Below are 126,389 nucleotides of genomic sequence, written 5' to 3' on the forward strand. Positions count from 1 at the left end.
TTTTATTGTAGTGTTCACACAGGACGAATGGGATGCAGCTGCGTATTTTCAATCGTCTTTTTTTAAGTATATTTTTGGCCAATGAAATGGGGAAGCAGAGAGAGGGGGAATGACATACAAGGGCCGCCCGATGTGGGATTCGAACTGGGGCCGACTGCAGCGAGGACTGTAGCCTCTGCATATGGGGCGCCTGCTTTACCCACTGCACCACACGAAACCCAGATTTTCAATCTCTGTTACTAGTATGTTTTGCAAATATCAGATGCATATTCACCTGGGTCAATGGTTAATGTTGCAGCACATTCTCTGCCCTCAAACCTAATTCTCTGACGGGATCTGTTGCGACTGAAGAACTTCAGATTCAATAGTGTTGATGGCTAACAGGCATCAAGAGCTAAGCTCACGACGAGGACGGGAGAGCTGAGTCCAGCTGCCTCGTTTTTGTTTTGAGTGGCAACATATTCTTCTGTTCAGCAGGATAACGACCGTCACCGCACTGATTCATGACTCGTGACGTATTGTCTGGGCCTGAGGATGATCAGGACTGAGACATAAACAATCGGTGAAATCTGTCACTTGTTACGCACTGCTCTTGTTTTTTTTAAATCGCCGAGGATGTTAAAAGTCCTCCATTAGCTCTGACACTACATATGCTGACTGTACAAACCAAACATACGCTCTCTTTCTGCTCAGACACCCACACAACCTGCGCTTTGATCTCTGCATGACTACGTCTATTTGTGTCACTACTAAAACTTCTGACAGGAAGTCCAGCCATGGTTATACGTTTGGTGAGGCAGTGAGTTCTCGGGATGTGGTTTTTCTCGAAGGATTTTAGATCTCACATGATACAGTTGGCCACAGACTGTCTTTGTTTGTCATTAGCCCCTTCGCTTTGATGGTTTCCGATGCTATGTGTTTTTGCATTCAGACGTGAAACTATATACTTATCCTCGCCAAGTTGAAAGCAGTTAATGATATCACAATATTATGATATACTGACCGAAAACACATGCCAGAGAGGAAACAGAAGTACGAGACTGGTGGATCAGCACGCTGTGATGTTCTAACCTTAATGCTACAGAGATATTGAAGTTTATGTGTTGCTGCACACGTTGGCATGACAAAAGACAGTCTGCACAAGCCTCACCACAGGGTTCTCTCCCTATATGTAACTACATGTGTGGGCGTGTGTGTGTGTGTGTGTCTGGATGCAGTAATATAGAGGGGAAGCATGGTTTGGCGAAGGCCTTGCAGACATGCAGGAACATGACACATAGTTCCTCCCGCGTATCCTCACAAACCACAGTGAAACAGCATTAATGATAAGCACCTGGATTCCCACAAGCTCCCAGTTAGGCCCAATTGGCGGTAACTGATAAATTGGGATGAGTAGGAGTTGGACTGCAGGGCCAAGTGAATGAACTCTTTTCACATCAGGTTGCAAAAGAAAGCTGAAAGAGGGAGATGAAGAGATCCTTTATACTGGCAGTGTGTTCACATGAGAGGAGACCACACGCTTGAGAGAGAATGAGATAGAAAAAGAGAGAGAGAGGGACAGTGTCTTTTCCCAGACAGCCCATGAGAATCCAATACACTCCCACGCGTCTGGGTTTGTGTGTGGCCACCGCATACACACACACACACACACACACACACACACATGCTACACGCCACATGTGTCCGTGTTCATCCCCTCCTCGTAACATCAACCCTTCGCTCTCTCAATCTGGGCCACACTCCCCGCCGACTTTGATGCGTTTTTTCGCTCGATGTGTACGACAATAATCTTTTTCACCCCTCCAAAAGAGCGGGGCCATGGGAAGAAAGGCCCTGCTCTCGAGGCTTTGCTTCATCTTTTGCCCCGGCTCTTCAGCGAGACAAAATCGTTTCTCCGGCACCACAGTGCGGTTCAACTGCAGCTGAAAAGGGATGGGGACCAAATCCCCTCTCCTACACAACAAAACAACACTGTAGCCTTTTCACTGTGACTGCCCACAAGGAAAGGGTCCTTTCTGTCTGTGGCGGACACAGTGTCTGTCTATCTATCCGCTTCCCCACAGATGTTGACACTGTTTGTTGCGGGTTAAGATGCCCTCTAAAGACCATTGTTCCCCTTGTATCTTCTCTGTTATTGAGTTTTTCCTCTCTTTCGAGGCGAGGGCCGGAGGTAGAGAGGGGAGAAAGCGGTGAAAGATCTCCGGATGGCAGTCGGCGCACCAGGGGGCCCTTTTGCCCAGAGAGACCCCAGCAAAGAGCTTCATTGTGGGTAGCAGCAGGCAGCCACCCAGGGCTGTATGTTGGAAGTATTGTGTTGCTTGGATAGACCCGAGTCCCTCTCCAGAACAGGGGCAAAGGTTAGCCCCCCTGTGGGCTGCTCCATACCTGCTCTGCCCCGTCTCCCCCTTCCACCCTCACAGGCCCAGGGAGACACAGCTCCATACAATAGAAACCAGTCAACTCGCTACTAAGGAGACTCTTAAGATTGAGAAGTAGCAGAGCGGAGACACTAATTCAGTGCACTCTCCACTTTTTCGATGAATAGATAATTCGATTAATGGGCCCATGAAAGGAAGTAACGAGCGAGGCAGGTCAGAGGCTCCTCCGTAATTTACAAGGCTGCGTCTCAGCACTTCAGCGGGATAAAAATCTTATCGCAGACTCAAAACAAAAACCTTTTGATGACATCTCAGCTATCAGCGTTGTTGATGAGGGTGTGAGTCATAAGTTGGTGTGTGTTTGTGTGTGTGTATACAGGGCTCTGTATAGCTGTGCGTGTGTGGATGTGTAAGTATGCTTTTGGAGACAACAGGATGCTGAAAGACCATGTCAAACATTCGGATCTCTGCTGAGCCAGATCCCACCCCTATCGCCTTATCTTGACACCCCTGTGCATCCAGGGAATGCTCGCTCTCATGCCTCCATGCACCGTCAGCACTTGAAACACAAACATACAGCTCTGCTTAATAAGACAGACTCGCTGGTCGTCGACCGACTGTGCAACATGAAATTAAGAGTTGATGAAAATCACATCAAATCACGGTTGATGATGACATCCTCAACTGGGGTGTAACTTTTTAATGTAAAGCACGTTGAGTCACTGTTTAGGAATGATCTATGTGCTGTGAAGACATTATGTGATTTCTCAACAAAAAAATGAGTCTGAGCCATTGGGAGGGAGGTAACAACAAAACCCTGTCATTCTATTTGAAAGGCAATGATATTAAACTTTTATGACCGGACAGGCTCCTGTTATTTCTGAAAAGCTGTATAATGTCTTTTTGTTGACATGTTTGAGTGATGAGGGAAGCTGCAAAAGAGAAAGAGAGCGCTCTATCCTGGCCACAAAGTCATTTTGCTATATTGCACCAATGAGCAGTGTTTATGATGGGGGGGAATTGGTGCCAGTGGTCATCACTGATTGGTGCTGTCAGCGATGATGTATGAGTGTGAAGGGACATCTCTGACCTCAGATTAGTACATTAACCCTCTCCCTGGCCGAGGCCAGCGTGTGTCCTAAACCCTGACCCCATGTCCCCTCACACCACCGCAGGGGGTCCGCGGTCCCTTCTCTCCTCTCCATACTCTGCGAGATGCCCCCCCACCCTTTGCTTTTGTTGGGGTAAACTATTGTGTGCATCGCTAAATAATGTGCATTCCACGTCCCCCACTTCTCATGCTCACTTGCAGGGCCGCAGTTGACCGTTGTCCAGTTTAAGTGTCATCCCCAGAGGGGGGTTACCGGGGGGCTTCACCAGGAGCTGCAGGTAGCTTTCATGGCTTCCTCGCAGGCAGGTTTCCCGCTGCTAGAAATTTGTCGTCCCCCTCTGGGTGTCTTTTTTGGTAGTGTCAACCCCGGGGCCCCTGATGGGAGATTTGTTGATATGATAACTTGATTAGGCTGCAGGATGGATGACATTTTGGCAGAGGGCCAGTCAGCAGCACCCAGGGAGGCGCTGACTCGTCTCCTTAACCTCTCCTCAGGAGCCAGCAATTAGTGGTAGTAATTGGTGAATTAGCAATGTTGCTACATTATTCTCTACTTCTTCCTCACTTTCTATGGGTAGCGGGTGGATGAGAAGCCGAGCAGAGAGAGAGAGAGAGAGTCTGCGTGATCACCATCTTCCTCAATCAGTAGCTTCAATTTATTACAAAAGTACAGCACATTAATTTATTTGCACTTATTGCACTTAGCATCTTTTCTCTCTCTGTGCACCTCTGAAAACACACAATGACTGGCCAGATATTTTGTTGCTGAAGTGAGGTTTGGCCATGGTCTCTGGCTTTTCTTATTTCTCACTCACACCATTCTTTACACGGCTCCAGGCCTCCGGTTCAGAAGAGATAATTCAATTAATGCGGCCAAGGCCTGCATTTCAAAACCTGGCGTTTTTTTTGTCTGAGAGATTTGCATCATAAAACTCTGCCTCACAGCTGAACGTCCTCGAACGTTTTCTGCTTCTAAATTGTTAAGATACAACGAAAAATGAAATGATATACGTTCACTCCGAGGCAAGGCTGTTACCTCGACAACAAAATGTCCCTATTGTTTGCCCATGGAAATGTTTCATATCTACACAGCGTGTCACTAAATACAAGGGCAGAGTCTGTTAAAAGTTTTAGATGTTACCATTAAAGTTTGTTTCCTGAAAGCAGAGTGCACGCTGAGAGGAGACGACTTGTCATGTCACTTTTACAGCTGGTAAAAATTTCACACCTGGAAAAAAAACAACAACTTTAGTTTAGTTTTAACATGAATGTCACTTTGGCCATGATTGGTGAAACAGCAGATACCCCAGTTAAACTATAACTAACCAACATCTGCTCTTTAAATAGGATGTATATAGTCAAACAAGAGTGTAAACTAAAACCTATTTGTTATGTGCAGTTTGACTAACATTTATGTTTGTTGTGCATTTTGCAGTTGAGAGTTGCTGTGACTCTGTTGTTGAAAGATGGTCCAGGCCTTTTCCCTGCTCTGTAATTACCTCGCCTCATCCTCCACTCATGTCTGTGGAGCTTGTCGACTTCGGTGACCTCCGACCTGTCATGCACTGTGGGTTTAGTCTGACGTATTCAAGGTGTTACCATCTGTGGCCCCCGCCCCACACCCCCACCCCTCTGCTCTCTCCACGGACAAGTCCTCTGTGTCCAGGCCCACTGGGTTGGAAAAGTTGCTTACAGTGGACTGTTTGTTTGGCTTTGTAAATGTCTCAGTCCAGAAGAAAGGATGGACAGAGGAGTAGCAGGGCTCCTGGAGGACACTGGTGTTGTGTTTTTTCCTTCTTCTTCTTTTCATCTTCCTGGTTAACAGTGCTGTGGTTATCAGCACCTACGAGTTAACTTGTAACAGAGTGACCTCTGACTCTGTGTCTCTAAACAGAACAATAGCTGTTTCCAAACGTTACTTTACTAGTGTGCGTGTGTGTGTGTGTGTGTGTGTGTGTGTGTGTGTGTGTGTGTGTGTGTGTGTGTGTGTGTGTGTGTGTGTGTGTGTGTGTGTGTGTGTGTGTGTGTGTGTGTGTGTGTGTGTGTGTGTGTGTGTGTGTGTGTGTGTGTCTTCTAGGTATATGTTATGTAAGAAGACACATTGTGGTCATAGATTATGTCATTATATGAATGAATATTTAATAAAAGTGAATTCAAACAAACATTTTCATGCTTTAGCTGGTGAACCACAGATGAGAAAAGCCAAATGAGTTTTGCATACGGACAACTCCTTTTTAAACAGTCAATGTGTATAAACAGTAGTGTGGGAACTGTTTTAGCCAGTTTACAAAGTCATTCAACACCAAGCAGCAATTTTTAAAGAATGAAATGCTAGATGAGGGGATACAGATGAGAGACGAATAAAGTTGCATTCAACACAGATGAACGATGATGTTGCACTATTGCAACAGTATCAAAACTACAAACAAAGTAAAGTAGCCATGTTGTCAACTTGACAACTATGCAGTTTGAGGTCATCTAATGACTTTTAAATATGCTGGAGAAAAACCACATGCAGTAGAAGTTTCTGAAACCACCTCTGATCGACATGTCAAGTATGGAAATCATCAGCATTTGTTGGCAGCATCCCGTAAGCAACATGTGACAAGAGATTGCAACACTGGCAACACATATTCAGAATGAGGAGAACAACTCTGCACAGAAAGTACAAAGCTTTTTTGGTGCATTTTGATACAAGTGTGCAAAGTGGACTGAACAGATACAGTATAAGTGAGAGGAAAACAGTTTTTACGTGAATTCATCTGATCTGTCAGGAGACTTCAGCACGGGGAACAGTAGGCTGTTCAGATCTCATTTTTTTATGAAACTATCAGTATCACACTCTAAATACTCTTAATTTCATGTAAAATGTGAATTTGGGATATGCAAGAGACGTTTAATCAGAAAAATGTGACATACTAAAACATTAAAAGACGTTGTTCAGCAGAGAGGCTCTTTCAGACTGTAACATCATTTTAGTTGGTTTAATGCATCAATTTTTAAGAGGCATATAATGTAGGATGTTGAAGAGTCGCTCTTTTTTCTTTGATCTATGATAATATTGAAATTCCTAAACTGATCAAATGTTCAATCAAATATATCACATGTGCGCGGTGGAGCTAAAATATTCCATATTTCTCTGAATAATGAGCTGACTGCACTCTGGCATCATGACATGTCTAATGATCTTGAATCTCGAGCTGCGCCTATTGCAGTACAAGTGCAAATCCACCACGCTTATCCCTGTTCCAGCTATTTGTGCGTGGCAAAAGTTTCACCAAACAGCCACAGCCTTCACTGTGTCAGACTCGTCCTGCTGACATGTGACTGACATTCGAGGTAGACCGTTGAATGGAGAAACATCTTTTGATGGAAAATCAGTGACGTCTGTGTGGTTTGAATCATTTCTAAAGATCAGTGTACAAATCAGCAGCTTAACCAGTTTAACCATGTCCCACATCCTTAAACAGATGGTGCTGCGGTGTCCGCACACACCCAGGAATTTCTCTGTGAAGGATGTGTCATCCTGTAGTAATGACACTGCAAACATGAAGAGTTGGCCCTAACTCTGAGAACACGTCCAATTTCATCCTATTAATCATATTCATCATTCCTTCTCCCAAAAGAACTTGTGTTGTTATGACGTGCTGATAGTGAGGGGAATATTTGGCAGTGCACTGCGGTGCTGGGGATGAGGTCGATAACACAGTGTATGATGCTCTGTGTGTGGATGGTAGTACCAGGGACTTAGGTTGGCTCAGAGTTTCAGATCAGACGAGTGAAAAATGTCTCTCTGAGCAGGGAAATGCTGCCACCTAGTGGCTGAAGGTCTGCACAAGCTTTTCATTCAGAGAAGCCACTTTGGGAACAATCTGCATTTATTATCCAATCCTGCCATCTGTAGGTTATTGTTAAACTGAGGGGGTGACACTGGTGAAACTGAAGGAGCAACTGTTGCGGTGATAATTTATGCAAGGCAATGAAGTACACATCAGTGACTTTAATGAAAATGTGCTTTTACCTAAATAGGAGTAATAGCAGTGGTATAAAGTTGAAAGTATGTTTAAAAATACAGCGAAGCAAGTAGTATTTAAAGCAGATATCAGTGGAATGTTTTTGTTAATATAAGTCCTAAATAGTCCTATTTTCCGTCAGCAATCACTTACATGAAGTATTTCAGCCTAAACACGAGTCTCTCCGTCACTCTGCTCTGCTGTAACCCGAGGAGAAAATTTTCCTTGTGGGATACAAGTGTTATCCAATGAGGAGAGAGAACGGCATGAAGGGCTGTGTGTGCAGCCAAGGGATGCGCGTGAATGTGGTGACGTAGCACGAGGACCAATTGATGCCTGACAAGGGCGGGGGCTGCTAACTCATGGTGCGTTCAAAGAAACTCGTACTTTGTGTTTTTCCTTCCTGTGAAGTCATACCAGTTCGATCTGGTACGAGTTCACGGGTCGGAAGTTACGAGTGGCCGTTATAGGGAACTTTCACAGACAACAGGATGGTAAAAACACGAGCTACGGGTTACCTGGAACGCTACCAAGTCGTAGTTGTGACTTGAAGCTGTAACTTACGGTTTCAAAAGCCTGCCTTGAACGCAGCATTAGCCGAAACGGCCGTGAAGCTGATATCTGCTTTAAGTGACTATAAAACAGATCCATAATATTATATATATAGGAGAGAAACACATTCAAAAGCTGAAAATATTATTTATTATATTATTTTATTTTCAGTAGTTATAAAAAAGGGACTAAAACACTAAATGAAAAATATTTTTGTTCTGTCTTTAATCTTTTTTTATTATTATTATTATTACTGCGTTCTAAAATATGCATCAGTTATGTGAGGGTTCAAATGCATCCGACTCAAAGGTATAAGGTCTTAAATGAAACAAAAAGGAAATAAAAACTGACATGTTTAGTTCAGTAATGTTCATACAAGACATGTTTAAGGCACTTTGAATAGATGATATTAATAGTGAATAATAACAGAGGGCAATTTCTGTACCGGCACACTTTAGTACCCCGAACGTCTGTCTTCAAACCAAAAACAATTTTAAATCATTCTTATGTGCAAACATTTATATTTACAAATATTTTTACCAGTTTATTATAGTAAAGAGCTATGATATTGAGAATTCATGAATTAGTATCTGTTTATGTATCAGTGCAGTATCAGAGCCAGTAACAACTTTGAGCTTGCTGAGGTGCCATAAGGTGCCTCTTCATTCTGCCGTCGGTGACTGAAAGTGGTTTTACACCTGTTACACTTCCTCATTGCCAGTAGCTGCAGTACACTGTGTGTATGTGTGGTGTAGTTGGTCAGGAATAGTTTATGGAGGTTCAATCACTGCCAAAAATGTATAGCAAGTTTCCAGGAATAGAAAAACTCTCTCCAGAATCCTCATCCGCTTTTACTGGTACGCCCTCCTGTGGAAAAACCGCTGCAGCTACATGCATTCACAAAGAAAAACCCCATCTGACAGAAACAGAGGATCTACTGAGGAGCAGATGTGGTGCAGATTTTCTGTGACAGTGACCATTATGATCAATTAAAACAATATATCCAGTATGTTACATTTCATTTTTGATAAACTGTAGCTCCATCAAAGCAGAGTGAGGAGCAAAGGAGAGTAAGTAGCTGGCAATGCTGTCTGCTCTCCATTATTCATGAAAGCAAGTTTTTTTCAGTGGACATGCAGGCAGAGTTTTACCCTGTTTACCATGCTAGCAAGTAATTACAAGTTTAAAGAGTCTTGAAGTAGCTGTCTTTCTTCTAATCTCCTATTACCCTGAACACAATGGCAACCATAGGTCAATCAAAAGATATGCAAGATTATTCAGAGTTTCATAAGTTGCAAAAGAATCTCTGACAATAGCCACACAAGCATATCATGAAGAAAACTTTCTATTTAGACTTAACTACACTTCTCAGTGATGTTTGTACTTTTGTTACAGTTTAGTGGTTTCATGGTGACTCTGGTAACCTTTTCTTCCATCTGGTTAATAAGCTTCCCTCAGTACACAAAGGCACATGAGTACTTTCATCAACCATCCTATTGTGAACAGAACTGTAGTATCAGTTACTGCAACCTTGCTTTTATAATGTTGCTTTACCAGGAAGCCTTTGTTACTCTTGAAATATCTGATTTGATTATTCTTATATTTAATACGTCAAGGAAACATAAAATATAACAGTCAAAAGCTGCATAGACTTTCACTATACATGGGGGTGTGATTGATAAAGCTTCAAGACTTATGTGCCAAGGTTAACTTTTTAAATATTTTTCCCCACAAAGAACTACCACCAACCCCCATGTAACAGCCTTTGTTAACAGATGTAATACAATACCTGTTATTTCAGGTTTGGTCTATTGTGTGAGGTTTAAAACTGGGGCATCAAATGTTTCTACCCACCACCTCCAGAGCTGGATTTACTTTTCTACTCACACTCACACTGACAATGACGACAGCTTGTTTTGTGGCTCTGTGGTTGAGAAGCTGGACCTGTATTGACTTTGGACAACTGTTTTTCTTCCTGCTTCTTCAACCTGTGTTCCTTGGTAAGACATGTACACTGTTGTGTAATGCTGTTTGCCACACAATATTGTAGTATTATTGACATTTTGTGATAGTGTTCAGTAGACTAATACAGTGATCACTCCTAAAGATGAAATTATGTGTTAAAGAAATGTGATTTATATTTTTCTTTGTTTGGGTTGTTAGGTGTGATTCTGGTCATTCAGTTTTAAGGAGAAAATCATCATCATCCCACATTTTTATTCTTGAGGGATTGTCAAACATGCAGACTTACCAACACAGTCAAGACTAAAGGATTGATATTTGGTCTCTGTATTGATACAGTATTGCCACACAAAACATCGTGGTACTATGCTGCATCCATTTAATTCCCCATCTAGCCCGTGGCTTTGATTGATGTAGAACAAGTTCTGTGTCCAGTGTTTAAGTGTGGGAAATGGATTCCACAAAGTAAAAGGGAAACAACCTTGACACAAAAGAAGTAAAAGTGTCAATGCAAATGCAGTCACATCATGATTTTTAACAATGCGAGGGATTGATTTTATCTTTAAAAGAAGCTGGGCACTGTGGTGTTTAATATCAAAATTACATTATTGTGTTGCTTTTTTATTATGATGTTTAACATTTCAATCACTCGTATGATGAGAGATCATCTTTTCCCCTCTCTGTCCTGTTGATTTAATATCCACTGAACAAAATGTCTCAGGTTCTGCAGAGGAATCTGAGCCGTGGACAGGAACTGCCTACAGGCCGTCCAATAAACAACCACTCCCGCAGCATTCCTTCGCCACAGGTTATCAGTGTTTCTCTGTTCTTGCTTGAAGAGGAAACTAGGCCAAGTTAATATTCATCCTATATTTGACTTTATGTTAATAATGTCTGAATTGTAATCTCATGTCCCGTCTTGTCTGTGATTTGCCCACAGTCTTGCCAGGGCCACTGCAGATTCAAGGTGACTCCAACCTGACAGAACATAATGTCCGCAGGAGAAGAAGCTCCGACTCTTCTGGCGCCGGAGACTCTGCTCTGCCTCCAAATGTTCTGACGACCTCTCACCTCTCTTCTCTCCGAGACCTCGTGTCAGATAAGAAAATCACAGGTTTTACAGCTGCCCCACACCCTCATCACAGCATGATGAAGTATTATCTGACCTGAAGATGAGCTGGACAAGCTACTAATGTTTGTTTCAATCTCCTCTTGCATCAGATGGATATAAGCATTAGGGATTGGGTTAACTATCTGCGTGTTTATACATCTATCAACATCCATTAGTGAATTTAAAGCTTTAAAATGAAAACACATTAACTGGATAATGTAAGGCACTGAGTTACAGACATCATCTCGTGTTTCCAGATACAATCATTTCCACCTAACTGCTACTACTTCTCCCTTGGCTCACAATATATTTTCAATGTTTTTTTGAAGGCTTAAAAAACCTACTGGGGCTGATATTGTGCAACAGTAGAAGAGCAATAACACAAGGTTATTACACTGCACTGTTACAGTAAGGCCCTCCAAACAGATAAAACCTTTAACCACAAGATGGCAGCGAAACAAAGACTTCCAGCCAGAGCTACTTTTTAAATGTGTGTGTTATATTTATGCCAAAGCTACTGGAAGTTTGCAGTTCCCTGCAAGTGGATGGAAAGCATGAGCACAACTCAGCTTCATTCTGTGTTTGTTCTGGGAGGTCAACAGGGACAAGTAAAAAAAAAAAAGTGAGAATCAGTGAGAAAGCAAAATATTGTTGGGACAGGTGTGTTCTGTCTGAGAGCCAAAAACTTAAAAATAGCTACTGTGGCCAGAAGGGGGAGTTAAAAAAAAAAAAAAAAAAAAAAGGAAGCAGAGTGTATAGCCAGTCATTGTTTACCACATCCGCCCACATCCCTTTAGGCAGACCATGGTCCAAAAAAAAAAGCTTAAGCCAGTTCAGTAATCTTGTGTGTTTCTTTTTGCTCCTTTTAAATTATTTATTCTTTCAAGGGAAGATGCTGCCTCATCGTTTGGAAGAAATATGGACTGACTTGACCCCGTGAGGGAGAGGGAAAAACTCAAAATAAGAAATACATAGCCTATGTTAAAAATACAAAAAAGAAAAAGTACTTATAACATATATGAAAAAATTCTGAAACACACTAAGGTAAAACAAGTTGTTTATGTCATTTTTATTGTGTAACTTGTTCCTTTTTCTTCTTTTTTCATTGTGACTTTAAAGTTCGTCTAGGTCTCCGTGTATCTCTTAGTGGACCGGATGAGCTTCTTGACCCTCAGCTCCTCCTCCTCTCCCTGAGCAAAGAGGTCAGTAGATTAAATGACACGCCTAAATCATTTTAAAGACATGTAATAAAGCTTAATCTGTCCTGTCTACTCAGGGAAGAAATGTAGTGCATGTAGTAGGCTAGGAGGGATTAACTGGAATATGAGAATCACTATTGGCTGAAAAATAAATAAAATGAATATCAGTGTCTTTTTTTCTATATAATTTAAATGACTGAAAACCCAAAGAGGCAATTAGCCAGTACTATCAGACTTTAATGACCTGACAAGCACATGGAGATTTTGCCTGAAGAGACACCAAACAATAAACCTACTGCCTAACTAATCAATGGTCTCTGGGTCTAAAGGGCAAATGCTGAAACCTGTGTGTTGGTTTTGGTCATGGTACATGATTTATTCCTCAGTAAACAATGAGGCAAAAACACACACACACACACACACACACACACACACTGAAGTTATTTCATTCGTATTTCAATCCGTGAACTTTTTGAGCATCTCAGACTGACAGCACCTTTTAATTACACCAGAGGCATGAGTGGATTAAAGGATTACAGTCTGGAGAACTCAACTTTTGACTTTTGATGTGGTGGAGGAGGAGCCGGGGGTGGGAGGGAGTTAAGAAGTCAAGCATTACTGAAAACAATTTCTGACAAATATGTGGAAGAAGCAGGGGACACAATTAAAGCTCTTGTGCTGAAGTAGGTGCTCATGACTGTTTTTTTCTTTTCTTTTTTTTGTCTTTCCTGTGGGAAGTCAGGAGTCTACAGCACTCGAGGGAGGACAGGACCCTTTTCCATGAGAATAGTGGGAATAAAAAAAATGAACTCTGCACCCTGAGATTTCATCATCCACAGCCCAAACAGCGTCTCTAACTTTACTTATGAGAACCTAATAGAGGAAATAACTCTGCTTTGTCTTCTTCATCACCATGTAACTGTTCTTGAGTAAATTAATTAAATCTCATGTTCAAATCAATGTTTGTGTTTGGTTAACCATTAAAGATTAACTTCATGGTCTCGCCTGTGCGCCATGCAGCGACTGACAGTTGGCCCCGCCCACTGATTAAATCGGCCAATAGCAATGAGCGCTGAGTATTTTATTTCCTCCCTTTCACTGGTGTCCACGATGACCGTGAGGAAGTTTCCCTGCACTTCACCGGTCTCTAAAGCAGCGGCGGATGACTTGACGGGCAATTGTAAATAAAAGATATAAACAGATCCGCGCGGCCGTGATCGCGAGGGGATGGCAGAGCAGCAGGAGTCCCTCGAGGACACGCTGCCCGAGGAGGAGAGGGAGTTTCAGAGGATTATAACCCTGATCGGAGGCAAAGAGAGGATTTATTTGGTCAGCGATGCCTGTCAGAGTAAAGAGGTGGACGCGGATGACGCTGAAATATTGCAGGAGTTCATACGTGACATGTTCCACCACAGCAGCAGCAGCAGCCACGTGAACAGCAACGGGGAGACCTGCTCCTCTGATCCAAGCAATCGCGAGGACGCTGCAAGTGCGACCCACAGCTGCAGCAAGACAGAGGCAGCTAAAGGTAATGAAATCCCTCTGACAGCCAGGCCCAAGGGTTTGGATTTGAGAGCGTGCCCGCTGGAGGAGAAGCGGCCGACGACGCACAACGGAATCGCACAGAAAACAGCGAAGAGGAGGGCGGACGTCTACAGCGTCAAGCGAGCCATAGACTACCCCATCATCATCTTCATCTTCAGACAGACATTTGTAGGCAAAGAGTCCAACGACGTGTGCGTAAGGGAAATCTTAAAGGATGTGAAGGCGCGTACGAAACGCGCCCGGATCGCCCGACCGGCCCTGATTGGATTAATACGCGCCAGACAGGAGAGCGCCGAGACGCAAAGGTGTGCGCAACTCCTGGAGTGTCTGATCCGCTCCGTGTTCCATAAACATCCGCCAGAGACAATATGGGCCGGTTCTTTCATCCCCAGGACGAAGGAGAAAATTCTCAGCATCAAGCAAAACGCCTGCAAAGTCATACAGTCATCTCAAACAGCAGGTGTAATAACACACAATGTCCATGCCCACTGAAGTACAGTAACTTAACAGCCTTTAGGTCGAACACACTAATGTAAAAGTTATATTCAGTTTGCCTTAACACATGAACACGTCATCAGAGCAGGTGCTTGTTGACATGAAGTTTGAACCCTGGGCACCATGCTGTGTTGATGATGCATACAATAGATCTACTTGACAGCCAAAGCCAAAATAAACACAGGCTACAGATTGTGACACTTACAAAACACTAAATTATAGATCTACTGCACAGATTTCACACAATCCTGCAGCAATATAAAGGGTTTACATACAATGAAATACCTTTGTTTACGGTGGGACAGTTGCAAATCCATTCATGTGTGATCACAGTGCAGAAACATTTGGCAAACACTAATTTGTGTTAGTTCGCTCCATTATCTGGGTCAATCCATGACATTCACAAGACCACAAGTGAATTTCTGCACACATTTCTCTTCCCAGGCATGGCTGCAAAGGCCCAGGAACAAAAGGAGCATTCATGACACAATCAGTCCCTTGCATAAGCTGCCAAATCGTTAAAGACTTTATTATTGCCTTTTAGATAATACCGGGGATAGAGGGAACCCGCTTCTCTGGCCATTCCAATGTTTATCCTGGCCTCAAAGAAGAGGAGCCGCAGGCCAGGCCAACAACTCTACAATCACCAGGCAAAGAGGTAGCTGCACGCATCTTCCCAAAGATGCATTCTTTTCTTTTCTTTTATTGTTTCATACACCACTTAAGTCCTGTCCCGTCCGGGGGTTCTCCTGAGACTGGAGCATATCCCAGAATGCACTATTCGGGCCAAAGGCATGGATGCTGGTTGCCAATCTATTACCAGGGCAACAGACAGACAATAGACATTCACACATTAACTCCCCAAACAGCTTCTCTTTGCGTTAAGTTTCATACCGAGATGATTAACAGTTAATTCTGTACTAAAGGAAACAGAAAAGAAAAACTTGAATATCACAACATGGTCAATATTCAGCATTTTGGTAGATCAGTGACTAATTTTAATTTGTTGTGGAAATCTTAGTCCCCCCCATGTTCAGATAGTGATGTATAAATTAAAAAATAAAACTCTTGTTGAATCTACACACAACAGCTTTACAGCTTTTTATGTTAAACTGACAATGTAGCCATATTGGTAAATCCTATAATCCTGCAGGAAACAAAGAGAACCAGTTGGATCCCACTGCTGTCTGATTTGTATTGAGTTCATTAAACTTAATTCCACTGTAAGAAAATGCCCTTGTTTTGTTTTTTCAGGTGACACTGGAAGTGTAGAGGAAGGCATCCCTCTGAAAACCAATTCCAAAACTGTAGGGCGTCATGTGGACGGAGAGCCAGCTGAGGGGAACAGCTGATGTCAGGACACGTGACCTCCGGCTGCAGGGCTGTCGCTGTGGACCATCCCGTTTTTACTGTGAAGACAAAAGTTGGCCTCATGGTGCTCCAGAACTTTAGTACATATAGTATTTCTTAACGGTGCTCAATATCCTCACTGCTGAGCCAACATGATTCTTGTCCTGAGCAATACGTTGTTGTTAAATGGTCAACTCTGTTGCCATCTTGCTGATTTACACATTGTCTCTGATATGGTTAGTTACAAAGGGATTTATTGTGTATGTGCAGATCAGTCAGTCATATGAGCTGTGTCACACTAACACCACTGTTTTTCTTTTAGATGCCTTCACATAGAGACTTGCACTTTAGCTTATTACAAGTCGAGAATACAGAGTAGCAACATTTTACAACACAAGTATTTCTTTAACATGATCCATAGTCGCAGGCCAGGCTTACCTACTGGACAAAGCGGGTCTGAAGACCTCTAGGCTTAATGTACATTAAGCCTAGAGGTCTTCAGACCCGCTTTGTCCAGCAGTTGATATACATATCAACTGCTTCATCTTAGGTAAACCAGTCAAGCATTCATTTTGGAATAAACACCATTAAAGCACAACATGAACTGACATTGTAAGGGTCTTCAAATAGGTTTTACCTTATCACTGTACCTGACCATGTCCTACCATGTTTTAAAAGGGTCCCTGTGTAAAATCTAGTTTTAAGACCTACATTATGTTATGTTTACATGTTAGTCTACTTGCCAGCCCATAGGGCCCCATTGTGAACCCGGAAATGTTGAGTACCCCAAAGTTTTATGTTAGAAATATATAGTATGGGTCCCCAGTATTCAGAAACTGCCGGATGCTAACTTATATATATTGGGCAATTAGCACAATTGACATAATTAGCATAAATTAGCATAATTTCCTATATGGGCAATATTTCAACAAAATTGACTTTGCTGATCTGGGCAATATTGGAGTGGTTTTAGGGGTTATTGATGATGCTGAATCCATTTCTGACATTTTCAAAATTCAAAATGGCTGTCTAAACCGGTAGTGACCAGATTTAAACCGCCAGTGGGCCGATTTTGATGGATTTCAATCTGGTCCCTTCCGGTTTAGACAGCCATTTTGAATTTTGAAAATGTCAGAAATGGATTCAGCATCATCAATAACCCCTAAAACCACTCCAATATTGCCCAGATCAGCAAAGTCAATTTTGCTGAAATATTGCCCATATAGGCAACTATGCTAATTTATGCTAATTATGTCAATTGTGCTAATTGCCCAATATATATAAGTTAGCATCCGGCAGTTTCTGAATACTGGGGACCCATACTATATATTTCTAACATAAAACTTTGGGGTACTCAACATTTCCGGGTACTCATTTTTGGCAAGTAGACTATGTAGGCTTAGTGAGCAGTTTATTAGGAACTCTGCATATGCAGTATGTTTATTCATTTCTGCATCAAGTTTGATAATGCACCATGTCACAAAGCAAAAGTATCCTCAACATTAAGTAAGTCCAGTCAACTTCAGTGGCCTCCACAGTCACCAAATCTGCATCCATCTGCATCTACACCACATCTGCATCCAGTAGAGAAGATGTGTCCCTAATACAGTGCTCACTGATTGTGTAGTATTTTGCATATTCCTATATTGTTTTTTTTTAATTAATTTATCACACAGCTAATTCTGTAAAGAAAAACTGTAGGCCTACTCACTGCACAGATAACAGTGTTAACTGGGATTTGTGAGGGACCCAGCCCTTTTAATTATTTTTTTTATTTTATTGATATTTTGTGCCTTAGATCAGTGCTACTGACAAAAGCATTATATTTAACAGAAATGGTGCAATCTGCTTTTAACTTTTAGTTTTAATGTAGGTTACAAATTGGTCATATAAATAAACACAATGAAACGTATGTGTATCTCTTTTGAAAAACGACAATCTTTATCTGTGTTCTCACCAGATTAAAAATCAAATATTGGAATATGACAGATATAAATGGAAACATCTTTTAGCCAGTGTTGGACTGACATGTTACCTTTGCCAAATTCCAATAGTCATGGTAAAGACAACATCATTATTTTTGTTTTGTCTTGAAACCTATTTTATTGGATTCCTTGACCCCCAAAATGTACACTTTGACACCAAATTAGTTATTATAGCTACAACAGAAGCAAAGATATGGGCCTCTCAAGTATGGTTGGCGGCCATTTTTTGGAAAAACGCGTTTATTTCGGATACAAAGTGTGATCTCACTTGTGTCTTAGGACACTCAACCCTGTCTCCCCTCTGAGGGCAAAGCTGCATTGTCTCTGAGGGCAAAGCTGGTCACAGCTCAAGATCCCCCCTCTTACCCCCCATACAGGAAAAACAGCTGCCCAGAACGTCCACTCAACCCCGTCTCCCCTCTGAGGGAAAATCTGGTCACGTCTCAACACATACTCCCCACAAACTGCCCCTTCGGCCTCAACTTACCCAACAGGTTATCTTGCCTCCAAAAGAACAACACCTCCTGACATGATGCACTCATGCTAGTGTGACAGTTGACGGTCCTATGCCTCCAATTGATCATGTGCCCTGGCTACTTGGCCACAGGGACATCCCTTTGGTCGAATGACAAGCGCACATGACTCTTACCCAGGGAGACTAGGGTTCAAACCTTGCCCGGGCCTTCCTTTGTCCTGCCACACTAGTAAATGAATGGATTCAGTGTCAAAACTGGGTTTTCTCCAGGTACTCTGCACCTATGTTTGTGAACATCTAAAGAAACAAACAAAAACGAAAAAACAGTTTGTCCACAATCCGTGTAAATTGGTGTATCATTTGTTCTTTCCATCTTCAATTGGCAATCAAAAATCTATTCTTCAGACAGGGACTGCTTTCAGTGACTGAATTAAAGCATTGAGAAAAAAAAGTCACAGTCACCCAAAACTTACAGTTTGTTACAGTGAGATGATCTAAGTATTCATGGTTACCGCTCTGTACAGTGTACCTACTCTGTACAGTCGGCTGTGCGGGTCACATTACGGAAAAGTGCAGTACTCTAGTACTGTATCTTTGCACAATTTTTCCAGAAATATGCTGCTGGTATTTCCTTTGAAACCGATGTCAATATTTCTGAAATCTCCATGAAAGCTTGAAAGACATAGCAACAGTAACCAAAGGGGGCAGGGCGAACTATCGATTAAATATTAAAATCAAATTCAGTCCTGTGGCCTGGCCGTTTTTCCATTTCATGTCTTTGATCTGGGCCTAAAATTGAAATATGAAAAACCAGGCTTTTTTCCCCCTCGTTTTTTTGTGTTAGACTCCTGTTGTTCCCTTGCTCCGTCCTTCTTTCCTTCCTTCCTTCCTTAAAGACTGAATGGGATGGTCAAAAGATAATCTCTGACTGAATTTTATAATTCATCATATATTTGTAATCAGATATACGTCTACTCTCTTTTTTGTGATGGAGCCAGTCGATTCATTAATGTATTATATGAGTATAAGAGATCCATGAGTTGAGTACATTCGTGGATTGACTCACTTTGGGAGCATAGGCATCACCATAGACATAAAGCATGGTTATGTGGTCCTCAGAGAAGCCGGTCCATAAATACGGTATATTACAATATTACCATAATGTCGCCCAAATGCTATGAAGAACGGTCAGAAAACATTTTTACTTTGTCAAACAAACACAGGTTTGTCGAATGGACGTAGATTAATCAGATAAAATAATGGTTTGTTGTGTTTTTCTGTTTTTGTTTTGTTTTTTAGTCAGGCGCTAATGAGGCCACCCAGCCCAGAGGTCCTTTAGAGGGGGGGCTCAGCGGCGCTGTTGGACAAAAAGAAGTTAGCAACCGCTGCATCTGATTTTCTGTTTACTACAACTGCTGTATCTTCTTTGTCAAACACCCCCCAAAATATCGCACGGAATCCCACCGTCGGACCAGGATCTCGGGGCTGAGGAGGGAATAAAGAGCCAGTCATGATAACATCCGCCGGTAAGTCTGGAAAAGTGTTTTTATTGTGGTAGCCGTGACTTCAGCTAGCTGCCATTGATTTAGCTGAGTCACACGGCTAATGTAGCAAAAGGCCGGTGACAGGTTATAAATCCACCGAAATATTTCTTACTATGGGGGGAAAAAAAGCAATTTGAAGTGTTTCATTGTTGTAAGGAAGAAACTATTTTAACCACGTTAATTTTTGTTCTATTGCCGGAATTTAAAATAAGATGTAGAAACAATAATGCTAACTGTCTTGTTCAGGAGCTTTGCTGCTGGTCATGTTTTATGTTCAAGTCATAGACGGTTCAAGTTCGTTTACTAAAACAGGTGGTGTAATGTCTTCTGTCCTTTTATCATTTATTTATTTGATGCATACAACTCTCATTTGTTTGTCAAAACACGGTCAGATGTGATCATTCCTGCTGCTTTATTTGCTACGATACAATAATCTGAATTTCTAATCAGAGTTGTGTCATTAAATCTAGCTGGTGTTCCCTTATTTTTTAATATCACACTTTCGAGTAATCCACTGAGCCCCTGGCCAAAACACAAGTTGCTCCACTTTCATTTAATTAGTGTTGAGACTATACAAAATTAAACACTTGGCCAAAAAATCTGAAAATTGATCTGTATTTAACATTATTTTATTGTTTTTACATAGTAGTTAAACGATAAAAGTTAAATTAATCTCTTTTCTTTTTAAAGCTACACAATGCATTTTATTAAAGTTCTGTTGTTGATACCATATCGCACTATGGTGCTTTAGTGGCTCAACCTGTTTTGGCCTCCCAGGGTCACCTACAGAAGTGATACTTAACACATTTGCTGACAGCTAAATACCGGTAATAGACACTGTTATTTAATTAAGCCGGCCAGTTGAGATGAATGTGACACAACCTAACTGATGGTCATGGGTCATTTGGACTGTGTTAGAGACATGCACAGGAGGAGGGTCAACAGCAAACTGTACAGCTCATTTTGCTTGCTGGACAAGGCCAAGATATGATGCTTGGCAGTGAGATTAACCAATTAGTCTACAACTAAGGTGACACACAAGCATCTATTGAGGCTAATGGGGTTAATGAGGAAACAATTATGAATAAATACTGTATTTGAATGTGACAGTATAAAAAAGCACCTTTTATTTTATTTTATGTTATTCTTACTGTATGTCCCGTAAAAATGTTTGATCTTAAAAATCTATACTGATGAAAAAGTAATTCTATGAATTTCTTGAGTCGATCAACCACTTAATCAATTTGTTTTTCTTCTTTTAGCCGGAATTATTTCACTCCTCGACGAGGAGGAGCCACAGCTCAAGGTAAGAACAGCTCACTGAGAGGTGGACCAGCTGCCCAAAGGTGGCAAGCTCACATGTTGCAACACTATTCAAAAGCACACAGCAGTGCACTGGCTCCTTGTGAACTAATGGAGAGCTTTGCATGCATGCATCCTCTATACCAGGGTTGTCAAACTCATAGCACAAATTGATTTCAAGTGGGTCAGTAAAATAATAGCTTGATAGTTTATAAATAAAAAGAACTTTGAATTTTTCACTTTGTTTAAATACATTATTAAGATGTTTACAGTTAAAGAACTATCCTTTTACAAAACATTTATGAACAACCTGAAATTTCTTGATAAAGATATCTGCAATTTCTAATTTTCTCACTTGACAAATTCATCCTGAGGGCCGCATGTTTGACACCCCTACTCTATACAGAAAAGAAGACTCATAAGTTTTATTCATCTGTCTGTTCTCCATGTGCATTCTTGGGTTAAACATCCAATGTACGATGGACCAGGTGCAGTTCAAGAGTCATGCTTTTAAATTATTGTAATAGTTAGATACTTTGATATGTCTTATCATTCTTCTTTCTTGTAAGACTTAAAGCCTATAACACAAGCTGAGTATGAAATACAAGTTCACATCAACTTACTTTATTGACAGATGATTTTGAGTTAACTGAGCTAGATATTAATTTATAAAGCAGTTATGTAGGAAACAATGTGAATACATTTTTGTTTCATTTGCAGGAGTTTGCTCTGCACAAGCTAGATGCCATTGTGAATGACTTCTGGGCTGAGATTTCAGGATCAGTCGATAAAATGTAAGTACAGTGAGCATAATGTTTAACCCGCTTCAGACTGTTGCATGTGGCTACAACTGTCTTGATTTCTGTTTGCAGTAGGGAAAAAGAACTACCTAAAGAAATTATCACAGTTTATGTAAGTTCAATAGTAATACCAAAATATCTGTTGTTCATGTTTAATTCTTATGCAACCATTTGTTTACTCACAGTGAGGTCTTGTATGAGGATGAATCGTTTCGGAGCAGAGCATTTGCTGCCCTGGTGGCCTCAAAGGTTTTCTATCACCTTGGAGCCTTTGAGGAATCTCTGAACTACGCTCTGGGAGCTGGAGATCTCTTCAATGTCACAGATGACTCCGAGTATGTGGAAACCATCATTGGTGAGTAATGAATCGAAGACACTTAACCTCACTTATCAAACTTACCTGCCTTTTTTATGATCCTGTGACATTTCTGTTGTTTGGACACTTTAAATAAATAAATAAATAAATAAAAAGGTGGAAAAACCATCACCAAATCATCAGTTTACAAAACTGGCAGGGCCTTTTGTAGATAGAACTCCTAAATCACATACAGAGTAAGACTTGAACTACTTTGCTGCATCCAGGATTGAAGTGGAGAGCCTCTTTCATCCTCTTTTTCTTGTCTCGTAGCCAAATGCATCGACCACTACACTAAGCTGCGAGTGGAGAATGCCGAGCTGCCAGAGGATGAGGAGAAGAAAAGCATTGACCCTCGCCTTGAGGGCATCGTCAACAAGATGTTCCTGCGTTGCCTTGACGACCACAAGTACAAGCAGGCCATTGGCATTGCCCTGGAGACCAGACGCCTTGACATGTTTGAGAAGACCATCTTGGAATCGGTCAGCAGCTATTATTACTCACAGCCGGGTCTGACATTAGTTTGGAAACTTGAATGCTGAACATTATAGTCCTAAGTCTGGAGAGTCCAGGATACTTTGCATGATAATGCTCACTTGAATCGGTTTAAGCCAATACTATAAATTACTCTGAATTGGGCTTAAATGACTCCCTCCATTTTATGATAACATGTTGGTAACTTTTCTTTTCATCCTCTCATGCAGAACGATGTGAGCGGCCTCCTTGCCTACAGCCTGAAGGTCTGCATGTCCCTGATGCAGAACAAGAAGTTCCGTAATGAGGTGTTGCGGGTGCTGGTCAAGCTCTACATGAACCTGGAGAAGCCTGATTTCATCAATGTCTGCCAGGTAAACAAGTATTCAAAAGGAAAAAGAAAATTCAGAAATTTATTATGTAATTTTATTTGGTGCTTTTTCAACTAGTCATTGGTTGTCATGGAATTTTAACATGTACTTTTTCACTTTTCCTTTATACTTTTTAACTTACTTGATTCCTTGTGCTTTGTTACTAAGTTAGTTTTATGATATACAATTGTGTATATCTTCAGTTATATCATCAGCTTTATATACACACACACATATATATATATATATATTATATATATATATATATATATATATATATATATATATATATATATATATATATATATATATATATATATATATATATATATATATATATATATTATATATATAAATATATAAAAACAACAGTTTTTGTTTGTTAGCCAACGCTGCAGTATCCCTGAGTCATACCAACAGCTATGTAAATCATGCATTATTTAGCAGTAGGCTTATCACGACACCAGAATTACAGTAATCGAGACCATTGACAATGAATTTCCACAATTTTCAAATCACTCATTCGATACCACGATGAAAATAAAAAAACAGAACCCATGCACTTCTAAATTCACTACTTTATTAAAAACTGTTTTACAAAATGTAAGTGTTTTTCCAGTATGTAAGCCTTGTGCATCAACAACTTCTCAAATTGCACAGAATTTAAATTTGCAGGCAGCAACAAAAACAGAAAGTAATGTATCCATTACTTGTACCCTTCAAGTAGTTAAACAAGAGAACAGCTGTTGTCATTAAATAACTTTTTTATTTTTTATTTTTTTAACCGTGACCCTAATATCCCTCTCTGATCTTTTTCTCTCCCCACCTCTGCAGTGCCTGATATTCCTGGATGACCCACAGGCTGTGAGTGACATCCTAGAGAAACTGGTGAAGGAGGACAACCTGCTGATGGCCTATCAGATCTGCTTTGACCTGTATGAGAGCGCCAGCCAGCAGTTCCTCTCCTCTGTCATCCAGAACCTGCGGACTGTTGGAACGCCTATTCCCGCAGTTCCTGGCTCTACAAACACAGGAACTGTGCCCACGCCTGACAAAGACAGGTGGGCTAAGGACAATAACAAGAACACTCAAGTATCTTGGTTAAGACACTGTGTCTGTGGTTTCTGTCAAAAGGGCTTAGGGCCTTTTCATCACTAATGGTTCTGTTTAGACTTTCTGTGAGTCTGTAAACCTTCTTGATGTGGCTATAATTAGTAATTATTAGGAAGCAGACTTCATTGGGCACTACACAGAACATGTACACAGGTTCATATAATCAGGGTTGGACTTTTTAGCTTGATATGATTTATTCTTTTGGTCTATATCGGTTTTTATGGCACAGAATTATGCTTGTGAATATACAGGAACTGATGTACTAACTCCACTGAGGCTTGTTTTAGGCATCAACTTTGTTTCTTGTAATGACTGTAACACCTAAAGTTGTTTTTTGTGTGTGTTGCAGTGATGCAATGGAGACAGATGACAAGGCTGGTAGTTCACCTGCTGGGAAGCCAGCAGAGACGGTAAAATCTTCAGATTATTTGGTACTGCAAGATTTTGTTATATTATGTGCCAGTTATCATTTGTCTTTGATTTTTTTACCATGTTGATTTTTTGTGTTTTTGTAGAAAGATGAGCCCAAAGACCAGAATGCCAAGATGATCAAAATCCTTAGCGGGGAGATGGCCATCGAGCTGCATCTGCAGTTCTTAATCCGAAATAACAACACAGACCTAATGATCCTCAAAAACACAAAGGTAAAGTAGGCTTGCAAAAAGATGAGAGGTTTGGAGAACATAATTGATGGTAAACTATTCATGAAGATGCAAAACTAATGTTTGCCTTGTCACTGAATGTCTTGTTATGTTGTCCACTAACCCTTTTTTTTTCTTCTTAATTTCAGGATGCAGTTCGAAATTCGGTTTGTCACACGGCCACAGTAATAGCCAACTCTTTCATGCACACGGGGACCACAAGTGACCAGTTCCTGAGGTAACGTGTGTTGTTGTGTCAGAAAACAACTACCTATTTCCTATATTTCATGGAGAGATTTGGAGACATACACACCCTAAATGACAAGTTTTTTGTTTGAACTTCCACAGAGAAAACTTAGAATGGCTTGCAAGAGCCACCAACTGGGCAAAATTCACAGCCACAGCAAGTCTGGGTGTCATCCACAAGGTAACTGTGATGATAATATAATGAAAAATCACACAAAAAATAAAGTTTATTCCATTTTGCCTATTTACATTTGAACATGCTTTGTTTCAAAGGGCCATGAGAAAGAGGCGCTCCAGTTGATGGCCACCTACTTGCCCAAAGACACCTCCCCTGGCTCGGCGTATCAGGAGGGAGGAGGCCTGTACGCTCTGGGACTCATTCATGCCAACCACGGTGGCGACATTATTGACTACCTGCTCAGTCAGCTCAAGAACGCCAGCAATGACGTGAGTAATTTTGATGTTCACTGCAAATGCTGCTTTATTGTCCAATACACACCTGAATCTGAATCACAAAATGATTCGCCGAGCCCCACAGCGTCTGACAAGTCGCTGTGTCGTTTGGTTTGTTTTATGTTTTGTGTTCCATCTCTCATGGTCTGCTTTCTTCTATTCCACAGATCGTCCGTCATGGTGGGGCCCTTGGCCTTGGCTTGGCTGCACTGGGCACAGCCAGACAGGATGTTTATGACCTTCTTAAGTCCAACCTGTATCAGGATGATGCTGTTACTGGTACGTAGGCCATAGACAACATCTCATCTGGTTGACCAACCAGTAACCAGTAATTTGCTCACTATAAACCTGTAAAAAAAAAAATCTATTATTAGTATCTTTACTTCCTGCTTGTCTTTATCTGATTCTTCAGAACTGAATGATGAAATGAGTCGGTAGTAAAAATTAAACAAGGTGTGCTCAAACAGACACAAACAAAGAGCAACAGACAGTTGTTTCCTGTGTGCTGCAGCTTGCGCTTTGGCCACATGTCTCTAGTTTTGCAGTGTATACTTGTAAATGTCTGTTGATTGAACAGTTCTCACGATATCATGTAACCTCCCAGGTGAAGCTGCAGGCCTGGCCCTGGGTCTGGTCATGCTGGGCTCTAAGTCTGCCCAGGCCATTGAGGACATGGTGGGCTATGCTCAGGAGACACAGCACGAGAAAATCTTGCGCGGCCTGGCTGTAGGAATTGCCATGGTCATGTATGGACGTATGGAGGAGGCTGATGCCCTCATTGAAAGCCTTTGCAGAGACAAGGTAAGGCTGAAATGCACTCATGTACACCATCATGTAAGAGTTGCATAGTTTTCCAACAGCAGTGAAGATTGTATTTGACTGCTTTTACAGCTCTGGAGCAAATTAGTAACTCAATACATATTGATGGCTGGATGAATTTAAAAAGAAAATGAAGGCAGGAGGGTATTGTAAAATGTCGTTGTCATGACACTCCATAACTTTGCATAGACGAGTCCTGCACGTACTCATACAACCCCAGGTTGTGTTGGTGTATTTCATGTCATAGGGGAGTCTCTTCCTCTGTACTCTGTGCCAAGAACCTTCCTATAAGAGCTGAATATGGGAAATGACTCATTATGTTTATTTGAATTGTACATCACAACGACTCAAAGCTCTGCTTCCTTTCACTGTATGATAGGACCCCATCCTGCGGCGCTCTGGTATGTACACTGTGGGGATGGCCTATTGCGGCTCCGGGAACAACAAGGCCATTCGACGCCTGCTACATGTCGCTGTGAGTGTTTCACTGAGTGGGAGACAGGTTTATCATGTTGGCAGTGAAGCAGATGCCAAGGGCGATGAGGGCTGTGTTATTGTAGCTGGCATCATAATTCATCTTACTTTATGTTTATTGAATACAATTGATGCTATCTTCAATTAGTAGGAAAATATTTGATTATCCTTGAATAATAAGACACCATTTGTCTTAAACAGAAGACAACAGTGTCGCTCATGACTGTTTGAGAATGGAAATTCTCAAATCCAATAATTTTTTTTTTTTTTTACTTAAACCAATGCAAATTGATAGAACCACCAGAAATGAGTGATTACATTAACAACTGTTTCCACATGGCAGTTAAAAAAAAAAAAAAGATAATGGAATTTTAGGATTTATGTAATGTGCTTTCAATGGCTGTGTTGCATACATTACATTCTTCAGAGGTGTGAACAGTTCAATGTGTCGTCCTGTAGGTGGTGCCTTTACACAAGCTAAAGCTATTAGATGGTCCACTAGTTGTACATTTGCCTCATACTTTGAGCCATGAGCAGGTTTATTGTGAAGGTTACTTGCAGGATTTCATGATTGTTGATATCGGCTTTGGTTATTTTACTACTTTGCCTTTTGCTTTTTATTAAGGTGAGTGATGTGAATGATGATGTCAGACGAGCTGCTGTTGAGTCCATCGGTTTCATCCTGTTCAGGTAAGACTCAGTCTAATTAACTTGACCCATGAATCCTGCTCATTTTCTTTGCATCCACCAGAGGCCTCTCTTTTTGAAACCACTAGTTCTTTTCCCAAAGGTGTAGCTGCCTGTACACTCACACACACTGCTTTGTCAAGACAAAACTAAACGCTGATACAGCGTAGTTAGTATCTGTGTAGTTTCACCTGCTCACTTTGTGAAATATTTAAAGCATGGAAAATTCACAATGAACATGAAAGATAATTATTTATCGCCAGCTATAGAGCCCTGTAATTTAAGATCTAGACTCCATTGTAAAATACTTAGTGTAATCACCTAGGACGTCCAGTGTCTTAAGCACGCATATGTCACTGTAATACTTGTTTACTGCTTTTCATACAAAACAGCTTAAACAAAGTCATTATTTGATAAGAGCAACTAAAAATACTGATTTCTGTTACGACTGGCTTTAAACGGAATAGGCACAGCACTGCTCGTTCAGGAGCCTTTTCTATTTTATTTTTTAAAATGAACCATTTGTTTGTTCAATATTGTTGTTTCTGTAGGCCAGGATCAGCCTATTTTTTTTTAGATTTTACACTTCTGGAGAGATCCATATGGAATTGAACATGTTTCTTTGGGGCAATAGGAGTATTTAGGTACACTGTTGTCTAGGATGACTTCAATAACTGCAATAACTTCCTGGTCCTTGTGGAAGGTATTCCTCTGTCAGCAGAGGCTGAACGTTCTTGTCATTGTCAGTCACACATTTTCTTCCCTGACTATTTATAGGGATTTAGCCATCAGAGACTAGAGTAGTGTTAAACAGAGAGCCCAGCCAGTGCACAAATATCTTGGTGTACATTTTTAAGCCCAAAAAAGGCTATGTGATATTCCATGATCAATTGGCCGCTAGATAAACCTTGTGTAAATCTTCGCAGTGTTTAGAAAGACTTCTGAACCAGAACAATTCAGTTGGCCTCCTCTCCTCCAGCTTCCCACCCTAATGGCTCAAGGATAACTGCTGCTGCTCTCTAAACCTGCGTAGAAGCAGCACACACCCGCCCAAGATTAAACATCTTATATTTCTGCTTTTCTGACGAATTCAACGTAAAACCTGTTTAGTAACAATGAGGCAGGTTTCATTCTCCAAACATGCATACCAGAGCAAGGAGCTCTATCTAAATCACGCAGTTCTTCTCTCCTTCTTTCTTCTTCCTTATTTCCTTATAGTTCAAATTTCATTTGCAAGGTTGAATTTTGGCTTTATTTCATCTAAGGCAGTATGGTTGCCCCCCCCATTGGGCTTTGGTCAGTGTGGTTTAGTATTTGTACTTGATTTGAAATAGTATGGTACAGATCTCAACAGTGAAAGAACAATTATTCCAATATGATTCAGTTTTCTTTCATTTTAGCAACACAGAAAATATTTTATTGAACATGTTTCAGTTTCTATTTATTCTGGATTTTGTTCATACTTATATACAGTCTTTAACATGGAAACCTTTTAACATGTCAAAACATCAGGCTGCTTCAATACTCATACAAGAGCGCTTCCCAAAGTTCCAGCAAATAAAACAAGTATCATATCAAGAGTGCAATGCATTTTGTTAATGCACGTGTCTGTTGCAAAAGAGATTTGAAAAATAGTTGTGGCCATTTTGAAGTATAAGCAATGTAGACTGCAATGGTTTACAGCATATTTAGAAAGCCCAAGTTGAAAGGTTCAGCATAGGAAAGGAATATATTGTATACTGTATTCATAGAGTTTACAGGCGGTCATAAAGTCTTCATTCCTCACATTTGGTCTGGTGGCCTAAATGCAGTTGAAATTTGACCTTTCATAGTCTTCAGACTCTTTTTGTGTCTATGAACGGTCTTGCTTTTTCAGCAGACTGTTGAACACTCACTGAGTGGTATTTTGACCACATAGTACGTTCATAAATATAATGAACCAGTTTTAAACATTGAAATAAAAATACCATTTTGTGTGTTTTTCCGAAATGACACACTTAGAAATATTGCCTTGCCCTGCTATGTCATGAAAAACATTGCTGATGCAACATCAGGTTAGATTTGATTTACGTTTTGGCATTGAAAGAGTTACAACAGCAGCTTCCATGCATTGTGAATTTTGACGGTAGAGCTAACATTTGTCTTCAAAGAGATATAAAATTTGCACCATGAACTTCATCCACTTCAAGTTCGCCCTTTTAATTTGGAGAATTTTCTTCAAGTAGCTCTATACACAGCTTACATGTTCCTCCTGCTTACCATCTTCATTTTCAGTAAGAAGGATTGTGTCTAACACAACGCCACCAGATGACTGTCCTGGTGTTTGCCTGCTCCTTAGTGGACTTTGGTAGCTCACTGCTCCAATGCCATTCTTCATTCCCCGTTTCATGAACAGTTTTGAGTTTTCTGCCATGGAAGACCTGAATGAAATCCGCGTAAATGTCCGGTCTGCATTTGAGGCTCTTAGTTGCTTTCCTGGCCTTTGACTTGCAGGGTTTTTGTAATTGCATGTAATGTAACGCGTGAACGCCTGTCTGAAGGTTTTGTTGAACAGGGTGTAGACCAAAGGGTTGATACCGGATGATACATAACCAACCCAAACAAAAATCTCCATGAGGCGTGCAATTACATTAACATCACAGCTGGTGCACAGCACAGAAGTGATATTGGTAATGAAGAAAGGACACCACATTACTACAAAAAGAAGGAAGACAATGCCGAGCACCTTTGAGGCACGCTGCTCATTGCTCAGAGTCTGCATTGACTTCTTGCCCATTGTTGACATTCTGCGAAAGGACATTTCATCTCTTGTAGGAGAGTTCATTGTTCCTGTGTTTGAATTTTCTGGTATCCTGGGAAGTCTGCTTTCTAGCATGTTCTGTTGCTCTGCTTGAGGCGACGTCCCACCATGCTCCCTTTGAAAAACTGTGGAGACTGTCGGGTAGCTGAAGCGCTGAGACACCCTTGACCTGAGTAAATAAACCTTTTTGCGCAACACTTGGACAGTGAGCAGGTAGATGACCATCATGATTGTCAAAGGGATGAAGAATGCCGCCAAGGAGCCAAACATGATAAACTCCCGGAAGGTGTCGGTTTTCAGCAGGCAGGTGTGGTTACTGTTGAAGGTGACATTATTGGTAAAATAGTAGTCCTTAAGTCCCTTTATTGGAATTGGGATTGCGATACCTGGAAAATGACAATAACAGTTAATGAGTGGCAATGTTAATACTTTATATTTATACTATACATATATAGTTGAAAAAAGATTCACGTTTTTAATGAAAAAGTAGTGTAAAGAATACCAAAGCAACATCTGGTTGCAGGAATTCCTTTTTGTGTTTTTTTTTTTTTTTTTTTTTAAATCAAGGAGAGTGATCATCCATGCCATGATGCCTCTTGAACACACAACAGTATACAGACGGGGTAAAAGCTCTTCTGCTGTCAGCAGTGTTAAGTGCTGCTCCCTTCATTCCATCTGATCTTCTGGTTTTACTCATGAAATGAAACTCAAATGAAATCAAACCCGACAGCCAAACAGTCTGGGCTTTTTGTGATTTTAGAACCGAGCAGTAAATGCTTTGCTGAAATGGTCCATATTTATATTCTGTAGTTTCTTGTGGGAAAGCTAAAATGATTAATGATTAGTGGATGTTGAATAATGGACCTCAATATTCAGATGGGGGCCTATGCAGAAAAAAGGCACAGTTTGATCCAGGCAGGAAATCCAATCCTTTAAAGGCTTTGTATCGTTATCAGTAACTTCTCAGAGGTCCACTGTAACTGAGTCCCCATTCATACTATAGCTTACAGGTTGCTTTTTATATAGTATCTCTTTTTATTGCATCTAGGAAATATTTCTGAGTCGATAAACAAGGTCTGTCCATTGATATTATGTCAAGAAACCAGACTCTTCCTGTGAAATAGTTTTATCAAAATAAGGATTACCCCAGAGGTCTGTAAAACATGTTTTGTGAAAAGTTAAATGTGAGTTATTGAGCTTACAAATGGATATGAGCCACACCAGTGCAATCTTCACCATTGCTTTGGCTCTGGATTTGTACTGGCTGTGTTGAATCGGTTTCTTGATGGCAATGTAGCGATCCAGTGAAATGGCGCATAGGTGCATGATGGACGCGGTAGAAAACAGCACATCGAGGAAGAGCCATATGGGGCAGAGGAAATCCGGAAGAGGCCAGTCAGAGTCTAAAGGGAAGATGAGAAAGAAATTATTCTAGTAAGATAGTGATCTCTGTTTTTTTGCAAGTTTGTTTCATGCCATTGCACCAGTGACAGTCAGTGCCAGTTATGTATTTGGGTTGTCCGCATGTTTGTCTACGTCATTATTGTGAGCATGTTATCTCTAAAATGCCTTGTAACAGACTCAAAGATGACCTGATTCGATAATAGTGAGTTTAAGGTTCAAGGTCATGATGGCATCACAAGATGTTTTTTTGCCACAAATTACAAATTTCAAGCACAAGCCATGACATAAATGAAAACTAATGTCTTATAGGATGAAATTACAACTTTTTTAAGGTAAATTGTCAAAGTTCAGCTTTACATTGACATCATAAAGTTGCATCTGGCCATTTTTCAACACTTAAACTGCGGAACAGAAATGGAGATTGCGACCATATATCCTGCAACTGGGCTGTTTGGTGGAGGCATATAACATATTGTCTACTTTTTCTATGTCATTTATGCATCTTTGGTGCTGTCTCTACATAACTAAAATACCATGATATATAACTAAAATGAGTTATCCCTCTTGAATCCAGAAAGAACTTGAGTTTTGCACACTGCTGGTTATGGGAGATGTACCACAATGGCAAGCGATTAGAAGTAACACTCATGCAAAAGATTGGTGTTTGTTTATCTCTGGGAGGAATGACTTTACTGGAAAAAGGAGGGTTCACTGACTGTTTATGGAGCTACAAGCTCTTTCTGTAGATGTGCTGGAGACTATGCTCAACAGTAGTGTTTATTTTCTGTTCCAGGCATAAAATTGGCAAGTAATTGTTCTGGCGTTTGTCCCGTCACCCATTAACATTGCAAAAGATTGTTGTTGGAATTATTCCTTTACATAATTTTCTTTTGTTATGCCACCCTCCCCCTCTTTTCCTTCTACCACTTTCTTGTCGCATTTGGGGGAAATTTTGAGTCATAGTTTTGATTAGTTTTCATCTGGTTGGCCTCTTCATTGACAAATACCTCGCTCACTCTCGGAGCAGACCCACTGTATCTCTTTTTTGTTAAGACCTCACCTCAGCCCCATATATATTTCAATAAACACAGTATGCAGGGTCCAAAAGGCTTTTTGAAAGGGACATGTTTTTAATATGTTTAGGATAGAGATGTACTCTGCAAATATCTATTTAACATGTACATTTTATCTCATCTGCGTTGGAGCAAGTGTGCTTGTATTAGTTTTCATGGTCTTGTGTTGCAATCAGAGTCACATTAATTATATTATAGCTCAGGCCATTTCCAGGGAATAAGCTTAGTTTTATCATCAAACAAGTATCTATTCTATGCTGTTATTTTTTCTTTCTTGCGTCTAATCAACTCAGTCACTCAAAATGATGCCGATATACAGAGCATTGCGCAGTACAAAAATCCTCTGACCCACAGCTCTTAAAATAAAAGTTAAACAATTAGAGAGGGAGAGAACCAAATCATTTGTCTTCTGAAAAGAATATCTTGATACTTTTTTGGTTTACAACATTTAACACCGCTCACATTCAGGCTTAAACATCAGGTTTTTTCGATATGCATTAAATGCAGCTGTGGAACAGATGTGGAAAATGCTTGGCAGTGCTTACAGGTGTGTAATTGTGATCACATTCTTATCTTGGCTTTTCAAATTTAAAATGAAGCACTTTCTTTGTGGCTTTGTGGCCTTGTAATGACCTTGATCTGTTATCTGAAGTTGTTTTCTGTGATTTCGGGAAATGGGGGCCTTAAAGAATGATGCTCTGCTGGTTAACCGTAGACGGTTATACCCGGTCCTGCACTGCACGACTGAGTGCTCCTCACGAGAAACTGATCCTCTGTCTGGCAGTTTGAATGTCCATACTGTTGATAGCCCTGCTATGCTTCACACCAGCCTTTCACACAAACAGTGTTGGTGCATGTTTATGTCCCCATGACCTCTCCTTTCTCACCTCAGTGCTGTGAGCTTCATCTCCCTAAAAAGGAGAGTAATGACAGCTGTTTGAGTCTGAAAAATATTTGCTAAGGGAATTTATTTTCCTTTTTTTTTCTTGAAAATGCAACATTTTAGTGGATATGATTATTTGTGTGATAGAACCAGTCTATGAATAATTATATTTTAGTTCCATTATCTATGTGCATGTGTATTGATGCATGTGTGTGTGTCTACATAAACAAATTCAGGTAAGAAAAATACAATCACTTTCAAACCTTTAAGTTTTTAGCAAATTTGAACGACCCGTCTATCAATCCAAAGAAATGAGACTGCTCTATTTTAAATGGTCTTCCATGTGCTTTTAATGAAACTCAACCTTTTTCAGTCACAGAAAAAAGGCAGGCGTATATACTTTTACACCTCATTGTGTTTATTCCCAGTATAAGGATCAGGGCCTCCTCCAAATGTCAGAATTATTGTGCCCTCTGCATTAAGATGCACAGTTTGACTTGTGCAGGCCAGTAAAGGACCTCTGGGGTAATCCAGTAAAACATACCAGGTCTTGTGCAGAACCAATAGTTCAGTGACCAATAGTTCAATCTAAGCTGTACTACTGCTACCATAGCACTGCCAGAGGAAGTAGTGTGTTTATTGCTTACTATCTCTTGTTATATTTCATCAAGAGTAATTTGTTTACAGAGAGTTGCGATTATATCTAGTGTTCCTCGCAAACTATTTTTATCCCGTTTCACTACCCATAAGCATGCTGTCTTGTTTTCTTGGTAGATTACCAAGGCTAATAAAAGTTGCATACAATTTTCCAATGATACGGAAAATTGTAAAAGTACTGCCACTGCTTATGTCTACAACAAACACACTCACTCACTTCTACACTCTCTGTAAAACATGCTTGCCTTGCACAGTGGTAAGTAGTGGTTTTCGAAGTTTTATAGGTTTTTAATATATTTTTATTTTTTGATTGTCTTTTTAATTCTCTAGTTCAAAACTACTAAATCCACACAGATTAAGAACAATTCAAACATAGCTAGGTGTTAAGGTAATGCTCATCGTTTGGTTTAATATTTCATCAGAGTTGTGTAAAGGAACTGATCCTGGCATTGAACTTTCTCCCAGCACAGTCAAGGATGTATTGCTTTTGTAAAACACATGGTTGTTTTAAAATGTATCACAAAAAAATCAGGGTCCTCAAACAAAAGACCAGTGCTAAACTTACTGTAGAGAATAGTGACGAGGGCAATAGGCATCACTAGTAGTCCCACCAGCAGATCAGCAACAGCAAGTGACATCAAAAAATAGTTGGTGGCATTCTGCAGCTTCCTTTCAAGGGACACAGCCAGAATGACCAGGATGTTACCTCCGATCGTGGGGATGATGACCATGACAATAAGCAGGGCGGCCCATTTCAGCTCAGCCCCGGTCTCTTCTCCGGGCCGTGAGCTGTTAGTCGTGACTGCCTGAGACATGCTGGTGCTGCAGAGGTTACAGCAGGCCTGAGCGTGGATCGGGGCTCTGGTGTTCCTGGTGTTGGACACTCGGTCAGCATGGTCACAGGGTCCCACGGACAAGGGCAGAGGGCAGGGTGGGACAGCTCAGGGCCAGTGGACAGGGTGCGCCATCCCTCGTTTTAATGTACAAACCGAATCGAATAGCGGACAATCAGTAGAGGGTCCACTGAGAACGGGTCCGTCCAACGCTGAGGACTCAAGTGCTGGCAGTAATCCCAACACGATTAGTATTTCCACAGTGAAATGATAGCGAGCACTTTCCCAGGCATTTTTAACTCTGTCGTCCGGTGCATCCTTTGAACAGAACAAACAGGTCAGTTAAGGGAACAGTGATACCTTGTCGTCACCCATTGGCTTTAATTGGTCTGAATGTTGACATAATAATGAGATGTTTATGGTTACAAATGAAGAGGGTCTTTCCTGTGTGCTCATTATTACTGTTTCCACATTATGGCAAAGGAATTTACCAAGATAGAAAATATAGGATACAGTAGCTTACATTGTTTTTCCATTTCTGCTGTTACTTAATAGTCAATATCAATCAAAAAACTAATTTGTCTAAGTTTTAATACAAGTAGTTTTTTTTTTTAACTTAAAGTCAGTTTTTAGATACAAGTAGTTTTTTTTTTAACTTAAAGTCAGTTTTTAGATACAAGTAGTTTTTTTTTTTTTAACTTAAAGTCAGTTTTTAGATACAAAGTTCAAATCACAGTCTGAACATGTTCATTTGTAAAGACGATGTACACACCTTTTTTATTTGGAATGGATTACATAATGTGGAATTACAGGCTCACACTGGAGCAATTGGAAAAATACGACGACGTGTCAACTACTAGTAATTGTGATTTTGCAGAAATGTCTTACCTGCTCCCGAAGGTAAAGTTTGTCGCTTTCTGACGTTTCAACTCTTGGAAGTGTTTTCCCCTGTAGCTACGTTTTTCATAAACACTAAAGCAACATTTCATGCTGGAAGATGGTGCAGCCTAACACCTGAAGCATTTCAGTGTTTGCACACCACTTGCTTTACTATCTTTTTTAACATTCCTGATCTCATCCTTATATTTCCACTCTCTCCAAGAAAGAACGTGACAAAGAAAGCCCTCCCTCATCAGCGAAACCTAAATCTGTCTCTGTCTGAAGCAGTCCATGATGTGGAATTTGTTTGGCTTCCACCAGCTGGAAGAACCCCCAGTCTTGTTTCGCATCACCTACCGCGATCACAGGTTTAAAACTTTCAGATGTTGTGGCTCGTCTGCCTTTCTCCTATTCCCACTCGCTGCCTCTTGTTCACAGCCTGTGATCAACTTGCGCTCTCTCTCTCGCTCTCGCTCTCTCTCCCCCGTCTTGTTCGCTCTCTGGTTCTCCCCTCCCTCTTCTCCGTCATGCCCGTGAGTCAGACTCTGTACAAAACAGATGAATGTCTTCATTCTGGCAACAGGCCAGTGGTTCTGGGAGGTAATTTCCTTCAACACAGCCGTCCCACTGTTTATATTTGTCACTTTCTGTTCTCTCCTCTATTTGAGGCAAGCAGTGCTGGGGGAAGGTAATAGTGGCGCAAAGGGAGAAATCTTTAAGGTTTTTTTTTGTGTGTCCTCAATGAGCTCATATTTTCAGGCTGCAATAGTCGTTTAAATACAATCCTAATTTCATTTAGATAATTTAATTTGAAATTTTGAACATATTTGTTGTTTTTTTTCTTTTGAGCTCGCTGATTTAACAAGTCAAAATGTGTATACTCTGTGTGCATTCATTGTTTTACTTTTTTTTAAACAGATGCAAGACATTAAAAGACAGAAATAAACAATCTCTTGAGTTTACAGTAACCAGATGATGTTGAGTGATTCTCACAAGGAAATGTGAGAAATACTGCCAGTAATCCCCCGCCCCACTTGGATCTGTATATCCTTAGGTCACCCGGTAAAGAACTGTCCAAAGAGCAAATGTGTTATTTGAACATGTTCCCTATTTCACTTACATCGCTATTTTATCCTCTTGGTCTACTGTGGTCATTGTTTTCAAATGGGTTCAGTTTTGTATGTTTTTTAGCAGCAGTGGTCACGTAATCTAACCAACACAAACTTTGTTGATTTTTTGTTTGTTTGTTTTATATGCCAGTGGCTGCTTTTGGTGTACTGCTAAAAGTATGCTGACCTCTGCCCTCACATTAAATGCTTGCCACGCAGGCACATTTTAAGAACAATATCCAATCTTGCTGGCTCAGCCTGACCCTCAGTGGCTGTAACAATCAGCAGTTCTTGTTTTTTTTTTTGTGAAATCATCATCATAATATTTTGTATTATGCTCTTCTGATTCATAATGTTTCTTTCATTATAAATTACTGACAGTACAATACCTCGATTAGAACCAATTGTAGCCTTATACCCTCAAACTTACACAATTAATGCATTTAGTTCATGCATTTTTTCCCCCCACTAATGACCAGTATTAATCAAACCTTATATACATCATAGCAGATCTTTCCCTTTTGTGATTGGCAGAGTTGTTGTCACTTGCTGCTTTCTGTCTTCCCCTTTCACCCTCTGCCATACATTGCTTGGTTTTGAATTGTGTATATAAATGTCAACTATGTGTACTACACAGCTTCTTAATTTGTCTAATATTAACATTGTCCAGGTGCTTTCAAGATGTATTTGGGAGACTGGTTGTAACAGACGGGAAGCAAGCTAATCAGATCTTCCCCTTTTGCAGTGAGAGTGCATTGATAACTGCCACAATCACATTTCACGTGGCAAAACCATCTATAATTTGTTTAGCGAAGCTATATTCCTGCTGTATTTCGCTGACCTTTCAATATATGTTGCTCCCTAGGGGGAGTTGAACCTTTTTACCAGCCTGTCACTTACACCATAATAAATGTGAAGCATGCACATATGGTCAAAGAACATTAATCAGTCGAGTAAAAGCATTGTATGTTGTTGTTGCCCTTCACGTTAAACATTTCTATTACTAATCCTACTGCATATGACCAACAAGGTCTCTGAGCTTTGAGTACGGCAGCTTCACTACACACTGCTGAAAGTTTCATTGTGTCCAGGGCACGCTGAATTACTTTTTTTTTGTTTTTATCCTTTTCAAAAGAAATAATAATGGATTTTGTTCCATTCAAATTTCTAAAGCAGGCAGCAGGAGTTTACAAACCTTTGCTGATGTTACATTTATCCTGTGTCTTTGATAAATATCTCAGTTCTTTTCTTTTCTTATCCCTCCTTCTTAATAGTATTGCTGTTCATTCTGTTTCTAAGTCCATAACACATTAAGAGGATATTTAACTTTGGCTTGAAATACAGACATCATCACTTCACAGCTTTTTCAGATGAAACAAAAGCTGAATATTGATTTTTTTTTCTTTCCAACTGAGTTCCTCCATTTTTGCTGGTGGTTTAAGGTAATTGGCCTATCTTTTACTTTGAAAAGGTTGAAAAGACTTTAGTTTCAACTATTTGGAAAAGCCACAGTCAAAGTTTTTCTCATGTAATACTTCAAGTTACTGTAGTCCCCCGTTGATTTCAAAATGTATCATAAGGACATAAACCTTTGAGGGTCTAGTAGTTTATACATTTTTATTCCTATAATGGATATTGACAGCATGCTCTAGTTTTGCTTTGAATGCAGGGGTTGAGAATACATAACCCACATGTTTGGTCCAGTCAAACCAGTTTTATCTAGTAGGTCAAAGTCTCATCTTTGTCTCTGAAGGCCTTACGATCTTGTCAGCACCCATGCATGTATGGATAGAAGGGAATCGTCCAACTATCAGAATAGAATAAACCCAATCCATGTGGGTGAAATTGTAAGGCAGCCTAGATCTCCCAGTGATTCTCCCAATGCCATTTGTGATCTTAAATCCTCATGTAGAGTTTGAGCCAGGCTACTAACTCCAAACAAACTAGGCTTTAAGAACATGAGACAAGTCGAGAACACAACACAGAAAAGCTTTTATTTAACTTTTTTTTTTTTTTTAGAGTTCGTTTTCCAGACGTCATTAAGGACATTTAATGGTCCAGATTGAATGGGGCGTTAACTGAAGTCCTAGTGGCATGTTTATTGGACATGATGTACATTTAAGCAACTACCACTAAAATGTGAAGACATGAGTTCATCTTGGCCACGTTCTAAACTTCAATGCCAGTTCACTATAAGGTAACTGTAATTATTAAAACAATGCATTGAGCTTTTCTGTTTTCTACTTTTATCTTTTTATTTGGGTTCAGTAGTCAGGTCCACTTAAGAGAAATCAAAGTAGAGGCTGGTGTCTTTACTAAAGCTGTCACTCTGAAAAGTAATTTCATTTTTGCTTATAAACCAGCTCTTCCAAGCATCCGTCTCTTGTTTTTGCTTCAGGCGATGGATGAGCTTTTAGTTCCATGTAAAAACCAAGGCAAAGGTCCAAAACGCTTGGAAAATAACATCTGTAATGGCTTTACAACAGAGGGTTTTTGAAAATGTATATTTAGGTTTAACTTTAGAAATTGTAATGAGGGGTAGCAGTTCTTAAAACGTTTCTATATGGTCATCTTCAACAGTCTCAAACACATCTTAACAAATGAACAGCTTCCCCACTTTTCCAACATTATCACTCACTATGTGTGTCTTATTGACTGACATAAATTGTTGACATGAATCATTGACTTAGAAGCATCGTGTGATCACCGTTGTAAAGGCTGGGAAGCTGCACTGGTTAAAAATGGAGATACGACATCAAAACGTAATAATTACCTGTTATTCATCTGAATCTGGATAAGGCAGCATGTGGGTGTTGGTGATCTCTGAGATAGATTATGGTGTTAGCTTTCTGACTGGTCCTAAAAATCCTAAAAGCGATTAACAATTTGATTGATTCACTCCAATTGGCCATTTGATCCAGATCAAACCTTTCTGTGAAATTCAAAGGCTCTGTGTAATCCCATCAATCAGTTCGTCCGTCAGGCCCAAGTCAGTGTTATCAGCAGCGGCTGTAACCAGAAAATTGTCAGATAAGGTTTGTGGTTACTTCAACCACATTCCTTTTTTCCCACGTGCTTTCAAATTGAATATCTCTGAAGGAGTAATGCAAAATAAGACTAATCTAAAAGTTTCTAGCAATGGTAAACTGACTGAATGATGTGTTCATCTTTATGCTGAAGTCAGGACGTCACCTAATGTGTGGATGGCATTTGCATTCACCTGGTGACACTCACTCTGAGACTGAAGACTGTTCTTCAGTGTCAGGTGTTACTACAGTAGTATCTCTTGTATACTGATTGAAGGGTACCTCATTGTGACTGGGGAGCAAAAAAAAGTCCTGTTTAAATTTTAGTTTTTGTGTTTGCACTGCACTCAAGAATCTCATTTTGCTCCATCAAGTTCACTTTAGGTATCTAATCATTGCATACGCTCCTTTTCCTGGGGGCTATTTGACTATAATCCAATCATCCAGACTATTTCATTTGAATGATAAACAGTTTATATTTCTTTAATATAATATGCATGCAATTATATCTCGAGCCAAAGATTTGGCTTGGATAGTTTGGCTCCATTATTGCTGTTCTCTTTTATTCCAACATCAGCAGCACCACTTGGGAGAAAAGTCATAAGGACTTAGAGGATTTCAAGAGACATAAATCAAAGCCTAAATTTCATAACCATGCTCTTTCACTGTACCGGTTCTCTCTTTTCTCTACACTTTGTCTGGTCCAGTCTCCAAAAAACAAGAAGTTTTTAAATTCTCTCCTACAGTTCCTTTTTGACACGGAAAACGTATAGACAATGTGAACACCACAAAAATATCAGCCTATAAATTGGAAGATATACTGTACAAAGATTTGGCAATTGGTATATATTGTGAAAATATTCTGCACATGTTGTACCACAGTCAAACAAAGATTGTTATGAATTAAAAACTGATTTTTAACCACTAGGTAGCCTTTATCTGTAGAAAATGTAAGAATATTTTGTTCGCTATTATGATCAAAATTCAAGGTATCGGTGCTCGTTTTATCAGTTTTTTCCCTTTTCACATTTTATATAATGATCGCAACGGGTCGGGTGAAGCCCATGTTGTATTCCTTAAGCCTCAATTTTTCTTTTTCTTTTTCTCTTGTCTCTTTTCAGGACCCCAGAGCAGTGTCCCAGTGTGGTGTCTCTCCTGTCAGAGAGCTACAACCCTCATGTTCGCTGCGGTGCCGCCATGGCCCTGGGCATCTGCTGTGCTGGGACAGGCAACAAGGTGAGTGCCTCCTCCTTTTGTTCCCCTCCTCCCCACTCCTTGGTTACCTTACGCTACCTTTCAGTGTTCAGCTGACTTCACTGCACCTCAGTGGTGTGTCACAATAAGGGTCCACCAGGCAGGTCAGGAACCTCAGAGTTTTGGCAGCAGATTCACTCAACGTTGCACAAAGAAAGATTTATTGAAATGATTGATCTTTGTATAATAATAGCCTGTGTCTGATAAAGCAGTGGTTTAAGACGTGATACACAAATGAGCTGCATGGAAAAAACCTTGCATCACATTACCACATTCTGTTTTTGCAAGTAATCTCTGTTTCAAGATGTAAATGATGAGTTTTTCTTTAATGAGACGGCTGCACAGAGCTTACCGGTACTCCTGCAGGAATCGGTGCTCATTAGTAAAATTAATAATCCTCATAAGGCTGGACCAGAAATGCTTAAACAGCTTTTTTTTTTGTCCACAAAGGCAGTATTGGCCCCTGCTGTCCTCGTTTATGGTGTGTGACCTATTTGTTTCTTGGTTTTATATGTGCGTCAGTGATGCAAATTCATGATGTAAATGATTACCTGTGCTGCAGGTGTTTTCACTTTCTTTAGTGCTGTTAGTGTCGAAGTAGCGGAGAAAAGGTCGTCATTTTTCTCCTGTAAGACATGATGACGCCATCAGAACAAACAAATGACAAACCATGAAATGGGAGTGAGTCTCTGGCTCAAACACCGATTGTAATTATCCTCAGATGATGCTCCAACACATTGCTGTCTTGAAATTATCCATACTCACTCTTCACTCTTACGTAAGAAAAACACTTGTCACCCTCCACCATCAGGTTTCATGCACTATGCCTGCAAGTATATATGCACAGTGTACTCCATGTGTGTCCTATTTGATTTTAGACGCATCATAAATGCAGCATTTGAAACTAGAGATGCACCGATCCGATACCCAGATCGGATATCGGCTCCGATATTGACTATTAGCTGGATCGGATATCGGATGAATGAGGCCGATCCAGCATTCCGATCCAGTCATTTCTTTTTTATTAATATCATACACAGCAATACAGTTACAGTGATCTAGTGTTATTTATTTCTTTTTGCTGCAAATGTACACTTTGTTATTTGTTAATTAATAATATTAAGTACATTTATATCTGTGTTCATTTGTTACCTTTTTTTTAACAAGGCTAAATGTTTATGTCAAGCCTGATGCCTTAACTCACATGGCAAGGTATACGGTTCATTCATTCAACAGTAGTATCGGATCGGTATCAGGTATCGGCCGAAACGCTCAGCCCAGGTATCGGTATCGGATTGGATCGGACAAAACTGGATCAGTGCATCTCTATTTGACACTGACCTGCCTTAAAGCAATTTCATATTGTGCCAACTTCATATTGACTCGTTTCCTTTTAAGTGCTTCACCCATTACCTTGATGAATGTATACAGTGACTGCACTGTAAAGTAAACAACCATTTTTACATTTGATCTTTTCACATTTGTAATAATTCACGTAAAGAGTTGGCACACAGGAACCCGTAAATTGTGGTAAGCTCCGGAATCATCAGAGTCGCCAGGCTGTATCTTGTCATCGTGTTTGGATTCGCTGGAGTCCTGAAAGAAAGAGTGAAGAAGACAGAAGTGGTGCGTGCTGCCAGTCGCTGAGTTGTTTAAACTATGTGGGTTGATGAGTCTCAGGTGGCATAGCCCAAGTAGGGTCACGGCTCATTGCACGCCGAGCCTCGGAGCACTAGAGTGTTTTGGACCAGATCTGACGTTCTCCGTTCTACGGAGCTGGTCAGCTCCAAAGCGGCACTGCTTGGTTTTAGCAGAATAAGACCTTGAGCACATTGGGTCCTTAGTGAGAGTAATGATGTTGTGGCAGCAGAAGTGGGTCACCTATTCAGACAGAGTGTATTCCTTTGCCATCATTTGTGCACCTTGGGCTTTGGATATTTTTACAAGACTAGTGTTCCTCATCTGTTGTATACGTTAAGAAGAAGAAGAAGTAAAAAGCTGCACAGGAAAGCTGTTCTGGTTTTTTTCTGGCATCAGTTTGTTTATGCTGAGTTTGTGCCATAACGAAAATCTTAAATGCACTTCAGCTTGTTTGGTAAATTGGATGGAAATATATATTTTTTTACCAGTGTAAATTTATGTTGAACACCAAACGGACTCACAGGAACAGTTTCAGTACACCGTCATGAGATACAGCTTTATAAATATGTATTGAAATGGAAATTATGTGGTGGTAAAGTGTGTTCTGCACTCTTCATTTATTTACACAAGCTTCTAGCCAGTTCTTAGCAGTATTGAATTGAAATGACTCTCACTGAGGCACAAGTCTGTAGAAAACAGTCCACAACTGTACATGGATTAGGAAGATCTTAAACGACCACATTTTGTGTCGACCTGCTCTGCTGATTGGGCCTGACAGTAAATACCCTCAATTAAACCCCCTGACAACCTATCAGGAACAGGATGTGGTCGGCTGGTGTTGGCTTTACACTCTTGACTTATCGTCCCTGGACATGGCTCTCTGAGCCAGCTGAGTCAAGAGCATTGATGAAACATGGTTTATTTTACCTCCACTGTGATCATCCTAGTTTGTTTCTCTTTCCTCGGCGGAGCTGACACCTCCCTCTGAGTCGAGTGGTGTGAGTTACAGCCATTACAGCTCAGCGAGAACAGAGGAAGGAGCAGAGTTGCACAGGGAAGGAGTAGGTGGTCCCCACTCACTACTTCATTCACAGCGATCATGGGAGGAAATTGAAGAAGGCAGGGCTTGTCGTAACTGTTGTTACTGTTGTCCCAGGCAACCAGATATGGATGACACTAATGTCATTAATTTGCATGGTCTGGTTGCCTCTGTTGATAATCCCTTTCCTGTATTTAACCAAACAGCAGTGCCCCTGTTACACTCATCTGCTCTGTTGGGAGTGGCAAAATATAAAATGTATAGAATTAGCAAACTGTCGGTCTGGTATCTGCGTCAGTCTCGTACGACTGAGAAACCACAGGTCTCGACAGAGCTACGTCTACAAAGCTACATCAGATTTAACATGGATCATTCTTCTGATGGTTTAAAGCTATACTCAACACTGTACGCTCCTCACAGTCATTGCTCCCCTGCTTCTTAACAAATTGATTATTTTTCTTCAATGCGTTTGTTAGAGACAAAAACAAACACGGCATTATATACAGTATGTTTTACACCCCATCAGTTAGCAGCCCATTTGCTTTAAGCCTTCAGCAATAAAGGGATGGTTTTCATTTCACCTATCAGACGGCACTACAACCCGTTTCCTACACTGTCTCACAGTCGGAGGATGATCATTATTCACTGATTTATCAGTATCAGTATTATCAAAGGTTTTTCCAACTGATGCTTCTTTGATAAAACTTGCTTTCTTTGGTATTTAAAATAGCCTGTGTCTGTTCGCCCTCAAGCAGGTTTTTAGATGACAGAGTTTGTGGTGTGGCACGTTGGGCCAACAATTTCTCCAGCTGTTTGTCTAAAGTAAATTCTAGTGTAAAGTAAAGAACTCTGGTCTGGGGAATTACTTGTCTGTTTTATAATTTGAAAACTAGTCAATCTACTGTACTTTTTTGCTTTCATTACTGGTCCTGGTTTTATAGATATCAAAAGAGCACGGATACTCTGAGAAGTCTTAAAAGATCCATTTTAACAAGTGTTAATAACCTTTCACTCCAGATTGTTTTAATATGGTCAGACAGTTCTTACTACAGAATTAGTAATTTGGGATAATTTAATAGCCCTGTAATTATTGTGCATCTTGTAAACCATTTAACTGTATCATTTATTACTGTTTTCCCCTGGACAGGAGGCCATCAATCTGCTGGAGCCCATGACCAATGACCCTGTGAATTATGTGAGGCAGGGTGCCCTTATTGCCTCTGCCCTTATCATGATCCAACAGACTGAGGTCACTTGCCCAAAGGTATGTGTGAAATGTTTGTATATTGTTGGTTACGATTTTGACATTTTGATTTACAACTCGGTCATAATTAAATTTGGTTGTACAGCCTGCAGTGATGACTGATTTGATCAAAGATACAGTCTAGTGTATACAGATAAAAAACAGAGGAATTTTCTCATCAGTGTGACCCAGTAAAAAAGGTATAGAGTACAAATCAGTACTACCCTGTTTTCTGTCTCGGTGACGGGTTGGTTACCTGCAAAATAAACAGACTGGTCAGTAAGAGGTAAGACAGGAGATGGGTTCGATTAAAAACAGAAAGCTTCAGAGTTGTAAAGACATTAGAAAAGACATCTGTGCCATAGAGGAACAACAAGTGACTAGTCGAGGCATAACTGCATACACTCGCCCTCAGAGTGCCTCCTACTTTGTGCCTGGTAAACCTTAAACCTTTATGACAATTTCAAAGCCTCCTCATCTGCACAGCAGCATTCCTTAAAGCTCAATGTGGTATGCAGGGTTTGTTCAAACGTAGAGCATCCATGACTGTTTATTTCAAAGCCTCAATCTTTGAATTTTCCACCTCTGTTTGGCCGTTGTAAACAACAGTCTTAGATCTCTAGTTTGAGGGGGGTAAATTGGCCTATTTGACTGACAACGAACCAGCACAGTGTGTACACAAAGTGTCACACAGGCTGTTGAGGTACACTACAACATCATCAACGGTGATGAGGCCTTGTCATAATTGTTCTGCTGTACACATTTAAATGTAAAACACATTTCAGTGCTTGGAGAGCCCTTGATAGTGTCGCACAGACTGCGAGTGAATTCTTCAATGTTAACTGAATTAAAAAATACTATAGAATTGTAATGTTTTTAGTGATGTTTTTTTTTTACTTTGACACCAATATACAAAATTCATTATTCCAATAATGTTGTGGTCTGCCACTAGTGTCACACTAGCAAATATTTACATGTTCTTCATCTCTGCATCATTTCAGGTGAACCAGTTCAGGCAGCTTTATTCCAAGGTGATCAATGACAAGCATGATGACGTTATGGCCAAGTTTGGCGCCATCTTGGCCCAGGGAATCCTCGACGCAGGTAAGTTGTCAAACAGCAACAACAAAAAGACACAATTACCCGTTTGGATTCTCTGTCACTGAGCAAGAGATCAGACTGGTTTGTGACTGTGCTGCCTGTGCTACACCTCCGAAAAGACGCACGTTCTTAATTACACAGTAAATCAAGTCAACTGCTCAAATGGTTATGTGGGTTTGTGGTTGTGTGTATGTATGCATGTGTGTGTGTGTGAGTTCTTTTTGCTCAAGCGCACACAGTGTAACCGTCTTTGGCTGACCACCCGTGCTCCGTGTCTCTGGAACAGATCATGTTAAGGTGCATTAGCGCCTGGCGGTCCGAGCTCAGCTGCGCTCTGCTCAGCCTTCGGCCCATATGGCCTGTTGGTCTCCCCCTGGTGATTACTGTTTGTCTGATAGTCTCTGTGTTTGTGTGTCTGTGTGGGTGTTTGTGGACACAAGCATACAGCGTGTGTGTGTGTGTGTGTGTGTGTGTGTGTGTGTGTGTGTGTGTGTGTGTGTGTGTGTGTGTGTGTGTGTGTGTGTGTGTGTGTGTGTATGTATGTGTGGGTGTGGGTGAGGTCCCAGAGAGCTGCACATCATCACGTCCACATGCAGCGCTGCACACAGTGAGCACACCCATAGTCTCATGTATACACAAACCTTCAATGCAGGCAGGAGCAGAAACCCATTTTCTTGCTCCAACAGAAGACCGTGTGTGCTGAGGCAGAAAGAAACCAGCTCTGTTTACACAGTGTTGTCTAAATACACAATCAGGTGTTGCAGCCTTGTAGAAGTTGTAGCACCTGATCAGCTTCTCAAATGACTCTTGTATTTGCACTTCAACTTGAAGTGATAAGTCCACTCCACTGTGTGTGTGTGTGTGTGCACAATGTCGTGACTCATCAGCGTTTTTCAGCACTTATGAAATTGCCTCTTGAAGAACTCCGCCCCCGCTGCAGCACTGAGCAGATTAGCCATCCTGATGACAGACGGGACATCAATCATATATCAAATCAGGCACATTAACCACAATAAACTCAGGCCAACATGCCAAGATAACCCTGTGTGAGGCCGTCCAGACAAACCCTCGCCACCGGTGTCATTTTTCAGACTCCCAGCTCTCCCTGCTGCGCTCCACGCCAAACTCTCAGCGCCGTCCCGTGTTTTTTCAGTACAGTTCAATGTGTAGTTTTCAGCTTAAAATACATTTGGTCAGGAAACACACCACCCCTGTTTTGAATGTCAGACATGCTCAGGCTCATGTGGTGTGAATGTTTTAGTATTCTGGCTCTTGTAAGGAGTTAGGAGCATTTGAGGTGCAGGGGTAATTGTATTTAATTTGATGGGCGGAAGCCATTAGAGGGCAGTTTCATGATCTCTGGTGCTCATTACCAAGGAAATGTCAGACTCTTTGCTCATTTTCTCACACTGTCTGTATCCAGCTGTCTCTCACCATCGCATGTCCAGCCCGCATTTATAGACTTTCCTTCACTAATTGATACAGTCCATTAATTAGCTTTAATTAGTGGTTTTTCTCTCATCCCTTTAGTGAAACATGCCCCCTTTGTTTCATCCTTTTGAAACCAAAACAACAAGCAAACCAGTTGTTGATGTAGTCACATTACACCGTTTTAGGCATCAGTGCTATCCCGGTGCCCCCCTCACCAACTCCTTGGAATGAAAATTGGTCTACCAAAATAAGACTTCACAAAAACTGAGTGTGTGTGTGTCAAGTGCTCTCAACCTCTTCTCAAGTTTTTAAGAGACTCTTAAGCGCCCGGTTGTAGTCCAGCGAGCGGACCTCATGACTCACTCTGGCCAACATTCAGCTTGTCTGGCTGGAATAGTTTCAACACTTCAGATGTTGAGATAAGGCAGCATCATTAAATCATCCCAGTGACCTCAGAAAAGAGTGGGTGCAAAGCAGGACAATGGCAGCTGATTTCATTTTTAGCTGGAAAAGTGACTCCCCGCCGGTTACCTTTCACCTTCAAACAAAAGTTCTCTTTTCTCCAGAATGATGGATAAATCAAGGCCATCTTCTCTTCCTCCTCCTCCCTCTGTCTTCCCTTTTGCGGTTCCTCCCTTCTGGTCGTCCCAGAAAGGCCAAGGGTGGTGTGTTACTCTTTTGTTCAGCTTCAACAGGCCCTTGACCCCTGTTTATCATCATCTTTTTGGTCGGCTCCACTGGCCTCCACAGTTCTTATTTGGTAGAGCACTAACCTCCATTATGGGTGGCCACAGGAAGGAGTTCAGGTTGTACAGAAACCTATTTTGGTATTGCAAAATATTTTTTGGTATGTTTTATTTCCTTGGAAAAATTATTAATCACATCCTAATCTAACATCTGCACCTGGAAACAGTGTTGCAATAATCGGAAAGAATGCCTTTTTTATTTTTCTGGACTGACGAGAGAGCAGTTCCTGTTCACTATTCAAGCTGCATGCATACTATAAGCTGGACATAATGAACTTGTAAATAGTATATTCTGGGACAGAAGGGTTAAACTGCATTCATCTTAGCAAGGTTTACACCCAATAATAAAAATGTATAATATCAAACAAAGTTAGCTTAGTTCTTAATTCAATGCGTAGCTCTAGCAAGATATCAGAAAACAGAAAATCTTTTGGTAATAATCAAGCAAAAGGGAGTTTTTAACGTCTTCCACAGCTGTGAAAGGTATCTGTTATTTCGGGACAGCTGACACACCTCTTTTGCTGTAGATAAATAATTAATCTCCTGTGTATCTGAAATCTAGTGAGAGTGAATAGAGGCTATTTTTCAAATTTAATTCAGGATGTTGTAGACAATGCATTCCTGATTTTAATTAGCTTGCCAGTATGTGTTTATAATTTAACTCCTGCCTTGGGATCAATCTATCAGAGAGGTTGAAGCCACAAGACAACCTTAACAGGGTGGTGACCATCCTGGTCTGCACTATCATTAAGCTCCAAATCCCTAGTTGCACAATTCTTGTGCCAAGTAGCAAACAGTTCATTACGTTATCAGTGATGGTTGTCACTTCAAAGTAAAGGCTGTTTTAACCATTAGATTTTTTAAGATGTGGATTTCCACTGGGGCTCTATATAAACAAAACCCAAGCCATAATTTCGCAGTGACCAAATTGAAACGTAAAAGTACATTTTTTTTCCCAATGGGGAAACTGCCCTTAACTGACCACAGTGTATTTACATGCACAGTCAGTATTAGAGGGGATATACCCTGCTCAGATTTTGCTGAGCATGCTTGCTTCTTTTCAGCTCTAGTCTGACCTGATTCACATTTTATACAAAACCCTGCAATTTGTCAAAATCTAATTCTCTGATCAGTTGTTGGTGCATGTAGCAGCAAGTCTGTTGTGTCAAAAAGGAAATACCACTGCTATAGCCTCTGTATACCGGGTGTTCTTTTATATCTTCATTTTATCACCTTAGTGTAACGTCATGGATCATTTTGTGTATTGGGTTTAGTTTAATTAATAGTGCTGAATCATAACTATACATTATTATCTCAAAGCCTAACAATATTATAGAGAGAAATTCAATAGTTCTGACAACGAGCAAGCATTTGCTGGCAGTGAAGAGGAGAAACTCCCTTTTTAACAGGATGACGCGTCCAACAGCTCTCAGGGTGGGCGGCCACATGCCCTGACTGGTTGGCACAGATTAAATTGTTATATTAAACTACTGTATTCAATTGTAAATATTATTTGATTGTTTTTCCAAGTCAGTGGAATGCTTTTTTTTGGGCTTTGGTATGCATTTAGACAAGGACATGGCTTCTTGAAATGTTTCAGCAATAATGTGTCAACATCACGTGTACTGTATGAAAATAAGGTTAATAGAAAATTTGCTACCAACATCATGAAACCCTCTCTAACTTTCCTTCTGTCTGTCTTCCAGGTGGACGCAACGTGACCATCTCTCTGCAGTCCAGGACGGGTCACACTCACATGCCGTCGGTGGTGGGTCTGCTGGTCTTCACCCAGTTCTGGTTCTGGTTCCCGCTCTCCCACTTCCTGTCATTGGCTTTTACACCAACTGCTATAATCGGCCTCAACAAAGACCTCAAGGTACAGAAGTGTTAAGACTTGTATTAGATTTGGCAGAAGGAAAGTATCTGAGTGTGTAACCATCAAACCTGATCTTGATTGATAACAAGATCGCTCCCAAGGTTTGAAAATATCATGATAAAAGTCACACAGAACATCTGTAAAAAACTACTGTAGATAGTCGTCTATTAGGGCGTTTCCAAGCGGCCCCGATAAACTCCCAGGTGGGGCTTGAGATTTACTCCGTGCTGATTGGATATACTCAAAGCGAGATGTGATGCCAAGAGAAAGCCCCAAAGTAAGTTGCATTTTTAAAACCCAGCATTATTAGAAAGCATCTACAGCATCTTCAGTCCTATGTTAAGCAGGGAAAGATTATGATGAGCTCAGCAGGCAATTCTATACGTTGTCCTTTATCTTCAGTAATAGCTAAAGTCATGGGGAGATTATCCTGCATGGCAGTCGTTAATATATGATAATATGAATTTAAATTAAGAATACTGCATTTCTACAATTGACCTGAGGGGTAAAAATATATCTGCTTAATTTGGCCACTGAGTTTGTTTTAGCCGGTTGCCTTTGGTGCAGAAAATATTTAGCGTCTTGATAAAAACTGTCACTAACAGGCTATCCGTAACGAGGCCGTCCTTACTGTGGGCTGCTCTGGCCCCCCGCCACTCGCACACTCATGCCAAGGGATCAGTGTGACATATTAGGGTCTTAAACAACTGGCATTAGCTGGGCTTTATCTCTTCATTACCACCCGAATCAACAGCGCCAGACACCAGGGACGCATGTACACCTTTGTGTATAGTGCGTCCCCAATTTAACAAGGCGCTGTAGAAAATAAATGGTGTAAAGCCATAAAGCATAAATACACCAGAGCTAGTGCGCAAATAGGGAGTGGGAGAGCTGCAGGTCTGAACAAACCTCGTGCTGCATTCTGCCAAGGCTCTTCAGCACCTGTTGAACTACACAGGACAAACCTTCTCAGAGTTTACCTGTCACTACCACACAAAGGACAGCCTTGCCATTTACCGACTGTTCTTACTTGGCAGCGGACCAGCACCTTAGCTCCCGGACTAATGCTATACAAGCAGAAAACCCTTTGCTTCTATTCAGCCTTCATAATGCAGTTAAATGGCTGAGTTATGAGGGAATAAGATAAGATATGCCCCTGATCAGTCACACATGGTGCTGCTTAGCTTCTCCGTTGGACCACAGAGATAGTTTAAATCGAGGGCTCACATGGACAGAAGACATACCCCATGACCATTCATTTATATATTCATTTATTCATTTAACATTTTACATAAAAATCTGAATAACTGAAGGTCTTTGCACCTCTGACTATCCTGTCTTTCACAGGATACGATGTGTTTTTCTTAGATTTCTTGCGCAACAACTAAAGCAGCACCAAGTCTTGTACAACACGTTCCTTTTCATGTCAAGACAAAGTGTAACTCAGCGTTTAAATGATTTACTTCTGAATCTTACTGTGTTGGCGTAAAGAGGAAAATTGAGGCAAATTACCTGTTAGACAGCGGTACAAGAGGACGTCAACCACTAACTCAACCAATAGTACATAGATATGAATGAACGTTTTGGTTTTATATTGTATTGTAAAAAAAAAAACTGTTATTGATCATTGTGCTTTTTCTTCACTCAAAGTTTAAATTGTGTCCTCTTTCCCTTTTCCACAACTGCTGATACATCAGTGGGTTTTTTCTCATTGGGGATTTTCCTGAAATATGATTCTGCATGTGTCGGGAGTAAATGTGTGTTAACAAAGCTAGCTAGCAGAAGAGGTCGTACTCCAGTTCTGTGTTGGTTTCAGTGTTTAGTAAAGTCGTGTTCAGGTTCGAGAAGAGGACATCAACAAACAAGTCTGTCTGGTCGACTCTGTCCTTGACTTTGGAAGCAGCAGTTGACAAAACAGTCACCAGGGATCATTTAGTAGCTGGTAAATTGACCCTGTGGTTTATTTACACGCCAGTTTTAGATAGCACATATCAAAAGATCTGTCTTAGTTTAAGTTCCCTGTGGGTATGTTGATCTCTAGCAGCAGTCCAGAGCAGCTTTTCTACAGTCCCTCTCTGTCTTGGTAAATAGGAGGACATGGATGAACAGTGATGAGTTGAAATGCTTTTCTAAGAATGGGCAAATGTTTAATATGGAAGGAAATGCTTTGAAGGATGCACACAGTAAATGCTTTTTTAAAGATTATTATTATTATTATTATTATTGTTTACTGTTTTCAAGAAAACCTTTCTCAATCTTTACCTCTCAACCGTGAGAATTTGTTGCTTTTCTCGGTCTCACCTAACAGTCACCAGATAAACCGTTAATGGAAAATTAACCGTAGTTTCAGCCTTACGAGTTGATGCAAGTATTATTTTGGCACGTCATCCTGGTCTAGATCTGTCACTTCAAACCGCAGCCATCAATCTCACACAGGCCTCAGGCTAGCAATCAGGTGATTAGATAAGTCACCAGAAAGTTAATGGAAAATTAATGTTGTAAGTGTTTGTCAGAAACATAGCAACCAACAAATTATGAGTCATAACATTGAGTGAAAGTAAATTACAGTGGATCTGGCAGTGATCATTGTAAAGTTGTGACCATCTTTTTGTCTTTCTGTCCAGATGCCCAAGGTGCAGTACCGCTCCAACTGTAAGCCCTCCACCTTCGCCTACCCACCAGCGCTGGAGGTTCCCAAGGAGAAAGAGAAGGAGAAGGTGAGAACTGAGGCGCCACAACTGATCGACTTGTTTTGCTTTCCTTGTACTGAAATTATTAGTTGAGGAAAGTTGATCTTGTTCCGTATTGATTTGTGAATCATTTCAAACCCTTACTGTCAGACGCCTCATTTTCTTGCCCGTTGTGTTTATTATTTTAGCATCTATGGCCTATTTTTCTCTGCTTCATTTCACAGTCATAGATGCTCCTGAAGGAAGTAATGAAAGACCAAGCAGCGTTTATTTTGTGGTCGACTAGTTTTGTACATTTTAAGCCGTGTTTGTAGAAGGTCTGAGTGTCTCTGGTATTGTCTTACATGGTGGAAATGTCTCCACGCTCTCTCTCTGCATGGCAGGTATCCACCGCCGTTCTCTCCATCACAGCCAAGGCCAAGAAGAAGGAGAAGGAAAAGAAAGAGAAGGAGGAGGAGAAGATGGAAGTGGTGAGTGGAAATGCCCTCTTCTCACTCAGAACTAACGGCCCTATTTTATTTATATTTTCTTGATTGTTTTCGATTCCGTTTTAAAAAATAACGTCTTTACATTTCTAAGTCATTCATTTTATTTAATTGGTTTCCCTAAAAAAAGAAAAATGTATTTTTTTTTTATTTATGGGTTGCGTGCCACATTATTTTCTCACCACATGCCTGTAAAAATCACTCGATACCTTCTGGCATGTAGATAAAGTTGTTGTTTTTTGTTTTTTTTTGGTTTTCGACACCATACAGTACATTCACCCTCATACAGAGTCTGTCTTAGTCTTTTCACCCTTGTGTTCAGACAGACTCTGTCAGTCCAGAGCCAGTGTAACTTTCATTGGGATTTTCTCTGGGCGTTTGCAGCGTGTGTGATCTACGCTGCCACGCTACATCTCAGCTCCAGTGTCGAGAGATGAGCCTGGAAATGTCCAGCGTGCTGCTCACATCTCAGGCTGTTGATTTTATTTGGCTTAACTCATTGAGGAGGCAGCTGAATTCTTCGAACTGAGGTTGGATGGTTCAGAACTGGTCGTCCTTTTCTGGATGGTTTTAAAAAGATGACTCGACATTTCTTTTTTGCTCTAACACGCATTGACCAACACTAAAATACATTCACTAGAATGGTCGGGATAAATAGATCAAGACAGAATAAGTAAGACTTCCTATATGGTTTACACAATATGACAAATTAAATATTTTACATTCATTTTGAATAAAAAAACAATTTGCACGTAGGCATTGTAAATCAACACCTGACATGTGCTTGTCTAAAGATGAGAACATTTAAATGGGAAGCGGTCTAGTAACACACTGCTGTTGGTGGTAAAGATAATAAAAGACAAACACACAGGTTTAATCACGACATTTACCGTCAGGAGAAAAGTCGGGGTCAGTGTCTCGACACATCTGCAGGAGATGATGTAGTTTGATCTTGAAATGCAAAACTTTTTATCACCAGCTCCTGTGGCACTTTCTGTCCTTCATTGTCTTATTTATAGTTTTCCACCGTTGACCTGATGGCCCAACAAATCACCGGCCATCAAGGGCGCAGGAGCAGGAGAGGACTGAATCACAACAGAAACTAGAATTTATTGCTCATAACTCCCACAAACTGTCAAATAATGTCAAATTTACACTAGAAAAATAGATTCTCATTGTGGTGAGTTGTAAGTAAGTTGGGTTTATACTGGCCATTACAGTGAATGAACAGCAATTTTCTATCTTGAAAAATCTAATTAAAATTTCTGTTTTACAATACAATCTATAAAGCACTTTAAAAGAGAAATGTTAAGAAAAAGGTAAGTAAACAATAGAGACGTCAATACAGCAGCAGAGTCAACAGGGACAAGAGCAGTACAAGCGAAGCACTCATGTGGAAAATGCTGTTTTTCTGTCACAGGAGGTCCAGGAGGGCGAGAAGGAGAAGAAGGATGAAGAGAAGGAGAAAGAAAAGAAGAAGGAGGCAGAGCCAAACTTCCAGCTCCTTGAGAACCCGGCCAGAGTGATGCCAGCTCAGCTCAAAGTCCTCAACATGCCAGAGACCTGCCGATACCAGCCCTTCAAACCGGTAACCACGCCCATCTGTTTCCACTCTGACTCGTCTGAGGAAATCCCACAGAAGTCTTTATCAGAAGATCTTGTATGCGTGTAACCCTGCTCACAAACAATCGGCACTACTGTAAAACAGCTCACAAGATAGATTAAATGGTCTGTAAGCTTCTGAATTCACAGCAAAATAATACATATCTACAACCATAACCAGTGCTCAGTGAGAGGCGTGTGGTTGTGGAGTTCGTTTGGCCTTTCACCCAACTGGTTCGATGTGAAAGGACTTGACATGCTTGGTTGGTGATGTGACACCAGGTACGGCCTGTCAAACTTTTTCCATGGAAGAGAAAACGAAACGATCTTAATATAGAAGGCATTGATGCCTCATCCCAAATAAGGTGTATTTATATGTGTTTATTCTTTGTTTGACACCTTTTATATCTAAAAACTCAGGGGAGGCACCTGCATGGACACAATAATAACCAGAGTGTCCTTCATGTGAACTTGTTGACATTTAACTTGGTAAAGTTATCTCTGAGAGGAGTTCTCCCTTTGAAATAAATCATTGGTTTTGGCCTCTGTTGAGCATCTGCGAGTCCAGAAACTCCCCTTTCCTCAGGCCTATAAACCAGACAGCCACGGTCCTGCTGTAAATGTTGACAGTTTTCCGCAGTAAACGGCAGGACGACGCGCAGTCACCCAATCGGCACTCACCCCGGTCCCGTAAAGAGGAAGTACTGTTTGATTTTGTGTCTAGTAAGCTTTGCTCAGAGCATTGCATTGTGCGACTTATTGTATCAAGTTGCCAAAACGGTGTCCAGCGCTTGACTACAGTTTTGTGATCCCGCCTCCCTTTTAAGGCTTTGTTTTTACTCACAAAGACGGATTTAGGAAGTGAAGGGGTTTTCTGGTCAATGTCAGGAGGTCTATTGAAAGCTTTATTATGGGAACAACTTAAATTAATATGAAGTTTCCTGTCCTTAATTTTTCATTGGTTTTGGGTTGGGGTTAACGACTGGAGTCGTTCAGCTCCAAACAATTCACATATTAATGACCTATAGTTTTGATTGACTGAATCCTCCCACATGTTGTTTTTCATTTGTCCTCACGTGTTCACTTATCAAATTGAAATATTGTGTCTATACAGTGGATTGTGTATCATTACATTTCTTGTCGTAGTAGTTCAAAGCTCATTTTGGCTCTGTGCCCCTTGAAGATTAGTCTGGCCCGGGGCGTTAAACAATGTTAATACTTTTAAGAGGAAATTCTTACGATCGTGACAGATGTCTGCACTTTACCTTTCAGTTTGCTGCATCACCTGCTTTCTGCTTAGTCATTGTAATTCAGCCAAACTGCAGCACAGCAGTCTGTTGAGGCCGAGTCCGGTTTCTCTCCAGCTGTTACATAAGCACCAAATAACTTACCGAGAGTGAAGAGTGAGATGTAAACACTTCTGTCTCTGTGCAAAGAAACTTTAAACAGAAATATCGAAATTATACATGAGCCTGTCTGGAAGAGTTTAGACCTTTTTTTTCTACTCCACTCTGATTGGCTGATGAGTCTTTCTGTCTGTCACCAGCTGCCGACAGGCGGGATCATCATCATGAAAGACACCAGCGAGGAGGAGGAGGAGCTGGTGGAGCCGGTCTCGGCTCACGGCCCCAAAATCGAAGAGGAAGAGCAGGAGCCCGAGCCCCCAGAGCCCTTCGAGTACATCGACGAGTAGAGGTGTTCTCACAGCAAAGGTATGTTCAAAGAAATCGTTCCCGAGCCTCGTCACTCATTCATAACTAATGCAAAACAAGGTGCTGGCTAACATTCACCATGCCAGTTGTTTTTCACATCTGTCTGGCTCACCTGTTGCATCACTGTGTCTTTTTAAATTAAAAGTTTGAAATCATTTCATCCAAACTGGAGATTTTTAAAAGCTTTTAGCACAGTGAAATGTCACATTGTTGTTTTTAAAATCCGGAGGTTCAGATATCAGCTGATGTGGATAAACCTGAATCCATCCAAGTTGAGATTTTTTTTTTTTTGGACATTTTGTCTTTATTATTATTATCATCACAGATTACATTACACAGCTGACATCGACCTCTTGGTTCACAGTTGTTATCAAGAAAAAAATACTGCACATCAAAACATAGCTGTTACAATACCGTAAATAAATACCGTAAATAAAGTGCTGGAAACAAAAGCTGAGAGAATGCAATTCCCATTCTGCAGTCGTTGTGAGTCAGCGCAGTGTGCAAAAATATATATTTGTGTATTTGTAAGAAAGAAACAAAATTAACTAAAGACAGAAACGAAAAGTGGAACAGCAAAAGACCAATGATGAATGAAAGAGGGATGTATGGGCTCGTTACAACAGGTGCATTCACTTGTAGAGAGATCATCAAGTATATTCCAAGTTTCGATCTATCAGTTTCTCATCGTACATCAGAGCGGAAACAAACAAACCCAGAGGCTACAGCAGTTTCAGAAGCAACCCCAACCACAGTGTGTGTGTGTGTGTGTGTGTGTGTAGTGAGTCACTGATCCCACGATACCGCTCTGGCTTGAAGTCGTTCCCATACAGCTGCGAGGTGTTTTTATTTTTCTTAGGAAGTAGTGCTACGTGATAACACATAATGCAGAGCTGTGCTGCTGTTCTCAAGCCTAACCCAGTTTCACCCTACACTGACTGAGGAATGTAAACACGCCGCTGCCATCTCCAACCACCAGCTCGCAGGGCAAACCGTCCCGCTGCACTCAGCAGCGACGCCGGATGCTTAATGACTCCTGGCTGCTTTAACATGTTTGTGTTGGGTTGGCTGCATTCTGCCTCCCATGAAGGAGCTCGCCGCGGCCTGTGATGAGACCGATGAGGTGTCAATGACCAAATTAGGGCCTCGCGGCGCACTATGTCATCTCTTTATGGGGTCCGGGCGCTGCGTGACAGATTAAACACTGCAGACATCGTGGTCAGGCTGACTTATGGGTTCGGGCAGCACAGCGGGCCAAGTGGTCGGAGTGACCGAGTCATTATTGCAAGGTCGCAGGTTTGAAGCCGTGCATCTCCAGTCACGCTGCCCTTGAACAAAGGTTTTCCTGCCCGTCCGTCCCTGCAGTCATCACAGTCCAGTCTCAAACAGATGTTTTCAGCTGTTGCATCATTCAACAGTCCTGTCAACTCTGTAGATTCAATAAATATTATTTTCTTCATTAACAGAAGTTTATATCACTTGAATTACAGTGTACATAAAGCCAAATAAATCTATAATTGACTAGCTCAGTAAACACTTACTCATAAATATTATTACAGATAAATATTATATAAATGTTTTTTATGCTTTTGTCTTCTACAATGTTATTTTTGACTAATCAGGTCTTGCATCTTTGTAGGAGTAATTGTATTATGTTAAATGATTAAATATAAAATGTTTTACCTGGAATAGGGAGAGTTTTTTTAGCCCCATGAAGTGTCTGTGTCACAAAGTTTAAATGCTGTGACCACACAGTTATAACCGAAGGCAGCTCAGATGAGCATTTCAACATAACAATTAACTCAAAGTTTCTTCCATCTGAAATTTGGTGGTTGGACTGTGAGAGGACACATGTTAGTGCTGCTTTAGTTTGTTGATCAAATGGGATTTAGAAAAGTGAGTGGGATACGTCTCTTTGATCCCAAGTGGAAATGATTTTAACAAGAGAGGTCTGGATGGAACATTTAACTCGATTATCCCGAATTTTCGATGTTTGCTTGATATTTAAACATTTTTATGGTTTTTATTTTACTAAGTAAATCATCTCTAATCAGCATGTGTTTTTTCTCTCTCTCCTCAGGCATCAGAAGAAGTGAGATCTCAGCATGTTGGTCCAGCGTTTCTCCCTCTGTGCATCCATCTATCCACCCCACTCCAGCCCACCCCACACTTTACTTCCTCTTTTACACGTTTCTTTCCTGCTCTGGCTCCTCATTTGCCAGACGAGGAATGTTTTACATTCTCAAATTGTATAATTTTCTGTCCGTAAAATAAAAATGATATATATTGGAGAGACTGGAGAGTATGTGTTTATTTGAGTGGATATTTCAGCAGGAATGCTTTGGGGGAATCTCTCTAATCCCATTCATTTACACTGGTTTACGTTTTCTGCACTCAGCAGCAGCTGCTGCCGTCCGCCCAGCAGTCTGTCTCGTACAGTAAGATGACTCTACTGTATGTATACTAAACAACACAGGGAGCTGCTGGTAGGGAGTGGGGGGTTGCCTTCAGAAGAATAACTCTGTGGGAGTCTGGAAGGTCAAAAGTCAGGAAATCAATTGCTGTAAGAAGTTTTTTTTTTTTAAGTATAAAATCCATTCCAGTGGGTCGGTTTCTTTGTTTGAAGTCGGTTCCTCTGTTTGAACATTAATTTTGTCTTTCCTTGTTTACTTCTTGTTCAGAATAATTCAGTGACAGTGAGACTTTCTGTCTACTGACATAAACATTAGTTTAATTTTCTGCTTCTAAGAATGCAGTTTTTATCGTATGTTTATGGACTTTTATAAACACAACATGCATTTTCCAAAGAGATATCTACTGAAAAATCATTTCCTTAGGCACTGGCCATGCTTTGAGACGCCCGGTAAATTCTTCAGATTAGATATGGTGTTAATGGTGGACCATGTAGACGGCTCAGTGATCAAATCTACATGTTATACTGTTTTTATATCTACTCATTCCCATGACAAGCACCATCCAAAGTGGTTGAGATTGCTTTAAACACAACAAAAATAAGATTTAAATTTCAAATTTTAAAACCAGCGCAGTTAAAACTACATAATGACTGTATCAGCAATTTATCAAAAGAAAAAGGGCACATTGCCATTGAAATACTTTATAAAAATCAGGCCATAAAAACGTGGCTTTCAGCCTAAAATCTTATGTAACAAATATTTCACCATGCACTTAACAGTCTTATTGAATACTTATTTAGTAGTTATATCAGAAAAAATATCAGAAGAATATCACTGGAAAACAATTAAAATGGAAAATTAGTCAAAACCAATAATGACAAAAAGATTGTTTTTTCAATGCAACTTTTAATTTGGTGCCAATGCATTTTTTTTCTATTCGATTACAACTCTATCAGTGCCAAAGTTTCTCATTTCAGCACCAGATTTTTCAGTCACTGCTCTAGCTAAATAACAATAACAACTTCATTAAACTGACTCTGTTTAATGAGTTATTCTCTGAACTATAGTGTGTAGCTCCTTTTGTTTCTCTGCAGCTGAAGCTGTGCAGCCTTGTTATCCCTTTCTCCTTTTATAAGAGAAAAGAATCACAACAGGAGTCTAATCTGAAGTGTTTGAGTATTATACTTGAAAAACTCACCATCATTAAAACTTCTATCCAAACATCCTCCTTGTAAATAGACTCGAGACTGCAGAATAATTTATTTTATTTTAATGTGGTTTTTCGCCTTTAACCCGAGATCAAGTTTATTGTCTTCAAGTGACCGGTTTCCTCAACTTAAGTATGATTATATTTGGTAAATGAAGCTTCATGTGGAAAAAGTGGTTTGAGAGGCGATCAGCGAATGATAACACAGGCAGTTGCTCCCTGCATGAAATGTGTTGGAATGCCTCTCCTATGATTCTTAATGCGTAAGACTGGTGGAAAAAACGTCTTTGCTGTGAAGTAAGTGGTCGTCAGAGATGATTTGCTGCTAGTTGATTCCCATCAGAGACCCGGGCACATGTACATTTTGGCCAGACATTTAGTCTAATCAAGTCCTCCCCTCCACATTCCCAGATACTTGGTCATGGAGAGCAGTTTAACAGCTCCACCGTCTTTCTGAAATCTCTCCTCTTCATGGTCGCCCAGGAATGAGATCGTGAGGAAGAGTACACACACTTTGACCCTATCAGCAAAATCCATAATGAACATCCTCATCATCATCACCACTCAGCGTGATGTGATGCAGGGAAGATGTAACAAAGAGCATCAGCTGTTTGACTGATGGAGAGCTGAGCAGATCCACATCCTCACATCCTAAATATAGAGGCTGAGATGAACTTTCTATTACAGGATCACATTCCTGGAGATGCTGTAACCCCATGTCGTCCCCATAGGAGGGAATGTTTAGTCAGACTGAAAAAACCCTCCCTCCTTTTCCACGCTCTCCTCCAGTTAAAACGAGACCAGAGGACTGCTGCAGCCTCCACTTCCCGTAACGTCCCTGTGAAACCCGCCGTGGTGGGATCTGCCTGGCTGTGGAAAAATCTCCACACAGCCACTGACTGTACCATGTGTGATACTCGTATACGCTCACTTTTTTTTTCTGTGAAGAAGTGCACATCGTCCTCATTCCTCTGTTTCCACACCTGGCACACTAAACAGGTGAGAGGAGCCATTGATCTACCAAAGACCATTAAAGAGCTCTCCATCATTTTCTCATGTTTCTGACAGGAAAGCTCTGTGTCGCCCATTAGCAGCTGTTCTGCTACATAAGCTGTCAGTGAGCTTCTAGATGAATGTCCTGGTCTGGTGGAAGTCCTGGATGTTCGGTGCTCTGTGCAGACTCTTATTCAGACTTCATACCTCCATAACTATGGCCAGAGGTATGAAGTCTACTGTCTTATTTCCACACATCTCTGCCTTGTGCCTGTGATTCTACTGTAGATCATTTATGTAATACGCCCTCTAGTGTTCAATGCAAGGGGATGTATTTATTTACAGGTGGCTAGACACAGAAATGCCACTTCCACTTGATGTAGGCCTACAGTCGGTGGGTTAGCCTGCAAGCTAAAATGACAATTAAATTAACTGTGTTTCATCATTTAAACTGATTTCTTAATCATAACATTAGTCAAATTTCATTGGCCAGTGACAGATTTGAGTGAAATAGCCCATTAGCTGATTTGTTTTTATGCTAACTTCTGGTATCAAAAAGTCTGACCAAAATCTGCTTTAAAAAAGTTCAAAGTTTTCAACACACTCAACACGTCAGCGATCACAAAGGTTAATACTGGAATGAATGGACTTTAAATGATTCAAATGGAGCTATGTGGAAACAAAGCATTCGGGTGGTCCATCGGTCTCTCCTACATAGGTACTTGTGAATGTGATGGCTCAGTAACACTGTGAAGAAGTCTTTAAAGGTCAAGTTTTGCTGTGACTTACCAGACATGGTTTTGGCCACAACTCAAGAATTAATTCTCTAATTGTGACACAACTCAACACAAATGTCTAACAGGATGAAATCATTGGATAATGATTTTTTTTATGACCGAAAGGGCAAAGGTTAACTTCACTGTGACATCATAATGTTCCCCAAATACAGTTCTCGCCGTTAATAAAAGCTGTAACTCAAGACTTTTCTGCATCCTGAGAACCTGGTGGACGTATACAACCATGCTTTGTTCATAGGCCAGTCCATACAAACAATACAAGCATGCATTAGAGAGATTCATCTGAAATATAAATGGGTCTAAGATGGATAACATTGGTTGAGGTTGAGGCTGATGTCAGTGAGTGGCTTTTTACACTCTACTTATTTGGTATAACAACATAAAAATGATTCTTATTATTTCCTAAGACTCCTCAATTGATTAAACATGTCTATCTGCAAGGGACGAGAAACCATTGAAGGTGAAGATGCAAACGGCTTGTGGTTGATTTGGAGGATAACTGGGCTCTCATTGCACCACCCTGTGTTGCCACAGAACTTATGAATCAAACCTGTGACCTCGTGCTTACAAACCTATGACTCCAACTCTGAACTTAGATTACATTTTAGGATGTATGAAACACTGTCGCTCCTACAGTAATTCCCCAATGAGCACAAGTGCAGAGCTCCATACAAGGCCAGAGGGTTGCCTCATGGTGGTGTCCAGTCGTGCCAGAGTCAGGGAGGCGGAGTCAGGCAGCAGACCAGCAGCGACTTACGTCTGTCAGTAACCTGAAAAAGCAAACATGAAGGGAAGGGGGAGAGGGGCGATGGTTTGTGTGAGCAGTCGGACCATGTAGTCACCGTCTGTGGATGCGGTGATGGTGACGGTGTCGATGAAAGGCCGGAGGGTCAGCTGTCTGGTGAAGCAAACAAGCGGACCCACCAGAGAGCCCATTGGTCAGTGTGTGGCCCGCAGACAGGTCCCACAGAGTTTTTGGCCGGACTCTGGGACCAGCGAGTGATGTGCCGTTGGTCCATGATGGAGCTCTGGATGAGGCCGGCTGTTCTGTCTCCTCTGGATGGAGGTTCACTCTGAACAAACTCAGGATGTTGTGGATTTTGGCCCCGGCGACCTGCAGCTCATAAATTTCTTTCTATCTCTGACGATGAAAAGATAGACCTCCTACAAGGAAGCAGCAGATGCTGAAGAAACTCAGAGGAGATTTGGTGTAAATAGTTGCTGTGATAATAATCCCAACTGACTTTTATACACACATTCAGTTTTTTTTTTGTGCTTACTTGTGTTTTCTCAGTCAGTGTGTTAATACACCACAAGTTCACTTTCCCCAACTCTCAACATGCCACATCAGTGTCAAAATCATCATGATCTCAAGATCAAATCCTGCTGAACCAGAGCTGAGACAGTTCATTCATTCATTCATTAGTTTATCTGCTGGAACTTTTCAACCACACAATATACGTATATGTATGTATGTATGTATGTATGTATGTATGTATGTATGTATGTATGTATGTATGTATGTATGTATGTATGTATGTATGTATGTATGTATGTATGTATGTATGTATGTATGTATACTGTATATATAAACAAAACAAAATGCATAAGAATGTCCAATATTACTCTTACAAATTTTTCTCAGTGACTAATATTGAGTATGGCCACCCCCACAGGGGTCAATGCTTTAAGACGTCATGGCAACCTGTCCACAAGGATGAATTTGTTTCACCTGGGTAACTGGGACTCAGTATGTAATCATTGCACCTGGTCAAAGGTGATTACTGACCTCTAACCCTTACTGTAAAAGTAGGAATAAAAAGAATAATGTGGCTGAAAACAAAACTATTCCAACTATGGCCGTTTGGTGTGTGTTGTTGAGAGGTAATGAACAAATGAACCTGCATTTCCTAATAATTCAGTGATTTTTAAAAAAAATCAGTCAGTCATTAAAAAAAACAAAAAAAACCAGCTTTCCTCTATTAAAGCAGAAGTGAGTGATCCGGTCGTTTTCGCTAATGCTGCGTTCCAGGCAGGCTTTTGAAATCATAAATTACAGCTTCAAGTCACAACTTACGACTTTGTAGCGTTCCAGGCAACCCACTCGTGTTTTTCCGACCTGTTTTACCGGTGAAAGTCACTATAACGGCCACTCGTAACTTCCGACCCGTGAACTCGTACCAGTACGTCTTTTTGTACAGTCTATGTACCAGATCGAACTGGTACGACTTCACAGGTCGGAAAAAAACGAGTTTCCTTGAACGCACCATAACAGTCCTCGTCGCTACGTCGCCACATTCACGGCGTCCCTTGGCTGCACACACAGCCCTGCATGCCGTTCTCTCTCCTCATTGGATAAAAACTGTAGGATACGATAAATGTTTTCTCCTCGACTCAGAGCAGAGCAGAGGGACTGAGAGACCCGTGTTTTAGACCAAACACTCTATGTAAGTGATTGCTGTCGGAAGATATAACTATTTAAGACTTATATTAACACAAATATATCACTTACTTCTGCTTTAATTATGATGCTTCTGGCTTATTGTGCAATCTCCCAGAGCAAGGGTAAGTGGTTGCAGATCACTATATTTTAGATTTGCTGGAGCTGCAGGAAATGAAAAAAAAAAAAAAAATGAAAACAATATTATTAAAAGTAATAAATATTGTGTTAATTAATATATACGGTAAGTTATTAATCGACTCATTGTTTCAACTCTTTTGTCATGACTATTTGGTTAGACAGAACGAGCAACTTAACAAGTTAACTTTTAGTTGAAGCCTGAATGCAACTTTAATGAAATGTAGTAGATTCTCCAGTAGCACTGAGGAGTTAGTGATGTGCCACCAGCAAAGTTTCTGTTTTTCATGATGAACAGCTTCAGGAAGAACAAGAAGTTCTGGGCTCTCTTGCTGCCTGTTTACACAAACTCTGCCCGGAGACTAAAGTTTACTCTGCTGGTGTTGGCTTGGCCCGTCTGAACCCAGATAGGACCACTGATGTCAAAACAGTCTGAAGAGTTATATAATGCTCTCTGTCGTCGCTGGGGTCCACAAGCAGGAGCTGAGCAGGACAAGTGGTAAATCCAAGAACTGCATTTAATCCCTGCACAACACATCAGTGATTAATCAGCTTCTTTAACCTCTGAGGTCTGAGCTTGACGAGAGCTGTAAGAAACCAGGGACTGCTGATCTGCAGGAGCAGGACTCTCTCCGGTGTTCTCCAGTAAGCTGACATTAGGATTTAAAGATAAAAGACTCTTTCACCAACATATACTGTCTGAGAGGAAACAGTGATGTCAGAGGGGCTGAAATATGAGAGTAAAAAGTGTAGATTAAGATGAAAATTAGAGATATTTAGAGATAATTATCTTTAAAATACCCCAATAATAAGAATATTGTTTTTTTGTAATGTATGACTGGAAAATAAGAGGATCACAGATTCAGAATTGGCCTTAAAGCTACCCAGCACAATCAGAGCTGTACTGATTAGTCAATTAATTGTTAATCTGACAGAAAATTAAATAGCAAAAATTAAAGAATTTAAATTAAAGATATAAAGTAAAAATGAAAAAGAAATCACTAGTACTGTATGAGCTTCTCAAAAGAGTATATTTGCATTTTTTCTTTGTCACCCATGATAATAAACTAAATATCTTTGGGCTTTGGAGAATTAATCACTTGCTGCAGCCTGAGTGCGACGCTCTTGTCCTTTCAGACGCTGGGGGTTGAGGTCTCCTAAGGCTGCTACAGCAGTAAATGTTTAGGGAGGCAAGAGCTGCTCTATTACTCTTCTCCCACATCGTCCTAGTTGTTCTTAGGGTTTTGATTAGTAGCTGTCTGCTTAAAATTCAAAATATAGCTACTTTCCCCCCCTCGATAAGGGGCTGCCATTTAACAAGTTGTATATATAGTTTAATATTTAATATTTATTTCCTTTTTTGTTTTTTAGTAAATATCGCAGGAAGAAATGGAGCATTTAATGGGGACTATTTTTCAGATTTTTTTTTTTTTTAAGTATATTTTTTGGGGCTTTTTCACCTTTAATGGACAGGAGAGTTGAGAGAGAGACAGGAAATGGGAGGAATGACACACAGGATAGAGCCGCTCTGCAGTGAGGACTATAGCTCCAACACATGGGGCGGGTGCTCTACCAACTGAGCTAAACACCTCCCCTATTTTCAGGATTAATATACATTTGAAGCTCTTGTATTGCTGGGAGCATGTTGCTGTGAAGTGCAACAGTGTGGCTCATTCATGTTTTGTTTTTATAGATTTTTAAAAACAAAATTAAATCAGATTTAGATACAGACAATATTTGATAGTAGAGACTTGTCCACAATAAGAAGTTTACAGAGTTATTAGAGTTAACAGATTTATCCCTGTTATAGTCTCTTTGTTCAGGACTTTAACCAGTTACAAAGGTCATACTGTAAGTATATTTGACCTCTAGGCTCCTACTGTAAATGTTTGCTAGGACAAGAGGAGCGACTGGCTGAGCCCCTGTTGCAGCTGTCTGAGAGGAGAGGAGCTTTCCATCCTCTGGGTGTCAGAACAGCTGGACACCAGACCTGGTGGAGGAGGAGGAGCAGCAGGCTCGTTTTCCCCCCAGCTGGGGAGACCTGTTGGAAAGGCTGACGGCTGACTGCTCACCGCCGGTGTGGAGCGCTGATCTCTGGGGAGGCTTCAATCAGAAAGAAAGAAAGAAAAAAAATCTGCACAAAATGGAATTTAAAAAAAAGAGTGGAGGCAGCTGGGTTGGCCTCTTCTGGGAAGGCACGCTGTGGAGACATAAACTAAACAAGCACTAGTTCTGGAGGATGAAGTGTAGATCTGCAGGGAGGTGAAGGAGGCGCATGGTACAACATGTTACTGCACGTTGTCTGACAACCAACAGCCACTGCCCCCCCACCCTCCTCCTCCTCCTCCTCCTCCTCCTCCTCCTCCTCAGGCTGAAGAGTGGTGAAGGACATGAACGTGCACCTCTAACACTGCTCCTATTCATGCCCTCCATCCATTCATCATCAGCATGATTTAGAAATATACAGGCAGGACTGTTTGGATTCCCAGCGCAAGACTGCTCCAAAATATGAAACCTGAACCTTTCTGTTCAGTGTGAACACGGGCGGAGCCAGTCTTTGGGCGTACAGCGAAGGATTTGGGGGCCACGATTGTTCTTAGAAGCACCAAACACTTTCAGCCAGGATGACGACTTCTCCTTTGCAGACTCTAAAGTTTGAGAAACTTGAAGTTTCTGACATCTTTCAAATGTCAGTTTACTATTTCAAGCTGATGTGTTGATCCTGCACGTACTGCAGGATCAACGCATTATTTTTGGCTGTTATTTATTTTATTTTTTGCTGATATAATATCCTATTGGTGTGGCCTGTTAACAGCTCACACGCTCCTCTGTTTATCTGAGATGACTCATGACCCTCTACGCTGACAGCTGGTTTTGTCAACACCTTGTAGAAAAGTCAAACACGGTCGTAAATCACCGCAGTGTTCATCTTCTTCTTGAAATTACCTATTTCAGATCAATACGGTTTGGTGTAATTCATCACCGTCATCACCAAACAGCAGCGATCAGGCAGACTCCACCATCAGCTCTGCACAGCACAGGAGTCGTAAAAAAAAACACCTTAACTTGCAGTTTGTGCAATTTAGTGTCCGTCATTAAAATTTTCCTTAAACTAGCGGAATTCCAAAAACTTTGCACAAAGGTTTGCGTTGGAGTTCAGTGAAATGATCTCATCTGACTGGCGTTTTCTATTTGTTTGAAGAAAATAAGACTTCAGTCACCACTGGCCTCGGTCACTTGTTAACATGAATATGGGCCCTGGCAGTCGCAGCGCCATTAATGGGGCTTGGCCCTCTCAGCGTTTGCTCACATGGTGTTTTTATGGAGGGAAACGTCTCCTGCGGCGACCCTTCATTTCTCCACAGGCGAGCAGACCGCAGACTTCCTGGAAAAGGCCTGGTGGCCGATACAACAGACCGAAGCCCGTGAGCCGGGGCACAGTGGGACGGGCTGGCACGTTTCAGGTGACCTTAAAACTCATTGGTAAAAAACTCACAGAGATAACTGCTACAGACCGTTAAAGCATCCAGAGAAGACTCTTTAGCTTCTTTGTCTTATTTATTCTCTCACTAACTAAAATGAAAATAGTTTTTTTTGCATTTGTCTTGCTTAGTATTTATTTCTCTAGTAGATTGCTAATTTTACAGCACCACTGCACAGGATCTAAACAACAATGTAACAATGTAGCTACTCTCATCAGAAAAGAAGACTGTGTTGTGGATGGAGAATACATCACTGAAATGGTCACTTGTTTTAAAAAACACAAAACAATAACATGAACACAACAACTATGATCGCAGCCATGTTGCTGTAGTTGATGTGCACTTCCCAATGTTCCTCTACTGTCTCTGCCTCTAAACAATAGACTATGGTCCACTGACTATTGTCAAAGACCCTTCCACCCAGAAATGTGTTTTGCCTATTGGTCCTTCACATGAGTGTTTGAGCTTCACTGTGCAGAGTTTGGCACTAAGTGGCAATTGTCATTATCATAATCTCTTTGCTGGAGGAGACAAGTTTCTGTGACATCACAACTAGTTTGTAGCCAATGATTGGCCAAACAGACTATTTATCTATCTTTTTTTTTTACAGTAATATTTCATGTTAAAACTAGACTGATAAATTGCAGGTTTTTGGATTATGTGCCACGCAACAATATTAATTTTGAGCATATATTGTTTCTTTAAAGAAGTGGCTCATGGATTATTATTGACTTTGTAACTACATTTTTCTTATTTATTATTTCCTACCATTATCAAGTAAAGTAAAATATCAAGTTAAGTTAGCAGCGGTGGCTGAGCTTCCCATTTCCAGTGGCTCCTATGTTTATTTCATGTCACGCTGCTTCATCCTCCTTTGACACAGTTTTTACAACATTTTGAAGAGTGAGGAAGAGAAGCTGTGCTGTGTGTTTAACATGAGCCAGTCCAGGAGTATTGTGCTGAGTTATGATGGTGCTCGCATTGTTGAGAAAGCGTTGTGTTTTCAGGAACATTAGTTTGCAGCAGACTAAACATACAGGTTGGCCTACTGTACACACACACAGGCCGCCATAACTCATGTGAAGTAGTGGGCACTACGGGCCTGCATGCCTCTCATTTAAGCAGCTGCAGAAATAAACACGCTGTAATTATTAAAGGTGGAATGGGACCAGGCAATATATTCACAGATGTGTATGAATGCTGGCAAGGGGATGAGGTTATGGCTTCATCTGTGCACGTGGAGCAACTAGGAGGGCATGAATACACCTGTGTTTATATCAGAAACTAATAATGTCCATGTCAGTTCAGCTGAGGTTAACATTAGAGTTATGAAGGTTTACTGATAAAACAGATTCAGTGTTTAGAAATGACCCACTACTATGTAAAAGAGAGACGTGTCACTAAACTTTGCACAAAACAAACCGTGGTTCGTGTGAGGTTAATTTTCCCCAAATGAAAATGAAGTGAATTAATTAAACTTACATAAAGTTTCCTTTACGGATCCCAGACTCCACATGCTCTAGAATTTATCCTTAGAAAAAAAACAAAGACTGAAATCAGCCCTCCCTCTGCTGGATACAAACATTACATAACTGTTATTACTGCTGTTATTCAGTCTGCAAAAACAACCAAAACACCAGTGAAAGCCTCAGTAGTGATGATTAGGAGCATGTATGACAATAACACTTCAAATTCATATATATATATTAAGAGGAGTATCTGACTGACACACTCATTAACTTTGATTTACAAAGTCAACATTTTAAATTAGATTAAATAAAACAGTCTGGGCAGCAGATACAGAGAAGTGGAAGCATCTGAGTTCTTGTGTTTTCTTAGACTCTTTTTAATCAGATTGTAACTTTCAGACCCTGAATTAGAAAGATTACAAAATGCAAACTATAATCGGCCACTGACGTAGGAGTGATAAAGCAAGTGCACATTGGCCAATTCAATGAAACACTGCTTCACTGGTGAAACAATCATTTGTGATGAAGATGAAACACGATGGCTGACTCTTTTAGAGTCTATTTGTCGTGAATCGTTTTTTCAATTGATGTGTTTTCATTGCGTTTTTGTGTGTTTTAACTGTTTTATTTTCTTTAGCCCTAAGAAAAATAAGGCTCCATTACTTTTTTCCAGATGAGAGAGTTGTGACGTGAGACAGATGTGAAGTCACACCAAGTCTTCTTCTTCTTATACAAACTCAGCAAACAAAAAAAGAATCAACATTCAGAGTTGGCTCCTCAGTCCGTATGTATTGAAGTCCTTACATATGACAGGTAGAATATACAGTACATGTACAGTATACTGGTTTACAGACAGGCAATATAAAATGGGCTAAAATTACTGCAGGATACAAAGAACAGCATTTACAAAAGCTTATTTAATGATTCAAGTACCTCTAACTTTATACTTCAGCTCTCAGGAGAATTCAAAAACATCTGTACAAAATGTACAAGAACTGTATCCCATGTTGCATTGGCCAAAGATTTCCTCTCAAACTGATATGATAACTTGCTATATATTGTAAGCGTAAAAGAGAAAGTGAAGATGTACAGTTTTATAAGAGGACGACAAAGAAAATAACAGTTCCTACAGTGCAGTGCATAACTTCTATTGTGAAATCTGCAGAATTCATTTTCTGAGTTTAAGGCCAGAAAGTGTTTACTCTGCAAGTCAAATGTTTCTTTAATTTTAATTTAATTAATTTACTACACCATGTGAAATGACAGTGGCGTTAAAACTCTGTTGTCACCTTTACACAAATACCAGACTGTGCAATTTATTCTGAGAAAAAACAAACAAACAAAAAAAGCAAAACCAAAAAGGAAAAAGAAATTCAACTATGGTATTTTGGTTTCCCTTTACTGTGGTATAAGTCCATAATTTCCTAATTACTTCTTAGTAATTTCTAGGGAAGCTTCCAGAAAAAATAATGTGTAATTTTGCCAGAGTTGTCCACGGCCACCTCTACACAGACAATTTTATTTCTTACTGGCTGATCAGCTTCATTGAACATCCTCAAACATTTTGCTTGGGTAAACAGAGGGTGGCTTTTATTGTGAAATAGTAAAAGCCACTGACATTTCTGTTGTCAAAAACTTAGTCTCAACATTTTTGACTCTTTACTTTAGAAAGAGAGTCCTGAAATAAGTAGGAGCAGCCTACATGAGCTGTTGGATGATGAATTGCTGTGGTATTAAAAATGCACTTTCTATTACTGTGGTAACCACAAGTGTCGCCAAATCAGCTTGGACTGAAACTTAAAGTTTTCCAGTATTAAACAAACATTTAGTTGGGTTCTTTGAAAGGAAAAACCTCCCTTCACTTTAATTATTAGCAAATCACACAGTTTCTTCCAGGAAGCCTCAGTGGAAACTGTTACAAAATTATGAACCTGTAAAAACAAAGTTGCCAACCAAACTAAAATCAATAGGAATAAAATGTCCACATACTGTAGCTCTATAGGTTCAGACTGACGTACAGTCCTTTACATTTTACTCTCATATCAGCATGAGACTGACACTACAAGTGAACAATCAGCTCAGCTGACTGAAGCCATTGCTTTAACACAGAGTAATGAGGGTGACTGACGCACTGACACATGGAAGAATAAAATCATTCAGATAGAAATCTTAAAAAAAAAAAAAATCTATTCAACATTAAAGACGCACCAATAACATGTCTGTTTCCATAAATCACTCTACACTGTTCAACACGTCAAAGTCTTACCATAAAAACTGGTAAACATCAGTGGCAAATTAAGACAAAGGGATTTGTGCAAATAAGTAAAAGCACGTTGCCATGTATGTATAAGCTGCTGAGAGTTCATCGAAGAAAACTTTGATACAAAAATGACGCCTATGCTCATAAAGGAGTCCTACTGCAAAGAGGAAGCACTTAAGAATTGAAAGGGAGTATTAAACAGTCTGTCATGCACTTACCTCTCTTTACAGCTGACAGAGCACACTTCTTTTTTTGTCAAGTGTGACACTAAAACTCTACATTCAGACTGACTTCAATTATCAACTGATTTTTTTTTATTACTCTGCAAATCCTTTCAAAGGCTTTAACACTGTACCATTCACTTATTGTAATATGTCCTACTGAGCACAGTTTAAAACATTAAAAAAAGTTTTTTTTTTAAAGTGAGGTGTTTCCATTCACAGACGTTCCCCTTCACTCGAGTGAAGTGCTTGGACTTTTAAACAAGGGCTGTTAACCACAGCTGCATGTCACATTAGACTGAGCAAAGGGACCTTCAGCCGTGGTCGACATGGTGACATGTGTCCAGCTGTGGTGGCACTAACCAGCTTTGATGCAGATGTTTCTGAGCGTTATTGGAGGAAAAATGAGCAGGCTGGAGGCAGATGTTCGTTACTCTGCCCCTCAGGTGGAGCAGACAGCGTCTCTCCAAGTGCTAGTGGAGGGTGTTTTCTGCAGCGTCAGGGTCGCTGCGTGTCGTACTGCTGGTAGCGGTTCAGCTTGTCCGGATCATTGGAGGCCATGTGGGTGAAGTCCTGGAAGATGTCCTGGTAGGTTTCGTCTCCTGAAAGAATGACAAACACAACAAGATGTGAGCATCAACAAAAATAAAAAGAAGGCTGACAGAGCAGTGGTTCCCAACATCTGTTACATTAAGTTATTTCCTGCAGATTTGTTATATTTCCCTGACAAATCCCTTAACGTTTCCATTTTTCCAGGCTTGCATTACAAATCAAAGAATCTGACGCAGGACTCTTCACAAGTAGAGTTTGGAGACCCACAATTAGATATTGCTTCATTTTAAAAGGCGTCACAGGACAGAAAGGTTGGGAAGCACGAGTGCTACATGATTAACGAGTAACAACAGTAACCATCAACACAACAACAACATCAAACTGTATCTCCTGCTGTGGTGCAGGAGCACAGAGACAACAGTGTGTGATAACATTTGTATCATTTAATAACATTAGCATGATTTTTGTTACTTATAAAATGAAGTATGGACTTTTCAGGCATGGTGGTTGCTGTCTATCCACAGCCTGAGCACATCTCACTACCTGCTCCACCACCCTGCTGCAATAGAATCATTATGATAAACTACTACAAGAGTCATGAAATGTATCTCTCTCGACCATGTAGGCACACAGCAGGATAAAATATCAAGTGTTTTGCAGAGTGAAGGATTTATGCACATGACAGTGTCATCAGAACAAGAATGAAAAAGAAAAAGTCAGCCATACCTGTCAGATTGTCAGCGTGGCTCGAAATATGAAACAGATCAACACAGAGCCAGAGAAAAGATGGGAAAGAACAGAGGAAGCAAAGAGCAAAATGTGCGTGAAAATCAGCCAGAAAGCCTCTTCTCATGAGCAGCTGGAGATCGACTCAGAGAAAGAAAAAGACAAGCCCACAGAGAGTAGTTTTTGTCAACAACTGTATTGTGTTTAAAGTGCAGGAGTTTATGTACAAAAAAATACAGTTGTGTTGGCCTCAGCACCCCAAAGAAAACAGAAGAACAGAAGAAAGGCACAAACTCTGGGGAGGAGAGTGAGAACAGAAAAGCAAAATACAGAACCGAGAGAGTGAATTTACAGAGAGAGACGTGGATGAGAGCAATAAAGAAGAGTGGAGCAGTTCTCAACCTGATTGAGTTGCGGGTGTCCCCCCCCTTTTTGGGTTTTTATGATTTCTTTTTTTAAGAAGACGGCAGGAGACAAAGAAAAATATATTTATGAAAATAATAAAAGGATTATTGTTACATCTTAAAAATATACTGTTGTTGTACTCATGTTTAAATCACAGAGCAACCCTCAGGCTGAGAACCGCCTCTCTGCACTCAATCAGATAGGAACACTTGAGTGGAGGGAACTGTCATTTTTAATAAAAAATAAAGGGGGAGGCAGGATTGATGAGGTTAGTTCCCCCTCACATTCATCACCCCCGAACATCTCGTCATTCATCAGTTGATTGGAGGCGCTGATGAAGAGGCCCCCTCGGGTATCAAAGGGGACGCGGAGCTGATGCCGGCACAAGGCAAATCCTCTCGCAAAGCAAAATGACGCAAGGATCGTTCAGTGACTGGAAGCACGTACTTCACCCTCTGCTCCTGCTGCTAAACACTCGTCTTCCTCTCATGACCACTGCTGGTGTGTCTACTGCTTGACCTTTCAGCCAACGACCGCTAGCAACAGTTTGTGTATCATTCTCTATCGACGACTATTGCACAAGCTAAAAAAATAAGAAGAATTTCTTGTTGTAGGTCCAAAACATTCAGGTCTTAATTTTTAAAAAGCGGGAAAAATGACCACAAAGGATTTTCCACTTTTTTTTCTTTAAAAATAAAAAGCAGCACTCGGGCTATTAACAGTCAGGCTACTGTACCTACAGCAGCTCCTCTAGCCCTTGATCTATAACATGCTTCATTATTTTTTGGACAAGTGGACGGTAACTCTGAGCACATCCTCATGTCACCAACACACATAAATGCACAAATCCCTTTTCTCTACAATCTAAAAAACAAACGCCTTAGTGTCTACTCTAAAAGGACATAAACACTTTGTCTGTAAAAGCAATCACAACACAATCAGCAATCCCTATTCTAACAAGCCAGCGCATCTCCAGACAAGTCGGCGGTTAAATACAAAACATATATCGTTTTGCACTGCTGCACTGATGAGAATCAGCAGAAATGGCCATTTAATCAAAGTGCTTTGGTGCCCTGCAAAGGATTAGGAGCTGCATGGTGTGGAGATGTGGGATGAAACTGGGGTACGCTTGGATTCTTTTTTCATTCACTATCAATAAAACTCAAGTGAGCCTCACACTCATCTCGACACATTCTTTGTGAATATCTACTTTTTTTTTTATAAAGCTCACATATGATTAATATAAATATAAGCGAGTACTAGCAGGTGCTAAAAAGCTATACATGGTTACATGTGGACATTATTTCTAGACTATTGCACTTGTTGCTTTGACGATGAACCATCCTCTGATGCTTTTTCTACATCTGAGTACAAATCCACTAACATTCAAGACAATCGATGCGATGGCACTACAAGGCCTTTCGTCTTACAATTCTGGATTTCCCGCGGTTGAGGGCAAACACACTTAACCGACTAATAACCAAGACACAATATTGTCAAAACAGGAAGTAAATACGTCACAATCAAAACAAGAAAAGCAAGGATGTGTCCCTCGTGGCATTCACCCCTGTGCAACCAGAGTTACTCTCAACTCTGCTCTGTCAGACTATAAAGAAATGTATGTATGCACAACATTTACAACATATACAGTATGTATATCCATACGGTTCCTAGAATTATGTTTATAAAAAAAAGCAAACTAAAGAAAAATAGACTTCTTTTTTCTGACCACAAGGAAGATGCATCATGTCTGGACAACATACACTTCAGATAAGTTAACAGGCCTTGAAAATTGTTAAGACTTCAAACAGGAACCTTACAGTCACGGGAAATGGTACAGTAGTTGCATAACCATCAACAGGAATGTGCATAAATTACTTCTGACAAGTTAATTTAAGATGAAAATATGCGGTTTGTACACACACATTAAGCCTCTCCAGACTCCTCAGATTATACAAAAATGTCATTCAAAAGTCACAATTATTGCCAGATAGTGAAAACTGCCTTCACTTTGAGGTCTGAGTGTCACTGGATACTGGTGGCAGTTACTGGGTAGCTAATTTTTTGCAAAGATACTTTGATTGATAGCAGAGTCTCCATACTAATTAAAACATGTACTGAAGAAGTACTCTAGCCCAAGAAAACACATTTTCCATTATTTACTATAAATCATTGAAAACCTCTTAAACAGAGGGAATCAACAAAAGTAGCATCGTCTACACGTAAACGGAGAAAGTACAGACTATCTAGTAAAAAGTGACACTGTTTCTTTTAATTTTGTGCTATTAAATTATTCTACGTCAGTAACAGTCACTGAACTGAAAAAGTGGATGTTCCACTTTGGAACAAAACTCTTCAGTAATGTCCAGAGTCGATGGCTTTAACCCTGTCACATTAACACAGTCTAGCACCTGATGCTGTACCAGACAAAGGTGCAGTTTGCCCAGCGCCCGGCGGGAGCTGGGAGGTTAAAGTAGAGGTTGCATTCATTCAGAGTAACAGCAAAATACAGGACCACGTCTGAGACAGAGTTGGATTCAGTTCACTCTAATCAATCATTAGAGTCAGTGGATCAAATGTCTCCTTATAGGAAGGCGTCTTAATAAAGAGGGTGCCTCTGATTCGGAATCAACCCACTGAGAATGAGTTGTGTGGGGATTTAGGCCATCCTCTTGTTATTGTGCTATTTTTTTTTTTAAGTCAACTGACCCCAACTCTGAAACGTGGGCTTTACATTTCCTCTGAGCAGTAAGCTGCTCCTGTGTTTGGATGGGAGCGGACAGTTTCATTAAGTTTCGTCCAGCTGCAGGCTAATAAACTCCTGCATGCACTTCCTGTACTGCATTTCGGTCGGGCTGTTGGTGTTATATTGACCTGACTGGCTGTAGGGCCCCTCCGCCTCTCGCATCTCCTCGTTCATCTTTGCCAGTCGCAACCTGGGGAGCGAGTAAAGAAACAGGAGGCAATTGAGTGCTTGAATTGAGTTTCCTGAAGCTGACATGCCAGTTACAATGTTTATTCTTAAGAAATATACATCCTCAGTTCTAGCTGTCCTTAACTTCTGAATAACAGACCACTGTTTTGAGTAAAGGAGGTACTACATCGCTTCTGACTGAGTGGTGACATCTTGTGGCCAAAAACATGCTACTCAATGGTAGACACATGCGGCATGATGGTTTTGACAAAAGCGTCTAAGCTCTTTCAGCTCATCATTAAATGGCCAAATGTAGAAGTGTTTTGTAAACAGTTGTGTGTAGTTGTGAGTGTGTAAAGTGAGTGAGTCATTACTGGCCACGCTTTATTTAAATGTCACTGACCAGGTCACTGTAATTTCACTCTCACCTACAAGTTAAAATAATTTTAAATCTAAACATGGTGTTCACAACGTCTTCTTCAGCATTTCATTGCCTTTACTTTCCACGAAAGTTTTTGAAGTGTTAAAATAAAATAAAAAACAAACAAACAGACAATAAAAAAAACAATAAAACTGCCTGTACTCAGTGTTCCCTCAAATAAAGCACCAAAACCACAATGTGTCCAAAGTATGTGGCAGTGGTGCTGCTGGTTGACTGCACTGCACAGCAGGTAACCAAGGCAACTCTTTCAGCAGATAATCAAGACAATGACAACTAAGAGTAATGATAATAGGGAGGACACTTACAGCGTGACAATGTCTGCATTGGCTGCCTCCACCGCTATAGCCAGGGGTGTTTTCTCATCAATGTCTGCAGCGTTTTGATTGGCTCCTCTTTTTAAGAACAAACACACTTGCCTGAAACAGAGATCAAACACAATCAAAAGAGTTTTATGACCCTTTTCAAAAAAATTCGGTGTTATGAGGTGCAGTAATGATGGTCGGGAGATGTGGAAACGAACCCTGTGTGTCCCAGCATGGTGGCATGGTGGAGCGGTCCCCGACCCTGAGTGTCCTGCTGGTTCACATTAGCTGCATTTTGAAGCAAAAACTCACAGGCGACCAGTGAGCCCTGAAATGAAACGTTGATATAATGACACACTGGATTATTGTCAGGTGACAGAGCACAAATGTTCACAGAAGCGTTACAAATTGTTTGCACAGGCCTTCATCACCTCATCCATCACCACACTTTTCAGCAATCATGTACTCGACAATGCTGAGTTTGTGTCTTGTGCACTTGTGCATTACTATACTGCTGGTTTTAGTTCCTAAATATGCACCCATTTGACTGTTCAACACCAAAAAGTCCAACTAAATAAAAAAATATTAGCAAACAAACTATCCATTCAAAAAAGCAAATGGGACCAATCTGACTGGATAATATTTACCCCCTGCACAGCCATGATGAGTGGCGTCCTCTTGTCATCCTCTGTATTGACCCAGTTGACCTCGGCTCCGTGGGCCAGGGCCTCTGCCATGTCCGGCAGGCTGCGGGCACATGAAGCCCAGTAAAGCTGCAGACCGGGGCTGTACTCCTTGGGCTCATAGAAAACCATCTCCTTACAGGGCGACGGAGGAGGCAGCACGGCAGGCATGGGCATGGGCGGAGACTCAGCAGCATCTGAGAGTAAAATAAGGATGCACGTCTTTAGAGGGGCTGGGTGTTTCTCCCTGGAAGTGATGCAGTGCAGCTAAACTTAACCCATCAACTAAATATTATTATTTGTCCCATTTAACGGGAGATTTTAACTTTGTGTGTCTCACCTGCATCTGCCAGGCTGTGATTGGAGGGGGTGTTGGCCAGCATTTCCCTGCTTCCATCAGCACTATTTTGAATGCCACTGTCTGCACTTTTTACTGCAAAGCAAAGAGTCTGGGTTACTTTTACAGTGAACGACGCATAATCACAATCCTCAGCTCGGACTACCTCCTCATGAAGCCTTTGGATAAAGGCATTTGTATTTCTGCACCTGAAACCAAACTTCAACATCTCTTAGATGCTCTTTTTTTCCTATTCCAATTACCAGAAGCAGTAGGTGGCTCTAATATTTTGTATAGCAAGTGTGCACATAATGAAATCAACAGAATGAGAACTCAAGGACAGATCCTCACCATCACCTTATACCTTAGGTCCCCCAAAAGATAAGATGAGACAGATGCAAATGGAAATACAAGACCAAAACCATGTGAGAGAGAGAAACACACCCCAAACCCCCGGGGGAAAAAACAAAACATGGTACGCTCTGCGACATGTGGAGTGGTCCATTAGGAGGGTCTGGATGAGGGAGGAAGAGAGGAGTAGATGGAGGGTTGTTAGTCCACAGCCTCAAAGCAGTGAACACGAATGGACAGAGGGGGGGTGGAGAAGCAAGCGAAACACTGAGCATTTAGTACTTACTGCTCCTGAGCTTGGCGGAGGTGTCAAAGTAGGAGAAGAGCGAGTCAAGCTCGTCAGGACAGAAGAGAGAGTCGCGGCGGGCCTCCGAGCCGCTGGCAACAGCTACGCAAGGGATGACGGGAGTTTGGATATTGAAGGGCGAAGGGAGTAAATTAAGTGTCAGGGTGGGGTTGTGGGGTTGGGAGGGAGGGAGGGGGTGGGGTAAGGTGGGGGGGTAGGCGGTGAGAGCAGGGGTTAGTTCATAAGCACAAAACAGCCACAAAAGGAAAGGAAAGGAAAAGAAAGGAAAGTGAAGGAAATGAAAGAGAGAGAGTGAAAAAAGAGAAATTGAGCAAAAGGAGAGAGAGAGAGAGGGGAGCAAGGTGAAAGCACAGAGAGTTAGACTACCAGCTCAGCTGACACCAGAGGAGACTCACTACAAGAAGCAATGGGAGGCAAAGAAGGCTTAGACATATGCTGCTCACAGAGAACACACAGTATGCCGGGTGGGTGGACACAACTCATATACACTATATGAACTTTGCTCTCTTCATGAAGTGTCATTTTGTTTTTTAAGAGGCACTAAAAGTTCTGTTTGCTGCATGTACAGTAAAGACTCAAAGTGAAAATCATTATGTAGCCAGGAATACTAGTGGGTTGGAGAAAATTTGAAATGTAGAGGAAGACAGTAAAGAAAAAGAAAACTGAACTAAACTAAACAAAAAACTGAAATATGGGATAAAGACTATTCCCAATCTGAGAATGAGAAATCCAACCAGCCAATCAGGATTAGGGAAAATGATCAAAGCAAGAGATTAAAAACTAACCCAACAGCCAAACCACCATCCACTGATTTTCTAATACATCAATTCTCAACATACTGATTTTCAAACATTACAGTTTGTTGAGGTTGTCGAAGTTAAACCCATCCAGTGCAATGCCGGGTCGAAATTAGTTTTGTTGTTAATCAGATCCTATGAATTATTTGTCATTTCTTCAGGTTCGGGGACGAGGGAGGAATTTATTCATGTACTGACCTGTCTGTCCGGAGGCATTTGAACCAGGTCGCAGTTTGGGAGTAGGCGGCGGCGGTCTTGGTGGCAAATGCTCGGAGCTACTGCTCAGCCTCTTCTCCTGTTTACTCAGGGAAACCACTTTGTGACGAAGCTCCTCGTCTGACGGCCGGCGAACAAACCGGCGGTCCACGTATTTGGCTTTGATGTAGGCCTCTACCTCGTGTCTGTGAGAGAGTGTTTGTGGGTGAAACATTTATAGAAAGATTTATTTCCTGGACACTTTATTTCCTTTGCTTTGAAAATACCAAGTGCTTTCTTCTAGTGCTGTACCTTGGGTCTCCTGGCTGTGGTTTTCTGGATCCCAGCTCCTCCCGCCGAGCCTCATAGATCTGGTTAATCACTCCGTTTCCCAATTCACACATTAACTGTGGTGAAAAAACAACAACAGAAAAATGAGTAAACACAGCTGCATAATAAACCTGTAGAAAACAACAGCACCTTTCAGCATGAACTTAAATGTGTACTATAAAAAGATATAAAAGTTAGGAAGACAGAACTTGATAAATTTGACTTTGAGCTGAACACTTAAAGTACATCAGCTTTTTTTTGACCGACCTTAAGAAGTTCTGGTTCCCAAGTATCCAAAGTCAGAGAGCGAACCTTAGAGAAATGCACTCCAAGACTCCTGCAGATGAAACAACACAAATACTTTTAATTGACAGTGGCCTAAAAGGCTAAATGCTGTGAAGTCAATACTTTTAACATACAGCTGCAGTCTGGGTTTTAGCCACAAGGTGGAGATCAGCATATTTACATATTTAACAGAACAAAATCCCTGTATGTACAGAATACAAATCAATGGCATATAGCCTGCATCTCTATGTACTGTAACTTACAATGTATCTTATAAAAAATATTACTATAAGTAAAGTTGCAGAGATTTACAGATGCCACAAATTCATTCAGTCATTTATAGGATTATAATTTATATAATCAGTTCAATTAAATCCTTCATATTTTTCAACCTACCCTGACTTGGAAATCACAATACAAACCCTAAAGTAATTATCCAAATTACTTTTTTGGGTTGTTGTAACAAAGGCGGCCTGATTCCCATGTGATAATTATTTCAAATAGAAAACATGAGGCGTGACCTGGAGACTTTTTAAATCAAAACTCGGCCCGAATAATAATTAAATAGTTGACCCTGCCAAGTAATTAAACAGCATCACAACATACCAAGTGTTCGTATCAGTGTGTTTACATTTCAAAAATCCCATAAGGCCAGAACATTTTGTACATATGCTCTGATGGAGAATAGTTTCCATAACTAAAGCAATCACAGTGAACACAACATAAACTCTTCTCCTGTAAAGTGATAAATAAATAAATACTTTTTGGTTCCTTGAGTTAATTAGTTGCTCTCAGTTTCTCTTTTTTTCAGTTTAGAACAGACTGACTTCAAATTTCATATTCTATTTATCTGAATACTCCACATCCCTTTATTATTTACAGTCCTGCACCTTGCTTCCATATTATTTGCTCAACTGTTCAAACAGGGGCTTTACCTGTGAATGCCAGAACACTGTATACAGAGGGTGATGCCCAGATTGATGCTGGCCCAGCGGGGGTCTGGTTGGCCACAGTCGCAGCAACAGGCATTTCCCTGGATGGCCAGAACCTTCTGCAGGGCGCTCTCTCCTTTCAGCGATCTCTCTTTAGGCTCCCCACCGGAGTCCAGACTGCCTGTTGATGTTGATGATTTCCTGTCCAATTTCTAACGTGAGAGAGATGGGAGTCAGCCAAAAGAGCAAGTGATGATTCATTAAGTTGGGATAGGATAAAAGAAAACTTTGGGAGGGAATTCTTTTGGGGTAATTGTGAGAAGCAAACATTTACAGGACACGAAAGGGAAAATGACTAAACAGAAATCTAAGTATAGCAAGTCAGTGTTACACACATAAATACATATTAATGCAGTTTTAGATTATCTAACAAAGGAGCAAATAAATCATGAAACCAAAATACATTTTCTTTGTTTTCCCTATGTCTCTCTTGGGCAGACTACTTCTCTTTTATTTTCATAGCACTGTGACTAGGTTTTTAGCTCTTATGAAATGTTTCTACATGAATCATTTCAACCATCAAATTCATCCGACTGTGTCTGTTTTTTTAAATTTTTTTTTACCTCGCCATCATCTCCCTTGTCACGGAAGGCGGTGGCGATGCTGTTCTGGACGGCTTTGATCCAGGCCTGTCGCAGCTTCTCCGAGTCTGCCTGCATCATACAGCTCCTGTTGGGACAGAGAGACATCACACCACTGCTGGCAGCTCCATGTGTGTGTGTGTGTGCATGTGGTAGGGATTGGATACACTAGTGTACTGTACCACCTTTTTCTTAACATATTGCTGTGCTCATTAGACTGATGAGGGGCGACATTTCAGTGACTCAGACTTACTTGGTGGGTGACACCACTTCGAAGCAGAAGCGACGCTCTATGTCTTCACAGTGTTTGACTGTACATAGCCTAAGATCCTCTACCACCACTGTAGGGTTGTCCTGAGGGAACAGCACAGACACTTTGGTTAAACACAATGCACAAACACAGCTGAAGCTCCAAAGATTTTCAAACATAATGTTCCAACAAAAAACATTTATTTACCCTTTTAATATTTAAAACAGGCCTGCTGACAAACAACAAATGACACAGTCCATATCTCGTGCAAACTGATTCATCTAATTCAACTGCTATTGCATGTTTTTCTCCAACTTTGTTGAATATATCATGTATCTCTGAGCTTATAAATTACAAAAAAAATGTAGCTCAACCGGTACCTGCCAGATAAAAAGGAGTGTTACTGAATAAACTAGCGAAATGTAATATTTCCTCTGCTTTGTTGGCATTGCAGAGTGTCAAACCACACCACAAGCTGTTTTTGTCCAACTCCTCTTAAAATGTAGCAAAATAACTTTCGGTTGGGCAATAAAATACTACAGTAGACACAATCCTTTCTATGGAGTTGCACACACATGTTCAATGTCTGTAAACTAAAAAGTTTAGAAACAGTCCAGAATGTGACTTCAGTTGCACAACGGCTACATCTTAATAGTTGAAATACACAGAAATACATCTACACACATGCAGCTGCATTTTGTCCAACACCAATCATTGGTTTTTAATTGCTCTATACAGTGAGGCTACAGCATCCTGTTAAAAACACATGGAGGGATATTTGTGCTGGAAGTCAAACACATGCATATTTGAGTGTGGTTGGTTTTCAGGGAGTCACTTGACATACCTTGAATTTCTTCTGGTACACTAGCTGATTGTTTTGGATGGAGAACCAACGTCTGAAAGGAGATCATGAGTTCATTAAAAAACAAAGTCACATGCAGATACCAGTGATGCTCCTAAAATAACACGTTAACATCCTTTGATGACCAAATGAATGGATTCAACAGGGAGTGCGTAAGCTCATGGTTGAAGAGACTATATTTGAGTATAGGTTCTTGACAAAAGTGCGTTTTTGGAGGGCAACAGTGACTTAATTCATCTATTTCTTTATTGAGTAAACACCAATATTTAAGTGTATGGAGTTGTATGGGTCAACTTGAAAAGACAAAGGTGAGAGGGTGAACTGACTGACATGAAATGTATTAAAATGTTCATTCAATTTGTCCACTAATGCATAATCTCTTCCTTCTTATTACCAGCGAGTTAGATTCTTGCATCCATTATAAAGAAAGCCCTTGTATAATAATATTTTAAAGCACTTGCTGAGGCATTAAAATGTAAAACGCCTTTCATATCTCTGTTCTAAATTCTAATGGCAGTGCTTGGCCTCTTAAATCCATTATCAGCCGACAAGAGCAAGGCTTGATCGTTCAATCAAATGTAATGTATTCATAAAATGGCTGACTGTGTGCATCTGTTGTACCTATTCCAAGTCTTGAAGGCGTTGCTGGCCCTCTTAAACAGATAACCCTCCATGGCGATGCCGTTGTCTGCGTCCACATTGTACTCCAGCTTGGTGTCGTCATGTGAGAAATCCTGAAAACGAGATGGAGAGGAAGGAAAAGGACATAAACGATGGTGGCAGTAATATATTTTTTCTTCTACATTATCCTTGTAGATGCTTTGTTGCTAATGATTTTATTCTGAAGTGACAAACGTGAACTATTAGTTTAATTAATAAGTGCTAAATGGCCAACAGTATAGCCTCTGCTCACACTGACCAGCATGCTGTTTCACACCATAACCCAGAAAAGACAGAAACAACAGCCTTACGCTGAAAGATTAGTAATCTATTCCAACCAATATACTTCCCCAGAGACGGGATTAAATGGATATGCAACAAAAACCATGAATGACAAGATAATATAATGGTAGTGACAAGTACAGTGAATACATCATTGCTTTTGTTTGTATGCAAACTATCGAATAAATATTGTAAATGGTTATTGTCCTATTACTGGTTGGCCAAGACACCTCATGTCAAATTTCCTTCCCATTACTTCAATAATTGCACAAAAACAATTGTTAAATCTTCAAATTAAAAGTCTACATTCAAAGTTCCTGCAGGTAGATTACTGGGTTAGTTATTGTCCTCCTGAGAGTAAACGCTGCCAAGCTGAGCTTTTATGCATCCTTTCTCTCATTAACTCTGCTGTAACTCAATCTGCTGTGTTGTTATGGGCCAGTCTATCTTTAACTACCTGAGCCGCTGCCACACTTTCCTGACACCCTCCCAGCTCTCTCAGTTTCAAGTGACATTGAATACCATGATGCTTGCATGTGTGTGTGTGTGTGCGTGCGTGCCAGTCCTTGTGGAGTCAATTTACAGTGCCCTCGTCTCTGCAACCAATTACAACTCAATATCGACCGGCTTCTCCCTCTGGAAACTTTAAAACTTGTGAAAATGCGAAAACTTCTACATTGTGACCAAATCTCTAAAGAGACTAGGGATAAATTAAATCTCACCACAGACAAACCTTAGTGTAGCAAACTCAGCAAGAAAAATACATGAACACTGACCAATCTGAGTCCTAAGCGGAAATGACCTCATCCATTTGACAGACAGACACTACTGTCTCCTATTCACTTATTTTAAAACAGAAACATTAAACATGCACAAGTAGAAATATCAGGATTCTAATGGTTCTAGTTTTATTATTTCAGATTTATTACATCTCTCTTTTTGAAATTTGGCAAATAGTTTTTACTGTAACAGTTGTTCTATCTCACTACAGGCTTGTCAGTCACCTGTAAAGCATAAACTGCTTTAACCTGTAAGAAGTAGGCTACATAAATACAGCTTGATCAACTGGTCGATGTCCATTTGTGCATGCAAACCCCCCCTCTCATTGCTGGTGTTAAGCCCCTCTGCTTATGATACCAGGGTGTAATCAGATGGATGACCCCTCACTCACACACATAGGAATACAATTTTCTGGCATGACATACACTGGGACAAGTGGGGTTATTTTGGGGGCACAAGAGGAACAAAATGTGTCTGTATTAAGCTTCTGAACGGTAGGATGACGGACATATTCCAGTTCAAGAATTCAACAGATGACCTGCTGCTAAAAGTGGAACAAAATGACTACACTGAAAAGAATTTTAAAAAAATAACTGCCTGGGAAATCATGCCAGTGACACAGACCGCTTTGATCCATGTGTGGATTCACTCACACATGTAGAAACGCACAAACACTTTATGACCCACAATCCCTAGGGCCAAAGAATGAAACACAATGTGCAGCACTGTTACTGTCATGTGAAAACCTTCTTGGTTCTCTTGTTTCAACACAGGATTAGAAATTTCTATGACCACTAAGGTCTGGGAAATCATTTTCATCCCTATAACGTATATCTAAAAACACAGTGGTCAAGCTCTTAAAATACAAATAAATACACAAGGTTTATTATCCAAAGAGCCAAAACAAGACAACTGACTGCACAACAGCAAACCACTCACTAATATCAAACCAGGAAGCTCACTGTAGTGGACACTGGCACCAACCATGGGGCATCAAAGTGCATGCTGCATAATCAAGACACATCAAGACTTATGCTCTCTACACAGATGAAGGTGTAAACATGAACACAAACACTGCAATGCAGTCTCGGAGCACAAGCAGGAGGGGAAAGGAGAGGAGAGGAAAGACAGGGACAGGTGAGGCTACAAAACGGAAGTCAGATGGAAATCGATGCGATGACTCTACGTACGGAGGTCGACCTCCAAGCACAAAAGTTGCGGTAGTCTGGCAAACAGTCGAGCTCTGTCACCTCCTAAAACGTCACACACAGCAAGAGAACGACACAGAACAGATAGATATATATCCTCGCGCTAACACAAAAATATTTAACACATCAGGGATATGCCAAAACAAAAAAAGTGGAGCACACACAAGAGAGGCACTCACGCTAAAGAAGCACAGACATAGACACAGACTATTTCTAGAAATAACAATCTGCACAGAGACACTGTCGCATGCATGGACACACACATACTCTTCCTCAGTGCCTCTTAGTTGCACTCACCAGATACCACACATAGTGGAAACGGCTGAAAATCTTCATTTTCATGACGTGTGGTGTGGGCCACGTTGTTTGTGTGTGAATGTTTCCCTGTGACGCTGATGAATCTTTTCTATCCCAAAGACGACCTGTGTAGCATCTCAATGACAGTGTGCCACTATAAGCGGCATGACTCGTCTCTCACCCCCTCCTCTGCTGCGGCTCTGTGTGTAATGTGTATCTATCAAAACTTTCGTCACAGGCTCTGCCGCTCCTCCTCCCGAGGCCTCATGCTCTAAGCGAAGGTCACCTGAGTCTGTGTGTGAGTGTGAGTGACTGTTGGGTTAGAATAATTAAGTAGACTGTGCGCCGGAGCTCAGGCATCAAACATTTATACTGACCTCAGTTTAACAGACGTGCACTCAGCTTTTCCCTTCACTCTTTTATCTCCCACGTGTGTGTGTGTTACTGAAGTAACCAAACATTTAACCACGCTGAATGTCTGTCATTTTCAATCTTTATCAAAACATTTTGTATGTTAGCCTGTTAAGGGTATGTGGCCTATTCTCACAGAAAAGCGAAAAGACCACTTTAAAACCACAGCTGTTTCAGATCCAATGACTTGCGTTTTATTTCTTTACGAGGTAAGACAGAAAAATCTTTCAGTCAGCAGCCCATCACTTCCTCTCAAAGCAGCACTGTGACACTGTCATGCTCCATGGTCACAGCGCTGCTGCTGAATAATGCACACGGGCAGGCAGGAAGCATACCAAACACAACCTCAGGACCCCCTTCAACTCCCGTGAGGATGGAGGGTTTCATCAATACAGTGATGGTGGGAAGAGTTCATGTGTAAATGAAATGAACCGTGTGCACAGGAACGAAAAGACGTTACAATAAAAGAAGTGTAAGACTGAGAGACAGTAGGTGAGATGGAATAAAACCCTTAATGACATATAATGACAATCATTAAATGATGTGGGGCTCAATAAACAACAATTGACCGGTTCCTTTGCACAACATCTAGCTCTCAAAACTCGCAGTCTAGCTCAGACTGAGGTATAAACGAAAGCCTCTCTACCCAGTGGAGTTTCACAACAACAGTAAGTGATGAGGACGGCCCCACAGGTAAACAACCTGCTTCACCGGCAAAACTACAAAGGCAAGATCAGACATCAGAGACATGTGAAGAAGTCTATTGTGTTACAAGCGCACATTACCCTAATCCCTGAGGGTGATGTGGATCTTTAGACGAGTTTATACTATATATAGTTTATTAAAATAGCATTATACTGTAGGTTCTATTGCAAAGGGGAAAATCAGCATGATGGGTTAAAGACCCTGTGAAGCCACAGACGTCTAAGTTCCTATGAGCACGATGCCGAGCTAAATATATCACATTAAATAACATCAATGTATGGGATAAGTAATACACTGTGGAGCATTGGTGACCAAGAATCAGGCTATTGTTAAGTGTTACCAAATCATCTTACTGTCAAAGCAAATGTCGCTGTTGGGTATTATACAGTATATCAGTACAATACTTTGGTTTTCCACTGCACTTGTACTGATAACTATAAACATGCTTCACTTCATTCAACTGGAAAGCTTTGCAAGTTTCCTAAATAGAAATGTGATGAAGGCCACTAGCAAAACCACTTAAGTTAATTTAGCATGTGTGAATAGCTGAGGTTGACTTAAGTGCACACAAGGACATGCACAAGGGCAAATGAAATATGTTAAATTGCATCTAATCATTGAGTTTTATCAGTTCAATTTGTAATGAACAGGCTCACTTGTCTTCCTACAAATGATGAGATCTGCAGAAGTGGAGTCTGAGAACAAAGCAAAGACCACAGTATCTATCCATCCAACCATGCAAACATGACACAGGATCAACAGTGAGGGGGGAAAAGGAAGAGCTTACCTGCAAAGCAGCCTGAAGTGAGCAATAGAAAAAGAGAAGAGGAAAAAGGGTAGAAGTAGAAGAAAAGAAGAGACAGCTGGTTAGAAATGTCTGTGTACAAACAGCTAGACAGGAGAGAGCAGCGGGAGCAAGACAGCATAAAAATAGCATCAAAGTAAATTGAGGGAGGGGAGCTGGAGGATAGGTGCTCAAGGACAAGTGGAAGCTGGCACACGTACCATCAATGACCGAGACCGCAAGAGGGAAGAGAGAAAGATGACAGGACAAACAAAAACATGAAGGGGGAGGAGATGGGGACCACAAAAAAAGAAAAGAAAATGACAGGTGCATGAAGTGAAAGACGTCAGAAGATGAACTACTTGCACACAGTTAGAGACCGAAATGAACGTCAGTGCACAAGGCAGATGAGTTAACAGAAGCCCAGCAGACAACAGCTGGGTAAAGGACTGGCAGATGTTGTCTGGAGTTAATGATGTTGTTTGAATAGAAGCTAAGGGCAATTTACCACCTCTACATATTAACATAACAATCCACATCCTGCTCAACTTTTACACTAGTGAGGGTTTAAAAGGTCAGTGTCCAAAATTAATAGAAACATACTGTATGACAAAACTGCTTATAAATAACTAAGAAACACCAGTGAAATTAAAACCTTGGGGACAAAAAAAATTCTCCCATAATTCTGAGTATCCCATTACTTCTATTGTTATTTCTTGACAAAACCTCTGTTGTACCCATGTGAAAGACAACTCACGAAAAAGTGTGACTCACAGGGGATATTATGGTTGGCAGAGGTGCGGGACGGAGATGGGAGCATGCTGAAACACAATCTTGTTTGTTTGGAAATGGGCTTCCGTCAGCCGTCAATAATGCATGGGTGTGTGGCTGAGATCATCCATAAGGATTACCTTACACCTGAGGGCGGAGTACTACCTCCATTCACTCAAATGACAGTACTGTACAAGTACCATGGCTGAAATCAGTCACTTTAACATAAGAATCCGCATTTAGGAAAATTATCTCATGTGCAATATTGTTTCAAATAGAAATAACAGATTTGTCTTTAGTATTTGAACATACTTACAAATAGAGAAATTTAGCCTAGAGCATTTTAGCATTCAGACAGATGTCAGAGGAAGTGAGCAGTGGTAGCAGCAGCGCAGGAGATCTGGCTGTGGGGTTAAAGTCCTGTAAGATCCCACAAGAGTGCTGTGGGTTTACTTTTAATGGGAGGAGGCATAAGTGCAATAAGAAAGGATTTGTGACCTAAGGCAGGAGGATCTAAAAGCCATAAAGTTACGACACACATACAAGAAGCCCAGGCTCAGTGTGGCTTTGCCATGTTGGTCACACACTAAGTTTTCATGTTCCTGGGTATTTGCCATTGACAACTGTGCACCTGATCCTGTTGTATTGTGATTTACATGTAGGAGGGAAGTGTTAAAAAGTGCATGCTTCTTCAGGTTTGTTCATGGTGTTTTGTACATTGGCATTGAAAACAAGCGGAAACCTCTGAGACTGAAGAATGGAGTCAAAATGAAATTGCCAAGGACCACGGTTCTTCCAGTGGTTTACGGCTGATAGCAAAAGCGAGTCAATCCCCTTTGTCTCCCATGGTAAAATTCCCACCCTTACAGCAGAAACAACCACGGTCACAGCATGGGGTAAAACTGGGTTTGGTGTCTGCAACTAATTTTCTCCTTCATTACATTTGTAAAGGGGGTATTACCATTTAAATGTCATTACAGCTTAAAGTTATATAAAACTGAGGTTATTCTGCTGTGATTGGCCAGTGGATGAACGCACGCTTGCCACAAGCTCCACAGCGCCTCACGTGCCTGAACTCTTTGCCCATTTTTGGATTAGCCGGATGGTCGGCATAGTTGGGCAATAGCGGAGCAGCCCATTCAGGGTTTCATTACCACTCTTCAGAAAACCTATGTGTGATAGTGACATCAACATCCATCTTTATGTATCGTCTGTCTGTGTGGTATAAAACCCAAAGGAAGGAGAGGGTCCATCCATACAGTACTGTGTGATTGTGTGTGCTGACCTTTTGCTGGATGGTGGAGTGTTTCTGTTCCATGTCTCTTTTCTCTTTGGCAGCATCCACCACCAGCTGGTCCAACTGCAAGAGACAGAACGACTGATTAGTCAAGCTTACCAAACCACCTGGTCACACACATTTCATTCTGACATTCCCAAACATTTAAGCTCTTGTTCAACACAAAACATATATGACCGAGTGGATTTTTTCCCCCTGATTTGTATCCCCATACAATTACAGAAAGCAGATAAGAGAGTTGTAGCTGTCACAAAATCTACTGTTGGGCCATGTCAATCAAAGGTCTCTCTTTCGACTGAATTTGATGTATGTGTGTGCATTGACACTTTCTCTTTCCAATCTTGGGAGCACAAATGATTCCAGCAAATAAATAACTTTTCCACCGGCCACATAAAGCCAAGGCACACTCTCTCCTCTAAACAAAGTGGACTGTGCTACAGAGGCTTCATCATGTGTGAAATTGGATGGGGGGGGGGGGGGGTGATTGATTCTCCTCGTCTGCCGGAGTAACCATCGCGTGCAGAAGGGAAAAACAAAGAATCTTTTGAGCGTAAAAGAGAGCAACAAAATTAAAAAAAGAACTTCAATGAAGTGCTGGAGGTCATAGGCTGATTCCAGAAATATACCAGCCTCCCTTACAGCAGTGAAAATCTACTGTGTGCCCTTTGTCCGCTACCGCAATGTGACCTAAATCAGCACGTCTCGAGCCCAAAACACAAAAAGATCAGTATCAAACTACAGATCAATGATAGAAGGGGGGGGGGGTGCACATGAATAAAGGTGAGTAGAGTTCAAAGCTTTAGTCAGCTAAATGTACCTTGTTCCAGATTTGCTGATTTGTTTTTTAAACTATCAACCTACTAAACAGAAATGATGCACTGGTTTTGCTATATAACGTTTCACATATAAACAAGGCAATGGAGCCGTAAAACATGGCTGTCAAGAAACGAATAATAATCGTCACAAAAACTGGAACATTCAGAACTGGTTGTTTGGTCATAAATATTTTACAATTCAATAACAAAAAATGAAGAAGAAGAAATCAGTCCAGAACACAGAAAAGTGACAGTAAGGGCATATTACACATGAGCGTTGCATATTTAATGCAGATTTGACAAGCACTGAGGACCACAACTTCTGAGCTAAGGGTGAATTTCATATTAATGGGTAATAGAAGCTACTGTGTAAAATCATACAGAGGAGCAAGAAGCAAGATTTGACTTCCTCTCTGATCTGGCAAAAGATTATTTATATTGTAGCTTTTACAGTATCAGCCATATTAACAACCAAGCTACTGGGCTTTCTTTCACGAAATACATATGAACATGAAAATGTTATGCTGTTATCTGATATATTCAGAGACTACAGCTTTTGAGGGAGCTTGGTCCTTTGTTTTGTTTAGGGAGGAAATGGGTGGACGGCAAAGCGGCAGACTGATAACATCAGATGGGAAATGTTTTTCCCTGCCGCACCATAACAACTAGTCCAGTCCGGTCCATACCATCTATCTGCTTCTGTCTGTATCTGTAAAGGCAGGTTTGTGACTGTGTGTGTAGCTCTGGATACATTTCTGTGACAGTGAATCACCGTACCCTTACCTTCTTATCTGCGTTACTGTGTCACCCCCACTGACTTCAGACAATGGTCTCACACAGTTCAGTCTATCTGTTACCTCCACACCACAGCATTGCATTGCACTACACTGCAGCTTTCTGGTCAATCTCTCAGCCTTTCACTCAGTTCTGTCATGACATGTAACCATGATGACGAGCTGCACAATTCACGATTCATGGACGAGATACACAACATCCCTCTGAATGCAGATATTCATTCAGCACATGTTCGACCCTGAGGCTCTGTGTCATGGAAGCGGCATATCTTATATTTAGAAGCAGCCCTGTTGTTTCCAACAGCGAGGATGGAAAAAAGAGCATATTTAACACCAAACCAATCGTGCTGTTGTCATGAAAATACATTCAAAATGGACCTTTAGCAAATTTAGTTTTAGTAACTTGGCTGATTGTGTGTTACCAAACTCAGCTGATAATATCACTGTAGGTGACTTGTATCTATCAGCTACAATTACAACTAACCAGGTCAATAACTCATTCTCAAACAACCACAGCCGCAGTAATGTCAAAGTCTAGATGCTAACATCTTCCTGTTTTTGTCTGGGGTTGCGGGGCAATTTGTATTTTCTGTGGTCCGCACTCAATCAAACGCGACCACACCGATGGGATTATTGTGCAAGACCATTTGACACCCATATGCTCAAAACTGCACATCTTTTTTGACTCGAGGCCGTGGAGGGAATCAAGCCTCATTTGCCTACCTCCCACCCCTGTCATTTCTTCTCACAACCCCCAAATTATAGAACAGACCAAAATACATGGTATTTTCATGAGAGAAAACAGATGCGCCTCTCAGGGATCATCGCATTTTTCTATTTTCCTGCGGAGTGGCCACCTTGTACTAGTAGATTCTTGGTGGCTAGTACTCCCACCATTGATCAATTTCTCATCGGTTACAGGCATCAAGTCATGTTATCAGACCTGTTGACAGCTCCTCCACACCTCCCTGCATAGCCTCTCCACCTTCTTGAGCTTCATGATGGAGAAGAGAAAAGAAATAATCCACACTCTTCTTGTCACTGCTTCCCACAGTTCGGCTTCTGATCTTCCTTTCCTTTCAGTCCTGCACTGCTCCTGATTCAATGCGACGGTCTTACAATCCACACAGCACAGATATACTCGAGTTGTTCTCAGCCTCAAACCAACCCTCTATCTCTTTTTTCCCTCCGTCTTAAGGGTCTTTTTCACTTCGCTCCCCTTTTCCTCACACAATCCTTGCTTTTCTTTTCTTCAGCCTTTTGAAGTGTAGCAGCCACAGGTTTACAGTCCATGACTTTCCTTTCAATTTCAATCTCTTTTTGCTTTGAGAAGATTACATGCTGCCTCTTATTCTTCCCTAAGATCTGCTTTTGAAGTTGGACCTGTCCTCCCCTCTTCTCCGTCGTCGGTACTCGTTGCTTCTTTTCTGTCAACTTCTTAATAGCACCAACATCAGATGGGTCCAACTTCTGAGGATGAGGGTTAGAACCACACACGTCTCTCAAATCCAATTTAGAGGACTGTTGTCTGGCGTCTTCAGATCTGGCTTCCAAAATTGTCCTTTTTACTCTTTGTCAAAAACCGCTGTTTAGTTCCTTTTTGTGTTTTTTGTTGGCTCAAATATCAAAAAACATGTTTACAAGCTGCACACAGCTCCTCCTTGACTCCTCACTGTGTGGCTGGACTCCTTCCCTCCTTGGTCTTGCACCCACTTTTGAGAAATGCCTCCTTCTCATTCAGCTCTTCTGTTGCTCCAGCCTCAGAGCCACTAGTTTATATTCCACAACCTTCAGTATCACTCTTTGGTTTCTTTGCTGTGTTCGCTCAGCTGACTGTCAACCCTGTGAGTCTGACAGTGGGGAAAAAACGTTTTCCAGCCTTGTGGGCTGCTCTCTTCCTCATTCCCCCCTCACTGAAACAGCAACTCCTTCTCTGATAATCATCTTAAAGTCACATTCGGCCCATCCTCTGGCTCAGAGGGAAGGCTCTGTTTATCAGAGGTTGCAAACAGACACACACACACACACACACACACACACACACACCGAGCTGAAACATCAGTTGTTGAAAACCGCAGCAGCACACACGTCTAATTTTAGTTTAGAGTTCTCACCTGAAAAAAATCCTGTAGGTTCTGACGAACAGAAACATTTAAAAAATGAAACAACACTGTCCTTGCCTACATAATAAAAAGTGTTTACCTATGACGGTGCAGTGGTATGTAAACTTAGCTAACAGTTATTCTGCTGCTGCACCAGAAATAGCCTCGTGTTTGCTTATGTTGCGCAAGTTTATACTGTATGTTCTGACAACATTGCAAATCCTGTCCAAGACCAGTGAAAGTGTATATTTTGACAAGAAGTATTAAATTTAAAAGACGGAAGTGTCGCATGAATTTTAAGCCATTTAATTACTTTCCCAGCAAACTACGTTTTTTTTCCATCACGTTCTGAAAACAGTTATGTAATAAAAATCAGTTTTTATCACACTTGAAAATAATGTGATAACGTAACAGTGTAACAGTGTAATAGTGTAACACAATCACATTAACACAACATATGAACTTTTACATCATTCACTGTGTGTTCATGTGTCTATGCTGTAGCCTGTACCTGTCCTCCAAGCTGTTTCATAAGTGGTTGTAGTTCACTGAAGAGGTCATATCCTTGGTGAAAGAACGTCAAGTGGGCATACATGAAAGACAGCATCTGTGGAGAAGACAGCAATTAGTCGAAGAGCCAGAAGGAATGATGAAAAAGTCGTTTGATGTGGTTGAGACGCACACTTACCGATTTCAGGATTTCCGATCTTCTCTTGGATTGTAGGACGTTGATCTGTGATGAACAAAAACACAACAGTGAGAGGGGAGAAGGAGTTTTTTTCTTTTTACCTTTGTTGCTGCTACTGTAGATCATATTCTGCATGTTGATAATACAAATAATACAAAAGCAGAGATTTACAGTGGAAAGAATCTCCAGTGACAGCATCACATCTGAGACGAACGCACAAAGAGACTGAGGAGATGAAAAGGGGGAATGAGACACGAAAGAAAAAGAAAGAACCTCTTCAGGAAAAGGCAAATGAAAGAGAGCAGACAAGCGTGAAATGAGTTGCACTGAAGTTGAATGATGAAACCATCACCACAGGCAGCGCTGGACAGCACTACTTGAAGCTGGCACCAGGGGGAGCCCTATGTCTCATGTTTGACCCACAGATGCTGCTGTAGCCACTTACCATCTAACCCCCCTCTCTGCCTGCTGAGAGAGAGTGTGTGTGTGTGTGTGTGTGTGTGTGTGTGTGTGTGTGTGTGTGTGTGTGTGTGTGTGTGTGTGTGTGTGTGTGTGTGTGTGTGTGTGTGTGTGTGTGTGTGTGTGTGGCAGAGTCCTGTCCTTCAGAGCTCATTAGCATCGTTCTGCTTCTCTGTCCTGAGAGGTTATCTTAGGTTAATGTTGCAGAGTAGGCATAAATTATGGCGTACTTTACTGTGACTGACAGGAACTAATAACAACAGCAGCACTGACTAGACTGTGGTGGATGTGTAAGGCTACTATGAAAAGCAGAGCAGTTTCTGAATGAATGTTATCACCATGCCTGCACTACAGTAACTTGGCCCTATTGGCCTTCTTTGTTGTGCAAGAATGAGACACTTCAGTCCAGTGAAGAATTAAAATTGAAATCCTTGTTGTGGCCAGCAACAGTTTTTTTTTTTTTTTAGCTGGAGGTTGTAAGGTCCTTTTCCCTGGCAACACTAACAACCACAGTTGTGTTTATACACAGATGTAACTCCCACTCATGAAGGGAAACTTACTTTTCCATCTCCTAGCCACAGCGGCTGATGTATCACAACTTTTACAAGCCCCCTCCTTCTCTTGATTACAGTCAATTAGTAGTTTTGACTGGAGCAGCACCTCTAAAGGATGACTGTTTAACTAGCAAAGTGCAATACAGTGTCAACAAACACAACAACCGCAGGCAAAATTTATGAGCATTTGGCTGGTAGGTGGTTGGTAATTTGTGGTAATTCCACACTTGTAGGACTGTGAAGAGACACAACATTTGGACAAAATTTAGGCCTGAATTAGTCTGTGTTTAGGTGTGGGAAATTTCAGGTTTGTTAAGATGAACAACACCCATTTATCCAAGTGAGCTTCTGCTTTTCAGTGGAAATTTTAGGCACTTTATTGTATGCTATGGGTGGTAAGTAACACATTGGTCAGGGTGAAGACAGATGGCCACACTATCTGTCCATCTGAACACAATTACATCCGCTTTTTCTTGCCTAATAACAAGACACTACAAATGTCTAAACATTTACATTTTATGTGCTGCATGTGGCAAAGCTGGGAGAAGGAGACATGCTCTTTATTCTCAAAATGTCATGAATGCAAGTCCTGGCTTAAAATCCCCCATATTTTTTCCTCTCCCTCTACCATCGTGCATGTCACTGTAAGTTGTGCACTGTATAATTAAGCAAAAATGCCACAAAAACAATTTAAAGAGAACAAAAAATATAGCTAAAATCTGGCTCTAACGTTTCCTACTGTACAAGCACAGCTGCTGGAGCTTAGCTGCATTTTAAAAGTGCTGACACCACAATCCAAATGTGACACTTTAAAGGAGACCTGTTTAAATCAGCTGTGCTAGCTGCTAGGCGTATAGATTTCTTATAAGCACACTAACAGGCTAGATAAAAACTCAACTAATTCCCCTCAGCCAGGCTTCATTTTTATGAGACAGTGATTATGCTGTGGGACGCCCGAGCCGACTGCCAAACCTATTTTGAAACTTGCTTTTGAGTTTCTGTTCACCATCTAATTTTAGAGGGAACTGTGACTGTGCAGCACTGTCTGTCCGTTAGAGGGAGATTCAATAACGTTACCTTATAAGATAAGGAAACCACAAAGCACCATCAGTGTGACTGTACAGTACAACCAAGAGGAGAGACCAAGGGTTCAGCTGATGCATTCAATGATACATGAGCACTTCACTACAAAATAACAGGGTACAAGACATCTGTGTGTGCAGCTTCGACAGAGAAATGTTTTAACAGATCTAAAGAATTATTGTGAATTATTATTGTATTGTTATTGTCCTAATATTGTGCAAAAGGACATAATCTTTTACTTATCACCTAAAAGTGAATTTGCCCTGCACTGATTATTCAACCTCTAAAAAGGCTACTATTTCCAGGCAGATATGTCTAATGTGTGTGCTTCCTCCTCTCACTTTCTTCCTCTGCTGCTTGTTCCCCTATGGCCTTCCCCAAAAACATGAATCCATGTGTCAAAATGAGTAATGAGTAACTTCAGTCATAAATCAATTTGTGCACAGTAGCAAACTGTGTACTCACTCGTCTCTTTAATCAAGCATACAGGCATAGCATCCTATTTTGTACCATGACATTGTTACTTTTTCTTACATATTTTAACTGTGTCCTTGTGTTTTTTAGCTTAATCCAGTCTGATGTGATGAGCTGAGTGGAATTCACTTTGAAAGTAACAGAATCAAACACAGATGTGCTTCATTCTTGTCTGTGCCACATCAGCATGTTTAATCTGACTCAGCATATTAAATTCCATATCCAAATCCACGTTGGCTGGAGCGCGAAGTGAAATATCGTATGTGACGGTGTATAGCTCAGCTTTTTTTTAAGCTTCTATGTTAAAGGCTGCCTGTCAGCAATAAAAGGCAGCTATAAAGAGTCCCGTTGCAATAATGTGGACACAACTGAAGCTACACATTAAAAGATTTCCATGATAACTGCACATGCTATAATACAATGGACCCTGCTTATTCAATGATGATGATAAACTGGTGTGTAATGTGTCTGTTCTGCATTTTAGTAAACACTCATCTGCACATTCAACATCTTAGGCCAGGGCAGAAAAAAGAAAAAAAGAAAAAGGGGAAAAACAGACCCACACAGCTGGAAGGTTTTGCCTGACCTACCTGTAAGACATAGTCGAGGACGATGTGTCGGAAGCACTTGCGTGTGGCAGTGAGGATGTTGGTGGCCTCCTCCACCTCATGCTGCTTGTTGCGGGGAGCCTGGGCATTCTTGATCAGTGCGGCCTCCTTCTCTTCACTCACTTTATCAAATTGCTTCTTGGCTTCTTTGAACTTACGAATATCACTGACAATGAAGAAGAGAGGCAAATTATTATGTTGCCATAACATTTTTAATTGTGTGGGATGTGAATCATGAGAGATGTTTAGGAAATACTCTTAACAAAATTCAAGACACTTATTATTCAATAGTACATGAGAATATAGGTTTTATGAATCAAGTTTGTTCAGCACTAGTGCAGTTCTTTTCAGTGCTACTTCTGCTGACTGTTAGCTAAGTTTGGTGGAACTACACTAGAATAATGCCAAAAATGTGGTACAATGGAATTTATTCATATACAGGAATAAACTTTTACAGGTTTTCACAAACTATGACCTATGATGATCAAATGGGACATTTCCTTTTTGTGTCAGCTGCAAATCAAGAGGATTAAAACAAACAAGTTTATGCAGTGAGACTACTCTGATGAGCTGTTGTGCGAGTGACTGAGCACTGCTGCTAATTTTGAGGAGGAGGACAAAATATGAGCCCTCAAGCTGTATGTTCCACATGAATTCTTTGCTAAACTTTTGCCTAAGAGTGAATAAGTCACAGCTGAGTGCTGTAAGGTGGTGAATAGCTGTGAGGGAAGTATGGGTGCTGCTGATGTGGGTGTCTAGCCATGCTGTGCCAAGGGCAAAAACTGCTAATCCTTATAATGAAATAAACCAGAAGCCTCCACTGCTTCATGCACTTATACAACCAGCCTGGAATTCAGTGGTAAAATGAGGCCTACATCAGATCTGAAAATGTTATCATATATAGCAACTCTATTTCTTTATCGTATATTATGTGGTTATATTTATGGGATATAACTACATGCCCTAGACCCACTGCACATCAATCTGAGAAAACCAGCTTTTTCTTCATGTTCATTATTATAAGAGAGGGCGTTCTCTGCTCCGCATCTGTTCACAGCTGCTCAATTAAGACAACCTGGATTCATTCAAGAGCAGGTACGTATGTTATTATGTTCACCTCAAATTTGTCCAGTGCTCTTCATCTTAAATTGATTTTTAGAGGTGCGGGCTGTTGTTCTCAAAGATTAAACAAAGCAGGAAATTTAGGTCATTCTTCAAAAGGTTACCGAGTACTTAGAGGGATAACCAGGTTCATTCATTGTGTTGAATTAATACTCACTCTTTGACAAATGTTTGAAGCTGGGTCTTGATTGATCTCTGGGCCTGATCGAATAATATCTGTGAAGAAACATAGAAAAAGTGTAAATACCCCCTTTCTGTTTTAGAAAAAAGCTTTTCTCCAGTTATTTGAAAAATTCCAGCATTAAACCTCTTAAGGCAACAAAACGCTGATAAATGCATTCACTTTCCAGACCACACAATGTCTAGCAAGTCAGCATTCAGCAGTCCTGTTTAGGTTTTTGTTAACATCACAGGGTGCAATTAAGCAGCTAAATTTACGAAAACAAGCTGACTTTGTAAACTCCCCTCATAAAGATATAAACACAAGAAATGACGTGATTCGTTTACTCTTGCTTGTGAGCCACACGCTCATTAACCTGCATGTTTCCTTAACAATTAGCTCCCAAGCAAATGGCCCGAATCCTGTCTAAAAAGGCTCGAGTGCGATTTCATGGCCAGACAAGACAATAAGAGCAGTGTGGCTGGGAGAAGCTACCAGTGACAAACAGATTGAGCACTGTATTTGAGTGGATCATGTGCTGTGAGAACGCTGAGTGGTAAAAACCTATCTAACAGTCAGCTGACGTGACCGCAGTCCCCGTTGTTGAGTCACAGTCGCAAGCACCGAGGCTTTTAGGGAACCAGTCCATGGCTCTGTGAAGAAAGACTCGGTGGAGACTTGCAGTTCCTTTAGGATACTAGTGAAGTGGACATATCTCATATCAATACTTCCTTTTCAGCAGGCATTTACAGTCTGGGTGAAATAATGTCTTGCTCTAAATATTCCACAAAGCTCTCATTTTATTAATCAATTATCGAAAAAGGAGCCAATTAAATAACTTAAATTGACACGTCAGTTTGGCTTCATTGATATTACTACTTACTGAACATCTTGCATGAATAAAGCCTATGAAATCACTGCTTGACTGTATATTGTTCACAACCAAGTTATTAAAGTTGATCTAAACAAAATTGTTTAGGGTTGAATAGATAGAGAAAGAGTTACGTTCCGATCCACAGCCACAAAGACTGAACTACGCCCGGCTTTAGCTGAGGTTACATGTGACAAACATGACGCAGTGTGACGCTGGCTGGAAACTCACTCTGAACATGTTAAGCAGAGCTAATGGAAACAAGACATGACAAGAGAGATCAAGGGCAAAAACTTTTCAATGTGGGGCAGGAGCCTCCAGCCTCCTCTGTGTTTAAGGGCGTCTTAATGAGAGGACAGACAGAGGAAAGTTGTGTCTCCATTTTTAAATCTCAGTGTCATTCCTACTAGAGGCTGACAACTGAGGAGACTAACAAGGGGGTTTAGGGAGAGAACAGCCACATAATAAGATCTGTCCCACTGGGCTCCTCTGACAGTTTATTAGGAGCAAGAGCGGATGAAACAAGGGACAGGGTGTCATGTTTATTCATAAGATCTAGTGGCCTGAAATGACATGCATTAGAGGACAACAATAAAACCTGTGGGCCTACAGAATACCTACATTAACTCTAACTCTCTAACTCAAGCCTCCGGTGTTTTCTTCTTGTATCTCCCCAGGATGTCAACCACATCATGAAAAGTTAAACGCAACCATGTTTACTTTGTTCACGCATGATTTAGTTCAACAGATAAACATTCAGAACATGGGAGGCAGGGAATAGATCTCATGAGACAGGAAACTCCTCTCTCTATACCACTGACTTTACATGCAGGGGAAATAGAGGCTATGTTGACATTTGAAACATGGTTCAAAGAAAAAAAATCCTTTTGTTTTTTGCATTTGTCCCACAGGGCTTTCTTTTAACCACTTTTATGAAGGGCAGTGTTTGCTGTGTGGGCACATGCAGAGAACATTTTTACAGTAATACCACCTGGAAGCTTTTTATAGCCCCAGTCCTCCTACTTCAAAATAGCACGAGGAAAGCAGTTGGAGGTTAAATGTATATGTCTAATCCTTCATTAAGTGGTCCTTGGACACCCTCTGCTTCCCTTCCTCAAACCAGTGTCCCTCCATTCACAGGCCACTGTTCTCCATCTAGTAGGCTGCTTGTGTCCTTCCCAGCAGTAAATAAAACTGACAGGCAAAGAGCTGTTCCAGACTGTCAGCCCAGCTGAGTGTTGTCATCGCCTAGCTGTCAAGGGGAAAAGAAGAACGATGATACATCCGGTTTCACATGGCAGTGATAGCATACCGTGTGATAGTTGATCATCTCCTGAAGGCTCTCGGCAAACTTTGTGAGACTAGACTGTGGAGAGAAAAGAAGGACAACAGCCATGACGGATAAACCCAAGAACCCATGACGGATAAGAATGTAATAGTGAAACAGGAATAACTGCACACGGCAAACAATAAAAAGTAACTTGTAACAAGGCTGCAAAAATAATAATGGGATGAAATTCTGCCAAACAGACACAAACTATTCTGTTAGACAGGTATGCCTACTGTATGCAGAAACCCTGGTTTTTTTGCACACACAGTAGTACTTGGGAAAGAATTTTTTTTTTGGCTAAGTCACCCTCTCCAAATACATGGAGTGGCTGAGGTTCAAACCCAAGGGAGAGGCAGTGAACAAAGTACACAAAGACAGAGAGGAAGTGCTTGCCTTGCCATGCAAAATTCATGTGAGAAAACAAAATGAAACAAAACAAAACATCTGACCTCGGCAAGACCCAGCGGACAGTACAGGATTTGAAGGGACGCCTCTTTTTTTTTAATTTTAGATTTAATCCGGTAATGTCATTAAGGATGACAACACGGGTAGTGCAATAAAAACAGAGAGGAAGTACAGGCCTCTTCACATCACAAGGGAACAAGGAACAAGTCAGTCATGGTTTTACACTGTACCAATTCACTCGGATGTTTATTTTATTTCTTAAATGTTCAATAACTTAAATTGAAATATTTCATCACCCTGTGAAATGTCAAGAGACCTGTCCTTATACACTCTCACACACACACACCAAGACTGGACCCAGAGTGCAATAGTGCGAACACTGGAGATTATCTGTGTTTGAGATCAAGCCAGATTGTTTATCTGTTTACCTCGATGACCTCATCGCTGGTGGACTGCTGGGCGAGCTCCCGGATCCCACTAACAAACTGCTTGTTGGCTGCATTGTAGGCTTTTCCAGCATCAATCATCCCAATACACAACTTCACCAACTAGAGATAAAGAGAAAGAGGGAAATACTTAGAGAGGAAATAACAGAGAAATGTAGTAATGGACAAAAGGGAAGACGATAACACTCGAGTGAAGAATGAATTGGTTAATTTCTTCAGGACATTTATTCTTGTTAAAAACACAACATTTGCTATAGTCACAGTCATTGGTGAATGGATTTGTAAGTGTATAAGAATAAGACTGAAAAACAACAAGCTCAGCCAGTTTCTTGGTAATTAACAACAGGCACTTCTTTCCCTTCTGACTCATTGGGGGCAAAGATAATTCCAGGTTACGTAAACTCACAACAAACTCTGGCTGGTCTCCATCCACTCCCACACAGGAGATGACACAGCCTCAATCTGCCACAGCAACCAAAGCAGCTGAACACCTCTACTAAAAAATGCTCATTTGATGCAATCTGCTGAGCTGATTAGTAGGTGATCAACACTCAATCAGTAAATAAAAACTGTATGAATGTGCTTCTTTTCCCTCAGGAAAGTGAATTGAAAAAGCTGACACTGTAAAGTAGGGAATTCAACTTGAATATTCCAATTTGAATATTTTAATTATACTGTTTGTATAATGCAAATTCTGTGTTTCAAAAACACGTTTAACCTCAAACATATAACTGTCTTAGTAGTAGGGCTGACCCAAAAAATTTGAAGCTTCGAAGCTTCGTTCGTTGCCATGTTAATCGATCATGAAAGTCCGTGATCGATTTTTTTTTTCCTCCTTTTGCCCTTTTTGACACCGGTTCTCATCGGCAATTGTTACATTAAAATGAGCAGGCTACTTGGCATCCTGGAAACCTGCCTGATTTTGGAGATATGCAGTGTTTGTTTGAATTGTGACTCTTATCTTAACACACTTTTACATGTTAACACCCACACACCATCATCATTTGCATTTCCTCTGTGATCTTCTTTGCATAACATATTTTGTTTTTGTTTTGCTCCACTTATCATTCTCTGGCACACTCTGCTGTTGGTACGACACATTTCTTCACTTGTTAGTATAATATGCAGCAACACTTTTTTTGGTTTTGACAATGCAAATTAGGCCGTCACCCTTAATGACGTTATCTATTTTACAGTGAAATTTCTATTAATTAAGTTCTTTGATTAGTAGATCATATTTCAATAAAAATGTAGTTCAGATTTTCAAAACAAAACCAGCCCTGTATACTGGGCGAGGAATGCTTTCTTTTCACAGGAACTGAACAAGAGTTCAATCACGTCTGACCTCAATCTGACCTGCAAGAACATCCTCAGCCATAACACACCAGGCAGCCACTGCTGCAGTCTCCAGTCCGTTTACACACCATCTTAGGAAAACACGTCTTTCTAAGGGAAGAGTTTATAATGGCACAGTTAAAAATGTGTTTACGCTTGATTCAACGTGGCTGTGAACATGTTTGGAGGGTAGGAAGCTGAAAGAAAGAGTTGAACTCTGGTCCCTTTAGCCAATGTATCTGAACTCCACCCATCAACACTTATACAGTATCACACAAACACACCCACTCTGCAGTAGATCCCTCTTCTCCGGAGAGTGGGTGGGACTCCGCAAGACTGTAAGTCCGGGAACAATGTACTCGGATCTCAAGGCCTCATCCTTTAGCGAGTGAACTGACTCTGACTCTGTTGGGAGCTATTGTTAGGGGGAATCAGTTTGCCAAGAGACCAGGGTAGTACTATTGATTATCACCAGATTGTTTGGTCAGTTTATTACTTTAGTCTGGTTAAATGCACTGTGATCTAGATAGAGCACTATGAGTGGGAATGTGATCTCAATCAGGAAATACAGGAAATAACCCCAAAAGGCAAAACATTTATAGGCAATAAAAAAACCAGGGGTTCCCGTGTGAAAGTTAAGTTCACTTAGGAAGTCAAGCATAACAAGAAGAAGCCAACACACTCTGGCTTGGTGCTCATATTCAGCACATCACACCAAGATACAGAAAATAAAGATGAAGACAGCAGGTTATTGTAAGATACGAGAATCTGTCTATTCTGTCATACAGTACAGTAGTTTTGATCACATAAGATGTATGTTTAAGCACTGTGGTGTCCAAAATTTACTGGTGATGGTGAGAATAGCAGATATTATGTTAATTGTAAAAATGATAACAGGCTTCCTCATAGTGAAAATTAAACAAACACAGGTTAAACAACTTTTGGGTGACAGATACATAATGTTAACTTCCCACTGTGTTGGCAACAGATCTATGTGACCTGGGTACTTTACTAACATTTCTGTGAGTCATTCTGTGTTTAGGATTATAAGGGGGAAAAACTATCAAATTACAGTACAGGACATACTACTGTCTGCCGGATGTTTCTTCATACATTTCTGAAACACAGACACACCCACGTGTTTCATCAACGTGTGGGCCAGATGCTCAGATGTGTCTATATTCAAGTATTACCCAAGGGTAATCTTCCATGGGATATACTGGGGGACAAGGCCAGGGACAAACCTGCAATTTTCCATGCACAGGATAGCCTTTGTAGCTGCCAGTTCACACAGTAGAACAAATGAACAATTAACCAATGTTTTTCAAGGGTGGTACTCACTTTGTCGAGCTTGGATTCCAACTCGCACACATCCCCCTCCACTTCCTCTATGGTGGCTCTGTGGGGACAGACAAAAAAAGAAAAGAGACAAGACTGAAATCAAGTGTAATCATGACTCAACGCTATCAACCTCACACATTGAGAGGCGTTCATATGCTATTTGAACACAGAGGTTAAAAAAAAGAAAAAAACACACTGCATGGGAATCATTATGTGAACAACATACACTCCCTCTGTGCCAGTATGGTTAACCATATACGCCACATACTATTAACATTTTCCATTCCCTTCACTCTCCCATGTCCACCACATACTGTAGGCTACAGACTTATCAGATAAGATTGTTTTAAAATAGAACTAAATACATCTGCTTTTTCTATATAGAATAGAATAGAATGGAACAGAATAAAACTTTATTGATCCCCGAGGAGGGAAATTCACAATGTTTTCCTCTGTTCTGACCTCAAATAGGAGGGAAGTCATAAACATCACATGCACCCACCGTATATAATAAGAAAAGTCAAATTATTATTACAAACGTTATACTGAATATTACCTCTGCCAAGGAGGTTTTGTTTTCATCTGTGCCTGCTGGTTTGTTTGACAATAGGAAAATGGAAAAACTACTGAACGGTTTTGCATTGAATGTGGTGGAGGAAATGGGTTATGGGCCTTAAACTTCGGTGTGATCTTAAATGAGTGGATCCAGAAATGTTTCTTTTTTACTGAACTTTGCAGAAGGCCATTCTACTCGCAGCACACTCCATGATTATGGTAACTATGTTCGCCTGCCCATTGCATCATATCAATTTAAAATGAGGGTATTCAAAGTGAGCTTCACCAACATGCCCATATTGTGCTATTTTTTATGTGTTAGTATGTACTTGTGAAGTACTGACACAAGCCCACACAACACAACACACACTCCATTAGAGGCAGCCAGACTGAGAGCTGCCATTTTGGGTAATGCCACAGGGCTGGAGTCAGGTCTGGCGTTGTGCCCTTTAAAATGTGACAAAGCACAGCTTGGTTCTCCACAGGATCTGCAGCCGACGAGCTTCATGGTGCCGCGACAGGGGAGGAAGAAACTCAAACACCACATCCCGGCACAGGCTTGATGAACTAATCTCTACTCATCTTTTTGATTAATTATACTGTTTTATGTGTTACTGTGGCCTTACTTCAATCTATGATGGATGGATTGAATGGCTGATAATAAAAGAAACGGAGCAAAAACAAGCACCAATAATGTTATATGGAGCCATTTCTTCATTTTATACTGTGTGTGATGTATAAATTCAAACATGCACCAATACTGGACACAAGAGTAAAGAAAGAAAGCCTGAGCTGATGCAGCACACTTATCTTTAGTGCTACTAAACAAAAAAAGAAAAGGTTTTGCATTTTCAGTTCCATTTTTTTCATTTTTCCTCTTCAGCCAGCACATATCTGCTGCACCACAGGGCTTCATATTTGCTGGTATGTTGTGACACATTTTACCTTTATCAAAAAAAAATTCAGCTCCTGTGACATGGATCCTGCACTTGGCTATGCAGCGATTTTCATCATATTTTGATCAGCTGCTGAGCCCTACTGGTCATGCTGAATTTGTGAAAAACATATTTAAACGCAGCAACAGGCGCCATGTGGAGATTTATAGTGAATGACAGCGCCAGGAAAGAAAAGGTTTTATTTTGAAAAAAATGACTGATGATGCAGGAGCAGAGAAAAGTAATGTTCATGTTGTGTGTCTTTCACATGATGCATGTTCCACATTTAAAACAGTTTAGCTCTAATAATCTGGACAAAGGAAAGTTTACACAAAAGGGCCGCTGGAAAGGTTTAGATCTGCTCCCTCCATCCATTTCCATTTGTTTCTGGTAAACCTAATTACCAGTATTTTTAGCTTGTAAAACTAAGAACATAATTTTACAGCTTGAACACATGTCATTTTTTCCATTCAAGGGAAAACTGACATGCTACAGTAGCAACTGCCAGTGTGTCAGCGTGTGTCATGTGTCAGCATAAAGCGAAAGGATTAAGAAAGACACGGCACAGAGGCAGTGGATGGCAGTCCCCAAACCCCCTCCAGCTGTTTGTTCTTCCGTACGGTAACACACTGACAGCTGCCAACATCTGGTTACTGTCGGGGAAAAACAAGAGGCTGACTGAGTTGATGTTGGGATGAAGAATTCACATATACACGTAGGGGGAATATTTATACTGTATAAATTTATAGACAATGGTTACATCTTCCAAGGATGTTCCTCACAACACATCTCTGTCAATTAAATGGAAAACTCAATAGTTTTTTTATGACATATTGATGTCACCAAAATTCCCTCAACAAAAGAGGTACTGTGATACTGAACACAATATATGGTAAACTTACCTAAATAATTTGGTGGATTTATGAACATATTCTTCTCATATTGAACTTTATGTGAAGAGAGTTAGGTAGTTTTAGACCACCGTGAGCAAGGCTAATTCTTTCTTCCAAAATCTACACGTTCATAGCATTTGTCTTACTTACATAAGATTTTACAGCTGTACTTAATCAGCAAGCTATAAAGCTGACCTATACATGCCTATACAACCTTTAAGCCTTTAAACACACTCCTGCAACAGGACACATGTAATTTAGTTGAGTAAAAGGGAATGTAACTCTTCTGAGTTTATAGAACTGCTTTATCTTTGCTCAAATCAGAAGCAACACAACAAGACTGCAAAGAATTTGCCCATCTTGAGGCTAGGACTATATAGTCACAGAGTTTTCACTATTGTCAGGAGGAGAAGTGCTCCACTGGTGAACCTGAGCACAAAGGTGACTTGCTAGATGCAAGCTATGCTACCAGGAAAATAAAATAGCTTGGTGCAGCAATAAGAGTGATTAATAGCAAAAGCATTCATGGACGGCAGCTCCATCATTCAGTAAGCTGAATTACAGTATGTGGGTGCCAAAACCACACTGTTGAGCCTGCAGAAAGTAACATGAGCCCCTTGGAGCTAAACTCCTAAAGGATGTATTGTACAGCAAAAAGAAACGTCTTGTATTAATACACACCACCACACCACACCAACTTTAAATGAAATGAAAAAGAAATCAATGCAATTGATTTGGTTTATGTTCTGTAAAACAATCCTACTAGTCTAAGATGAAGGCCTGCAACTTTGGAACAGCTGAGCCCTCGTACTGTTCGCTTTTATGAGATTTTGTTAGCAACCCAAACACAACAGAATGAACTGAGGACTTACGCAGACGAGGAGGGCAGAAACGGGGTCAAAAGCAATTAAGAGCTTGGTTCTCTCACACAGACATTAACCCTGGTCAAAAGCTAAAGAGTATGTTACAGGCCCTGTTTGCCTTTGTCAGCGGCTGCAAGCAAAGTCCATTTCTATGATGACTGCTCTGCTGAAAGGCTCTATGTCTGAGTCTGAGGGCATTTGGATTCATTCAGGTCTTGTATTTTTCTATATTTATACACTGGGCATTTTGGTGGTACACAGTGACTACAGGAGTCATGAGTACAAACCCCAAGCACTGGCTGACGAACATTACCAACAACCAGAAGGCGCAGCGCCAGCATGTCCTAGAATAGTCTTCTTGAAGATGTGGATGCTACCATCAGAAAACATAATGGATTAGCGTAACTACAGGGATATGATATAACCTGCATAAAACACAGCTAAAGAAAAGCTCTCTGCTTTCCTCTATGAATAAACGTCTTAAGTGTTTGAAGCGCTTCTATTAAGGATCTTAAAACGCACTGTAACCAATGAGGCGTGCCCACTTGAATTCAATGCCATTATGTAATGTTTGTTTTTTTTGACAATCAAAACCACCTGTAGCCCTGCCCTTGATAAAAGCACCTGACCCAACCTGCTTCAGTGCAGCTGCCCAGGGGCAAATGACAAAACACCTGCTGTGGTTGTGGCTCTCAGATATGAATGTGCTTACATGAGGGAATAAAACACAGAGTGGCTGGGAAAACGTCAGAGATATTCAGACATGTTTCCCTGGAAAAATAACAGTTAAAAAGCCTAATTGGATCCTTTGTCAGTCAGTCACCGTCAGGCTTTTAAAGCAACCGCATGAACATGACTATTTCCTTCGATTCTTGAAATTTGAGTCTGCAGAGTGAAGTTGTGAAAGTGCTGACAGAGGATAAGAAAAGGAGGGGCCCTGGCAAAATGAAAAACTGGGCCATTGCCTCACAGCTCTGACCTTGGAGCATGTCCAGCCTGCCTGAATCTAGATAATGAGCCGACGAAGAAAGCGAGAGAGAGAACGGGAGAAACAGCTTGAACACACTCGTGCAATTACACTCATACAATGCTTTTTTCACAGGAAAATATGTGATGATGCAAACTTGGTACTCTACTCATACTGGGCAAAAATACATGCAAGCAGAGGGAGGGATCTTCAGAGAAACACCGGCAGTAATCAGCCTGTGATTCAACTGATATACCACTGCTGAGCCAACTCTCTTTCCATAACTGGCGTGTACCATGCTGCTTTAATGGATGGTTCCCAAACCGGGGCCCGAGGCTTCTGGCAGGGTTGTGACCCAGCACCGAGCACAGAGTTTCATACATATTTCCCATCTGGTGTCACAATTTTTGAATGTATTTTGAAATGTGAACTTTGAAGTGAAAGTTATCAGATTATGAATCAGCGGTCCTTGACTTTGGAAGAATGAGGTGAAAGCTGGTAGCTGAACTCAGGTATGTGCACGTGTTTTTATGGTACTTGTGGAAACAAAGCCCTTAAGCCTGTGCACTTTGAGGCCCAGTCTCCACCCCCTGGGTTACTGAAGACCACAGCCACGGCAATGTCACATATGGTTGTTAATACATGGTTTCATTCCATTCATAACATGTGGCCTATCTATCTGCTAACTGTTTATCTTCCTTCTTGATTTAAAAAAAGGTCCACTACGAAGCCAACGTGTTGTGACTCTGCAGGTCAAACAGGGGTGCTGTTACGTCACTATTTACACTACAAGGTCCTTCGGTCATGGCACAATGGAGCTCAAATAAAAAGGAAATCACATGGTTTACACAAACCTTGAGATAAACCTTTAAATTTATTTATCTAAAGTTTTCAAAAAGACGATGTTGAGGAGTGGAGGCTAGAGAGCAGAGGTTTGTTGTCGGTTTAAGTAGTTGTAAGATGTTAGACAAAATGCTTGAAGTGGAATAGATTTGAACATGAGATATATCACCTACTTAATCTGTGAAGATATAGGCTACAGCTCATGCCAACATAAAATACAATAGTAATCAGCACTTGGCTGACTTGACTGTGTTGCTTTAAAATTAATTTTGGGTCAGAAGTTTAGAAAACTAAACTAAGAGTTGAGTATTACCCTAAGTCAATAAAATTTCTCAGACTGAAGAAATCAAAGAGTGCTCTGATGGCCGTGACAAATCATTTTAATGCTCGCCGACAGTGAGGGCAGAGATTATCCGAACACTCCCACGCAACTGAAAAGCAGAAAATAAGAGGTTTAGCCAACACATAGTTCCAAAACTTTAAGAAAACCAATTTATTTTTCTTGCACTAAACAAAGAAAAGCGTGAACAGGGGCATAATGTTTTCCTACAGCACTCAGACACACTTCCACATTCGCAAATCGCAATATAACAACACAATGTTATCACAACATAGGATTATGGTGTTCAGAAGCTTGCATCTCTAAAGAGCCAGCACAGTGGCGATAACACAGACTGGATACAGATAAACATACAGCCGAGGTGATGCAGGTATTTTGCCAAACATCTGATATGTGGCTCCTGCAAACTAAAACGAAGTAGCAGCTGACGCCAAAGCAGACAGGGAATAGATTTATGTGGAGAAGATCTAATCTTTGGACAATCTCATCGCACTGAAGTTCTTTCCATTAGACCAAACAGCAGTCATAATACACCATTGCATACCCCCTTTCAATTCATTTTGTTGTAACAGCATCATTACCGCATATTGTTTTCAAACAGGGGATGGAGCCTCAAGTCCTGGCAGCATGAAGGTTTCAAAAACACACAAAACAACCCTTCGAATTAAGTGCAGCAAATCACTAGTTAACACAGTAATAACTTATTAACCAGCAACTATTTTGAAAACCGATGAATTGTTTTGGTTAGTTTTCGGAAGGAATATTAAATATTTGTTTGTTTCTATTATGGATATATTACATATTACGTGATTAATCAGTTAACTGAATTTTTTTTTTTTTTTTGCAGATGAATTAATGATGAAAATATTTGTTAACACAGCTTCATGCAGCAGAGCAACTTCTTTAATATCCAATCCAAAGAAAATTTGCAAATATTAATATCTAAGAAAATCAGTGCCAATTAAATCTTTGGCACTATTGCTGAAAACCCTAATTGTTGATTTGATTGATGAATTTTTTTTTTTTTTACCACCTAATTGTTTTAGTGCTAATTGTACATGTGTGGCAGTCATCTGGTGTTTTGGGGTTCATTCTGCTCCAGCTCCAAACAAAGTACCTGTCAGAAAACTCTATATGGGAAGTTAAAGCAGATATCAGTGGAATGTTTTTGTTAATATAAGTCCTAAATAGTCCTATTTTCCGTCAGCAATCACTTACATGAAGTATTTCAGCCTAAACACGAGTCTCTCCGTCACTCTGCTCTGCTGTAACCCGAGGAGAAAATTTTCCTTGTGGGATACAAGTGTTATCCAATGAGGAGAGAGAACGGCATGAAGGGCTGTGTGTGCAGCCAAGGGATGCGCGTGAATGTGGTGACGTAGCACGAGGACCAATTGATACCTGACAAGGGCGGGGGCTGCTAACTCATGGTGCGTTCAAAGAAACTCGTACTTTGTGTTTTTCCTTCCTGTGAAGTCATACCAGTTCGATCTGGTACGAGTTCACGGGTCGGAAGTTACGAGTGGCCGTTATAGGGAACTTTCACAGACAACAGGATGGTAAAAACACGAGCTACGGGTTACCTGGAACGCTACCAAGTCGTAGTTGTGACTTGAAGCTGTAACTTACGGTTTCAAAAGCCTGCCTTGAACGCAGCATTAGCCGAAACGGCCGTGAAGCTGATATCTGCTTTAAGTTCATGTGAGCAGCTCCGAGCAGCAAAGAGAAATCACATCCACCTCATTTGTTGACCTTTACTACAAAGAGAGGACTCTCCCTCTCCCTCTGGGACAAAGCTGAGCTGGTAATAAATTCCTGCAGAAAAGTAAAAGGAAACAGCAACATGTGATTACTAGCTTTCTCACTACATGTAACCATATAAATTAAGGAACTAAGACATCCTGGTTTGAGTAGTGTTTGGGTGTGAGGGTGAAGCTAGGTCCTAAATAAAGAGAGACGTGTGGTATGAACCAGACTACAGCTCATGAAGAGAAGGAAAAAAAAGCCCGCCTTGTAGACCACATCAGTGAGAAAAAGGCTAATTCAGCATCACTGAGGGAATGTTTGGGTCCCGGTTCACTTTAAGCTGACCAAGATCACGCAAAGGACACTGGTCCAGACAGAGGGCCACAATACTGAACGTCTAGAAGAGAAACTACCTGCCATGTGTATAGAGGGTCTTTAACTCTACCACAGGGAGTTTGCGTCTCCTAATTACAGTATGTATCACAATCCCACCACCTCGCTGCAAACATCACTCTACCTTCTTTTTTAAACTAACAAGTGATCTGTCAACAGCAACAAGCTAGGCTACACAAACTACGTAACTTTCACTGAAATTTTCAGCTTTGAAATCTACAGCTCTTTGGAAATGATTATTAGGAGAATGTCACAGTTAGTCATTAGTCATCCTTCTTAAAGCAGATATCAGCTTCACGGCCGTTTCGGCTAATGCTGGGTTCAAGGCAGGCTTTTGAAACCGTAAGTTACAGCTTCAAGTCACAACTACGACTTGGTAGCGTTCCAGGTAACCCGTAGCTCGTGTTTTTACCATCCTGTTGTCTGTGAAAGTTCCCTATAACGGCCACTCGTAACTTCCGACCCGTAAACTCGTACCAGATCGAACTGGTATGACTTCACAGGAAGGAAAAACACAAAGTACGAGTTTCTTTGAACGCACCATGAGTTAGAACCCCCCGCCCTTGTCAGGCATCAATTGGTCCTCGTGCTACGTCACCACATTCACGCGCATCCCTTGGCTGCACACACAGCCCTTCATGCCGTTCTCTCTCCTCATTGGATAACACTTGTATCCCACAAGGAAAATTTTCTCCTCGGGTTACAGCAGAGCAGAGTGACGGAGAGACTTGTGTTTAGGCTGAAATACTTCATGTAAGTGATTGCTGACGGAAAATAGGACTATTTAGGACTTATATTAACAAAAACATTCCACTGATATCTGCTTTAATTTAGATCTGTTTGATTTGAATGTATATTTGGCCTTCACCAGGATTCAATAATAAAAACAAATGGAAAATTGTCAATCACTATTTATTTCCAAGACAGCATCTTGAAATTGCTTCTTTTCAACTAACAATAAAAAAATATTCAGTTTGCAGTGATAGAGGAGCAATATTTCACATTTGAGAAGCTCAAACTAGAATTAGATTTTGGATACAAAGTGAGTATTCAGGAGGACTCCACACAGCCTGAGCCACCTTTCTTTTTTGTTTTGTTTTGGCTTGATGGGTATAAACAGCACCAACACTTACATGGTTGCCAAGGTATCAACTTACATCTGTGCTCTTGTGTTATTGTAGTTACTTGGGGTAAACATCCAAATAAAATTGGGTTATTTTCGTGGAGGGTGACTTGGATTTAAATCCTGCCAGCAACGATGCATCATTAACACCAGAAACAGACAAAGGTCTGGACTTTTTCTTTGCTTTTTGACCCCCAACTGTGAGTCAGAGCCGTAACTACAGAGTAATATCTTCTATAAAAATGGAGGCAGCTAATTCTTTTGCAGTGATTCACCAACCAGAATCCAAAACAAAGAGTACGACCTCTCTGCCTCTGAGTGTGTGTTGGCAGGAGGCCAGCAGGCTGTGTGCACTCGGCAGTGGTTGAGCACGTTTGTCATTCACGCTGCCGATACAATGAAGTCTTCAGTAGGGCCTGTGGCACAGACCTCGGCACTTCAAAGACATAAGCTCACACTCAAACACCACCTGCTCCTCACATATTTTCCCCTTCCCCTGCATTGTTAAGACATTTTCTAATGCAGATGCTATGCACTTGAAGGATGGGCTTGTTGGACTGGAAATCAGTTTCCATTCTAAATATCTGAACAGCTATCCATTAGAAATGCCATACAGGTTTGTAATTTTATTGACTAGCTAAAATAATCTGTATTTTTCAAGCAAAAATACTATAACAATAACATGACCTGGATGGACCCAACTCCTGAACCATGCTGTTTACCGTCTTTTACATGATGTTTGAATGAATATCTCTGCTTTATGGACGGTGATCTGAACAAAAAAACTCTATAAAGATGAATATTAATGAGCAAAACGACTCTTTAAATCATCAAGAAAATGAGTGGCAGATGAATCAACGATGAGAATAATCATTGCAGCCCTAATGTCATAATTTAACTTTGACTGTCCCAAACAGAGTCATTTCATGTCAAGTATCTCCCAGCACTGATTTCTACCCTGCATTAACATGTTCCTGCACAATACAGCTTCACACTCCCAAACCAGGATTACTTCAAAATGACTAAAGCTAATCCAATTCAGATATGACAGCTGAATGGATTTGCTGTTACAACTTTCTTTTGATCTTTTTCTAATGATATTCTGTATAGTGTCCAGCTGTGTTGACATTTCTTATTCCCTGCTGATCTTTTCCTGTCAACAGTGTCTTAATATCATGGGAAAATGATGATGTTATGTTTGTAACCGTTAAAGCTGAACGTGTGGAATTAAAAAGGGTTATTCCACCGTCAATGAAATGACGGTGGTGGTGGTGGTGGTCATAACAAACAACTCAACACTTTGAATCTGTTACAGTGGATGGAAATGTGAAGAATGGGGGTGAGCTTCAGTGCTGTGACGTAGATCCTGTGATTGTTAGAGAGCGGAGCAGTGGTGATAGGAGGGGGTAGTCCTGCTGTGGTAAAACCCACCGTTAGACGCACGAGCAACTACAATATCAACAAGATGAGGTCATTTTTTTAAAAATAAACACTTGCACAGACTTTGGGAAATTCTGCCTGGGGTTTTGATGAATGAATATTAAGGCTAATATTGCATGTGGTGCATGTTCTCATCCTACCTACGTCATGCACAAGCTGTAGGAAGGAAATGTACTGAGGAGAGTACAGTGTTTTTAGTATCTGAAGGTGATTTACAGTCTGGAGTTTACTGATATTTATGAAGCTGATCAGTGTATTTGCTTAAAAAACTTGCTTAAGACCATCAAACGAGTTGATTAATCTTCTATCAGTCAACTGACTGATTTTAATTGATGGTTTCTTAGCTCTAGTTTAAACAACTTAAACATAACAATAAATTAAATCATGTCTCAGCTGCCGCAGTTCTGATAAAACAGCAGTACATTTATTGTATTCCTTTTTATTTCCTGCTGCACTAACCTCAATGAAATACAACGGTTTCCCACAGTAGAATTACAAATGGGACAGTGCTAGTCCTCACATTTCATTAGCTGGGCATGTCCATCCTTAATAACCATTAAAAGGGAAATGGATTGCAGCACAATTAAATCTGCAACTGCAACCACTCCAGCATGCTAACAAGCCTGCAGGGTTCCCATGGGAAACTAATCAGGGTGTATCGCAGTATGAGCACTGCTCATCAGGCCCTGGGCTGTGTATTAGCAGAGGATCTGCAGCTGCTGTCAGTGACTCAGGGGAAACTGCAGCCAGGCCCGTTCGACCTGTGACTTCATGTCATGGCCATCAGCCAAGTTCACAAATCAGCAACCCAAATCAGGGGCCAGTAATCATGTTATAATAAATAAGAATTAAAATAGATGTTTGTGGTAATTCCCAAAATTGGCTCACTTCTGGGCAGTTCATGTTGACTAGGTGCAAAAACATTTCCTTCCTTCTTTTGTGACATTTCTTTTTTTAAATCTATTAATGTTGTGCTTACTTGCATGCCCCATTTAGAACCATCTTCACATCTCAGTTTCACAGATGTTTAAACTTTCGGTGAAATGGAGAAAAATTAGGTCAAACAAATGGTCTTCATTTACATAAATATGAGATAATGAAAAATATACTTGCAGATAGTAGTAGTCCTAGCAGGGTAGAAAGGCATATCAAATATGTAGCAACATTTGTTTCATATATACATGTGGCGAGAAAAGCCACAGTCCTCAGAAGGGAATTTTCAACTCTCATAGTTGAAGAGGAGCCAGAAAAGCTCTCGAGGCCGAGTCTAATGTCTACTCTCAAGTGGAAAACTAGGCTACTAGGGTTTAGTGCCAAAAATACATAATTTTTGCACTAGTGCATCTCTCCTACAGGCTGAAGGAATAGTTTATGACCAAAGACTGCTTCCCAACTGAAATTAGGATGAGAGCAAAAAAAAAAAAAAAAAAGTGGGGTGTGCCAAATTACCACTTGAAAACAACCCTCTCCACATTTGGGGGCTCCATACTCTCTGGCACAAAGTTGAAAGCAAACACCAAAATGGAAACAGATGTTGAGCGAGTGAGAGCTGCTTCACGCTGGTGTATATTCTCTGTTTTCATCTATTCTCTCTGTCTCTCCTGCTCCGTCCTCCTCTCTGGCTAAACATAACGAGTGGGGGTTGGAAAAATGACAGTCAAACGATGGTGGTGGTCGAAGGGGAAAAAATCTGCTGTGAAAAGCTCAGATCATTCAGTCCTAGCCATTCAGGGCAAACCCACAGCAGACTGAAAAGCCAGGAAACATTGACAGATGACTCTCCCAAAGAGCAAAGGTCAATAAAAACATAGATAGAGATGGGCCGATGTGCTCTGTTGTGACAACAAGTAGCAGAGGATCATGGGAATAAAAATAACACACTGTGATTGGTTTACCAAATGGCACATCAGCTATTTTGTAATAGGTGATAACATGCTCTTACCTAAAATCTAAGTTTGAATCAAATTACAGGTTTCTTTCAGATACAACTTCATGTACAGTACGTTTAGATAAACACGGTACATTATTAATGGAGAGGGTAGAAAACTGCAGTTATGAATATAATATCTTTGATACATATTATATACTGTATGTTTGCTTAGAAAGTAGTAAATGTTTAGACCAGCCATGGTGGGGAAGTTTGAACTGACCATGTATCCCAGAATACATGTGAAGAGATGGTCAGCGCTGACTTGACTAACAGTACTTATGTCTCTCATTCATTTACACCTTAGGCAGAAACCAGCTGATGAGATGGTGAGATAAGTAGGGAGACATTAAGTACAGAAAGGATTGACAGAGGTAATTACTTTTACAGAGACAATAGGCGACTTATTGTTGAAAGAAATAATTAGCTTCATCATGGATTCATATGCTGATTTTTCATCAAAGCGCTGGTCTATACCTACATCTCAGGCAATATGTTTTTTTTTTTTTTAAATGCCTAAAAATGAACAGTTTTAAACCAAAATATATTCCGTTTATTTTCACATAAGACAAATTCTCTAGATTTTTTTTGATAAATTACATGACTGATCTCACTCAAAGTTGTTGACAATATTCTGACGTACGTGTATCTGTTTGCACACCTGCACTGCAGTCCTAGGAGACGTCTAATTAGCAGAATAAGTGAAAACACCTGGGGGAGTAACGCTGGATCTTGTGACACTGCTGTAATATAAAGAATATAAATAATATTGCTGCTGCAGGGGCTGATATTGACGATGACAAACAGTCCTACAGTAAGAACTGGTTGTTGGTCATTTACTCTTTACTTAGTAATAATCAGAATTTAAACTTCACATGTAAATGAAAGACTTTCAGATTTCTTTTGAAGCCAATATTGTAGTATTTGTGGCCTGAAAGTGATCGGTTGAAGGTTTCAGTTGCAGTAAAACAATGCGGGTTGACCACAACCTCTGTCTGCGGCCCAGCCGAGGTGGTTTCCTTGCTTTGTGTATCACAGATGCAGACAACTTCAAACTTTCTCCAATGACTCAGCGCCCTTGTTATTCACAAGTGATCAAAAGTATGATGACAGTGATGATGGAAAGGAGAAAAAAAAAAAAGAAACTTAGCAGCTCCAACCATGAGTATGATATTAATAACTAGCAATGCTCCTAAAAAAAAATACTTGGACATAACGGACCAATTACAACTTTCAGGCTGATTTACCCATTTCTTAACAATACAGTAACGGCTAATAGTCAAATGCCAGCCGTCCTGGTCAAAAACAGAGGTGCTTATCACCAAAGTTTTGAAGCAGCCATCTTCAAGAAACACAGCTGACTGGAAAGTTTTCCTTTGTTAAAAGCCCTGAATGTGATCCTTAAGGAAATGCTCAGATTTTTTTTTTTTCTTAAAATCTCCATTCTTCTGCAAACAACTTTCTAACATCTGTTCCTCGTTTTTGTGAGAGAGGATGTTACAACAGCAGCGGCAGAGGGGAGCGTGGGCCGAAGGAGGAAGGAGGGAAGGAGGCGCTTTACCAAATCTCCTGGAAAACACAAATTGAGTGAGGAGGAAGTTGAGAGCAAACATGCCATTTTACACAACTTTAAGGGCTGGACGAAGAAGGGGGGGGGGGAGTGATGATGTCACAAGTGACACGACTGCCAGGAATACATCACATGAACACCCACCACCTGACAAAACTGCTGATGAGCTCATTTACACTTTGGCGTGGATCCAGCCATTACTCAGAGGTTCGACGCTTAGCTAAAACACTCTAAAATAAGCAGCTATTTTGATAACCTACTTATCGTAGAAGTGATTACACCCAAGTGACTTCACCATGCATATTGTTCACATTTGAAAGACAAAAAAAAAAGTTTTTTTCCTCTTCAGAAATGTTGATGAAGTAATTTTTAGTCAACTGATGGAAAACCCAGCAGAAATTATAGGTCAATTAATCATTTAGTCAATCGACACAAAGATTTTTTTTTTTTTAAACCAGAAACAATGTCAAATTTTCTGCTCCATGGCTCTAACATGAAAACATTTCCTACTGTTCATTACCACAGCTAATAGTAAACTGAGTATTTAGACTACAATTTAGGTTTGATCAGCAATTTTAAACTATTTGTGACATTAATCAAGTGGGCAGACCATTCAATAATGAAAGTATGGGGCCCATTGGTTGCAGCCCTTTCCGACAATGGAAACATTGGAAACATACATTCATACAGTTTGTCAATTTGTGGTTTGAAATTACAATGGCCATTATTGACCATTTCAAAAACCAAACATTGAATTCAGAGAGGAACTGACAGATGAATGAAACATGAAAAAAAAACTGTTGGCTGCATCTAAAAATGAATATTAGCCTATAGTTGACACACTGACTTTGTAGGCCTACATCCCTTAGCATATTATTGGATGAACCAGCTATAGGGGACCGGAGGGATAAAAGTGAGCTCCCTGTCCTGCCAACACAACACCAACAAGAAAATATAATCCCTGGGGTTTAACACAGTGTAATTAGAGGTATATAACACACACACACAAAAAAAAAACACTGCAGAGCCACTGGATCAGGATCTGGGGCGTAAAATGTCCAGCAATGTCCTTTCTCTGCGCCTCAATTTTTTTTTTAACACAATGGCCAGTGTGAAGGTTACTGGTGCAGACTTGAAAACTTCCCCGCATTCATATTTAATATATTTCCAATGTTTTACATAATTTATTAGGCTATACCCAGGTTGAAAGGCGCTGACCTGCAGCCTGGTAAGTGCACATAAAGCGCTCAGACCACACCACTGGTCAGTCAGTCAGTGAGTGTGTTGAGAGTTGAGTAAAGTGTGTGTTTGGTCTCGTCAGCCCATCACCCTCCCTCCCTCCCTCCCTCCCCGCCTGGCCTGAGCTTTCTTACAGACAAAAATAGAAAAGTAGCAGGGAGGGAGGCAGCAAACAGCTCGCTTAGTTAGTTAGTTACTGCTGATTAGCCCCAACTTAGCAGCTAGCTGGACACTTCTTCTTGTCTTCTTCCCTGAGATAAATGAATAACCACTTACGAAAGAAGAAAGGAGAGTAGCACTCACCTGAACCGGGGGGAGTCCTTCAAACACTCCTCGAAATCCACAGTTATCTTCATTTTTGCCGCAGTGGGTGACTGACCCCGCACACCTGCTCTCTTTCTTTCTCTCTCTCACTGTCTCTCTCTCTCTCTCGCTCTCTCGTTGATTAAAGACAATAATCCAGGCTGAGTCTTTCTGGCTAATTAGCTTGTTTGCTAACGTTACTGTTTGCGACCAGCTGGCTCCTCTCCTCTTGTCACTGCTCCTCCTCTCTCTCTCTCTGTTAGCCCAGCCAGCTTAGCCTCCTCAGCCGAGGGCCAACAGCAGCAGCAGCAGCAGCAGCTACACAAGCTGGTGGTGGTGGTGGTGGTGGTGGTGGGTGGGGGGGGAAGTCAGCGGCGGCGGCGGGGCTGCGGACCATAAACAAACCGAGTTGCCGTGTGTCCGAGTGCCGACAAACGCACCAAAACTCAAGCCGTTAACTTAGAGACGCAGCGGTCAACGGGTGGAAAAAGCAAGAGTGCCGTCGGTCCGTCCGTCCGGTTGGTAGCTGCTGGTTAGGTCATAGCAGCCAGTGGGAGAGGAGCTTTTTCCTTCACCGCTCAAACTACACATACAGAGATCGTGTATACGGGGAGAGGAGGGATCACTACCGATACCCAACCGGCGCGCATGCCCGCCTGCGCCTGGTCAAAATTTCTGACAAGGTTCAAGGTTTTTATTATAAATTTCTTGTGCAGACAGGAACTCAGCAATTATCCCACTATAGAAAATAACAGCAAACATCATGACAGACAACTAACACAATAGAAAAACAATAGGCTACAATCATCCATACAAAAATATATAGGCTACCGTATAATCATACAGCGGAAGATGAAATGATCTCCAAAAGGCATAAAGTTAAAGGATGACACAATCTCTTTACATTTTAAACAATATGCTGTAGGCAATTTTTTTCATCTTTTACATTCTCAAAATGACAGAAAATGAAAAGGGCCTGCAGCAAAGGTTTGCCCACCCTGCATAATTATATATTAGCCTATAAATAGTAAATAGCTTGTCTGATACCTTGGTCAAAGTTATCTGAGAGCTCAAGTCTCCTGGGTTTCCCGTTCTTTTGTAGGGTGCTGCTTTGTTTCCCTTTTTCACTCTAAAATTCTCGAAAACAAAAATAATACACTGATATTGCTTAAAATATTGCAAATTATGCCTTTTGGAGATCATCTAATCTTCCACTTGTTTAACTGTTCACGTTAGCAGAAGTCTGGGGTGCCCAGACTTTTGCATGCCACTGTTAAAAAACAAGGTCAAAAACAACCTTTAAAAAAAGGCTTGTGACATTATTATGGAAACGTGTATTATTCACTGAGAATGACAGGACTTTTATCTGCTTTTTGCTTTTATTTAATTCACTTTTATTTAGTTTTTTTTGGTCTAAGTTTTATAGTCCCAAAATCACAAAGCCAAATGTCTCTGACTGTCTGTGTCATTTAATCTGAAACTGAATGGAAACGTTAAGGTTTTTAGGCAATCATTTTGATATTTTCTTTTTCTTTTTTCACTCTCTTAGTTCAAATGTGTTTTTATATACAGAGCTTCAAGATTTCTCTAGACATTAACCTCAACTTCAAAAAGCATGGAAACAGTGCAACAGCTGAAAGCTCCAGAAAAAGTGTGAAAAGTGTGAAAAGTGAAACTGTGGAGCTTGATCGTTTTGTCAGCAGCTATCTAAGTCTGGCCTGATAGTTAAAGCTAAATAGATAAAGTATAATAAATTCAGTAGCAAATAATAAAATAAGTTTAGTCCTTTTTCTCTTGGTTTAATGGTCAAAACCAGCAGATGACATGAGTGAGACTTGGTAACACGATATTAGATAATTATTAATACAGATAAATCCTATATATATTATCATACATAACATGTCTGGCAGCTGTAATGTCATTCTTAAATAAGTAGCCAATAAAACGCACAAGTATCAGTATCATTCTGCTGTTGGTGATCCTGGCAGTGTTTTGAAAGAACCGACGACTGAAACAGGACAGGAGTGATCCCTCTGTGTTTGTCTCTAGACAATCTTTGAATCAGTTGACAGGACCTTCCTGATCCATAGGAATTAACGTCAACAGACAGACGCCCTATTTCCTACTCCACCGTGGGTTTTTTTTTTTTTTTTTTTTTTTTTACTGTAGCTCAGAATAAACACTCACGACACAAGAGCAAATTCAGAAAGTACAAAAACCATGAATTAGACGAATCCATTGAGCATTGCTTCTCTTGTCAAATAGTTCATCAAATCTTCCAGTGACTTGTGGTAGTAAACGATGTGTTGCGGATGAATGAAACACCAGATGACGCGTTCAACCTCAGTTGTAAACCCTCACCAGCCAACACCAAACATGCTGGACTTGTCATTGCACGAACACGGTCCTCAGCTCGATCCTATTAGAATTACTAGAAATCCTGCCAGGAGCGACAGATGTGTTGTGCAACAGCGCTATCTGCTGGAAAAGCAAGGCAGTGTCATAGAAAAATCACGTGAACGCATCATAGCCACAACTGATGCACAACATTTCACAAAACCACACAATCAAATCTCTGATTTCATGAGAAATGAATAATTTCTCATTTAAAATAACAGGTTACTGGCGTAGAGGAATGTGTCTATATTGTCCCCCATTTCGAAGCCTCCTCTTGTATTAATAAGCAGTGGATGCAATGTAAATGAAGGGCTCAAGTAAGTTTAAATCTATCTTTAAGTATTATTTTGTAATTTATAGTGAAATAAAAGTTCATGCATTGTATTTGGTGATACCTGACATCCTTTTTTCAACATCAATGTCTTGGTTTGCATAACTTAAAGTCTCATGAATAATAATAAAGTAAAATAAAAATATATTAAGAATGATTTGATAATGGCTTTAATTGAGATAAAGATCAATACTACTCATTCATGTGTGAAAAATTAAAGTCATTTTCAGGTTTACACAACCGAATAAAGTCCCCTATAGGCTTCTATAATGAGTGACCTTATACCATTTATAATCCGTTCATTTGGAATGCATTATTATAATTTAGTTATAAATAACTAAATTATAGTAACTTACAGTAATAAGTTCCTGTTCTTATCCCTGTGCCCCAGAACATTTGTGAACATGCAGCAATCTCTGCCTTAAAAAGTAAGAAAAATAGAGAGAGCCCTAAAATGTGCAAAGTCATCCCAAGTTAGCTCTGTAACAATGAAAGGCACTTTGACACCATGAAGCCATAAAATGTTTGGGGTTGGCATATTCCCATTTGTCACTTATGACATTTAGTCAATATTTTTGTGGAATAAAAAACTGCTGATACTTCACAGTGCCCTTCGTTGTACTCTGTGGAGTTACTCTGGATTCTTTGATTTCCATCTTTAAGACAGATAACAAATACTTAACTGCCCCGAGGCAAGATTAAGAAAGGACAACATTGGCTTGATGCTTCACTTCCACTTTAGATCAAACATAAGCCACAAGCATCATGTAGTTCCTAACAACATTGTTTAATGATAGACAAAACAAAAACAGAGTATGCACAATCTGATGATTAAGAACATGCAAACTGCAAATACAAAAAAAAAAAAAAAAAGAACGTTTGGATTTTCAGATCCACGTCATTTTGAGACCGACACAGTGCAGAGTCATGGGACTGCTTAACAGTCTTTCATCCTTAGAAAACAAACCAAACAGAGCAGAAGTGGTGTGAACAAACAAAACAGTGAGACATGACATGAGGCAATAAAACTGGACAGAACAATAACATGGAGCATAGCTTGTTCATTTTACACACATGTACATAAATACATAAGAGGCACATTTGACAGGTAATAACCACCTACGGGGTGATCATGTCAGTCATGTATTGGACGATCCTGTCCTTTTGTCTTTAAGTGAGAAGATAAACCAATCATCTCAGCTTCTCTGCAGTTGTCTTCTCTATTCACTTACAAATTCAGTGGTCAAAATAGACGACAATGCAGATAAAAAAAATCTGCATTTCCACACATATTGATAATTCTCTACACAACAATCGTGATTCGTGCCATAATTAACTGTGTGGACGTTGTGTCCACTCGCTATATCGAGTTCTTTGTTAGTTGGTGGTAATGGTTTAAAGGAGTTTCTTTCACCTCTATTGTGGAGAGAAAATGCCACCGAATATAAAACTACAAGAAAAAAAAACTGCAAAGGGACATTTGCAGAGGTCATACTGTTGGTCTATGATCGTTTGTATTTCCACAATACAAAACTCAACACTTCCAATCACAGTGAGGAATTAAAAGGTTCCAAAGGAAAATGAATAGATCACAACACAAGACACACTCGAGGTCCCTACATACTTTTCATGTTATACGTTCCTCGCAGGGTTGAACTGTCGAGTGAAGTCATACAGTGTGTAGCTGAGGATAATTATCCACAAACTCAGTCAACAATTTTAGGTGTAAAGTTAAAGTCGCACCAGGATAAACTGTCTTCTTCCCTTAATACTTTCATCAAAACATCTTTTAAGACTTGTTGTACCTTTCTTGACACTTGTAGGAAACCCCAAACGTTGCAAAAAAAATCCTCACCCTGCCTCCAGTAAGCCTCAGTGATCAAACTCCACCACCAAAATCCTTTTCACCTAAAATCAGTAGCATCAATAACAACTCTTTCATTGACATTCCCAAGCTGCATCGTACAAGACACATAAGAAGTAGATCAATCGTTAAACTAAGTATCATGTCATGTAAGCCCAGTGAGAAATTAAACACAAACTAGATGATTGTACCTTTCTCACAATAATTTACTCACAAATCCTGTCTGATGAAGCTCACATGATGAGTCGAAACACACAAATCATTGAAGCGAGAGCACAGTGAGCGCTGGTTTCTTCCTGGTCAGATCTACTTAAGAGCCTGGTGCTTAAAGCTGTAACTTGTTAAAGAAGGGAAACCATTTTTGTACAGGACGTCGTCCTGTTTATCAGTAGCACGTGTTATACCTCAGAAGTGGGACTCCAGTACTGTCCCTCCTATGAACTATGAAATTATTAGGTGCCAATATCAATAATAGGAAAAAGACATCTGCTATGCACATCTGAACAGATTACTAATTTATCCTGCAGTCTTCTTTCACAAAATAATCTCTGAAAAGGAAAAAAAAAAAAAAAAAAAAAAGAAGTGAAACAATGGGTTTATACTTAACCCTCTTGCGGTATTAGCGCCAAAAACATCCACTAGGGGTCACTTTTTCCTCTTAATTTGACCATAACTTTCACTGTATTGCAGCAAATGGCATGATTTTTGCTGACAAACCTTATTTTTACATACAATTTGAAAATATGATTTTGAAATTTTCAAAAGGTCAATATTACACTGTCTGCAAATTTACTACCCTTTAGCGGTATTGGTGGCTGTTTTCATCCACTAACTTTGACTGCTGTAAAAATATATCAGATAAATATTTTTTTCAAATTTTTTTGCATAAATCTGTTAATCAACTTCAGTCTTGATCAAAACTACAATTTTTTTAAAAAAATTCAAAATGTTAACCCTTTGCATGCCATTTGAAAAAACAAAGTCACTGATATGGGAAAAAATACACACAAAATTAGCTATTTTCAATATAAAAAGTGATTGGACAAAGAAAATTTTTTTCATGCTATCACAGTCTTGGATATGTCAAAGATTAGTAACATAATTGGTTTTGATGCATATTTAGTTTTTGTGCAGCAACAGATTTTCAAAAAAACTTCCTTTAGCGGTATTAGTGGCTGTTTTCAGCCACTAACTTTGACTGCTGTAA

At 40.6% G+C, this 126,389-nt stretch overlaps 4 protein-coding genes across 5 annotated transcripts; 2 read left to right on the plus strand and 2 right to left on the minus strand.

The window, feature by feature from the left end:
* Positions 1 to 13,438: 13,438 nt before the first annotated feature.
* On the plus strand, positions 13,439 to 17,645 carry LOC310984348 (uncharacterized protein). Its single transcript, XM_083969533.1, has 4 exons — positions 13,439 to 14,331; positions 14,911 to 15,024; positions 15,621 to 16,449; positions 17,114 to 17,645. Exons 1-3 carry the CDS (start codon positions 13,554 to 13,556, stop codon positions 15,716 to 15,718), a joined length of 990 nt encoding a protein of 329 aa, XP_083825659.1. The 5' UTR covers positions 13,439 to 13,553; the 3' UTR covers positions 15,719 to 16,449; positions 17,114 to 17,645.
* Positions 17,646 to 19,502: 1,857 nt separating this feature from the next.
* Positions 19,503 to 59,230, plus strand: psmd1 (proteasome 26S subunit, non-ATPase 1). Its single transcript, XM_083970604.1, has 25 exons — positions 19,503 to 19,702; positions 20,983 to 21,026; positions 21,743 to 21,816; positions 22,008 to 22,177; positions 22,451 to 22,659; positions 22,882 to 23,025; positions 23,857 to 24,083; positions 24,485 to 24,545; positions 24,651 to 24,779; positions 24,926 to 25,014; positions 25,125 to 25,203; positions 25,296 to 25,469; positions 25,643 to 25,754; positions 26,080 to 26,276; positions 26,674 to 26,769; positions 27,394 to 27,458; positions 41,241 to 41,355; positions 45,201 to 45,317; positions 46,298 to 46,400; positions 50,281 to 50,450; positions 53,075 to 53,167; positions 53,524 to 53,610; positions 55,046 to 55,213; positions 56,774 to 56,939; positions 59,020 to 59,230. The coding sequence occupies exons 1-24, from the start codon at positions 19,687 to 19,689 to the stop codon at positions 56,918 to 56,920; spliced, it is 2,886 nt and encodes a 961-aa protein (XP_083826730.1). The 5' UTR covers positions 19,503 to 19,686; the 3' UTR covers positions 56,921 to 56,939; positions 59,020 to 59,230.
* htr2b (5-hydroxytryptamine (serotonin) receptor 2B, G protein-coupled) lies at positions 28,952 to 36,096 on the minus strand. Its single transcript, XM_083969807.1, has 4 exons — positions 35,994 to 36,096; positions 34,838 to 35,423; positions 31,458 to 31,658; positions 28,952 to 30,641 (listed from the first exon to the last, which is right to left on the minus strand). Exons 2-4 carry the CDS (start codon positions 35,085 to 35,087, stop codon positions 29,683 to 29,685), a joined length of 1,410 nt encoding a protein of 469 aa, XP_083825933.1. The 5' UTR covers positions 35,088 to 35,423; positions 35,994 to 36,096; the 3' UTR covers positions 28,952 to 29,682.
* An 11,418-nt stretch (positions 59,231 to 70,648) lies between the features above and the next one.
* On the minus strand, positions 70,649 to 121,113 carry LOC310985053 (arf-GAP with coiled-coil, ANK repeat and PH domain-containing protein 2-like). Of its 2 annotated transcripts, XM_083970489.1 has the most exons (24): positions 120,591 to 121,113; positions 105,454 to 105,511; positions 102,760 to 102,879; positions 101,909 to 101,962; positions 99,723 to 99,781; positions 98,426 to 98,609; positions 95,266 to 95,310; positions 95,089 to 95,184; positions 90,855 to 90,929; positions 84,293 to 84,405; positions 83,654 to 83,705; positions 82,813 to 82,913; positions 82,542 to 82,647; positions 81,922 to 82,130; positions 80,969 to 81,038; positions 80,684 to 80,778; positions 80,375 to 80,577; positions 79,359 to 79,460; positions 78,725 to 78,817; positions 78,349 to 78,581; positions 77,920 to 78,029; positions 77,705 to 77,815; positions 76,918 to 76,979; positions 70,649 to 72,962 (listed from the first exon to the last, which is right to left on the minus strand). In XM_083970489.1, exons 1-24 carry the CDS (start codon positions 120,641 to 120,643, stop codon positions 72,859 to 72,861), a joined length of 2,508 nt encoding a protein of 835 aa, XP_083826615.1. In that variant the 5' UTR covers positions 120,644 to 121,113; the 3' UTR covers positions 70,649 to 72,858. The 2 variants fall into 2 exon arrangements, with proteins under 2 accessions (XP_083826615.1, XP_083826614.1); XM_083970488.1 differs by lacking the exon at positions 79,359 to 79,460.
* Between the last annotated feature and the right edge of the window lie 5,276 nt (positions 121,114 to 126,389).

This window comes from Trachurus trachurus, assembly GCF_905171665.1.
Source record: "Trachurus trachurus genome assembly, chromosome: 4".
Taxonomy (NCBI): Eukaryota; Metazoa; Chordata; class Actinopteri; order Carangiformes; family Carangidae; genus Trachurus; species Trachurus trachurus.

What these genes read in the sequence shown, in the direction of transcription:
- psmd1 (XM_083970604.1), top strand. An exon ending in TCAGGATCAGTCGATAAAAT is followed by an intron (nt 21,817 to 22,007) that starts GTAAGTACAGTG and finishes GTTTACTCACAG; the next exon opens with TGAGGTCTTGTATGAGGATG. An exon ending in GTGCTGGGACAGGCAACAAG is followed by an intron (nt 41,356 to 45,200) that starts GTGAGTGCCTCC and finishes TCCCCTGGACAG; the next exon opens with GAGGCCATCAATCTGCTGGA.
- htr2b (XM_083969807.1), bottom strand. Translation starts at nt 35,087, where the DNA reads ATGTCTCAGGCAGTCACGACTAACAGCTCACGGCCCGGAGAAGAGACC. An exon ending in CCTCGTCACTATTCTCTACA is followed by an intron (nt 31,659 to 34,837) that starts GTAAGTTTAGCA and finishes TCTTCCCTTTAG; the next exon opens with ACTCTGACTGGCCTCTTCCG. An exon ending in GGTGTGGCTCATATCCATTT is followed by an intron (nt 30,642 to 31,457) that starts GTAAGCTCAATA and finishes GTCATTTTCCAG; the next exon opens with GTATCGCAATCCCAATTCCA.
- LOC310984348 (XM_083969533.1), top strand. Translation starts at nt 13,554, where the DNA reads ATGGCAGAGCAGCAGGAGTCCCTCGAGGACACGCTGCCCGAGGAGGAG. An exon ending in ACAGTCATCTCAAACAGCAG is followed by an intron (nt 14,332 to 14,910) that starts GTGTAATAACAC and finishes ATTGCCTTTTAG; the next exon opens with ATAATACCGGGGATAGAGGG. An exon ending in TACAATCACCAGGCAAAGAG is followed by an intron (nt 15,025 to 15,620) that starts GTAGCTGCACGC and finishes TTGTTTTTTCAG; the next exon opens with GTGACACTGGAAGTGTAGAG.
- LOC310985053 (XM_083970489.1), bottom strand. Translation starts at nt 120,643, where the DNA reads ATGAAGATAACTGTGGATTTCGAGGAGTGTTTGAAGGACTCCCCCCGG. An exon ending in CTCCGCCAAGCTCAGGAGCA is followed by an intron (nt 78,818 to 79,358) that starts GTAAGTACTAAA and finishes TTTGCTTTGCAG; the next exon opens with TAAAAAGTGCAGACAGTGGC. An exon ending in GGGGCCCTACAGCCAGTCAG is followed by an intron (nt 72,963 to 76,917) that starts GTCAATATAACA and finishes TCATTCTTTCAG; the next exon opens with GAGACGAAACCTACCAGGAC.